The 143263-nt window shown below is 44.3% G+C and overlaps 2 protein-coding genes across 2 annotated transcripts; one reads left to right on the plus strand and one right to left on the minus strand.

Annotated features, from left to right (window-relative positions):
• Positions 1-614: 614 nt before the first annotated feature.
• EDARADD (EDAR associated via death domain) lies at positions 615-64986 on the minus strand. Its single transcript, XM_047762269.1, has 6 exons — positions 64464-64986; positions 53389-53447; positions 48071-48110; positions 41363-41421; positions 15763-15808; positions 615-1318 (listed from the first exon to the last, which is right to left on the minus strand). Exons 1-6 carry the CDS (start codon positions 64492-64494, stop codon positions 936-938), a joined length of 618 nt encoding a protein of 205 aa, XP_047618225.1. The 5' UTR covers positions 64495-64986; the 3' UTR covers positions 615-935.
• LOC125116954 (integral membrane protein GPR137B-like) lies at positions 64493-94814 on the plus strand. The gene is given in 7 exon segments (XM_047762655.1): positions 64493-64793; positions 65582-65691; positions 83814-83956; positions 88089-88128; positions 88130-88312; positions 91147-91296; positions 94546-94814. Coding segments are annotated over 7 exon segments (1170 nt in total). The 3' UTR covers positions 94789-94814.
• The last annotated feature ends 48449 nt before the right edge of the window (positions 94815-143263 follow it).

Genomic DNA, 143263 nt, shown 5'->3' on the forward strand with positions numbered 1-143263 from the left:
TTCCTCCTAGCATCACCATTAAAAGATTTCTGAGTCTTGGGTAAAGGGTCGTGTGGTGTTACAGGGCTCTGTTTTAAGCTGGGGTAGTGGGTACCAGAGGGAGTTACAGTTCACCCACCGGCCAGGTGATTTCTATTTCTTTCTGAACCGAGCCTCCTCTTGGGATGAAACACTTGGCCTGATATAAAAAGATGTAAAAGTGCACATTAATTTTTTAAAAGCAGTGGGTACCAAAAGAGCCTTCTGTGTCCTCCATCACCTCCCCCCACCGTGGTCCCCACGACCCTGCGAAATCCCTGACTCTCCTCCCAACATCCATCGGTTTTCATATTTCTTTCCAAAACACTCGAGCAGACATCTCTGCCGGTGCACAGCTTACACAAGGGTTTGCATAAGGAGGACGGCACACGTGTTCTGGAGGGTATTGCCACACAATGCCAACAGCTTGTGAATCCACCTAGTCCTTTACAGCCAAAAAAGTAACAGACGAAAGGGTAACTTCTTTCTGTTGCTTTCTTCTAAGCCAGTGGGAGGGTCATGGATCATAAAGGATCTTGTGGATGGTGACTGGTTGAGGCCATCCACAATCTTAGCTCCGACGGCAATCTTCAGGATTTAATTGAGAGGAAACTTTTATTTTCACCCCGGCATGAATCCAAGTGACGGCAGCTTTAGCCCTGGTCCCTATAAGGAGCCTACCACACACTGTCCCCAGTTTCAGATTCAAATATTAAATTAAAACAGATGTGCAACACTAAAGGAAAATCCGCCACCCAGAACACACCCCATCCCTCCACAAAAGCACCAGGTGTGGGGAAAACCAAGGCCCACTGTTCCACATGCTCACCCTAAACTTAAAAAAGAACAGATTCGAGTCACTCCTTAACCTGGGCTTGTTTCAAAGTCCAGGGAGGCCACCAAGAAGGAGCTGGGGTCTAGACGTTCCGGGGGTGGTCTCCACGGCCCCTCTTGGGCCACTCCTCGTCCACCCACCTGCGCAGGACCTTCTCCACGTCGGCCCTGTGGTAGAGCCTGCAGAGCTCCATGAGCTGGCCCACCGTCCTCTGGCTGTTCCGGAGCAGGAACTCCAGGGTGGGGCTCTGCGGCCGCTGCTCCAGGAAGCACAGTTCATCGTAGGGCATGCCCCACTTGCTTGCAAAATTCCTCCAGTTTTTGACCGTCGGGTGACAGGGATCCAGCTTTATCCTGATCACGTCTAGTAAGTCCTGGTCGTTGAGCAAGTCGCTGATGGTGGGGGCCCGGAGCGAGCAGGAGGAACAGGTACACTTCTCGGTGCAGGGCTCGTCCTTGCTTAGATCTGCAGGAACAAAGGACACAGCCCACTGTGTCAGCAACAGGCCCAAGACGTGTGTGTGTGTGTGTGTGTGTGTGTGTGTGTATGTGTGTGTGTGTTCATCTCTTCCATCCTTTACTTTCCCGCTGAAGGGTAAGCAGCGTCAGTGTCGGTGGGTATCTCACAGAGGACTGCACGCAATATTCATTTCTACATATGCACCAATAACATGCTGTTCTTGCCCTGTTTTGCCCACACTGCGGCATATGCAGGTTCCCAGGCTAGGGGTCAAATTGGAGCTGTAGCCGCCGACCTATATCACAGCCACAGCAGCGCCAGATCCGAGCTACATCTGCGACCTACACTGCAGCTCACGGCAACGTCAGATCCTTAACCGATTGGGCGGGGCCAGGGATCAAACGGGCGCTCTCACGGATACTAGTTGGGTTTGCTACTGCTGAGCCACAATGTCCTGTTCTTGATAGCCAAGGGCAGTTGCTTTGCTGAAAGCCGTGGCCAGATTTTACAAAGCCAGTTTTCCTTCCTTTCTGAGACTCTATGTCCTATGCTGTGGGGATGTGAGACTGTGAAACTGCTGCCAGAACGAGGGCTCCGGGGGCAGATGGCCAGGCAGCGGGGAGGGTGTCAGACACCACCGTCCCATGAGAAAGCCATGCATCCTTACCCGCACCTCAACCTTTACCCCTTCCAAGTCACAAGTCAGCCCTGACAGTTTTTTAATGCCAAGCGCAGCCTGTTAGGGTGTAAAGGATTTGCACAAGTCTTTGAAGGGTCTCTTAAAAAAAAAAAATACACACCCTAAAAACTGGAATATCCACTCCACTCCATATGTGTATTTGAAAATGAGTGATAACTGATAATGCCAGAACACTTACTTTTTAAATTTAGGGCCATCTTATCATCACTTTGCCTTTATCTGTGTTTTCCTCACCTAGTGGGGCTGCCTTTGAAGTGGAGCCAGCGCCCTGAGGTGTGTGAGCTGGGCTGGGCCAGCAGGTGGCTTGGGCTCAGCCTTGCCTAGAAGAGCAGCTCCAGTGTGGAAGGAGGGCTCCCTTCCCCATCAGCCATCTTGGGCCTCGATGTAGTACTTGGAGACATGTTAGCAGGAGGATGAAGTTGGTAGGTAAGCAGTGAGTAGGTCAGAGGTAAGAGATTAGCAGGGAAGAGGCAAACAAGTTATACTACAGCTGAGTCTGTATAGCATGGTAACCCCAGCGACCTAGATTCTGCAATAGCATTGGACCTCCTGGCTCCCCTGACCAGGAACTTTAACAGCCAAAGACTGTGTTGGTGATCACTGGCTTGGAAACTTCTGGGAGGCTAGGATGCCTTTTTCTTTTTAGGGCTGCACCTGCAGCATATGGAGGTTCCCAGCCTAGGGGTCGAATCGGAGCTGCAGCTGCCGGCCTACAGCACAGCCACAGCAATGCAGGATCCGAGCCACGTCTGTGACCTACACCACAGCTCATGGCAACGCTGGATCCCCAACCCACTGAGTGCAGCCTGTAATTGAACCCGAGTCAGGTTTGTTCCCACTGCGCCGTGACGGGAACTCCTATGATGACCTTTTCTGCACTGAGCAGCAGACGTCCCCACTTAGAATGTAAAGAATTTTGAAAAAAAGGGAGTCACTTTGGTGATTGGGAGAGTGAGAACCAGCAATTTTGAGGCACCACGTTCAAATGAAAAGATAATAAGAGCCATGGAAATTGTGCTCATACTCTTTGACCTGTTAATATACCTTCTGAGAATCCACGCTAAGGAGGTCATCTAACATATGTGTATATATGAACATTTTTATCACAGTCGTATTCATGTTCTCCATTAAAAAAAAAAACCTTAAAAATCAAAGGGGACTAGTGAAATAAATTATTATACTACTTGATGGAATATTATTTAAGTAATTATGAAGACGGCAGAGCAACCTAGAAAAATGTTTGTGCTGTTAAGTGAAAAGCACAAGACGTAAAGAATGCATATCCTCTGATTAAAACTGCGGGAAAACTGAATACTCCTACGGAAGTAGATGTACAAAAATAACCATAACCACCGTGGTTAAGGTGGTGGGATTCGGGTTCTATTTTCCTTTCTCTAGTGCTGTTTCTTTAGTTATTTCTATGAAAACTAAAACAATGTGTTCTATGAACAAATACATGATTTAGCACAGAGAAGACTTATCATGGAGTGTCCTTCCTCCTTGCCAAACTTGTCTTAGGTCTTTGAGCCCAGCCCTGCCTACCTTCCCCCCGATTTGGTTCATCAAATAGCTCCTTTCTGTTCCCTCATCTCCAGCCACCCATCTCTACGGAGTCTCTTTCCTTTGTCTACAAATACATACAGCGCTCCTCCACCATAAAAAAATGAGACTCTCTGGAGTTCCCTGGTGGCCTAGTGGTTAAGGATCTGGCATTGTCACTTCTGTGGCTCAGGTTATTGCTGTGGTGCGGGTTTGATCCCTGGCCCAGGAACTTCCCAGGTGCGGCCAAAAAAAAAAAAAAAAAATCTCAAAGTGCCCTTTTTTGATTTCATAATTCACTGAAGTCACTTTCTCTTACTTTTTTTATTCACAGTTAAACTTCTAGAAGGAGAAATCAAAATCTGTTGCCTCCAATGCTTTTTTTTTTTTTTTATGTACCTGAGGCATGCAGAAATCCCCATACCAGGAACTGAACCCAAGCCAGAGCAGTAACCAGAGTTGCTGTAGTGACAACACTGGATCCCTAATCGCTAGGGCATCAGGGAACTCCTGCCTCGTCAGGTTCTTAATGTTCATCTTCTTTGGCTTTGAGTGGCATCTGACCCAGCCTAGTTCTTGCCAAACCCTAGAGACTGAACAAACGTCCCTGCACCCCAACTGCAGAGTCCAGTTCCGATGCAGTAGAAAAATCCAGAGAAGCAAATCCCCACCTGACTTTGAGCATCACCCAGTCCTCCTGCTGCTGCTGATGTCCTCATCACACCAGCTCCCTGTGGATTCAGCTGCCTCTGGAACTGGGCCCAGGACCCTTTTGCCACTTCAGACACTGTCTATTGCACTGAAGGCTGTGTTTTCCTGCAGGTTCCTTCTGACAGCCACGCCCCACACCTCCTCAGGCACATCCTACCGTGTCTGGGCCATGGCCCTTCCCTTGTCTGCCTGACAAGGCCTCATGGCCGAGTCCTTAGGAGTTATAGGGGGGCGTGCTCTCGTCCTGTTCTCAGCCTGAAGCTTTTCCTGTCCATGTGCCCCCCCCATCCCTTTGGTCATCTTTTCCACTCCCAACAACTTCTACAGAGCCCTCCTGTTAGAATGGATGACCCTTTCTTTCAGCAACGGCAGGACCCAGCACAGCCCTTGGCATGTGGTAAATGCTGTGCCCACATGTGCTGTGTGAATGAATGAATGAATGGTCAGCCCTGCCTGCTCAGCTGAGCACCAGAACAGACTGCTGAAAGGCTCCTCCTGGTGTCCAGATGACAACTTCAACTCAAAGGACCTGAAGCAGACCTTGCATTTCTCCCCCTATGCACCCAAAGCACCTCAGTTCCCCTCTTTGCACCCGCAGTTTCCCAGCATCCTTACAGGCTTTTTTCTCTCCATCCAACCAGTTATCAGGGTCACAGCCTCCTTTGAAGCTCTTCATGCCACTCTTCTTTTTTCTTTTTTGTCTTTTTCTAGGACCGCTCCCGCGGCATATGGAGGTTCCCAGGCTAGGGGTCCAATCGGAGCTGTAGCCACTGGCCACAGCCACAGCAACTCAGGATCCAAGCAGCGTCTGCGACCTACACCACAGCTCATGGCAATGCCGGATCCTTAACCCACTGAGCGAGGCCAGGGATCGAACCCACAACCTCATGGTTCCTAGTCGGATTCATTAACTACTGTACCACCGAGGGAACTCCTCTTCATGCCACTCTTCTATTTCCCATGACTACCCTGAATATAATCTGGGCTCCAGAAAAGCGGGGTGACTCAATTCTCTGAATAGACCACCTGTATTTTCTTTTTCAAAGTTTAATTGAACTTAGAAAACCATATAATATAAGCCCAGGGTAGAATATTTTAAAATTATATACAATTAGAAATTTTGTATAAACTTGCACAGTAGGGTTTTCCCACATGCTCATGACTAAGTAACAATTCGATGCAGACCCTTCTATTAAAATTTTGGGCCACATCTTTAATCATCTCACCAGTAATGGAATTAGGCCACAGGGTATGGGCATTTTTTAAGTTTTTACATTGTTTAATTCTATACATTTGATTACCAAGATGTAATTCTATACATCCGATCAGATCTGTCACAAAATATGGCCCTGTTGTTAATAGAGTTTGGAACTGCATGCCAAACCATCATTTCTTACGTGTGCTTTGTTATCTTGGGAACATTATCATCAGAATCCCGGGGACTGCTTTTCAAAAATACAGATGCCCATACCTCATCCCAGACCATAAAATCAGCATTTTGCACAAGATATTCAAGTGACAACACCAACTTTTGGAAATCCTACTCTGAAACCCTCTTCTACCTTGCAGATCGAATCACATCATTTCAAAGCTCAAACACTTTGACCAACACCAGGATACATGTACAGAGTAAACTCTGACCAAGCCTTTTAAGATACCGGGTAGACTTTCACTCTGACAGCTGTTTCTATGCAAACTTCTCAAGGGACCATAAAGCATTCATTATGGCCCCCAAGGGCTCAGCCTGTGTCGCTGCTCAAGGTACATCATTCGGCCTGGAGCTCTCCTTCCCTCACCTTCTCTGCTGGGCAAACCGAGACACTCAAGCCCAATTGGAACACCTACCTCCTCTGGAGAGCCTTTTCAAATCTTTTTTTTTCTCCAATTTATGCTTATCTGGTTTTGGTAGACATTACGATTATCATAATTATTTGCCTATATTTCTGCCTATTTTGCAGTCCTTGAAAACAAAGTATGAGCATTTTAAGGCCATCAGTGCATAGACCCCAAACTGCTTTCCAGAAATCAAAGCTGGACCAGTTTACACTCCAGCTGGAGTGTAGTAATGGTGCTTATCTCCTCTCACCTTTGTCAGCACCAAGTATGCGCTTCAAGAATCTTTGTCAATTGCATTGGTGGAAATGGATAGATTTCCTCCAGGCCTTTTTTGGTGTTTTCTCTCCAATCAGTTTTCTGATTCTTTCCCTTTCACGGACCTTCCTCTAACTGAACTTCCCTGCAGCTACCAAACTTCGTCCATTCTATAAATCTCATCCCAGATATAGGCCTCCCAAGAAGTCTTTCAGCTCCTGCCTAGAAGGCTCTCTTACCCAGAATCCCATCATTTTGCTTGCACTCCTGACTCTGCCTTGCAGTGAGATACTCTGTCTGGTTTTATTGTTGTTTTTGCTCATTATACCTCAAACGCCCTGAGAACAGACCCATATCCTTCTGCGGTGGGTTCCACATCTTAGAGTTTTAAAATGTGGAATTATATTTCTATGTAATACAGTGGGAGTTATTCTTCAGCTCCATTAGTAATGGTGAATAAAGAAGTAAGACTTTTGCTACATGATGGGACAGAAGTTTAATTCTTTAAAAGGAGAACTTTCTAATGTTGAAAGCAGTTTTGCGGTACAAGAGGGAAATAAGAGAAGTTGTGCAACTTTCTTTGCCCTTATTTAAAGGTGGGGCAAAATAATAATATTCTGTCAAGTGGAAAAGAAAGTGGTTTACTAAAGGATATGCATAATTCAGTTTTTGTAAAAGAAGTAATTCAGTCATTCATATCCACATAAAGCATAAACAAATTCACAGGCATAGAAAAGAATCTGGGCATGTGCATAACAAAAATGTTAACAATGGATATTTCCTGGAGCTCCCTGGTGGCTCAGCAGGTTAAGGATCTGGTGTTGTCACTGCTTGGGTCACTGCAGTGGCACAGGTGTGATCCCTAGTCTACGTCATATGCCACAGGCACAGTTAAAAAAAAATCCCAAACAATGGATATTTCCTAATTTTCTATAGTTACTGTGTTTATTGGATACTTATAAATATTTCTTAAATATCACAGAAAAATAAAGTAGGATTTAACCACTAAGTCCAGAATTACATGTATTGGTGTCCGAAGGTCTGCCCTGTATTACCTCCAAAAGGTTCAGGGTTTGGCAGTGTTTTCTACTTTAGTCAAGAAGGGGAATGAGGAGTTACTGTTGTGGCACAGTGGTTAACGAATCCGACTAGGAACCATGAGGTTGTGGGTTCGATCCCTGACCTCCCTCAATGGGTTAAGGATCCGGCGTTGCTGTGAGCTGTGGTGTAGGTCGCAGACGCGGCTCAGATTCTGGGTTGCTGTGGCTCTGGCGTAGGCCAGCGGCTACAGCTCCGATTCGACCCCTAGCCTGGGAACCTCCATATGCCGTGGTAAGCGGCCCTAGAAAAGGCAAATAGACGACAAAAAAAAAAAAAGGAATGAAAACACCAGTAAAGTTTCCATGAAACTCCTTTAAGCTTCTATTTCTTTCAACAGCTACACTGACCATTTACCAGTTTGTTTTAATATACATAGTGTGCCAAAAATCCATGGATTTTTTTTCCTTTAGTATTTTCAATGGCATGCAGGCTAAGCCATTTACCAAACTGGAATCTACACAGACTGCCAACAGTCATGAATTTAAAGTTGCCTTTTAGAATCATAAACTGTAATTAGCTCCCTGAGGACTTAAGCAGATAAACATATTTCTTTTCCTATGAAATACACTTTGTCCTGCCCTGCTGTGAACACTATCACATAAGAGTACATGAAAGGTCAGACTGGGTGATGCCTTGGGGAAGAAACAATTGTGGGGAGACAGACTTAGGACCAAAGAAGTTTTCACCAGAAATAGGGGAAGTCAGAAAGAGAAAGACAAATACCATATGATATCACTTATATCTGGAATCTAATATATGGCACAAAGGAACCTTTCCACAGAAAAGAAACACGTGGACTTGGAGAACAGACTTGTGGTTGCCGAGGGGGAGGAGGAGGGAATGGGATGGACTGGGAGTTTGGGGTTAATAGATGCAAACTATTGCATATGAAATGGATAAGCAATGAGATCCTGCTGAATAGCACGGGTAACTATATCCAGTCACTTGCGATAGAATATGATAGAGGAGAATGTGAGAAAAAGAATATATATATATATATATATATATATATATATATATATATATGTATGTATGTATGTCTGGGTCATTTCGCTGTACAACAGAAATTGACAGAACACTAAATCAACTGTAATGGAAAAAATAAAAATAATTTAAAAATAAAATAAAATGGAGATAATTAAGAAATAGGGGGAAAGGGGATCATTATTTGATGCTTTTCAGTGGCAAGCACAGGGTTGCTGTACAGAAACTCAGAAATTGTTCACTAAATGAATGAATAAGCTGTTATTACTGTTTGATGAATTTTAGGACCTAAAGAGAGAATAAAAACAGGACAGAAGGTCTTTTTATTTTTTATTTTATTTTACTTTATTTGTCTTTTTAGGGCTGCACCCTTGGCATATGGAGGTTCCCAGGCTAGGGGTCTAATCAGAGCTGTAGCTGCCAGCCTACACCACAGCCACAGCAATGAAGGATGTGAGCCACATCTTTAAACTACACCACAGCTCATGGCAACGCCAGATCCTTAACCCCCTGAGCAAGGCCAGGGATCGAACCCTCAACCTCATGGTTCCTAGTCGGATTCGTTTCCACTGCACCATGATGGGACCTCCCAGAATTGGTCTTTAAATACAAAAAGATGGATTGATTCTTGATTGGGAGGAGGAAAGGAGAGTGTTATTTAGAAATGAGGAGTTAATTGTGTATAAAAATTTGCCTAGATGCTCTAACAAGTCGGCTCCTTGCTTGCCACATTTTGACCCTTCATGTGTCCTTCCATCAATGTAGAGCAAGAATGGATCACAGCATTAACTTAGGATGACTTCTTAGTTTAGAAGCCAAAACAGTGGAAGAACTTGCCCTTGGTCAGTTTTGTTTGAGGACTGGCTTAAACTAAGGAAGAATTTATCACAGGAGGAAGGGCCCAACTTCTCAGGGGTTTCCACCATCCCAGTAACTGCTGTTTATCAAATGCCTCACGGATAACCACCCCTGCACTGAGTCCTTGACATCCCGATCACCCGGTTCTGGATCTGTATCAGATGGGACTCTTCAAATGCCAGTGCTCCGACTTCTGGAGCTTGCCTGCTCGTGGCATTTAACATCTGTGGATTGCAGATTCCCCATCTATCAAATGGAGATAATAATAACTTCTGTATCTCATGAATTAAATGAGATAAATGATGTGAAAGCACATTTGTCAAGTCTTGTATAAATGTTATTTAAAGACGTTAGGTTTTATATCTGCTTTTTTAAAGCAGTCTGGGAAGAAAAGAATCCCCATGCTGTCTGGTCTCTGCTGACACCTCCCAGCTCATCCTCTTCTCTATGGTGCTTCACTGCCCACACTTGTCCCCAAAACACTAGGCTCAGTGATGCCTCAGGACCTTTGCACCCACTGGCTCTTCCCCCTGGAGGCCTCCCTCCTCAGAGCTCTACACGGCGGGCTCCTTTGCATTATTTAGACCTTGGTGCACCTTAAAGCAGCATCCTTTCCCTGCAGGAAAAATTCACTGTACTCACTTATTTTCCTCAAGGCACCCACCACCATATGTCATCACACATTGGTGTTTACTATCCATCACTCTCAACTAGCATAAGCTCCAAAAGGACAGGGACTCGGATGTCCCCACTTCATTCCAGGCACAGAGCACGCACTCAATATTTTTGAGTAAATCAAGTGAAGGAAGAAGGTGACACAGAGAAACAGTCAAAATGAAAAAACTCTGGGCAGTCTAGAAAGAGCTACCTAGAAATTTCCAGATGAACGGAAACTGAGTATACATGATGCAGAAGAAAGATTCCTGGTTGCTATGGAGAAGGGGTACACTGTCCCACAAAGGTTACCCACGTGGGCTTCAGAAGCATGCCAAGTGTTGATGCAAGCTGCCATCACGCAGGTGTGCAACTGGGAGGGACAGGTCACTGAGCTTGCTGAGGCCACAGCCTCCTGCTCTGTACAGGGACAGTGATGCCTATTTCATGAAGTTGTTGGAGAATTAAACAAGATCCTCCAGGAAAGCCTGGTAAGCACGCAACAGAGATTGAGTAGCTGCAGATAAGGAACCATAACCAAGAGCAGTAGTTCTCAACCTTGGCCCCCAAATGGAACTCTTCCACCCCACCCCCCTTCCCCTGCCCTCCCACAGAGATTTACAAAACTCCTAATGTTTGGCCCCACCCACCGAGATCCTTATTTCATTGGTTTGGTGGGGTGGGGGGTGGGGGGTGGGGGTGGGTGGGGGTGGGGTGGACATGGGAATTTTTTAAAGCTCTCCTAAAAATTCTAATCCCTGGGCAGACAGGGTTGAAAATCATTGTCTTAAAGACATCTACTGGGTAAGTTCTTAGTCAGAAGGGCCTGCAGTGCCTTTTGGAATGACAGCCACATCCCTTCCAAAGAGACCATGTCTGTTCGGTGACTGCAGAGTCTGTGGAGAGACATCTTCCCCATGCTCATAAACAGAAGAATGGATTTTCCCAGGGGGCTTTTTTGGCCTCTCTCCCCCTACTCTCCATCCTCTCTCTCTCCCTCTCTCTCTCTATCTCTCTTGCACACATTACGCATCACGCCTTCAAGAAGAGTTCAGAACTCAAGCGGGTTCATCTATGAGGTACGTCTCTGTTGTTTAAAACAAAGAAAAGGTTCATGCTCAATGACTCGGAGTCTAATGCTTGAGTTTGCAGCTGGCAGGTTGTAAAATGCTGGTCAATTAACAGTTAATTGTGCATTGGAACCAGATGCAGGACTCACAAGGGTCCTGACTGGCTGAGCCTGGAAAACAGCTCCCGTGGGGATGTTGGCAGTGGATCACAGATTGACTTAATATGCCTCCCCGCAGGGGAGGTGCTGTTTTGTCTTGCACACCCTGGCTTTTCGAGCGCTATTATCACACGGGTGTTTCCTTGCAATGTGCTCAGTACCACTGCTGGCTCTCCATCATTTAGAATAATGACCCCACGATAACTAGGTCTTGAGTTAGTGCAAACAATGAAACAGTACACATTTCATATTGGCAACTTCACCAACAGCAAAATACTGTGGTTCTGAAATAAAATCTCTCTCTCCCAGGTGTCCATAAATAACCAGATTTGTTAAATACCAGTAAGTGTCAAAGGAGAGTCAACTACTTCTGCAATTATGTTTATTAAGGGCACAAATTCATGCCTTATTTCCTGTGTGTGGTTTCCAATGTGGTTGGAAATAAACATATTCAAAATGCCAGTTTATGGCTTTGATAAATCATTGGGGTGAATACACACATTACTCATCAGAGGGAGTTACTCGCTCTGAGCTGGAAAATGATGAAGAATTATTTTTATCTACTGAGAAACCGACCCAAGGGCTTTGGGTGGGCGTTTGATCTCTTAACCAAGGGAAAAACAATATGATTCCATTTTCTCTCTCTAGAACATCCTTTTAAGAAGATATCAAGTTGGCAGCAGCACTAGGGAGTCTAACACACTGGATAAATCTTGGCCAGCAAATCATGCCGGGCCTCAATTCTGTCACTGAAATTGGAGTATAAACAGCGCATTAAAAAAAAAAAGAAAGAACGAAAGAGAAGAAACACACGTAAGAAAGGACCCAGGATGAAACTCAGCATAGAATTTTATATGAATCTGAAATCTGAAATTATGTGACACGACCTATTAAGTGTCGCTTCGTAGACCTAATTTGAAAAAAAAACCGAAAATCCTCTTTTACATACACTTCTAAGCTGTATTAGGTTTAGATTAGGCAAGTGCAGAATTCTACAAGGTCATTAGAAAGTCATTACTGAAAAACCGGCGACTGCGGAGAACAGGTGGGGAGGAGGGACCACGGTCCATGTGATAAATACCACCACTAAGAGGCTTTTAATTCTCCAATTTGGGAGTTTGCTTTCTTTTTTAATAACTGAGCCTTATTCCTTTAATACCCGAACGTTTTCATTCTGAAAAATTGCATGAAAGCATTGTAAAACTTGAATATCTCTTTTAACAGGGTAAACCAAACATCATTTGTTTTGGGGTTTTGTTGTTTTTGTTGTTATTGCTGTTGTTTTAATTCAGGGTCCTATTAGGAATATCTTCTTTCTCCAGCTCTGCCTCCCCCACCCCCCAGGGGAGGGGGTTTCTTTATTCAACAGTTCCACAGGCTTTGCTTTTCCAGAGGTTGCTGATCCTGAACGGTATTCTTATTCTTTCTTTGATTACAAACTGTCAGCTGTCATTTCTCACTCTGGTCTAATCCCTCCTTCTGTCCTACAGCCCTCCCTCCTCCGCACAAGGCATATTTTAACCAGCTATAAACTGGATCACAGATAACCAAGGTTTTCAAATGGCAAGAATTAAATACAAGCCAGGTTCTGAGTTAAGGCTCACCAAGGGCCTGATCCGAGGAAAGTAGCAAGCTTCTGGGAAAAGCAGCTCAGAGACTGACTCTGCAGGGTGGGGCTGGATTTTGGCTTGGTCCTGGCTGAAGACTCTGAGAGAGCTGGAAGCCTGACCTTTGCCCTGTGTGTGACACTCAAGCATTCCAAGTGTGCCTCACAGGACAGGCATCTGACCAATAGAGAGGCAACCTGGGGTGGTGGCCAGCGGGGGTGGGGTGGGGTGGGGGGGATTCAGGCCAGGGCTGGGGCTTGAATCCTACTTAACGACCTCTGTGACTGGGCGCCAGCCACGTGACCCAGCACCAGCCCCAGCCACAGTGCTGCTTCTGTGGCATCCACACAGTGAAGAAAACAATTGAAACTACAGAGTGGTCATGAACACTTTTTTTCCTAAGTATGTCTGCAAAGTGCTTAGGAAAAGGCCTGGTATACGGCGAATGCTAAATCAGCGTTTGTAAGTAAAACAGTAACTATTTCTTAGGTTGCTCTTCTCATTCAAAGGGGAAATAGGAGGATCTGCTTGTGACCATTCTTCCAAGTGCAAAGCCATTAGGTCAGTGTTTCTCACTTGCTTGTTTATGAAAACAAACAAACAAACAAACAAACCCAAACCCAACCAAACATCGAACACTCCTCTGGGCAAAGCATCATGTTGAGCAGTGAAGATGTTAATTCCCACAGCACAATTTCTGCTCTCAGTAACACTACCTGCTCTCACTGCAAAGTTTGTCTTTGAAGGTCTTCCATTTCCTTTAAATGTAGGTAAAATTTTTTGGAGACAACCCTAAATTTGATTAAAGTGAATCTATTAATTAATAATGACCTTACCTCATAAGAGTCTTTGAAGGATTTGTAGATATTTCTAAACAACTTACTTGATTCATTCTCATTTTAGCTGACATTTCATATCCAAGTGCAGGGTACTAGTCTTTAAAAAGTTTAAATGTATATTTTACTTTTTTAATTAGAAAAGAAATAAGTGTGTGTCACAGAAAATCTAAAAACGCAGATGAGCCTATGGAAAAAAAAAGTTCATGTTCTCATCACAGTCAGCCTTTTAGGAATTTCCTTGGTTATTTTAGCATGCATTGTATGTACTGGCCCACATCAGATGATTTGTTATATCTACATTTGTAAGTAGAGATTAAAGTTTTGAGGGTAGATTTTTCTGATAACCACTCATGTTAGAACTTTTTTTAAATATAGGAGAATGAAAACAAAATTAAAACTGCCTCTGCTTATATGCAATGATGCACTCTCCTGCCCTACCTTATTCAGGTATGTACTTCTAATTTGAGCCTGTGTCCACTGCAGCATCTGAGCAAGAGAGATCATTATGAGCTGGTGGCCCCAGCCTCTTAGAGGCGTGGATTGTAGTCCAAGGAAGGTACGTCCCACTGGGTGTCTGGATGAGACCTGGACATTGGGTGTCCCATGAAAACTGATGGCCCAATTTCTCCCTTAATGATTTCTCTAATCACAGCAGGGCAGTGGCTGAACCGGGACCATAATCCCAACTTCTGTTTTCCAGAGGCATTCTTTTGCCACTTGATTTCCTTAGAAAGCCTGGCACACAATTTTGGTCTTTAATAAATAAAAATCTGTTGAGTGGGAAAAAAAAAAAAGTCACCTGTAATCTTAGCACCCTGAGATAAAATTGCTGCTAACATCATATTTCTAAGAGGGAAAAAAAGTCAATGATGCACTGACCATTCTGATTTTCAGCATGGTTACCTGGGCACAGTCTAGGATTGATGACATTGTCCGAAGGGTTTTATGGGTTCTCCCATCCTTCCTTAAAAAAAGAAACAAATCTGGAGTTCCCGTCGTGGCACAGTGGTTAAAGAATCTGACTAGGAACCATGAGGTTGCAGGTTCGATCCCTGGCCTTGCTCAGGGGGTTAAGGATCCAGCATTGCCGTGGGCTGTGGTGTAGGTTGCAGACGCAGCTCAGATCCCGAGTTGCTGTGGATCTGGCGTAGGCCAGCAGCTACAGCTCCGATTCACCCTCTAGCCTGGGAACCTCCATATGCCACAGGAGTGGCCCTAGAAAAGGCCAAAAGACAAATAAATAAATAAATAAAATAAAGAAACAAACCCCTGGTGGTTTGGGTTATTCAATACACATTAAAAAAATATTTTTAAATGTTGCCGAGGTTTCTTTTTTTCCTCTGATTATTATTTTGGTAGCTTATTTTCATGCTTAATCCATATTTTGCCCATGATTAATTAATGAGAAACCTAAACATTGCCAAAGTTTCCATCTTACGATAAAGAAAAAAAAAAGGTGGAGGAAAACAAGGCAAGAAAGACATTTTTTTGGTTAAACACTAAAAGCAGAAAGCAGTGGGGATCAGCATTCGGTCTAAAGTCGGGAGGGCCCTCTGGGCCCCCTAAAGTGCTGGAGGAGGCAGAGAGGGAAGGGAGGCAGCAGGTACCTGAGCCGGCCCTTCCCACCCTTGGCTGGTGTGCCTAAGTCCCACTGTTCCCTTTCCCTGGCAAAGTTCCCCACTAGCCAGAACTCAGAGGGAGGGAGGAAGGGAGAGGGTCGGTTCTGACCCTCGATGGATACTAAACCCACCCAAATGAGGACCCTGCCCTGCCCAGCACAGGCAAAGGAGGGTCAGGACAGAGAACATACTCTTCGAAGGCTTTTGTGAAATCCTGTAAGATTTTTTGCAGTTCCCGAAGGCATGTGGTTAGAAAGTTTCTCTAGCCCGTAATACAGATTTTTCAAAGTTAATGGATGGGCAATGGGACCCTACTGTACAGCACAGGAAAATGTGGGTGACCGGGTCGCTTTGCTGTACAACAGAACTTGAAGAAACATTGTAAGTCAACTATACTTTAATAATAACAATAATAAGTTTTTTTAAAAAGTTAATGATCAACATTGTCTCAAATGATCTTGAATTTTAGCCACATAAGCTATCCCAGAAACCCAGATATCTTTAGGGTCAACCATTTACCTGAAAGGGGATCTCTAGTACTGTCTGGAAAGCCATTTTCTTCTCCCTAAAAAAAAGAAAGAAAGAAAAAAGAACAAAAAGCCATCTTAAGTAAAATCATACCCATGTGTATTGCAGATGTTATCAATTTTCCAATGTAGTTAAATTTCCACCAAAACCGGGGTGGGGTGGGGTGATGGATCTTAAGCACAGCAGTTTAGTAACCGTGTCTCCTCCTAGAATATAAGCTCCTGGAGGGCAGGAGTCCTTGTCTATTTGCTCCCCGTCCTGAGTCCTGAGTGGTTAGAATGATGTCCAGCACATAGTCCTCAGCAAATGTTTGCTAAATGAATTACTGTCCATGTGTGTAACATATGTATGTATTCTGGCCATGCCCCCAGCATGTGGAAATTTCTGGGATAGGGATCAAACCTGAGCCATAGCAGCGACCCAAGCCGCCAGAGTAACAACACGAGATCCTTAACCACTGCGCCACAAGGGAACTCCTGTCCTTATACTTTAAAAAAAAAAAAAAAACTGTATAAATGCACACAATATGCTACCATTTTATTTTATATTATATTATGGACCAGTTCTCTGATTTTGTTCCCTATCTATTCTATGTTGGGCTTCTTGTTTGTCAGTCCAGGTCATAATTCTTTCCTGTATCTGTCATCCTTTTAAGTACATAGTACAAAGCAGTAAAGAGAAACTGTTAGGAAGCAACGACCAATTCTCTTGTGAGGGAATCATGTTTCTGCCCGCCTGACTGAGGTTCTGTTTTTACAACCAAGGCCAAGCCACAGGATATACCATCTGAAGGGATTTACCTGATCTTCTTGTGTGTGGGGGAGGGTGTTTTCAATGAAGTCAGCAGAGGAGACCCCCCAGTAGAAGTCTGCTTATGCTAACTCTATCTTTATGCAACTAAAATCTCTCTCAGCAGCTGAAGCGTCCCCTCTGCCCACAGTAGTGCAGAAGCAGCACTAGAGGTGGGCCAAAGCCCCAGATGTGGGCCCAGCTGCACATCCCTTACCAGCACTGACCTCTGATTCCTCATTTGTACATTAAGGTGGCTGGTAGATTAGCTTCCCCCTAAGACACACTCCATTCTCACGTCTCAAGATGTGCGAACTCCCAGATGTCAAGCATCTTAAACAGTCTTTGCCTCTTAACCTCCTAAGAAGCCTTTCTCCTTGCTCCCAGCTCATAAATTCCCATGTCTCAGCAGTGGACAGACATCTGCCTAATTACAAGCCCAATTTATCTCACACAGAAGAAGCATCCCCATGTCTTACTAGCTAGATTTTCCTCCCCAACTCATCTAAATATTTGCTTTTGTCTGGGTCCCTTTCCTCCCTCCCTACTGTCCTTACTGGAACAAAAAGCAACCTGCTCACCATCCATGCAGTTTCTAAGAGTTATGGGAAGTCTTGGAAAGGACAAAAACTCCTCTCTGCGACGTTTTCCTTCTGCAAGGTGAACCCAGAAGTTCAGAGATGTTAGGGCCACTATTCACTATTCGCTGGGTCGTGTGGAGACCTGCCTTTTCGCATCTGTGCCACTCCGGCAGGACCGGGCAGGCTCGGCCCTAACAACACTGTCACGGTTCTGCTCACTGAACTGGAAACTTGCACGGAGGAGGAAGCAGAAATAGGACCTTCCCGTGGTGTCAAGAGACACAACTGTTACAGCTTGACAGATTTCGTAGTACTAACGAAGAGGTCCTGCTAAAACATGCACTTGCCTTTTTTTTTTTTTTGTCTTTTTTGCCACTTCTAGGGCCGCTCCCACGGCATATGGAGGTTCCCAGGCTAAGGGTCAAATCAGAGCTGTAGCTGCCGGCCTAAGCCACAGCCACAGCAATGCCAGACCCAAACCTCATCTGTGACCTACACCATAGCTCATGGCAATGCCGGATCCTTAACCCACTGAGCGAGGCCAGGGATCGAACCCGCAACCTCATGGTTCCTAGTCAGATTCGTTAACCACTGAGCCTCGACGGGAACTCCAACATGCACTTGCTTTTAAGTAGAGACTATGTTATACAGCGTATTTGATTTGATTTCTCATAATCTGGAGAAAATTTTACCAAAATCTGGGTCTAGCTAGAATCGTCCCCCTGATGCAAGTGAGGGACGTGGGACATCGACTCTGAGGGATGTTGACATGAAGGTTGATAAGGACAGAATTTTTTTTTTTTTGTCTTTTTGCCTTTTCTTGAGCCGCTCCCACAGCATATGGAGCTTCCCGGGCTAGGGATCCAAACGGAGCTGTAGCCACCGGCCTACGCTACAGCCACAGCAACGTGGGATCCGAGCCGCGTCTGTGACCTACACCACAGCTCACAGCAACGCCGGACCGTTAACCCACTGATCAAGGGCAGGGATAGAACCCGCAACCTCGTGGTTCCTAGATGGATTCGTTAACCACTGCGCCACGAGGGGAACTCCAAGGACAGAATTTAGATCTACCATCTTTGTTCTTGCTTTGGATCTGTTCTGCTACTTTTTAGGTTAGTTTCCTAAGAGTGAAATATGAAAGGACTTATTTTTGTGGTTTTCAGGGTCTTCCTCATTGGAGATCTTTATTCAGCTCCTCTTTACTGGGTAGCTAATATTTACAAGCTCCAGGGGGAAACCCATTAAAGATAAAAGGAGCTGATCCCCTGACGGCAAGGCCTGTGCCCAGTCACACGAGGGAAATAGAGATGCATAAGAGTAACTGAACACAAGGCAGAAGATGGTGAACTCTGATAGGGAGGAAGAGGTGAGAGGTTTTTTCCAAGTAAAAAGCCCAGAGGAGATGCTGAGATGAGCCCTGTTGTGGGTGGGGACTTGGGAAGAAGGGGCATTTAGCCAGAGGACACGTGAGTACAGAAGGAAGGGGAAATGCATGAGGTCCCTGTGGGGCACTCTGCCTGAAGCAAATGCAGTGAGAGAGGAACAGAGGGAGAGGAGATGGGAAAATGGACTAAGGCCTGATAGCTGGTCTTGGGCAGCGGGAGTCACCAAGGGGCCCTGGCCAGAAGCAGGACGCCCTTGGAGCTTCCAGCAGCAGGGAGGCATAGAGGGACACAGGTGGCCAGGCGCTTTGATGGGAGGGAAGCATGACTGACTGAAAGCTAGGACTATGAGCCCCCCAAACTCCTCCTTTGGAGAGAAGGGGATAAAGCTACAACCACAGCAGGGGTACAGCCAGACAGAGACAAGCGAGAGGAGGCAAAACCAAGAACAAGTTTTGAAGATGTGACAGAGGACATGTTGGATGGAGGAGAGTTTTGAGATGTGATGGAGGAAGTCTCACAGAAGCGGAAGCCGCAGCGGGTCCTCGGGAGAGGCGGAACAGGAGATGCAGAGAAGGATGCTGAGGTGCTCAAGGGAGAAGAGGAGGCGGTGGGTGGGGGCATGCAGTGAGGTCACAACCTAGAGCAGCACCAGCACCTCCATTCCAGTGGCAAGGGGGTTAATGAGAGAGGCCAATGGAGAAGGGCTCTGAGGGCCACATGAAGACAAGGGCTCGTGAGGAAAAGAGTGAATTCTGAAAGCAGTTCTGGCAGCGTCTGCCTGGTGGGCAGTAAGGACGTGGAGACCCCCTCTCTTAGCCCTTCTAGCTGCTTCACTTTTTCCCGGCTTTGAGGCCCAGGCTCAGGTATCACCTGCTTCTCCCAAGTCCCAGTCTGGGTTACACACTGGGTGTTCCCACGGGTCCTGTGCCTGGCATGCCAGGCTGCTTGCTACACTGGGTGTGGAGGTTTCAAGTATCTCTTCCACTCTAGACTCTAGACTAGGAGGCAGAGGCTCTTGCCCATGCGACATGGTAAAGATTAGCACCCATTTGAGACAGACAGATAACACAGAATATCTGCAGAAGGGAGGGTGAGTGGGAGGGAGGAAAGAAGACAAACAGCAGGGCTCTGAGTTCTCCAGCCCAAGGCAAGGACTGTTGTTCCTCTGAGGCTCTCCTTACCACCCCACCACCCCCACCCCCTCCCCCCCATCATTCCCTCTGACCCTGCTCTCTGGCCTCATCTTGGTCACCATTTGTGCAGCCTCCACCCCTAGCCCATTCTTCTGGTCTCTCCTGGCTCTTGTCCCTTAGTCACTGTAGAGCATCTTAGTATTGTTTAAAACACCCCAGATGTGTCCATCAGCTGCAGGCCCCTTGCCAGTCTCTAGCTCTTCATGAATTCTATGTGACTCTAAATGCTGAGTGTTGCTGGGAAAAAGCAGTGACAAGCCTCACACATCCACGAGGTCACAAGTTTGATCTTGGCTGGGTCCCTGCTGCTCTTTGGTCATTCTTGGTTTCCCTTCTAACTGTCCTTATTAAGGCCCTTTTGGGTCCAGTTCCAAAACTTTTCCATTCATGCCCCCAGCCCCTAAGATGTAGGCTGGACCAAAGTATTATCCCCTATTCTCTCCTTCACTTCTATTTCCAAAGAGATGGTGTCTTTTCATCCTCAAGGTCTGTCCTTTATCCTTGGACTATGGTCCTGTGCAGATGTTTTTAACAGCACTTACTAGGAAGGGTGGGGCCATGTCTTATTTGTCTTTATATCACTAGCACTGAGCTCAGATACTGTGTTCTAAAAATCTTAGTTCAGTTAAACCGCACTCAGCATCATTGCAGGGTGGCCTCTCCATGCAACATGGGACTTGCCTCCAGGACCAGATCAGCTCTGAGGAGAGGCCTGAGATGGGCAGGGGAGCAGGGGTCCAGCTCACAGATAAGACACAGGATACAGAGGGTTCAGCAAGTCCTGCAATGGTTCTGGAAGCAGTGAGGGTGGGGATTTCCAAGAGGAGGTTGATTCCACTCAGATATTAGAGGGGCGGGACACGCCAATAGGGAAGGTAGGCAGATGACACTTGGTGACCCCCAGGATGAGTACCAGCAATCCTCAGGAGGGAGCCTGGTGGTGGAACTGAACATGAGTATAGCTCTGGGAACGGGAGTCCAGGAGGCTGGGGACCCATGACTTGGGCACAGAAGCCTAGCCCTGGGCATCCCTGGGGTGCTGGGTCCAGGTCTGAGGAAATGAATGGGCCAATCACTTGCTCTATTAACAATGATCCAGGAACAGAGAGGACAGAGTTGAGAGTCAGAGTGGCAGTGGGCTTACCTGTGAGCAACCCAGGATGGCAGGGGAAATGTAACAGGGGCTTAAAATGATTCCCTTCATCATCTCCTTTGCAGCTTGTCCCTTCCCCTCCAAGCGATTCCCCCACCCCCACCCCCCAACCCCGGGCCTCAGAGCAGATATGAGCCTCCCCTTTTCTCAGCCAGCTCCCCCAGCCCGCCCCTCCCTCCCACCTGCACTCCTTCCCCACTTCGTGATAGCTGACTTCCGCTGCGTGTGTACTATATGCCAGAGAGATGATGCTTTACTGGGTCAGCTCATTTCCTTCTCCAGATGCCGAGGAGCTGAGAACCACCCCACACAAATGATGAAACACTATTCAGGGGACCCCTTTAAACTCTGGGTGAAGTTCAAGTGTTGGTTTTGTGGAAGAGAATCGTTTTTGGAGATGACTGTGTCTGTCTGCCAAAAGGAAAAGGTCTAGATAAGAAAAGAGAAGGAGGAGTTCCCATCGTGGTGCAGCAGAAACGAATCTGACTAGGAACCATGAGGTTGTGGGTTCGATCCCTGGCCATGCTCAGTAGGTTAAGGATCCAGCGTTGTCATGAGCTGTGGTGTCACAGACATGGCTTGGATGTGATCTTGCTGTGGCTGTAGTGTAGGCTGGCAGTTGCAGCTCCAATTTGACCCCTAGCCTGGGAGCCTCCATATGTTGTGGGTGCAGCCCTAAAAAGCAAAAAAAAAAAAAAAAAAGAAAGAAGAAAGAAAGAAAAAGGAAACAAACTTAATGTCCATTGACAAATGAATAGATTAACAAAATGTGGAATACTATTCAGCCTTAAAAAAGGAAGGAAGTTCTGACACAGGCTACATCAAAGATGAACCTTTAAGACATTATGTTGAGTGAAATAAGCCAGACACAGAAGGACAAATACAGTTTGATCCATTTATATGAATTACCTACAGGAGTCAAATTCAAAGAGACAGAAAATCAAATAATGATTTTCAGGGGGTGAGGAGAGATAGAATGGGAAGTTAATGTTCAACAGGTGTAGACTTTCAGTTTGCAAAGATGAAAAGGTTCTGGAGACACATGGTAGTGATGGTTGCACAACAGTGTGAGTGTACTTAATGCCTCTGAACCATATTCCTAAAAATGGTCAAGATGGTAAATATTGTCTGTGTATTTTACCAATTAATTTTTTTTAATATCCTTGGGAAATCTGCAGGTAACCGCAAAGTTGAACACCAGTGTTTTATATATTCAAGTAGGATAAAGAAAACCCCCATTTTGTAAAACCTTTCCATTGTGAATACGGGGAAATTACCTTAGATTTGGGCAGATGTCTTAACTGCTGCCAAGAATTCTATGAGTAGGAAGGAAATTGGCCAGGTGACATTAATTTTGCATCCTGGTTAGTTTATAACCCAGCAGTCAGGTCCCATTTCTGCTTAGGGAGCTGAAGGATCCAGGTGCTGAACAAGGGTCACCCCCGGGGTCTTACACATGGTGACTTCATACCAGGCTCCAAGCAGCAGCAAGCCCAGGACCAAGAAGACCCCCAGGGTAAAGCTCTCCACTCAGAGATGAACATGTGCCTGATGGGCCAAAGATTCTGACAGGCTGATGGGGAGGGTCCTAGCCAGCACCTAGCGGCTAGGTACCAGTCTTCTGGGAAACATGCTCTTCAAGACCGTCCACTCCATCTTTAAATGTCTCTGCTTGGCTAACTGATAACAAGTCCTATCATCATAATGTTGCCACCCAAGGGGAGGACAAGTGAGTGGGAAAGCACTCAACAGGCTGGTTAAGCTGACTCTAGCCTAAGCCTGCCTGGAAACCATCACGAAGACCAAAGTTCTCACTGCCCACCTGCTGGCAATGACTCACAAGATGGCCAAAGAACCCGAGAAGAAATGCCTCCCTTGCAATCAACTTATGCACCTGAGGTACCAGTTCAGTCGAATTACTTAACTAGCTTCTTTAGGAGAACAACCAATGCTAAAGCCTGGTGTCTCTGCTTAATGAAAATATTTTAGTAAAAAGGACTTTGAAAATATGATTTTAAATGCCTGAGTGTGCCAGGGTCACAGGGCTTCCACAGCATGGATTTAGACTGTTCCAAATGTTCTCCCATCCCTTGGCCAGCAAAACTCAAACACCTTTCAGTGGTACGAATTCCCAAGAATCTGTGTAAATCTTCTGAATACATATAATACAATACAATAAATCTGGAGATTTATTGACCATCCACTTCTAAACATTAGGACTAGGCTCTGAGTCTCCTGTTGGGTTATTCTAAAGTAATTTATTCTTGGTTCTTTTTCTGCAAATTAATTACTACTCTTGTAGTAACTGTTTACATTTATTTTTATTTTTATTGAAGATAACATATAGAAAACTGGACACATTTATGTATTTGAAAGTACACAGCATAGCTCAGAGATGTTGCAGGTGTGGTTCCAGACCACCATAATGAAGCAAATATTTCAATAAGGCAAGTCACAAATTTTTTGGTTTCCCAGTGGATATTAATGTTTACACTATCCTGTAATCCATTAAGTGTGCAAATGCATTCTGTCTAAAAAACAGCCTACCTACCTTAATTTTAAAACACTTTATTGCTAAAAAAATGCTAACTGTCACCTGAGCCTTCAGCAAGTCCTACTCTTTGCAGTGGCAACATCAAAGATCACTGCTCGCAGGTCATCGTAACACATATGATAACCATGAATAAATCTGAAATATTGCGAGAGTTACAAAATATGACACAGAGAGGCGAAGTGAATGTCCATAGACTTACTGGATGCAGGCTTTCCCTAAGCCTTCAATTTGTAAAAAAAAAAAAAACCCAAAAACCACCACCACCAACAAAAAACCCGTAATGTCTGCAAAGCATAATAAAGCAAAGGGCAATAAAAGGAGATATGCCTTTATTCCAGAAACTGGCTTTCAGAAATGTGTTTCATTCAATGAATTCAGCAAAGTAACAGGATACAAGACCAACATTCAGAAATCGGTCGTATTTCTGTATACTAAAAATGAAATATTAGAAAAGGAATATAAAAATACAATACCTTTTAAAATTGCACCCCCCAAAAATAAATACCTGGGAATAAACCTGACCAAGAAGGGGAAAGACTTATATGCTGAAAACTATAAAACATTAATCAAGGAAATTAAAGAGGATTCAAAGAAATGGAAAGATATGCCATGCTCCTGGGTTGGAAAAATTAATATCATAAAAATGGCCACACTACCCAAAGCAATCTATAGATTCAATGCAATCCCTATCAAATTACCCATGACATTTTTCACAAAACTAGAACAAACAATCCAAAAATTTATATGGAACCACAAAAGATCCAGAATTGCTAAAGCAATTCTGAGGAACAAAAACCAAGCAGGAGGCATAACCCTCCCAGACTTCAGACAATATTGCAAAGCCACAGTCATCAAGACAGTGTGGTACTGACTGGTACCAAAAGACACATATGGACCAATGGAACAGAATAGAAAAACCAGAAATAAACCCAGACACCTAGAGTCAATTAATCTTCGACAAAGGAGGCAAGAATATAAAATGGGAAAAAGTCTTTTCAGCAAATGGTGCTGGGAAAACTGGACAACCGCATGTAAATCAATGAAACTGGAACACGCCCTCACACTATGCACAAAAATAAACTCAAAATGGCTTAAAGACTTAAACATAAGACAAGATACCATCAAACTCCTAGAACAGAACATAGGAAAAATATTCTCTGACGTCAACCTTACAAATGTTTTCTCAGGTCAGTCTCCCAAGGCAACAGAAATAAAAGCAAAAATAAACCAATGGGACCTAATCAAACTGACAAGCTTTTGCACAGCAAAGAAAACCTTAAAAAAAAAGACAACCTACCGAATGGGAGAAAATAGTTTCAAACGATGCAACCTACAAGGGTTTAATCTCTAAAATATATAACAACTTATACAACTCAACAGCAAAAAAGCCAACAACCCATTGGAAAAATGGGCAAAAGACCTGAACAGACATTTCTCCAAAGAAGATGGCCAACAAGCACATGAAAAAATGCTCAACATCACTGATTATTAGAGAAATGCAAATCAAAACCACTATGAGGTACCACCTCACACCTGTCAGAATGGCTGTCATTAATAAGTTTACAAATAACAAATGCTGGAGAGGGGTGGAGAAAAGGCAACCCTCCTACACTGTTGGTGGGAATGTAAATAGGTACAACCACTATGGAAAACAGTATGGAGGTACCTCAGAAAACTAAATATAGAACTACCATATGACCCAGCAATTCCACTCTTGGGCATATATCCGGACAAAATGTTCCTTGAAAAAGACACATGTACCTGTGTGTTCATTGCAGCACTATTCACAATAGCCAAGACATGCAAACAACCTCAATGACCATTGACAGATGAATGGATTAAGAAGATGTGGTATACATACACAATGGAATACTACTCAGCCAGAAAAAGAACAAAATAATGCCATCTGCGGCAACATGGATAGAAACAGAGACTCTCATACTAAGTGGGGTAAGTCAGAAAGAGAAAGACAAATACCATATGATATCACTTGTATCTGGAATCTAATATATGGCACAAATTAACCTTTCCATGGAAAAGAAAATTATGGACTTGGAGAACAGACTTGTGATTGCCACAGACAGGGTAGGGAGGGGGATGGACGGGGAATGTGGGGTTAATAGATGCAAACTATTGCCTTTGGAGTGGATAAGCAATGAGATCCTGCTATACAGCTATATAGCAAAGGAAACTATATCTAGTCACCTATGATGGAGCATGATGGAGGATAACGTGAGAGAAAGAATGTATGTATGTGTGATTGGGTCACTTTGCTGTACAGCAAAAAATTGACAGAACACTGTAAACCAGCTATCATGGAAAAAATAAAAATCATTTTAAAAAAAGAAATGTGTGTCATTCAGGATACATTCACCAAAGGAGACTAAGAGACAGATCCCCAACACTGCAAGGTTATAAAGACACACAAATATCCACACCACAAGGAACAATGCATGAGAAAGGCACAGACAGAGGGCCAGAGGAGCACAGACGTGGGAAGGAACCCACGTGAGACCTTGGGAACAGGAAAAGTTTCACCGAGGATGAAAGAACTAAAGATGGAAGAACAGAGATTTGAAATGAATGCCACGGTCCTCTGCTAGGATGAGAGCAAACCTGTGGGTTTGTGTACATTTAGTTTTTTCTTCTCTTCAACGAGTTTTCCATCCAATTACAAGGAAGACCTGCTACTTCTGGAGTTGAAGTGAAGGTCAAAGACGGTAGAGGCTGTTCCTGCAACTTTGAGGTGGGGCCTCAAGGTGTAATTTCATACCCCAGCTACAGTTTCAAAGATGAAAGAGGGAGGGGTTTTCCCTTTGTGTGTGAGTGATAGTTGGTTATTGTTCAGAAATATCACAAGGTATTTTACAGGAGATTATGGTTTGCACTTGCAAATGCGAGCAGACCACGAGGCTATGGATATTTCTGAAAGGCAGGGAGGCTCTGCCTGGGTTTTTTTCATTCACAGATCCCAGGCTGGAGCCCAGAAAGACGGAAGGCTTCGTGATGAGGGAGGGCCTTCATGAACTCATTTCAGTCTCTGGTTTTCCTGTGGTGCCTAATTATGTGCTAGCTGGAGAAAGACCACTTGGCTTCAAGGGCCCGCATATGAAAAATTTACTGGGCCTAAATACCACCTAAATGTTTGATTTAGTCCATTGCTTTTCTTTGAAGAAAATACCAAACACACGCACAAAGATAACAAGTATTCAAGATCATACTTTTTTTCAAAAAAGTGACAAGAGATGTGAACATCTTTTTCTCCCCAATCTCTCATCCCATCTCCCTCTCCAGAGGTCGCTGTTTACAATCTTGGGCACATTCCTTATTTATAGCCATAGTCACAATCTACGCAGAGATGGTGTTTAGCCTGAAACCATATATTGTGAGTATCTTTTCCTTTTTATGGCCACACCTGCAGCATATGGAAGTTCCCGAATTGGAGGTCAGCTACCAGCCAGCCTATGCCACAGTCATGTTAACATGGGATCTGAGCTGCATCTGCAACCTACACCACAGCTTGAGGTAATGCCAGATCCTTAAACTGAGCAAGGCCAGGGATGAAACCCACATCCTCACTGAGACATTGGGTCCTTAACCAATGAACCCATCGAGCCACAGTGGGGACGCCTATATTTTGTGTGCACGCACACGCACGTGTGTGTGTGTGTGTGTGTGTGTGTGTGTGTGTGTGTGTGTCTTTTTAGGGTGGAAACTGAAGCATATGGAAGTTCCCAGGCCCAGGCTAGGGGTCGAATGGGAGCTGCAGCTACCAGCCTACACCACAGCCACAGCAACACCAGACCCAACCCACATCTGCCATCTACACCGAAGCTCATGGCCACACCAGATCCTTAACCCCCTGAGGGAGGCGAGGGATTGAATCCACATCCTCATGGATACTAGTCAGGTTCATTAACCGCTAAGCAACGACAGGAACTCCTATTGTGAGTAACTTTTTATGTCAGTGGTCTGTCCTCTTTTCTTTTTTTTCCTTTTGTCTTTTTAGGGCGCGCCCGCAGGAGGTTCCCAGCCTAAGGGTAAAATTGGTGCTGTAGCTGCCTGCCTGTGCCACAGCAACACCAGATCTGAGCCACGTCTGTGACCTACACCACAGCTCAAGGCAATGCTGGGTCCTTAACCCACGGAGCAAGGCCAGGGATCGAACCCTCATTCTCATGGATACTAGTCTGGTTCGTTAACCACTGAGCCACACCGAGAACTCCTTTCCTCTTTTTAATGGTTAAAACTATTACATGGTGTCAAAAGCAGCAAAATTCATTCAACCACTTCCTACCTAAGTGCATGTAAGTTATCTGCAACTCTTCTCTGTTTCAAACCCACTCTGCTATGATGTCTGTCGTATCAAGCCCTTAAAGTGTGATCACTGGATCTATGAGGAATAGATGTTGCCAAATAATTTTCTGAAAGTTGTATCAATTTACACTCTCAACCATGTATGAGGGAAGCTGCACCCTGAAACCTATGCCAACCAGAAGTTTAACTGAAATTCTAACCCACTTGTGAAATTCAAAGGCATTACAGTCCATAGGGCACCGAACGATAATGAGAATAGATGCCATTGAGTCAACTGGAGCAGATGCAGTAAAGGACTGTACAATCTAATGAATGACATGCAAACTTTTATGCTGTTCTCAGGGAAATAACTACTAAGTGGTAGGAAGTAGATTTTTGCCCTTTGGCTTGGACAGGTCTTATACAAATATTTTATTTCGACTTGGTCCCAAAGACATATGCATTATTAGAACTCTATCAAATTAGAGTACTATGATTTTTCTCTTAAAACTTCATTTCTGGGAAGTTCATTATAGAAAAAAGGACTCAAGGTCCTGAAATGATGACTGTGGTTGGGTGGCATGAATTTGCAGTGGGAACAGCAGCTTGCATTTCATTATTTTCTCCAGCAGTCAAAAACAGAGAAACCAAGTAATCCTGGTTCACCCAAATGTAGGGCTGGGCAAAACAGTTTCCGTCCCAAATCATAAGAGCATCACTGAAATGCTTGCTGAGTAGAGCTGTTGGCAGCTAAACTTCTGGGCAGAGGGAGGGAGGGAAGGCAAGACAAGAGACCAGGTTAGGTCAGACATGGGAGGGGTTGTTGCCAGGGACAATGTGCTACAAGAGGCCATGGTACCCACGGATGGCAGAGCACAGCACGGAGGCAAGCGGGTTACTGGAAGATCGCCATCCAGGATAAGTAAATGTCATCTAGAAAAAGTCAGGTGATACAACCTGAGGAAGCTGAGTACCAAATGGGAGACAGAACCAGCTCATGATCTTTTTTCAGCAAAACTGTCTAGGGTATCAATAGGCAGAAAGCAAAGATGCACAGCTCTTAAAGACTCTGATCTGAACAAGTTCATCTGGTATTACTCTCATATTTTTTCACTTGCTGATGATTAGTGCATCTGTCCATCAATTCTAACGTAGCACCTCCATCACCATGTCAGGGGAGAGAGAGTCAACCGGACGATGGGGAGGTAGATAAACAACACACAGAGGGAGCAGGGAGAGTAAGGAGGACAGGCAAGAGAGATGAGAGACGTAAATTCACAGAGCTGAACAGGTGATTTCCATTCCAGCAAAACCAACCCTTTGAACTTCTTTTTTCCTTCTCGGACTGTCCAGATAGCTCAGGCTTGGGAACCAACCCTCTCACAGCCTGTTTTAAGAAAGTGCAGTCTGTCAGCACCGGGAGATTGCGGTTGCAAAACTAACGGGAATCCCTCTCACCAGGGGTAAAAATACCAAGTGTAGGTTCTGAGGAAAGCTCTAGTTTTCTCTGGTTCCCCATGTCTAAACTTTCACATCAGGGGTGTAGGAATGCTGCAGTATGTCCTAAAAGCAGAACGATCCGACTTTCCCTTAGAAAACAAACTAAAGGACTCATCAGTCTATCAAACAGATCTTGTTGGAGCCTGAAAGGATTGCTGCGTGTGAAGAAGGGCAGGCAGGGGCCTGCAGGGCTGACTCATAGGAGATACCATCTATGGTGAGTGCAGGTTGGGTCCATTCCCTGTTATTATCATGCATGTAATTGCTTCGGCTTTGCAGCTGGTCTGCTGGGCCGGTAGCTCTGCCAAGGCAGTGAGGCCGCTGGAAGGGATTTTGCCAACCACCTCTCAGTTCAATTTCACGGAAAGGGCAGCCCCTCCACTTACCAATTTTGTTCCCCAATTTTGTTTTGCTTTTACCCCAGTGCGAGTCTGCCAGGCTGACAGCATTGACTGTGGAAAGGTTCAAAATCTCCCTAGATTTAAGCAAGGCAAGAGGCCCAGCAGCAACTGGTAACATCAACTGCTACCGACTCAGAAATGCTATGGGGGCATGGTAGGGGAGGCACGCTAAGTCCCAACTCAGTCTCTGTTCTCAGATCCCCTCTGTGAAACAGAAGGCTGACCGACACCACTTCTGTGGTTCCCTTCAGCTCTAAAGATGCCAAGTTGTCCGCTGAAGTGTCTGGGCCCAAACCCACTTTCTAAATGGTCAGGATTAGCCATGCCAAGCCTCCCCTCTGGATCAGCACCAGGGGGCACCAAGCTCAGGAGATCATGTGCAAGGCTGCAGCCTACCTGTCAGAATGGAGGGCGTGTGGGAGGACAGGGAGGAAGTGAGGGCCCAGATGGGAAATGAGAGGCCAGTGCCACACAGTGGGGAGTGGCCCGCCTAAGATACAAAAATCTGTGTCTTTGGAAATAAAAGGCTTTTGTTTCTTTGGTGAATAGATAAGATACAGCATTAATCACCATTCCTGGGCTGCTGTTTTAGCATTTGTCATTATTAGCTAAGACGGTTTTCCGGCTTCAAAGTCTTGGCCATCGTATTACATTTTACAGACTGGCATGCTTGGAGTTTCTGAGACTTAAACCTAGGTATATATCCCTGGCCCCCCATTTACTCTGGGTGACAGAATATAAAACTTTATTTTTGAGAGGCTTAATTTCAAAGAAATCAATTAGCTGTTGATAAGCTTTTAACAGATAAGAGAGCATGTTTTATTATTTTTTAATTAATTTTTTTTTTCTTTTCAGGGCCATACCTGCAGCATATGGAAGTTCCCAGGCTAGGGGTTGAGCTGGAGCTGCAGCTACCGACCTACACCACAGCCACAGCAACGTTAGATCCTTAACCCACTGAGCGAGGCCAGGTATTGAACCTGCATCCTCATGGATCCTAGTTGGGTTCATAACCACTGAGCCACAATGAGAATACCAGACAGCATTTTTTTTTTTTTAATATGGTGGTATTTATGACTAGGAATTGACTTTGAGCCTTGCAGCTTATTATATAGTAGAAGAACAAACTGGCAGTGTGGTTGATTAGGTCTAGCCTATAAATAGAGATATAAATGTAGTAGCCTTGCAGGGTGGAGACCGATACTGGGGCATCCACCATAGCAGCATTAGAACAGTAAACTGGTTGAGACAACCTCCCATCATTGGGAAGTCCAGTAACACTACGGTGTAGATATAACACAACAGAATGGGGATGGGACATTTTCCCACTATCTTAGGAGCTGTGATTGGGGCTCTAAGCAGAGGACAATGCTATGGGCACAGCCCACAGACGGTGCCAAGGAAACCCCCAAGGCCCAGATGAGAGAGCCCAAGAATAGAGGTATGCGCCCCGCCCATAGCTTCCAGAAGAGGAAGAGGTGTCTTTGAAGGAATCAGTGGAAGAAGTGATAGTTGGGGCTCTTTTCTTTCCTCTGCCCATAGGAAGAAGGGGCAGCTCTCTGCCCACACCTCAGCTGAGTGAAGGGGCTTCAAGGTCACCTCTTGGGGTGTCTGCCAGGAGGTGGGGACAGCCTCTCACTCCCCAGCCTGGTATATGTTGATCTGTAGATCCTCATAGCCCCAGCCCCTCAGCCCACTGAAAGACGCTGCCCTGGGCGTACAAGGAAGCTAGAAGCCAGCTGGAGCTGTCCGTGATGGTGGGACAGTGGGGCGAGTGTGCTGTGGCCCAGGGGACCAGAGCCATGGCCCCCTTTAAAGGACCCCACCCAGGGTAAGAGGTGCCTGATGTACCACTGGGTGAGAAGGCGCTGGGGTGCACTATTGGGAGCAGGTGGGGACACTCAGCTGGGAGTCATTGCCCGTATCAGGTAACTGCAGTGTTGAACTCCCACCTGCTGGAGAAGGGGAAGGGGAAACCAGGCCCACCTGCCCCTCTTTAGGCCTCAATATTTCAGATCAGGCTCGAGTTGGAGGTAAAGAGAAAGGCTTTGAACTGGATGAGAGATTTAAGTGCTGTATGAAGGGCATTTCATTTAAATATAATACTAACCAGATACTGACTGAGTACCTACTGCATGCTAGGAAACTCATGTTATCAAACCCGTTTTACAGAGGCAGAAACTGACAGAGAGGTTAGGTCACTGTTCAAAGTGATACAGCTAAGTGACAGAGTCAGGCACCTAGGCCTATCTAAGTCCTAAGCCCACAAGGAGGCCGGTGGCAGCCACAAATATGGATTCTTAGAGTCAGACTGCCTGGGTAGTTCAAATCTTGGCTCTACTTTTCAAGAGTCATGTGATCTTAAACAAATGATTTGACCTCCCTGTGCTTCAGGGTTTCATCTGTAAAATGGGTATAAAAACAGTACAGCCCACGTAGGGTCATTCTGAAAATTAAAGTTCATACCGGTAAATGCTTGGAACAATGCTTGGCCTTCAAATGTTACCTCTACTTTTCTTCCGATTACAGCAAATTAACTCCTTGTACAAAATGCTTACGATACTGTATTAAGTGAAGAAAGGAGAACAAAAAGCAAAGCAAAGTCATTCACAAGAGTTGAGGTAAGTTAGCTGGGCAAGTTCTGGCTTCCTGCTCAGAGAGCAGAGAGGAGGTAAACAGAGGTAAGTTAGCTGGGCAAGTTCTGGCTTCCTGCTCAGAGAGCAGAGAGGAGGTAAACAGAGGTAAGTTAGCTAGGCAAGTTCTGGCTTCCTGCTCAGAGAGCAGAGAGGAGGTAAACAGTCAGGGTTTGTGTTTTCATTCTTTCTTTTTTTTTTTGCCTTTCTAGGGCCACTCCCGTGGCATATGGAGGTTCCCAGGCTAGGGGTCGAACCGGAGCTGTAGCTGCTGGCCTACGCCAGAGCCACAGCAACGCAGGATCCAAGCCGCGTCTGTAACCTACACCACAGCTCACGGCAACGCCGGATCCTTAACCCACTGAGCAAGGCCAGAGATCAAACCCGCAACCTCATGGTTCCTAGTCGGATTCGTTAACCACTGAGCCACGAGGGGAACTCCAGGGTTTGTGTTTTCTGATACTGATGAACTGCCACATACACAACACCCTGGACGCTAGGAGTCAGGTATCAGTCCATCGTTCCACTTATTAAATGCCTACTGTGTACTAGGTTCCAAGAGAAAGGCTGAGATATCAAGACCAAGTCATTGCCTGCTGTTGTGGGCTGAATTGCCCCCCACCTCAAATTCCTATGTTGGAGTCCAAACTTCAGTCCCTCAGAATAAGACCTTCTTGGGAAAGAAGGTCTGGACAGAGATAATCAAGTTAAAATGAGGTCATGAGGGGGACCTCATGACCAGTATGACTGGTGTTCTTATAAACTGGGGAAATTTGGACACAGACACCCATGCAGGGAAAACGCCATGTGAAGGTGAAGGCGGAGGCCCACACAAGGATCTGGCCGCCCGCAGGCTGCCCCAATTCTCCCTCAGCTAACTGGGCACACCTGGCAGCAGGTGGGAGCAGCTCGCATCTATGCCAAAGGAAGAGCTGATGCTGAGGACATGTCTGGCTTCTTCTACCCCATGGACGCGTGGTCTACCCCAGCCCTTCTCACTCTAGCTACACAAAGTCCTGGAACACTTAAGAAACATCAGTGAGGGAGTTCCCTGGGGGCCTTGAGGTTAGGAGGCTTTCACCGCTATGGCCTGGGTTCAATTCCTGGTCTGGGGACTGAGATCCCACATCAAGCCACTAAGCGCCACGGCCAAACAAAAAAACCCCACAATACCCAAACCCAAAATATCGGTGCCTGGAGCCCACCCCAGGCCACAGCAGCTAGACTCCGTGAGGAATGGAACCCAAGTATTGGTATTTTATGGAAGTTCTCCAAGTGACTCTAACGTGGAGTCAGGGTCCAGAACCATGGGTCTATGCAGATCACCGGGGGCACTAATAACTTGAAGTGAGAAAATTTAAATCTCTTTTCTCTGGGGCACTAATAGGTGCTTTTTTTCTAAGTTTTCTTTCTAGTTTTTTTCTTCTAAGTTCTAAATCTGTCCTTAAGGATTCTCATTACTGCCCATAGGGCTAGATCACAGAGCAGCCACTGGATGGTGCAAGACCCCAGCCCCTTTCCAGGGTCAATGTTTGAATCACCTTCTACATGCACAATGACATGCCAGGCTCATGGATTATCCAAAAAATGGCCAAGACTGGTAGGGTGGCAGGAGGATGTGGCAGATGAAGGATGAGAGGGTCACTGGAGGCTAATTTCACCACAACTTCAACTGCAGATTTATGTGAATGTAAACTGAAACTATTCATACATCAACCCTGCTGTGCAACAGGTGCTGGCTTAACCCATAGCCAGACACTTCCTCCCTCCCGTTTGGTGATGTCATGCGTGCGGAGGCAGTGGGTACACTGGAATCACCCATGGGGTTTGGGAAGGCTCTGCTCTTCCCCTGGCTGTTCTGGAAACTCAGAGCTCCTTCCACCTGGCCCCACTTCTTTTCCCACCTCTTTTCTTCCCCCAGTTCACCCACCCTGTGGAAACAGGACAAACCCCTTTGGGAGAGTCCTGGAAACCCCCGAGACAGCCCAGCAGCCTGGCTGCATGTCCTGCCCCCTCGGCCCCTTTGGGCTTGTGAGCCCTCTGCAAACCACACTGACACAGCCCAGCCTTTGCGGGGGTGGAGGCGGCCAGGCTGTGAACCTGAGCCACCGCAAGCTCTCCACTCCTGGGGGCTCCACGTCTGCCACTTCTACTTTCCTTAACATTTTCCAAAAATCCATCATGTGCTCCAGGACCCTGATACATAGCATAGCTTGTTTCTGATATTCTTCCACATGGCCACTCCCACCCACTCTGGGCAGTCCCGTTCCCTCCTCTGCGTGACTTTTCTCTGCACATCATCACTGGTAGAGTTTTTTGTTTTATTTTTTTTTTCTTTTTGTCTTTCTGCTATTTCTTTGGGCTGCTTCTGCGGCATATGGAGGTTCCCAGGCTAGGGGCCCAATTGGAGCTGCAGCCGGCTGGCCTACGCCAGAGCCACAGCAACGCGGGATCCGAGCCGAGTCTGCAACCTACACCACAGCTCACGGCAACACCGGATCGTCAACCCACTGAGCAAGGGCAGGAACCGAACCCGCGACCCCATGGTTCCCAGTCGGATTCGCTAACCACTGCGCCACGACAGGAACTCTGGTAGAGATGTTCTATACTGGACAGATGTGCTCACAGTTGGTCTCACTTATTCATTACACATCCCCAAAGTATTTCTGCTGTGCCTGATGACATTTTAAGAGCTTAAAAATGATGACCTCACTTTTCTCCCCCAATGTCCAAATGAGCTATTTTCTTATTTTATTTATTTTAATTTAATTTATTTATTTATTTTTTTTTTAGGGATGCAGGTGCAGCATATGGAAGTTCCCAGGCAAGGGGCAGCCACCAGCCTACACCAAAGCCACAGCCACTCTGGTTCTGAGCCACACCTGTGACCTACACTACAGCTCAGGGCAACTCTGGATTCTTAACCCACTGAGGGAGGCCAGGGATGAACCCAGCATCCTCAGGGATACTAGTTGGGTTTGTAACCCACTGAGCCACAACGGGAACTCCCATTTTCTTATTTTTTTGACAGTGGCCCCACCACTCACCTGGTCAGCAGCTGGGACTCTCTGAAATGGATCCCCAACCCTGTGCTCCTCTTCCATCCCAAGTTCCATCAGACAACAAATCCTTTACATCTCTCCCTCAAAATGCGGGATTATTTTTTTTCCTGTTTTCTTTCTTTTTTTTTCCTTTTTTTTTTTTATCCTTTTTTAGGGCCGCACCCATGGCATATGGAGGGTCCCAGCCTAGGGGTCAAATCAGAGCTGCAGCTGCCATCCTACTACACCACAGCCACAGCAACTTGGGATCTGAGCCACGTCTGTGACCTATATCACAGCTCATGGCAATGCCAGGTTCCCAACCCACTGAGCAGGGCCAGGGATCGAACCTGTGTCTTCATGGATACTAGTCAGTGTCACTCCCACTGAGCCACACGGGAACTCCTCTTTTTCGTATTTTCAAGCATTATTAGAGGTTGAATGGTGTTCCTCAAAGACAGACATTGGAGTCCAAACCTCGTACCTCAGAGTGAGACTATTTGCAGACAGGCTCTTTACAGAGGTAAACAAGTTAAATGAAGTCATGAGAGCCTAAACCAATAAGACGGGCATCCTGACCAAAAGGGGGAAATCTGGGCAGAGAGAGGCATGCAGAGAGGGAAGAGGATGTGAAGAGACACAGGGGGAAGACGGCCGTCCACAAGCCAAGGAGGGGGGCCTGGCATAGACTTTCCCTCCTGCCCTTGGAAGGAAGCAACCCTGCCCATACCTTGACCTCAGACCTCCTCCCTCTGTGTGCAGCTTCTTACAGCAGCCCTAGCTGTGAACACGAGTGCCCGTGGCCTGCACTCCCCTCTCTTCGTTCTTCCTCCCACCACCTTCACCCAGACCCATGGGATGACCTCTGTGGGTGATAACACAGCCGCCTGGGGTCTCCCAGCCTCAGTCTTCCCATCCCCTGGACAAGCCACTATGAGGAAAACTTTCCTAAAACTCTGTTTTTAGCCCATTTCACAGGAAGGCCCCTCCAGGAACTTCCCAGGGCCTCGGATATCAGGCCCATGCTTCATCCTGGCCCTCAAGACTCCCTCTAGAGCAGTGCCTCCCTCGGTGGCATTTAGAGAAGACACGGGCGGGGGTGGGGGGGGGCAGGTGTGTTGGGGTGGGAGAAAGAGGCCTCTCTCTCTTCACATAGGCTTGTTTGCCTGTTGAATGAGCTCTGTCCATGCCTTTTCTCTCCCTCTCCCTCTATGTTTATGTACTGAGACAATCTGAGAACCTGAGGGAGCTTCTTAGCTTAAACATTCCAATGCAGCTCTCCTTGCTAGAGATCCCACAACGCCAGATTTCACCAGAAGCTCTAAGCGTTCATCATTGTTGTCCCAGCATCCAAGAGACTAGTGGCCTAGTCTCTTCTTGGCCTCAAATATTTGATGGATGGATGGATGGATGGATCATCATCTATACTCTTGCAATCTATTTCCAATGCACCAAACACTCTCACACCACCTCCTCATTATGCCCTCCCTGCTGTATGAACAGAACAAACTCTTTGGTCCTCTAATACCTTTACTGGATTTCTTCCCTCCCTCCCCCATCCAAGTGCCATCATTCAAGGCTCCACTTCAGTTTGATATCAACTAACCCCACTTCTTGCCTTTACATCCAAAATGAAATTTCTGCCTTCACCCATACATCCCTTCCTTTAGTCCTGCCTCTGAAAAAGAGCTGAGGTTCTTACTTGTAAAATCCTAATTCTTCTATCGGTGCCTTTGATAAACTTGATTTATCTACACAGGTGTGCCTATCATCTGCCAGATTACAAACTCCTTGAGGAAGGTCAACGAGCCCCGTGTTCTCCACAAAACCTTGCTGAGTATGTTATCAATGAATAGTTGCTAAGAAAATGAATCCTCTCCACCTTCCACAGGGAAAGCAAATCCCATTAATTTTTCCACTTCTTGCTCTTCTCCCTTTAAATTTTTAATCTCTCTACTCCCAGTGACACCTTATCCTTTAGAATCTGTTGTTTCCCATCCTTAAAATTAAAAAAAAAAAGGCTTCCCTGTATTTTCCAATGCTTTCAAACAAAAGTTTATTATTTTTTCCTTGCTACCTTCATGAATATCACAGAACTACATAAACTTTCTTATCACCTACTCACTCCTTAAGCCTTTGCAACTATGCATTTGTCCCTATGATCAATTTCCTTCCCAAAAGGCAAGGTAAAGGACAAATCGAGTGGTGTCTTTGTAAGGCCTCTCCCTTGACCAAAGGATGATGTCAACAGCCCTTTTCTTGGCACCTGAAGCAATGCCCACCCCTGGCCTTTCTCTCTCTTTTTTCTGCCTATATTTATTAAGACTTACTATGTGCTTGATATTGTGGACACACTTCCGACCAAAAAGACACAGTAGTCCCTGCCCCGTGGGGCGTGGTCTAATCACTGGGAGACAAGGAACCCATCAGCAAACATCCAACTGTAAACTGTGAGCCCTCGAAGGAGAGGTACAGATGCCTCAACCACAGGCAGCTTTCTTCTGGAGCTGCCCTCGAGCTCCTCTTCTTCCTCTGGCCTCCAGACCGAAGCCTCCCCTCCATCCTGGTCTCTCCTCTGAGTTTGGACAAAGACTTTCTCCTTGATAGTCCTATCTTCCCCTGGGGCTTCGGCCATACTTTCCCGACGCGGGAATCCTGAACCAATCCCCGGGGTGACACTGGCTGCCGTACTTCTCACACACCCCAAACTCCACAAACCCTCAGTGCCCTTTTCTGCCACCCACAGAGAAACGAATCTCCACCCCAACAAGACACAAATCTTATCTTTCTCCTGAACTCCCCATTGGTTTTGTCAGTAGCAACTGTCTCCTGGTCACAGGCTTAAAACCTGGTCTCATCTTCTCCTCAGTCCCACATGGTCCCAGATATGGTCACGGAGCCATCACTTCAATGTGCCAATACCTTCCAGCCACCTTTCTCTGGTATTCAAAGCCCTGGATCCAACTTATCTTCCAGTCTCACCACCTCCCAATACGTCAGCTCCAGGCAAAGTATTTGCCACTGACTCCTCAGAGACTTTGCTCACAGCATCCCTTCCACCAGGGGTGCTCTCACCTGCCCTCACACACAGCCTGGAACCTATTTTAGCCGTAAACCTCAGAGGTGACATCACATAGCCATTCAGACAGATGCTGAGGCCATGTAGCAAACTGGATGAAATGTCTGTGAGATGATATTATACAACAAAAGCAAGATATAAAATTATCTGCAAACAGTTTTTGTAATTATTTATATAAAAATGTTTAAGGGAATACATCAAAATGACAAAAATAGTCCTATTAGAGTGGTGGAATTGTAGATAAGTTTTTTCATTTTTCTAGATTCTAAATTTTGGGGTTTTAAAAAATATATGTACATTTCAGAATAGTTTTAGATTTACAGAAAACCTGAGAAAACAGTACATTCCTATATATCCTACACTGTTTCTCTTATTATTAATATCATACATTAGTATACTAATAGTACCATATCATGCCAATAATTTAATGTGGTTTTTAAAACTAAAAAAAAAAAAAAACAAATAAACAGTGTAAATAAAGGAAGATGTCATTTTCCCCCAAAAAACCTCTTACTCCAACTTAGCATCCTAATATTTACTATTTTTCATATTATCTCAGTCTCCTCTTGGCATGGATTCTTGACTAAAAACTGGAAAAATTTTTGCATTACTATTATTTGCCATATATTTGTGGATGTAGTTAGAGTAGTTAAAATGTTACTGTTTGATTGAAAGGTTCTGGGAAATGTCTTCTCTAACCAAGAGGTATGCAAAACATTTTCAGCGGATGAACCATATCCATATCTAGAATTTAACGCTGTGTACACTGCTTCTCCAACAAGTCTGGAAGCTCTGCCTGGGGTCTGGTCCCTCACCACCCCCCGAGATCTACCCACCCATGTATTGTATTTCATGTCCAAGGACACCCGGTCTCAGAGCATCTGCTCAATAAGTACGTTTGTATGTTTGTAACAGACTATAGAGGCAGGACAGTTCCAGTAGATGGGGCATTGGCTCTAAATTACTAAAAGTAAAGGGTTCTTTACGAAATTTTGAGATGTCAGACTTTTTTTTTTTTTTCTTTCAGCACCCAAAGCATATGGAATTCTCGGGCTAGGGATTGAATCCAAGCCTCAGCTGCAGCAATTCCAGATCTTTAACCCACTGCACTGATCTGGGGATCAAACTCATGCCTCAGCAGTGACCCAAGCTGCTGCAGTCAGATTCTTAACCCACTGTGCCACAGTGGGAACTCCCAGACTTTCATTTTTGACACCGGGATACCGCACTGTTTTTCCTTGGCATTGTCTAAAAAAGGCAGCTAAAGTGAAATCTTAAGTAGAAGTGGATTTCAGTTTTTAAATTATAAAAATCACTGAAACAGCAAATGTTAAATACTGAAGAATGTACCTTCAGCTTGCCTTTAATGTCTGAGCTATAGAAAATGAAGTGTGGGTTTTGGTTTTTTTTAAACGTTTATTCCCTAGTGAGTTTTCTTTGTTCTAACTGCCAAGTTGGTTTCAAAGACTCTTTCTGGATATCTAGCAGTTAGAACAAATCCTATAGATTATGCAAAGAAATAAACAGCTGAAATAACTAGATACAGTGCTTTTTATAGGAATATAAGACACCCTGTTTGAAAACAGAACAAATAAAAATCTCAGATAGGTTCCCCCCTTTTTTTAGTTGATAAATCTTTTTTCATCTTGGAGGACAGTCTTTACTTGATAAAGGCAGAACTATAACATTAAAATTAGGAAAAATACAGAACGGTATCTTAACATATATTCCATACCTAATCTTTAATGATTTTGGAAAATCCCTAAAACTAAACAATTTAACATTCTTGTATCTTCAAAAGAGCCTGCACCATGTCACAAAAAAAAATGCGAGGGGCAAAACTGTATGAAACAAATTAAGGATGGCAGGAAAGGAAAAATTTATATTTTAGGTTCACTAAAATAGTTCAAATTCAGTCAGTGTCAAAGTCAATTATTAGACTGCAGTTCCGAGGAAAATGCTGAGTATCAGGATTAATAAATGAGAGTATGATATTCACAATGGGCAACTGCAGACCCCCAGGTCAAAGTTAAAAGGCGTACGTACCATTGATGATTTTCAAAAGAACCATGTTTATGATTACAATTGCTTGTTTTATCAACTTCTTGTGTAACTTTGCTTTACTACAAAAGTGATTTGATTATCCAAGAATATCACTATTAATGATTTATTACTGACAGATGTTTTAAAAGCCCAAACTAAGCTTCAAATTTTGTCTTGCTAAAAATGAACTTGGCATTATGGAGAGAGCAGGACCCCAACCAGCCCATCTTGAGGCAAGACATCCTTTTTGAGACATTCAAATACAGCTTAGCAGATCTAAGGTATAGTGCAGTTTTGCTGATGAGCTTGGAGTGAGTGAAAAGAGATGGGCTGGACAGGACAAGAAGTAACTGAAGTGAGCCAGGGAAGCTTCTGGAAGGATGTCCCTCAAAAGGTGAATAATGGAATGAAAAGCAATTCTCAATCTCTTGGGACATTTTTGTCCTGTCTGAAGTTTAAAATAGCAAACACTCTTTTATAGTCAGAAAACAATAAACATACTTTGGAAAAGGACGATGAAAATTCTATGTTAATATTTGATATCTGATATCTGAACAAAGTAAAAGTTTTATAAAAATCACAAAGACTTTACTAAACTACCTGGTTTGTTGGGACTTAAAAAAAAAAGTTACCATCCACAGGATGCCAACTACATGGGAAAAAAGCAACTCTCCTTGCTAACTCAGGTATACTCATGGTCTGTTTTTGGCAAATGGATAATTATTTATTTTAAAGAATGGATTAAAGCTACCACAGTTACTAAAAGTAACAGAAGTTGTATAGATATGCTACATTACTGGAATGCATCATTTCCAAACTATCTAAAAATCTTACCTTTTTTTTTTCTTTATTTTTACAGCTCTAAAAGATCATTCCTAAATAAATTCTAGCTGGGTTAGCATGTACCTAAGGGTAAAAACATAACTGAGCTGCTTCTTACCTGGTGCTGCATATCTGAATTGGTCGGGCAGTTCAAAGCAACCGGATCACACTCCTCAGCTAGGGGAAAAAAAATAAAAAGATACACAGTTTGATAAAGAAAGCACATACGCTGCAGTGTAAGGTCTAAACTTAAGACTTAATAGTGTGTGCTGCTTGGACATCTGGTAAACCAGGAGGGCTTTGAGTGGCCCCAGTCCACTCCTGTGGGTAAGACCCCCAGCTAGACCATGTTCCTTATCAAAGTGACCCTGAGCAGGGGGTTTCAGTTCTCACCAAACCAGTGAATTGTTCAGACAAGCCAATCACGTCCCTTAGGAACCTAGGAGCACCACACTCTCTTGCTAGGACAATGCTCGTCACCCACGGCCCCTGGTTATTCACCCTGTTCCTGAGTGCAACCCCTGTGTGACCCAGAGTGGCCGGCCATGTCCTCCTCCCCCCAGGCGGAGTCTATGTGACTCCTTGGCTGCTGTCACTCTCAGCCCTCCAAGGTCAGCTGTTTCGTGTGGCCATCCCAATGACCCCAGGGCAGGAGCCCTCCCTCCCCAACAGGGTGAACAGGAGGCCATCCAAATGCACCCCCTCTGATGACAGTGCATCAGATTCCTCGGTGTTCACTATCTGACAGCTGACTAAGCCTCGCAGAGAGCAAAGTAGGGTTATACTTGTCTAGATGGCTCACTCTCCTATTTCAGTCCTATTATTAAAGTGGGGATTGCCAGTGATTGTCAAAGAAATGTTCAACACCTTTCAGAATTAACTGTTAGGCACAGGGAACTACATTCAATATCCTGTGATAAACCACAATGGAAAAGAATAGGAAAAAGTATATATATCTATATCTATATATAGATATAGATATATTTAACTGAGTCACTTTGCTGAACATCAGAAATGAACACAATATTGTAAATCAACTATACTTCAATACAATAAAAAAAACCCTCAACCCCCTCCCACCACCAAAAAAAAAAAAAGATTAACAGTTAGGAAGGAATTCCATTCTTAGGTTGTCTTATATATGTGTTAATGTCACAGCTCCCTGACTTGTGATGAAGATTGTACACATGTATTAAAAACTGATTTTGTTCCATCAGATTTTAACCTTTCATCATGGAATTCAATAGCACATGCTAACCTCAAAAGCTGACAGAAATAAGTATGTTATAAAAGAAATGTTTAGTGGCATGTGAGTTTTTAGAGTTACAAAGCCTTAAATAGAGAGTCATTTAACACAAGGTTCAAAAGTTAGGACTGAATGACAGCTTGATTCATCTATTTATTTTTACCTGCACTGACATTCACTGACCTATTATTATAGGCTGGGCTGATAGATTTGTTCACATAAGAGGCGATAATCATTGCCGCCTACACTGTTCTGACTAGAGGAAAGGACAGTCTTCCCTAATAGTATTGTCTGAGAAATTTAAACTAAAAGCTCAGTCTTGTACTGAGATCCTAGAGGATGTCTTTTTAAGCTGGAGCAGTAGAGATCTTACCCAGGTTGGGGTCCCCAAGACGCAGTCCCAGCTCTCTGGCATCAGAATCACCCGGGGTGCCCGTTAACAATGCAGATCCCTGGGCTCCACTCCAGACCTCCTGACCTGGGACCCCAGATATCTGACACCTAATAGGAACCCTACAAAATCCGGGTGCACAGCTTAAGGGTTGTTTCCCCACAGCAAAATGTAATGGACATGTGACTTCAGTCATACTTATTCTTGCAATGGCTCGTGCCATCATTAACAAAGCATCTTTGTAAAAGTAGGGCTCTTTACTTCCCAACACAATGGTCGCTTGAATTTAAACAGCAATTTTTGGAGTTCCCGTCGTGGCACAGTGGTTAATGAATCCAACTAGGAACCATGAGGTTGCTGGTTCTATCCCTGGCCTCGCTCAGTGGTTTAAGGATCTGGTGTTGCCATGAGCCTTGGTGTGGGTCGCAGACGTGGCTTGGATCCTGTGTTGCTGTGGCTGTGGTGTAGGCTGGTGGCTACAGCTCCAATTAGACCCCTAGCCTAGGAACCTCCATGTGCCACGGGTGTGGCCCTAGAAAAGACAAAAAAAATAAAAAACAAAAAAAAAGCAATTTTTGGAGTTCCCATTGTGGTGCAGCAGAAACATACCCGACTAGGAACCATGAGGTCACAGGTTCGATCCCTGGCCTGGCTCAGTGGGTCAAGGATCCGGCGTTGCCGTGAACTGTGGTGTAGGTCGCAGATGCGGCTTGGATTTGATCTTGCTGTGTCTGTGGTGTAGGCTGGCAGCTGTAGCTCCAATTAGACCCCTAGCCTGGGAACCTCCATATGCCATGGGTGTGGCCTTAAAAAAAAAAAAAAAAGGCAACTTTTCTTATGTGGTCTCCAAACATGCCTGGATCGCACCCCTCTCCCTCCCCTCTTACCTTCCACAATAGAAAATTTTGCAGACTAGTCACCTTTGTACTTGTGTCATCACTTGGGGGAGGGAGTTATTGGAAGTTTGCTATAACAGGAAGAGGCCAAGAGTCTCTGTCTAGGTTAGGTGGGAGGGAGTTAGCTTGCGGAATGAGTGGGACCAGGTCACATCAAATCAAATCATGAAGGTGGGAGAGGTTTCTCATTTCATGTTAGAACAGGGAAACCTACTGGCAAAATACCGTCAATCAATCCAACAGGTGAGATATCATAGAAAATATAACATATTGGCTTGCTAGTTTTCAGACAGACATTTTCACTCCGGAATTTAGTGTTTTCCTTAGTACTTATTTTCTCCTAACTTCTTACACGGCACTACTTACGACTTCTACATTTAGTTAACAAATTCCAAATATGATCCACCCTCAAGGTCAAATTCCTCAAAATTATTAACATTCGCTCTACAATTTTTTGGAATAAAAGGAAAGGGCAATGACACCAGAGAAAATGAAGATGATTAAATTTTGATTGACTGATGATGTATTTTGTGCAATTTCCCCTCACTAGGAATAGTGGCTCAAAAATCAGAATTCTTTTTCCAAAGACACTTTCCTTTCAAAATGTGACGAGTCATACTCCCTTCAGAAAATTCAAGCCAGTAGTTTCTAGGAGATAGAGGAATTCTGTGGCATAAAATAAACCCCAATCTTAAATTAGTCTTGAGTTTAATGCCTATAAACTCTCTCCTGACAGAAGAGAAGCCTGACAGAACAAACCCCCTGAAATCTCTAAAATGAGGGGAAGCAGAAGCTACACATTTGTTCCTGACAAAAAAAAAATAGGTATTAATGACATGTTTCACCTCAAAAACACGCTGATCACTGAAATTACACAAGATGCCTATCACTGATTTATGGTAAAACCGCATTATTCAGAACCACCCTCATTTGGACCACGTTAAGGAACAGTGTTATACTGTCCATGTGTAAAGCGGTAATATCCTAGAATTATAATAAAGATTTGGTGAAACATGCTCATCTGCTTAAGAAAATACCTTTTTGAGGGCTTTTTAATCATATGGAAATGGTTCAATTACAAGTAACTTCTCTATTAAATACAGTATCCTCCCCCCCAGAATTCATTTAAGTGCCAGGTATAATCAGATTACATTTACTTTTCATCTATAAATTAGCCTCTTCCACTAATTCATATGGGCTTTATTTGCCTAAAAACAAATTCAAGGAGAAAATTACCATAGGCATTTAATACTGATACTGGTATGCTTAAAAAAATACTGCAGACATTAAACTGCTCAATTCTTTTTTTTTTTTTTTTTTTGGTCTTTTTGCTATTTCTTGGTCTTGGGCTGCTCCCACGGCATATGGAGATTCCCAGGCTAGGGGTCCAATCGGAGCTGTAGCCACCGGCCTACACCAGAGCCACAGCAACTCGGGATCCAAGCCACGTCTGCAACCTACACCACAGCTCACGGCAACGCCAGATCCTTAACCCACTGAGCAAGGGCAGGTATTGAACCTGCAACCTCATAGTTCCTAGTCGGATTCATTAACCACTACGCCACAACGGGAACTCCAAACTGCTCAATTCTTAAATGCAAATAGTGGAGCAGATTTTTAACCTTCTGGACATGGGTCATGATACATAAGATGATGTATTTCTTGGAGATAAGAAATTATGTTCTTAATGACACCCCCCCACCCCCATGAATAAGGACAGAAGAAAGATCTGCAGTATGGTTACTTGTCATCGCCGTTTTTTGGGTTTTTTTGGTTTTTTTTTTTTTTGGTCTTTTTGTCTTTTGAGGGTCGCACGCTCGGGATATGGAGGTTCCCAGGCTAGGGATCCAATTGGAGCTACAGTTGCCAGCCTATGCCGCAGCCAGAGCAACGCGGGAATGCCGAATCCTTAACCCTGAGCGGGGCCAGCAATCAAACCCGCAACCTCATGGTGCCTAGTTGGATTCGTTTCTGCTGTGCCACAATGGGAACTCTGTTTTTTGTTGTTGTTGTTGTTGTTGTTTTGTCTTTTTGGTCATCGCCATCTTAATTAAGTTTTTGTAAAACTCAAGCTCTAGGAGAAACCCAACAGGACAGTTACTGTATTATCAGGCTGCTAAGCAACAATCTTTTCCTTTTAAAACAGGAAATCACTTTCAAGGTTGATAAAAAAGATCTTCAGATAGATCAAAACAGGACAATGCATCCCCAGTTCAGTGGGGCTCAGCCTCTGCCTAAAACAGTTCCTCATTTGCCACTCTGCTAGGAAAGCGTTCAACAGTCCTCGCACCTGATTGTTCAGGATTCTTTTGCCAGCTTTCCATCCGCCCCTTCTGATGCTGGAGTGTGTCACCAGGCACCGTGCCAGACTCATTTCTTGGATTTTCACAATGCCCTGGGAGGCAGACGGGACATGAGACCCTGACATGGTCTCGCTGCGCTTGAGTCTCTCCTATTTGCCCCACTGGCCAGCATCCCATATTCTGGAAGCTTCTTAAGCAGGCTTTCATCCGGAGGTCTGTGACCCAAGCACTCGGGTATGTACTAAAACATGGGTTTATGGACCTGACCCTAGACCCACTACATCCTAATTTCAGAGTAGCAGTGCCCAGAATCTGCACTGTAAACTAGTTCCCTAGATGACTCTTCACTGTACCGGGAAGGCCAAGGGGCACCGCCCAAGACTGACCCCCATTCGCCCTGGTGGCCTGGCTTGCACCTTTTACTTTCTCACTGAACTAGACAAACAGAGCTTAGGGAATTCGGGACACTGAGCAGTCATCCATGGCGAGGGGAAGGGGGGCGTGGGCTTGTGGGAAACTCCCCCAGGACAGCCAGGACTGGGGCTCAAAGCTTGCCTTTAGCCCCTTTTCCCTACAGGAGGCAAAAGGAATGAAACTAATGATATCACTTCACGGAGCAGGAAGGCGAATAGGGAATGGGGGTGGAGACTTGGCAGGATCCCAGATGTAACTGCAGGCAGCCCTGGCAGGCAGTCCCCCTCCAAACCCTGCACTCCGATGGCCCTGTGATACTGGGTACCACAGGGACTTCCAGGAAAACCTGCAGCTCTATGCTGGGAAGTCCTCCCTCCAGGGAGCTGGGGCCCTGCCATCTCTGAAGCTGGTCAGATCCCACCCCACCCCTCCTCTCTGGGCTGTCAGCAGAGAACAAGGTAAATGCTCCAGCATAACAACCAGCAGCTTGGCCTCCCTCCTGGATACAGCCTTGCAGACCGTCTCACGGGAAAGTAGGAAAGGCTAGGGCCTTTAGGGTTTGCACCACGCCTGGTGCATTAGTCTATGGATCATAAAAGAAAGCTCTTTTGGCTTTGGGCCCGACAAGCATCCCTGGCCTTCTGTCTGGGGTTTAAGTAGAACTGATTCCACACTCTCCACCTCCATCTTCCAAACTCAAGGCTTAGACCTGGCCAGCCCTCCATCCTCCTGAGAACAATGGATACAGGGATGGCCGCTGGACTAAACTGTTCCTACCACAACTACCCCTCGAATTGTGCCATGGGTGCTGGGGGAAAGGTCTCTGTCTGCACTGTCCTGAGTAGCACCAGGTAAAGCTGGAGGTGTCAGAGCCCATCTTTCCCACTGTGCTGGGAAAGCCTGCCTGAGGACGGAGGCAACACAGAAGACAGAGCCATGAGAGAGAGCCTGGGCCTGAGACACCAGTCAATGCTTGGGTTCAGCAGTATCTACAGACTCCAAGCTAATAAGTGCCACCCACCAGCCCCCACCTCTTAAACTAATTTCTGTTACAGTTCTGTCACTGGCAACCCATAATCCTGGCTTTCTTCATTTTACGCATGTTAAAAAATACCATAGGAATTTGATATATTATTTGTTATAATTTCTGGATTTTTTTTTTTTGTCTTTTTGGGGCCACACCCATGGCATATGGAGGTTCCCAGGCTAGGGGTCAAATCTGAGCTACAGCTGCTGGCCTACACTACAGCCACAGCAATGCGAGATCTGAAGCCCATCTGTGACCTATACCACAGCTCAGAGCAACACTGGATCCCTAACCTGCCGAGCAAGGCCAGGAATCGAACCTGCATCCTCATGGATACTAGTCAGGTTTGTTTCTGCTGAGCCATGACAGGAACTCCTAATTTCTGGATTTTAATAAGAAAATTCATACCAGAGATAATCATCAAGTCATGTCCTAAATTGTCAGTATGTTCCTGTTTTACAATTAAAAATAATGAAAAATTACTTTGCATGGTGCTTTGTTCAAGATAAAATAATCACAAGTTCAAGTTGTTACATTGACTGTACATACCTTTAGGGAGTCCTGTATCTTGAATGGGATATTTGTCTGACTGTAAAAACCAACAAAAGAGGAGAGTTATTTTTAAACACCATAGCCAATTATAAGATCAAAATGAAAAGAAATCTTTGTCTGAAGAAAGTCATGATTTTAGTTCAAAACCTTGGATTTATCAATAGGCCTGACTCATTGCTTGATCTTATTCTCGATTTATAGAAATGAAATTAAGGTTGATGAGAAGTTAATGCTGGAACAAGAAACAGAATAAGCCTTTAGTTCTGACCACCAAACCACACTTCCTCTTTTCTGCAGTGCTATTCTATCTATTTTCTGCATCTTAAAATTGAGGAACACTTGGGTGAGCGAATTAATGGGGAAAGGCCCATTTCTTCCATTTCTGTGACATTCACTTGGGTCAAGGAGCATGTGCTGTGGGCAGGACTCACTACTGGAGAGCCCTGTCCCGGGCTGCAGGAAGATCTACAAGGTAGGTCCCCTCATGCACAATTATGAACAGTTCCCCAACACTTTAGTTGAGGGCAGTACTCTTATAGGGAATTCAAAATACCACATGCTCTTACAATCACCTATTTCTTTGTTGGTACCAACAAACAGGTAGGTATCTAAGGTTCTGAAAACTTCTACTCCAGATGATCCAATGTAGTCACTTTCTGCAGACTTCAAGGAGAGAAGACGGGAGGCACCCACTTCTTCACTTCCCCTGCCTGTCCTCCAACCCACCAGCCACCACATCTGGGCCTTTGGGTCCACGACTCTCCAGCCCAAACAAAGCTGCACCTCCCCACTCTCCTGCAGGCCTCAGTACCATCTTCCTTTAACAGAGGAGGAAGAGAAACAAATGTGGAACCAAGGATTCTTTTAAATGCCCTTTCTTGGAGGGTAGTGGTGAGCTAGGTAGCAAAGTTTCAGGAGCTCTTAAAGCCTCCAACCACTTTCCACCAAAGAAATCAATCACAGAGAATTTATTTATTTATATATTTTTAGGGCCACACCTGCAGCATATGGAAGTTCCTGGGTTAGGGGTCAAATCGGAGCTGCAGCTTCCAGCCTACATCACAGCCACAGCAACACATGATCCTTAACCCACTGAGCGAGGCCATGGATCAAACTTACATCCCCACTGAGCCACAATGATAATGACCATAGAGAGTTTAAAAGTCACAGAAACAGATTCACAGACAAGGAGAACAGACTTGTGGTTGCCAAGGGGGAGGAGGTTGGGAGAGGGATGGAGTGGGAGGTTGGAGTTAGCAGATGTAAGCTATTATATATGAAGCGGATAAACAACAAGGCCCTACTGTATAGCACACAGAACTATATTCAGTGTCCTATGATAAATATGCATAACTGAGTCACTCTGCTGTACAGCAGAAATTAACACAACATTGTAAATCAACTACACTTCAATTGAAAAAAAAAAGTCAAATAGTTTTTCCCCAGACTAAATCCTTCTCCATACTCTGCTCCTCAGAACATGGAAAAAACACACCTGTACTACTCATCAGGCTCATTTCAAAGTCCTTGTCTATTTTCTCAGACAGACAGTGAGTGTTTCAAGAGAAGGGATGATGATTTTGCATCCCCAGCTTCAGACTCTGTTTGTTAGTGCAATGAACAAGTGCAGGTTTCTTGGACAGACTGACAGCTGAGCTAGGCCTAGAGGATGCCTAGGGCTCTGGCAACGGAGGAAGAAGCATGGCAGTTGCACATGACGTGGAAGAGCAAGGCCAGGTGGCTGGAAGGGTGGCCAGCATGAAGCAGAGATGAATGTTGGAGGCAGAAGAGGACAACAGGGTTGGATACGAAATAATGGAGCCTGTTTCCATGGAAAACCCGGGAGATGAGGCAGAGGGAATTAGGTGGGTGCCATTCTGGCATCTCGGGACAGTCATCACATGCTGCTGCCTGCTCTGTGCCCACCTCTGCAGACAGGAAGGTGGTCGGCACGGCCTTGCAGGAAGTCAGGCAAGCAAATCATAAAAAGCAGGGACTGGGCTGCAGAAACAGGAGAACCTGAAGGCCCCAGGGTAAGGCAAGAAGGCTTCCTAGACAAGGAACACCTGAACAGAGCCGGCAGGTGTTGGATTTATCAATAGGCCTGACTCATTGCTTGATCTTATTCTCGAGTTACAGAAATGAAATTAAGATTGATGAGAAGTTAATGTTGGAACAAGAAACAGAATAAGCCTTCAGCTCTGACCTCTAAACCACACATCCTCTCTTTTCTGCAGTGCTAATTCTGTCTATAGTAGGACACACGGGAGCTCACTAGGGAAGGAGGCAGGATGGAGCAGCACGATCAGTGCCCCAAGATGGTGAGGGGGCATGGGGCATTTGAGGAGCAGCAAGTAGCTGTACATGACCAGCTCCTGGGGCAGGGAGGCGGGGATGCTGAGACAAGGACACGGAGGGATGCATCTGCACATCAAGGACTGTATATTTAATCCTGGAAGCAGCAGGAATATTGGAAATGTGATCCCCCCAAAAGACATGTCAAACTCCTATCCCTGAGTGCTCTGAACGTGACCTCACTGGAAATTGGGTTGTTGTAGATAGAATGAGTTGAGGTGAGGTCACACTGGTGTAGGGTGGGCCCTTCCTCCAACAGGACAGATGTCCTTGTAAGAGAAGAGATGCCAAGACACAGACACACAAGGACCAGACGGTTGTGTGACCTCGAAAGGGGTGAAGGGAGAGAAGAAGCTTGAGCCAGGGGCCACCAGGAACTGCCAGTGACCACTGGAGGCAAGAAGACACAAGACAGGATTCTTCCCTACAGGTTTCAGAGGGAGCTCAGTCCTGAAGGCACCCTGATTTCTCTCAATAATGCATTTCTGTTGTCTTCAGGCACTCTGTCTGTGGGACCTTATGGCGGCTACAGCAAACCAGAACAGGAAAGCTACAGAAAAACCACTGTGTCCTGGCAAAGAGCAGTGGTGAGAGGTGCAGGTGGGAGGTGAAAAGGGGGCCTCCAGGGAAGGGAGTGGGAGGCAGAGATAACCACAGTCAGGCAGTGGGAAGGGAGGGCTGAGGAGCACTTTACAGAACCCACAGCTTTCGTAGCAGACCACACCTGAGGGGATCATGAGACGTGACCACAGGGTCATTCTGCATTCTGTTTTTTTGTTTTTGTTTTTGTTTTTTTCTTTTTAGGGCGGCACCTGCAGCACATGGAAGTTCCCAGGCCGAATCAGAGCTGTAGCCACTGGCCTACACCACAGCCACAGCCACAGCCACACCAGATCCAAGCTGCATCTGCGATCTATACCACAGCTCACAGCAATGCTGGATCCTTAACCCACTGAGCAAGGCCAGGGATCGAACCCATATCCTCCTGGACGCTATGTTAGGTTCTTAGCCTGCTGCGCCACAACTGGAACTCCCTGCACTCTGTTTTTATAAAGTTAAGAGGTGGAGGTTTTTCCTATTTCCACAGTGTCTCAAAGCTTGAACCCTATGCAGTTCACATTTATCAAACTGTGTGCTGTGGTTAAACAAAGGCCATGAAAACAAACATTTCAGGTCTTCAAGACACAAGTGCCTTTGAACCACTCAAGACTTAAAGACAGTGAATTTAACTATGTTAGTGTATTTTACACTATTCTAATTTTAAAAAAATTTATAGTTGATTTTCAATGTTTTGTCAATTTCTGCTGTACAGCAAAGTGACCCAGTCATACATATTATACATTCTTTTTTCACATTATCCTTCATCATGTTTCATCACAAGTGATTAGATATAGTTCCTCATGCTGTACAGTAGGACCTCATTGCTCATCCACTCCGAATGCAATAGTTTGCATCTGCTAACCCCAAACTCTCAGTCCATCCCATTCCCTCCCCCTCAGCAACCACAAGTCTGTTCTCCAAGTCAATGAGTTTGTTTCTTCTCTGTGGATAGGTTCATGATTCCAGATAGAAGTGATACCATATGGTATTTATCTTTTTCTGACTTACTTCCCTTAGTATGAGAGTCTCTAGTTAATAGAACTACCATATGACCCAGCAATCCCACTCCTGAGCATATATCCAGACAAAGCTTTCATTGAAAAAGATACATGCACCCTTATGTTCATTGCAGCACTATTCACAATAGTCAAGACATGGAAACAACCTCAGTGTCCAATGACAGATGAATGGATTAAGAAGATATGGTACGTATACACAACGGAATACTATTCTGTCACAAAAAAGAACATTCTAACTAAATTAAAATTTTTCATGTCTCAGTAGATGGCATCCTGTAAACTCTTTGAAAAAAGGAACGACTCTCACACTGCATGCATGTTGAGGTTGTTGTCAAAGACATTTATTTGGCCATAAGCAAGAGGCAGTGACACATAAGAAAGCAGGGCCTCAATCTGGGTGACTTTCTACAAATCAGTTAACTGTCATTTCCTCATCTACAGAATGGGGATGAAAACACATGTGTGTAGGAGTTCCCGTCATGGCTCAGTGGTTAACGAATCCAAGTAGGAACGATGAGGTTGCGGGTTCGATCCTTGGCCTCGCTCAGTGGGTTAAGGATCTGGCATTGCCGTGAGCTGTGGTGTAGGTCGAAGACGCTGCTTGGATCCCGAGTTGCTGTGGCTCTGGCGTAGGCCAGCAGCTATAGCTCCAATTAGACCCCTAGCCTGGGAACCATATGCTGCAGGAGCGGCCCTAAAAAAGGCAAAAAGACAAAAAAAAAAACAAAAACACAATGTGTGTGAAATCTTGTAACGTAGACATGCCACAGAGAGATTTCGGGAGGGCAGGGTATGGATCTGAAGCCAGCTAATCTCTGGGTTCAAATCCCACCTGAGCTGCTTCCAGGTTGGGCAATTTGCCTCATCTCCTGTGCCTGGGGTTTTCATCTAGAAAGCGGGCAGTACCAACCTTATAGGATGGTTTCAGGGAGTAAATGGGCAGCAGAGGTAAATCAATAAACGAGGTACGTGTCCACCTGACATGTGGGCAGCCCTCCATCACTGTCTCCTCACATCTCAAGTTAGATACTTTGATTTCTGAAGAAGGGGTCATTAAAAATAGCCCTAAAAGTAGACAAGCAGATGAAGACCTCACATAATCTGAGATCACCTCTGATATGTGAAAACGAGAACAGAGTCTAACGCCATTTCAGCCCAGAGAAACCCAAAGTTTATGATGTCAGAGAGAAACAGCATGAAAAAGAAATCCATCTTAGAAAACCTTATTTTAGAGTTTCAGAACTTCATGAAGTACTAAGTAATTTTAAAAAGTAAAGAAATAACAAAAAGAAAAAAGTATAAACAAGAGTCATCACCATTAATGTAAAATTTGTAACCTACCATGTTAAGGGATATAGTGCTGGGGTCTGTGTCTTCCACTGGCTCCTTTGCCAAGTGATCTGCAAACAAAACAAACGGAGAGTATTTTCTTCGATTTAAAAGCACAAGTGTAGGATTAAGAAGATGTGGTACATATGCACGATGGAAAACTACTCATCTACAAAAAAGAATAAAATCATGCCATTTGCAGAAACATGGATGCAACTAGAGGTTCTTACACTAAGTGAAGTCAGAAAGAGAAAGACAAATAACCATATGATATCACTTACATGTGGAATCTAAAATATGACACAGCTGAACCTATCAACAAGACAGAAAAGGACTCATAGACATGGAGAACAGACTTGTGGTTGCCGACGGGGAGGGAGTGGGACGGACTGGGAGTATGGGATTAGTAGAGGCAAACTATTATATTTAGAGTGGATAAGCAATGAGGTCCTGCTGTATAGCACAGGGAACTATATCTAATCATTTGTGATAGAACATGACAGAAGATTATATGGGAAAAGGAATGTATATATATATGTATGTATAACTGGGTCACTTTGCTGTAAAGCAAAAATTGACAGAACATTGTAAATCAACTATAATAAAAAAATTTAAAAAAATAAATAAAAGCACAGGTATGTCCTTGGATAACTGTTTTCATATACATGAAAGATACCCATGGGAGTTTGGAGAAAAACTTACTTTCAATCATTAGTGGAGACAAATAAGAAGGAATGTGTTCAGAGGGCATTGAAACAAATAAGCTATGTTTTTTAAAAAAGTATTTTGGAACAGTTTACTTATAAACATCTACAAATACTCAGAGGTACAAAAAACTGCAAATTACGTGGACATGATATTAATGACTCTTTTGCATATGGGATTCTGAGACAGGCTGGGACCTGGGACTCTCCGCTCTAGTGGCTATAATGTTTGCACCCAAACATCTTCTCAAGCAGCAAAACACAAAGAAACTCTAAGGGACCAAAACTAACTGCATGCATAGGTGCCTGGGGCAAATTATAAACAACACACAAAAAAGAATCAAAAAGGGCACAAACCAACAGCCATTTCTGAGGTGCCGGGAGCAAAGGCAGGGTACTGAACTGCTCATGATCCCCACAGAGGGCACTACCAAGGGGGTGGGCAGACCACCTAAGCTAGGCCTCCAGACCAACCCATGGCCCCGCCCCCACCCTCACCCCACTTAAAGAACCAGCCCATGGGAGTTCCCATCGCGGCTCAGTGGTTAACGAATCTGACTAGGAACCATGATTGTGGGTTCGATCCCTGGCCTTGCTCAGTGGGTTAAGGATCCGACATTGCCGTGAGCTATGGTGTAGGTTGTGGACGTGGCTCAGATCCCACGCTGCTGTGGCTCTGGCGTGGGCTGATGGCTACAGCTCCGATTAGACCCCTAGCCTGGGAACCTCCATATGCTGCGGGAGCAGCCCAAGAAATGGCAAAAAGACAAAAAAAAAAAAAAAAGAACCAGCCTACCCTCCTTGGAGAATGAACAAGGGCACCCCTTTCTTGTTTTCCCTCCCTTCTGCTGCAGCCTGAGTCCCAGTAAAGCCTTGCCTGACTTCCTCCTCTGGCCTCTTACCAATTTCTATTGATTAAAGAGTCCAAGGATCCAGGTCAGCAGCAATTTGCCTATAACTCCAAGCAGGAGGTGTTTAATTCTGACTTCTGCCTCTTTCCTCATGTCCTACTCTTCATCAGTGCATTTTTATCATTTTAAAACATTAAGCTTCTGGATATGTTTCATGTGAATTCATCAAGTCAAAAACACCCCATACTTTATCAAACAAAAAGTGAATTTGATTTCTCCATGGTTTGCTTATGTTTTACCACTTGTTATATTTAAGGAATTTAATGAGGAAATATAGACAAAGGTATAGACTAAATTTTATTAATTCGTATAACTTTAGAGGGGAAAAAAGCTCCCCTTTCCCAAGACACTTGACAAAAGAGCTGCCAGAAAACAATCTTACCATCACCCGTGTCTATCTATCTGAGTGGGATTTGTGTAGTGCACAACCTGCGAAACCCTCCTAAGTGGCAGCCTTAGGGCCATCAAGATTCAACTTTCATTTTTTTCCCCACATCCTCATTAAGTACATACTGTGGCCCAGGTACTAGGTCCTGGGAATGCCTTGGGGGATCCTAGCAAACACAACAGGACAAATTATAGAGAGAATGTGTTTGTCCTCACTGGATGCTTCCCATCCAAGAATGTGTCTGGGCTTTTCACATTTCTCTTCCTGCAAATTTTGGTGATGCCCAAAGGAGAAGTGGCACGAAGGGACCATCTCTGTTTTACGACAGCCTACTCGCTGGGGGGACTGGAGGAGGTGAGTCGGGGTGTGGGAGGGGGGGCAAACAGAGAGAGGTCTTGCCAGTGTCTCTCCATGGAGCAGTAGACAGACACCTGCACTTCATGAGTGGACACTGTGCCCTGGTCCCTAGGGAGTGGAGCCAGGGTGGCCAGACTACATCAGAAAATGCACAAAGGGTGCCCAGTCCCAGAAGAGAAATGCATGATGTGTGTCTGGCACAGAAAGAGAGGGTTGCTAGGTCTCAAGAGTCTTCTTAGGCTTGGACAGTAAGGACCTCAATGCTCACCCCAATGTACTTAAAGATTCAAGGCCCCACAGTTTTCTAAGCACCACATCATCCTCTTAGATTCCCGTGTCACCCTCAGGAAGGGGCCGGGGCTGCAGTTTGGACTGAAATGGAATTTTCCGCCAGCCCAGAAGATTACAGTTTCAGATTTGAATTTAAATCAATGCAAAGAAAATAAGAACAAATTGCATTGCTAACTTCACCCTGAGTTTGCAGAACCCCTGCTGCCCAAGCAACAGGCAATTATAATACAGAGCACTGGGTGTTAAGACAGCAGAAATGCAGAATGATATGGAAACACACAGGAGGAACACACACCCAGCCTGGGGCACATGGTGGGGAGAGGAGAGGGGGTAGAGAAGAGCCTGTAGAGGAGTTGAATCTGGAAGGATAAATTGAAGTGAGCTGGGAGAAGGAGTCAGGGAGAGAAAATCATTTTAGGCAGAGGGAACAGCATAGGCAAAGGCCTAAAGGTGGGAAAGAACATTATACATTAGTGCACTTCAAATAGGTCTAGCCAGACACCTGCATTTGGTTTCTGGCTTTTCCTTTCCATCCTTCTCATGTACTGGTTCCTGGCTGGGGAGGGGCAGCAACATCAAGTTCCTTCTTGCCTCCTCTGATCACAGCCTAGTCTCAACTTTTTCTTTGGTTTGTTTGTATGTTTGTTTGTTGTTTTTACTTTTTAGGGCCGCACCTGCAGCCTATGGAAATTCCCAGGCTAGGGGTCGAATTGGAGCTGCAGTCGCTGGCCTGCGCCACAGCCACAGCAATGCCCGATCTGAGTCATGTCTGCCTACACTGCAGCTTGCAGTAATGGCAGATCCTTAACCGACTGAGTGAGGCCAGGGATCAAACCTGCATCCTCATGGATACTAGTCAGGTTCTTAACCTGCTGAGCCACAACGGGAACTCCCATTTCATTTTCAATAAAGTGTATCTGGATGATAATCCTCTGAAAGATGCCCTCTGCCAGGGGTGTAGAATTTTAGCAGGTATCCTTATCCTGCGCAGATACTGCCCACCAAGTCTGTGACAAGCCAGGCCTGTTTCCTAGAGAAACAAGAGTATGTGAGGAAGGAGAACGCAAAGATATAAAGAGGAAGAAAATGGAGGAGGCAGCTGGGAAAGGTGGAATTACCCCAAAGCAGCAGTGAGGATGCAAGCAGGACAGTTACAGGGAAGGAAGACTGGGCCTGGGAGGAGGCCTGGGTCCTGGCCACCATACCCTGAGAGCTAGTGGTCTGACCTTGAACAGGTCTAGGGTTGTGACCATGGATGACAAGTGAAGTGTTCCCATCCTCGGGCTCATCCTCTGTAAAAAGGAGGAGGTCCAGGTGACTGGTTCCTACACCTGGCTGCTTAGACCAGGTTTGGGAACAACTCCTCTGAGAACCTGTGATGTAACTGAGCCTCAGGGGTGGTAGGGTGAACAGGAAGATCCAGGCCACCAGCCCCAAGTGTCTGAAGGCCCAGCATCTCTGAGATTTAAGGGACATCTCTGAGATTTAATGGAGCCTAAGATGGGAAGGGCACAGAGAATTTAGGTCTTGTTTTGTTTTCTGAAGCACAGCAGCCAAGTGAGTGGGCAAACAGGAAAGTGCTTAGAACTAGTCTTAGATGCACTGGCAGGTCTTTTCTTATTTCCTTTTGAGTGGCTGGAACGGCACCAGCCTCTGATGTAGCTCAGGCTGTGGGTGAAGTTCTTCCTTAGCGTTACTGCCAGATCCGCCCACAGACCCAGGCTCACAGGACCCCACGTGCTTCACCTGATCCCGGGCTTCTCCCTGGCCCTTGATGCAGTTCTAGAGGGCTTCCTTTGTTCTCACAGGCCCCGCGTTGGGCACCCAAAGACTGCTGGGTCGGGGCTGACCCTGTCCACCTGAGACGGGTCCAGAAGTAAGCAGCTGTCCTACAGTATTTCTGAGAGTCCTTGGAGCCACATGTTTACAATACTGTTATGGATAACATCAAATCGTTTACTTAGAAGCTTTAAAATGTTTATTTTTGCAGGCCCCAGGTAACAGCAGGCTGGGCCCCCAAGCAAGGCTTTGACATCAGAATGGACCTGGGCCACAAAGGAGCCCTGTGTGAGCCCCCAAGGTGGCAGGACCAGTGTCTTGGCCAAGGGTGGGTAGGAACCTTCCCCCTGCTCCTGGCTGTCATGCTACTGTCCCCAAAGCTCCTGCCATTCTCCTGGATTGGTGACTCTAAAGGCAGAGATCACCCCAAATTAGCTGGTAACTGACCAGAGGGGGATCTCCATGATGACAGTGAGAATAATTCTTAAATCATGTGAGCATATTCTGGAGGTCCTCAAAAGGCATGAGCAAAACCCCAGGGAGCTGATACACACCCAGCCTGGCTCCCAGAGGCCCCAGGTAAGGGCAGGGGTGGGGGCAGACTGTGGTCACTTGCTTCTCTGGGCCTCAAGTCCCTGATCTGTACTATTTGGGGGTGAATGGAGTGCTCCACATGCCCTTCAGCTTTAAAAGTCCGTGAGAGGTGAGAAGTAGTGGCCCCAAAGGTAAGAGAGCATCTTCAGGGAGTTCCTGTCATGGCTCAGTGGAAACGGATCCGACTAGGAACCATGAGGTTGCAAGTTCAATCCCTAGCCTTGTTCAGTGGGTTAAGGATCTGGCATTGCCGTGAGCTGTGGTGTAGGTCACAGATGCAGCTTGGATCTGTGGCTGGCAGCTATAGCTCTGATTAGACACCTAGCCTGGGAGCCTCCATATGCCCACAGATGTGGCCCTCAAAAGACAAAAAAAAAAAAAAAAGAGAGAGAGCGAGAGAGCATCTTTCTTCAGGCAAAGGTTATGCCAACAGAGGAAGTGCAGGTGACAGCACTACCATCTTCAATTACAATTAGCACTTCCACTTAACTTGAGCCCCCCGGTTTACATACAGACCCGGTTCACACACAGCCCCTGTTCAGCCTCACCGTAACCCTGAGAAGGGGCCTAGTGTCTCTTTTGTCCATATTGAGTGCCCAAGGTCACAGGGCAAATGGAGAGCCAGAATTTGGATCTGGAACCTTCTGGCTTCAAAAGCTGCCTTTTCCCATGACCTTCAGGGGGCTAGAAGTGCCTCATGAATGGAGCACTAATAACAGACTCTCGGAGTTCCTGTCATGGCTCAGAGCTTAACAAATCTGACTAGCATCCATGAGGACGTGGGTTCGATTCCTGGCCTTGCTCAGTGGGTTAGGGATCTGGCATTGCCGTGAGCTGTGGTGTAGGTTGCAGATGGGGCCCTGATCCCAAGTTGCTGTGGCTGTGGTGTAGGCTGGCAGCTGGAGCTCTAATTAGACCCCTACCCTGGGAACTTCCATATGCCGCAGGTAAAGCTCTAAAAAGACGAAAAGACCAAAAAAAAAAAAAAATGGGGGGCGGATTTTGTGTTCAAATTTTCCCTTCTTATAAGGGAACCGGTCACACTGGATTAGAGCCCACTCCAAAGATCTCATTTTAACTTACCGCTTCTATAAAAGTAAGTGCACATCGTGAGGTGTTAGGGGTTAGGATGTCAGCAATATTTTTTTTGGGGGGGGGCACAGTTCAACCCATAATAGTTTTCTCTGGCACTCCCCCATTCATGCTCTTCCCATGTGCAAAATACATTCACCCGACACCCCCCAAAGCTTTCATCATTCTGGCATCAGCTCCAAAGGCAAAATCTCACCCACCCATCCACCACAAAGACCCAGTTTTCAGCAGCTCCCAAATCAGAGTCCCCAGGAGTCCTAGGGACTGAGAGCTGCAGCCAGCAGCCTCTCCACCAGGGGCGATCACAGACAGCCCAGCATAGGTGGGGGTGCGCTGCCCAACAGCGGCTAAGTCACACCCTGACATCTCCCTTTATGAATCATCTTCGGTAAAGGCTGACAGTTCCTTGAGACAGTTTCTCAAAGGAAGTTCAAAGACCTCCTCTAAAGATGGCCTTTCAGAGAAACAAAGAGGAAGAGTGTCAGGGCTTCCTGGCTTTCCCAGGCATCAGGTGCCAGAAGAGTGGCGCCTTTTGTGCTTTTTAAAGTGAAAAATTAAAGGCAATTCTTTGAACTTGTGATTTCAGAGTTAACTTATTTTTCAGTTATTATTATTTTTGTACCCTAGCTTTTCTTTTGACCTACAGCTGTTTTCACAACTGATTATAAAGGAGCCCTGAGTCCTAACGGTATTCAGGATCACAAAAGCTCTCAGGGCAACACACACACACACACACACACACACACACACACACACGGTTGAGCTTAGCCTCTGCATCATCCTCAGACCTCAGAGCAGGGGTGAAAGAAGCCGAGAAAGGACCAGGAATCAAGAAGGTGTGCCTCTAGAGGGACTTCTCTGGAGGGTGGCCAAGCTGAGAGGGTCGCACTGAAGAGTTGAGGGAAGAGGTGAAGCAAGAGGTGAAAAAGGAAATGTAGATGAGGGGAAAATACTTGGGGAGAAAGAAGAAAACTTAAAAAACAGAGGCAGTGTAAGAAAGGGAAAGAAATGGGCTGAGGAGGCATGGGAAAAACCCACAGGGAGGGGAAGGAGAGAGGGAAGGAGGAAGGCAGAAAGGAAAACTACAGCCTGACACCAGTCTCTGGAAGACGTGGAGAAAGCATTGGCTGGTCCCTCTCAAACAATGATGAGCCTCGAAATGGTTCCCCCTTGAGTCCCATTTCTGCTCCTGGGGCTACTGGAATTTTCGAGAACAAGGTGACACCTTGGACCCAGCGCAGGAGGGTTAGGAGGGGTGCTTAAGAGATGAGATGCCACTTAAGAGGCTGTTCTGAGAGGGTATCAAGGGCTGAGTTCCCAAGAAGCAGCCCTGCTGTGCAGTGCAAACAAGACCGGGAGAATGAACAAAGGCAGAACGTGCGGCAATGTGCTCCGTGGCCACGGGCACTCAGCTCCTTGCAATAAAGCCACAGGCTGTACCAACTCTCCAGACTTTCAAAGCCTCTTTCTTTGTTTCTGTCCTTAATATCTGTATGAACGCAAGCCAGATTTTATTCGAATTCAACAGGCAATTCTGACTCACTCCATGCTAGATGGTTTATTAGTGGTAGAGATGGAAAGAGATGGCTACACTGTAACCAGCATGACTGTTTTCCTTCCAGTGTAAATTTTCTTAGTGTAAAGAGGTTTTTTTTTAAATTAAGCTCCTACAATGTGACAACAAATATCCACCTTTGTTACATGCATGTGAACATACAACTTTTTTTTTTTTTTGGCTGCCCCATAGCATATGGAGTTCCCAGGCAGATCCAAGCCATAGCTGTGACTTAAGCTGAAGCTACAGCAATGCTGGGTTCCTTAACCCCCTGAGCTGGGGTGGAGATCCAACCTGCATCCCAGCGCTCCCAAGACACTACTGATCCCGTTGTGCCACAGCGGGAATTCCACAAACATCTTTATTTTTAACTTTACAAGGTAAACTCAGTTAACATATCTAACTTGATGAATCAGTTCCTAAGACACCAATATGGGAAGAGCTTCTTCTGCCCACGGTGAAGCATAGGTGGTTAAATTTTATATCTTTCATTCATTCACTGAGATGATAAGTGTTCAGTCAGGGCTTACTATGTGCTGGGTACAGGACCAGGTGTTGAAGATAAGATGTCAAGCAAAACAGACATGCACTCTGTCCAAGAACTTAGAGTCTAATGGGGGAGCGAGAGAATGGTGAAATATTCACAGCTAGAAATGGTGACAAATGCTGGAAGGGTGTGCCAAGAGTGTGTACCATGGAGACTGATCTACAGCAGCTTTGATCTGAAATCTGGAAGGGGTGGCGGGGGTGGGGGGTGGTGCAGACAGCATTCCAGACAGCAGAAACAACCTGTATAAAGGCCAGGAGCCAGGAGGTCCAGGGGTCTTCAAGGACACAGAGAAGGCAACGTGGCTGCGGTGCAGAGCAAGAGACCGAGCAAGCTTGCCGACTGAACCAGAGGTCCGTGTACAGGGCACAGACACCATTTAAGTTATTGGAAAGTCAGCACAGGTTTCTAAGAGGTATGACAGGGTCTGGTTTGTTTTTAAAAGGTCACTCTGGCCACCTTTAGGTGAACAGGTTGGTGGAAGGCAAGAGTGGGTGTGAAAACACCAGCTGGGAGGTGAGTGCAGGAAACCAGACCAGGGGTAGGGTAACTGGGTCTGGGGTGGAGACGTGAAAATTCCATTTAACAAGTTCCACAAATTAACCCCACCTGTGGCTTCTTTACAGTAATGGAAGGTGTCCTGGAGGTTACAGAAACTAAATGAGATGTTAGAAAGAGGAAGTAATTTTTACATTTTTTTTTGTCTTTTTGTCTTTTTGCCTTTTTCTAGGGCCGCTCCTGCGGCATATGGAGATTCCCAGGCTAGGGGTCTAATCGGAACTGTAGCTGAAGGCCTACGCCAGAGCCACAGCAACGCAGGATCCGAGCTGCATCTGCAACCTACACCACAACTCATGGCAACACCGGATCCTTAACCCACTGATCAAGGCCAGGGATCAAACCCGCAACCTCATGGTTCCTAGTCAGATTCGTTAACCACTGAGCCATGACGGGAACTCCTAAATCTTTTTTTTTTATTTTCCTGGAAGAACCTTCATCTAACTGACAGAATTCCAGAGTGGGAACGGACACGAGGGTCTCTCTCAGAGGCCTGAAGATGTTCTTCAACATCTGCAAGTGACAAGGAGGCCTCCCTGCTCTTTGTAGGATGACAAAAACAGTCTGCCAACAAGTCTGGATTCTACCACCTGAAGTCAAGGAGACGGGTGCCTTCCAAATGACCCCCCTCCTGTCACCATATCCCTCTCCCACCACATGTGCTAGGCTTTCCATGTCGGTCTGTTCCAGGTTGTGAGCTTCTACCTTGGCTGGGCCAAGCAGACTCCATACCATGACTGGAATTCCAGATCCTGAAGTGTCATTATTGTCAAACTAAAATCATGTTAGCTGCCTTGGTGGCTTTAACACACTGTGGACTCACTGAGGTTTGTAATACATTAAGCTGTGTTTCCCAGCCCCTACCTTCTCTGGGGCTTTTCTACTTGTCCCCATTCGATGGGTCCCTATCAAGATCTTTCTGAATCCCCGTCATTGTAGTCATTTAATGAGATGTGAAACCACTGTTAGTAAAATCTAGCTTACCTCTCATCACCATGTCAATTTGGTTTTCCAAAGAGGAGGTGGATGTGGGGTGAGGGGGGGTGAGGTTTCTCCCTTAATTTCCCCTTCTATTTTTCCAAACAACGAGTTATGGGGAGGAAAAGGCTACCCAAACTATTTCTTTGTTTTCCACCTTCCGTGGATAAAATATTTACCATTCCCCACTCTGAAGAAGAATTTAGATCTTTCTTCCAAGTCTCCAGGAAACTCTCCCAGACCCAGCACATCCCAATGCGAAAGCTAAGTTAGTGATCTTCTGATCCACCTCCAGATACTTGGTCTCCTCCTAACTGCTCAAGCTCCAAGGGAACAATGAAACATTTAAGCTCTGTCCCTGCCCAAGCCCAGGAAACAGACACGTTTCTCTAAACAGGTATTAATGCCATTCTGAACATCTGGTTCTCTCCCTAGCTTTTTCAACCTCAGCAAAACTAGAAAAAGCCCCAGAGTGCTCTAAGGCGATACACCATACACTTATTTGTGTAATCAACAAACATCCACGGAGGATCAGTCTAGGTTATCAGAGAGCAGGGGCAGAGCATTCCTGGAAGGTGAAGTCTGAGGAAGATTTTAAATTCAGATGAGATTAAAGAAAAGTCAAGAGTCTGGCTTCATATACAAACGCAGTATTTTACAACTTTTAAATTCAAGTGAGATCAAAGAAAAATCTAGATTGTGGCCTCAGGTGTCTAAGGAGAAGGGCAGAACCACAGGCCATTCTAATCAAAGGCCTCTATAGGTGGAGTCCCACAGGTGGGATCTGCCGCTTAGTTTCCTAGATATGAGTTTGTGAAATAGCCCCGAGGGCCAGTATTTAGAACACAACCATTTAGATAAAGTTAAATGAGGAAAGAAGAGGAGAAATGAGAAGGCACTTGAGTGGGGAGAAAGGGAGAGTCCAGGAAGAAAAACCGAAATGCACTCCTTGCGCACTTTTCTGCCCGAGAGGTTTGACGGGCTTGTTTCAACCTGGCATCCGGGTCCAGAACAAAGCGGCCGGGGCCGCAGAATGGGAAGAGGGAAGAGGCGTCTTAGGCACGCGGGGGGTGGCGGGGGCCGCGGGGATGCAGGAGGCCACGGCCACCAGCTCCCGAGGATGGCGGGGGGAGGGGTCCGGGCGCCGCAGCTGTCCCTTGCCCGGCCCCACGCGGACCCGGTTCGGGTGCCAGGGTCCAGGATAGTCCCAGGGCACCCCTCGGGATTCTCGGGGGGCTCGGCCCCGACTGCCCCGCAGCAGCTGCGGGCGCCTAGCAAGCTCCAGGCCCGCGGTTCCCGCTCCGGGTGAGGGCGCGGCGTGGTGTCACCTTACCTGCGCGCAGAGGGTCGTCCGGAGAAGCCATGGGGGCGGGGTGGGGCGCCGGAGCAGGACAGCGGAGGAGAGCCGGGTTGCAGGGGCGGGGAGGCGGACCGCTCCGACACGCGGGGCGCAAACCTCCGCTGCCCCGCGCGCCCCTCCTCCTCTTTCCCCTCCCCGGCTTTCGACCGCTCTTCCCTGCGCTCACTTCCTGCTTGGTAATTAGCAAAGCCTCTGTCCCGCGCGTCCAGGTCCCCCCTCCAGAGGCGCGGGCGGGAGCCCGGGTGCCGCGGGCCGGGGCACTGGGAGGAGCGGCCGAGTGCCCCGGGGTTCCCAGCGCCCGCGGTAGGCGCCCGAAACAGCCCTAGGCCCAGGTTCCCCCCGGAAGGTCCCAACGCGGAGCTCCGCGCAATTGCTGCCCGGACCGGCTAGGAGACAATTATCAGCTTTGAAACCCGGCTGCAGTCGCAGGTCGTTTTCCTGGCTCCCTCGCCTCGGCTTCGATCAGGACACAACTCTCCTCCGCGCACAGGTCTGGGCTGAGATGCCTGGCGGCGATTTGATATTTAAACAATTTCCTGATCTTTAGGCAGAGTGCGCCGCTGCATGATGGCACACGCTAATAATTTCTATTTTGATTTTTCTTTGGCATTGGTTATTACATGACCTCCAGGGTAAGCGCAACACAAAGGGAGTGAAGAGAGGAAGCCTGATACGCACTCTCACAGCCTCTCTAGAAAAAGAGCTTAGGGCTCCCTCAGAAATGCCGAATTGGTCACTAAGGTTTAAATTTTAATTTTGGAAAAATTACCTGCGCACAGATTGGAATCGTTTACTAAGAATATATTTAAGATTGTTACATTTGCACTAAACCTAGCATCAGTCATAAACCTATTATTATACAAAAATGAGAGGCAATTTAAATTCAACAGGACTCTCTTAAGGGTTTTAAGTAATCTATGTCTTCGCACCCAAGAAGAGAAAGTTAGGAATTGGTTTGGAAGAGATAGTAGTTTTTAGTCAATTTATCGCAAAGAAGCAGTCTCTGGCTAAAAACTCAAGTCTGAAACATGCAGGAAAGTAGTAGTCTTGGTGACCAGGAGCTTGCTTTGTGCCTCTCCCCATCTGTTTAGTGGTCCTGAGGCCCATGACACTCTCCAGATTGGCCCCTTACTCTCTGGCATATGCCAAGGAGAGCACAGGAGGCTCAGAGAAGATGGTGGAGCTGTGTGTCAACCTTCTGGTAGAAAGGTCTCTGGGGAATTTGTCAGTGGGAGGATAAACTTCCTTTTGGTCTGCCTTCTAATACGAAGGTGAATTTTTTTTTTAAAGGGTATTTTATCTTAGCATGAATTTTTGAGGTTTGGTTTGTGGTTCTTTCCATATGTCTCATGAGGATGGAATTATTTCTGAGGTTGGTTGTCGGGAACCACAGGTCAAGCTGGCAACAATCTCAAGCATTGTTTTAAAGCTGGTTTGCTTTTCAAAACCCTGAACTATAATTCATCATTTTATCACTCTTATTATATCAAATGGAAGATGGGTGGCAGAAACACACTTTAAGGTTAATTTTTTTGGCCATACCCACAGCAATGCAGAAGTTCCTGGACCAGGGATCAAACTCACTCCACAGCAGTGACCCAAGCCACAGCCATGACAATGCTGGATCCCCAACCCATTAGACCAATAGGGCATGCCTAACTTTTTAAAAGAAAATTGACTATATATAAATATAGGTATAGCTATATATAGGTTATTATTCCCTTTCCTATGAATTGCAAACATAACCCCTCATTACCTTATTTTTCCTATGTGCTCTGTGAAACTATAAAGTATAAATGAAACTTTTTTTGGATTTACAAAAAACTAATTTAAAAACAGTTGTCATCCACTAGAGTTCCCAAAGGGCTCCCGTACAATCTATTTTCTGTCACACGATGTTCTTCCACTTTTACTTCTATTGCTGCCCAAAGAGTGTTTTTAAAATACTCCTTAAAATAGGCATTCTTTATTTTTCTTAGTAGCACCTAAATTAACTCCTGAATCTCAGAATCACAATAAATGGGGATTGGTTAAAAACAAACAAATAAAAAAAAAAAAGACATGCCGGATTTGACTCATGGGCCTGTCACATGAATTTGTGTTACTTTAGCAAGTAATCAAACCCTGGGTTGGTAAGAATTTGTTGGATTATGAAAGTTAAATGAAATAATGTATATATAAAATACCTAAAAGTGCCTGTCTTAGAACAGGTGCAAATAAACCAGCTACCTTCCTGCTTTCATTCTTTCCTTGGAATTTAGTCTGTTGAGAGAAGCTTCTGTTGGTGTTGTTATAAGAAATGAACCAGGAGTTCCCGTCGTGGCGCAGTGGTTAACGAATCCGACTAGGAACCATGAGGTTGCGGGTTCGGTCCCTGCCCTTGCTCAGTGGGTTAACGATCCGGCGTTGCCGTGAGCTGTGGTGTAGGTTGCAGACGTGGCTCGGATCCCGAGTTGCTGTGGCTCTGGCGTAGGCCGGTGGCTACAGCTCCAATTAGACCCCTAGCCTGGGAACCTCCATATGCCGAGGAAGCGGCCCAAAGAAATAGCAAAAAGACAAAAAAAAAAAAAAGAAAGAAAAAAAAAGAAATGAACCAATGTTTATTATGGTGTCTGTGCATAGCATGGGTCAATGGACTGGTAGTACCCAACGCACCAAACAAAATGCCAAGCCCTGGGAAACCAAAATGAGAAGTCCCTGACTTTTAGGAGTGTATGATCCTCCCCTTTTAGGAGAGAGTGCAGATATTCTTTCACTGCAGAACCAGGAAAATGAAAGTTTAAACCAGGAAGGGAATATGCACGGAAGAAAGGCACTCAAGACATCATGAAAGTCAAGGGGCTTGGCGGCGACCGTCATCATGGAAGCTTTCAGGCAAATTTTGAGATGGTCATTTATGATAACATGGTTAAAGCCTTAAGTGGAGGAAGGAGCTGTTGGTCTTGTATCTTTTCACAGAGGATGACAATGATCAGAAAGGTTATCCTCAAGTGAAGAAAACAACTCAAAATGTAGTTTTTTGATTCATCATTGAAATGTGTTGGTTTTGTTCATTTTACATCATTTGGAGTGTTACATACATTTATGCAACCTGAGATAAAAAGCCATATTATTGAAGCACATACTTCCTTATTTCAAAAGGTATGTACATTGTGTACCAATGAACTGAGCACACCGTGGTTAGAACGTGGTTAGAACAGCGATGAGAGCACATGGATTTAGGATTATAGGAGTCTCCTATGTTCCAGAATGGTACAGTCCCTCGGTTGAACTGGCTTGATATACCCTCAGGGAATTGTGTGTGGTGGAAGAGGCCCAAATGAGAGATAATATGTGTATTTGTCTCCTCCTTTTTGGAACACGTGTTTGCTAAAGTTTGGCTAGAGTATGTTAAGTCATTGGCGATGGATCTTTGTTGTTTTGCCATACAACCTGTCATAGTAATGCCCCAGTTTTCTCCTGGAGAACCATCCTTCCATTCTCAATCCATGTGATCAGGTGGTGGTACCATGACCCCTGCCTCCTCATGCTAGGGGTTGGCATGTAACCCAGTCATAGCCTTTCCAAACATTGCTGGATGAGCCAACAAGCCTGGCAGCTGCATAGGACCTTTGCTGGGACAGCTGGAAGGTGGGTGTTTTAATAACTAGCCCAAGACCACACAGCCTGCTGCGTGGTCGAAGAAACGAGGAGGCGTGAAATATTTGGGAGGGTCCACATCATGGAGAGCCTTGAATGCCAAACAAAAGCATTTGAAACTATTTTTCAGCAGCAAGAAGCCAGAAAGCTAGTTTTTGAAAAGTGGCATATGAAAATTGGTGTTTTTGAAGGATTAGTCTGGCAGCTGTGTGGAGGAGAGAATGGAGCAAGGAGAGAATGCAAGCCAAGAGACCATTTAATCTTTACAATACACTGTAATTTATTACAGGATTGAATTTACATCCTTGTCCAAATGGGAGGGTAACTCATATCTGAAATTTTAAAATGTCCTTTTGTGACCTTTGAAAGCATTCATTGTCTTACATGAATTGATTGTCTTGCAGATTTACATATGTGCATAAAAATGCATTCTAAAATGTTAAAGGAGGGGCTGAAAACTTAAATAAGTAAAATATGTGATGGAGCATGATAATGTGAGAAAAAAGAATGTATACATGTATGTGTGACTGGGTCACTTTGCTATACAGTAGAAAATTGACAGAACACTGTAAACCAACTATAATGGAAAAAATAAAAATCATTATAAAAATGAAATAAAAATAAAATATGATCACTGTTGCTGATTTGAAAACTGTTTGACAGGAACACAACATTCTGGTGAATATATTTAAGCATGAATAGTTTTTCAAGGTTCCTCTGCTTCTCACTTAGGCAATGCCTGATCTTCTATGTACAGGAGATTCAATCTCTTATCTCCTCCTATCAACTTACCTGAATTATCTACCCATCAAGATGCATGAGCTAGAAACCACAGTTTTTGTACCTTGTACCCCCAGAATGTGGAACATAGACTCAAACTGGTGACTCTGAAATCTACGGATTCACTAATCATTAAAAAAAAATTAGTTTAACAATTTGTCCTTTAGAATTTATTCTGAGCTAAGTCATGAAGGTGGATCCAAATGAGTTAACTGAGAACTTTTAGAATTAATCAGTGACTTTAGCTTGGAGGAGAGATAAAGTTCGATATGTCGAACACCAGCAGCTTTCAAGTACCAACAAAAACCAACTGGGCAAAAATGATCCCATTTTCAAGCAGCAAAGAAAGCCATCAAGTAACTAGGAATGAATTCAGTAAAACCAAGTAAAAAACATCGTGAAGAAGTTCCCGTCATGGCTCAGGGGTTAATAAATCTGACTAGCATCCATGAGGATGCAGGTTTGATCCCTGGCCTCACTCAGTGGGTTAAGGATCCGGTGTTGCTGTGAGCTGTAGTGTAGATTGCAGAATAACAGGAAGCCGAGTTACCCTCCTGCCTAGAACAAAAACAGCAACAAAACGGACAAAATATATAAAACAACAGTTTTTAAGGCACTGCACAGCAAGCCAAGAAGGACAGTGATCCCCAAGAGCAGGCATATGAAAAAGCAGTTCCTATGATCACCCTAGCTTACTTCCTTGAGAGAATTTCCAGAGAAAGGGAACCCAGGAAGAATCCGATGGACTCCCTAATTCGAAGAAATGTAGTCAGAAGTCTGAGCAGACAAGGCAGCTGGAAGGCACAGGACAAAGTTCTGCAGAGACTTCATGGAAAGGTCCCTGAAGATCATGGAATAGCCTTCTTGACTACTCAGCATAATACCTGAGGTACATTCTTCACTGATAGGAAAGAATCCAAGACTGGGGAAAAGACGATTATGGGGATATGTGAAAGGATTAGAGGGACTAGTACCTGGTGCTCACTCAGGGCCAGTAATAGAGCTTTTTCCTACCAGCAAAACTGGGGAAAAAAATCCTTATACTTCATGGGCATTTGGTAGAGTGCCCAGAAGAGTTTTTCCTCAGTAGTGGGGAATAATTACCCCTAGATTGAGCAAGCACTGTTCCATTATGACCTAACAAATCTTAAAAGCAGGATAAAACTCTTTTCAAGTAACTTAGCTGTATCTCAAGAAGCTCAAGAAATACAAGTATAAACTGGAAATATAAAAATAACCAGTACCAACAAGGTACATACACAATGTCTGGGATACAAAGATGGCTAAGCTTGCAAGAAGAAGGAAAATATAGGCTCCTAATACGGAGAAAATTTAGTCAATTGAAACCAAATCAGAACAGACACAGATGTGAGAATTAACAGAAGACATTAAAACTGTCATTGTAATTGTATTCCACAGCCTCAACAAACTAAGCAGATACATATAAAATACTGCACACCTGGAGTTCCCATCATGGTACAGCAGAAACGAATCTGACTAGGAACCATGAGGTTGCAGGTTTGATCCCTGGCCTCACTCAGTGGGTTAAGGATCTGGCGTTGCCGTGAGCTGTGGCGTAGGTCACAGATACAGCTCAGATCTGGCATTACTGTGGCTTTGGTGTAGGCTGGCAGCTGTAGCTTCAATTAGACCCCTAGCCTGGGAACCTCCATATGCTGCAGGTGTGGCCCTAAAAAGCAAATAAAATAAAATAAAATAGAATAAAATATTACAAACCCAAAATAAAACTTTCACAGATTAAAACTGTAATGCCTAAATGAGGAATACACTAGCCAAGATTAACAGCCAATGAGACATGGCAGAAGAAAAGGTTAGTGACTTGAAGACATAGCAACTCAAAGTATTGAAAAAGAAAGTCAGAGAGAAAAATATTTTTTAAAAAAGAAATGAAAAGAACTGTGGCACAACTTCAGGTCACATGCAGCCAAAATCCTTGAAGTAGAAAAGGGAAGGAGGGGACCAAAAACGATTTAAAGAAATAATGGCTGAAAGTTGTTCAAATTTGATGAAAATCTTAAACTAACAGATCTAAAAACCTCAGGGAGTCCCAAGCACCAGAAATATGAACTCACCTTCACCCAGGCATAGCACAGTCAACTTGCTCAAAGCCATAGACAAAGAAAAAAATCTTAAAGCAGCCACAGGAAAAAAGTCACATTACAGAGGGACAAAAATAAGGATGACAACACACTTCTTATCAGAAACCATTCAAGCCAGAAGACAGTGGAGCATCTTTAAAGAAGTGAAGGAAAAAACCAAGGGGGAGGGGGAGGGAGTGGGGTGGTTTGGGAGCTTGGGGTTAATAGATACAAACTATTGCCTTTGGAATGAATTAGCAATGAGATCCTGCTGTGTAGCACTGAGAACTATGTCTAGTCACTTATGATGGAACATGATGTGTGAAAATGGAATGTGTACATGTATGTGTAACTGGTTCACCATGCTGTACAGTAGGAAAAAATTGTATTGGGGAAATAACTATATAAAAAATAATAAAAAATTAAAAGAAAATGTTAAAAAAAGAGAAAAAACTGCCAACCAGAATTGTACACCCAGTAGAAATGTCTTTCAAAAAGAAAGATGAAATAGACTTTTTCACATACAGAAGTTGAGAGTTCAACTCTGGAAGACCAGCAATATAGGAATTGTTAAAGGAAATCCTTCAGGCAGAAAATGATACTAGATAGAAATTTGGATCTATGCAAAGCAATGAAGAGCATCAGAAGTGATGAATATATGATAAATTAGAAAATGATTTTTTTCTTCTTATTAAAAGTATTTAAAAGCCCATAGATTTTTAAAGCAAAATAGTAACACTGTGGAGTTTATACTATATGTAGAGGTAAAATTAATGTCAACAATGGATCAAAAACCTAGAGGGGAGGAGTTCCTGTTGTGGCTGAGTGGTAATGAACCCAACTTCTGTCCATAAGAACACGGGTTCAATCCCTGGCTTTCCTCAACCGGCGTTGCAGTAGACTGCAGTGTAGGTCACAGATGTGGCTTGGATCTAGCGTTGCTATGGCGTAGGCACAGGTCCAATTTGACCCCTAGCCTGGGAACTTCCATACATTGCGGGTGCAGCCCTAAAAAGACAAAAAAAAAAAAAAAAAGCCTAGAGGGGAAAAATGGAAGTACACTCTTCTAAAGTTCTTATGCATAGACTGTTACAGTATCATTTAAAACTATACTGTGATATCTTAGAGATGTATACAATAAACTCTAAAACAACCACCAATATAACACAAATAAGAGTTAACATCTGATAAACCAACAAAGGAGATAAAATCAAGTCAGAAACAATATAGCTTGGCAGTTTCCTAAAAAATTAAATTTATAACTACTATATGATTCAGTTATTCCACCTTTAGTTATTCACCCAAGGGCAATTAAAGCATATTTAAAAGATTGAGCATAAATGTAAAACCTAAAACTATAAAATTTCTTGAAGAAAACAGCAGTTTTTGTGACTTTGAGTTAAGCAAAGATTTCTTAAGTATAACACCAAAAATACAGTATTAATTTAAAAAAAACTGATATACTGACTTCATCAAATTTCAAAATTTTTGCTTTCCTAGAGAAACTTAGAATAATGGAAAGACCAGCCAGTTAGGGGAGAAATGTGTACTGCAGCTTTATTTGTAGTAGCTCCACACTGGAAACAACCCAAATGTTCACCGACAGGTGAAAGGGGGAAAATACTGAGGTATATCTTTACAAGGAAATACTATTCAGCAATAAATGGAAGTTCCTGGGCCAGGGATCAAATCTGAGCCATAGCTGGGATGCTGGATCCTTTTTAACCCAGTGCACCAGGGTGAAGCTCAAACCCATGTCACCACAAAGGAGATGACAGATCCTTCACTGGCTGTGTCACAGTGGGAACTCCAAAGAATGGATTATTGATAACATAGAAGAGCATGGATGCATCTCAAAATAGTTATGCTGAGTGAGAGAGGCCAAAAGAGAAAGAGTACCTACTGCATGATTCCATTTATATAAACCTATTGAAATTCAAACTATCTATAGTGACAGAAAGCTGATCCATGGGTGCCTGGGCTCCAGGTTGGAAAGAAGAATGATTACAAAGGGAAATGAGTCAACTTTGGGGGTAATGGAGATGTTCTCCACACGGAGAATGCACAGATGTGTGCATATGTCAAAACTTATCAAATCATATACTTTAAATATGTGAGTTGATTGTATGACAATTACTCCTCAATGATACAGGTCTTATTTAAAGAAGGGATACATGCCAAACTCATAAAAAGGCTGATAATGGCTGGGCAATGAGAGAAGGACCAGGATTGGGAGAAAGGAATACTTCAAGGAGACTCTAGTGTTACCTGTAATTTTCTAATTTTACATGTGAATATTAATTTATGTATACTTTATTTAACTGAAAATTTAGAAATGAGTTTCATAAAGGTGGCCTGTTTAACAAAATCAGTCTTGACCTGTTTGCCCCTCCAATAAACATTGTTTCACAGATTTGTTTGTAAAGCTTCAGTCACCTGGAAAAATTGTTTTCATTCTTCTCATTTTCCAGGCTATGAAATGTTCAAACATATATGAAAGGAATAGTTGATTTTTTAATCCATTTTACAGAATCAGTGGTGGTTAGTGTATCAAAGTAACGTGAGACATTTCTCATCTACGATTACACCATTAGCATTCCATTCCTTTATGTTATTTTCATCCCTTTTAAATTGCAAACAGTTTCATACTATTTTCAGTTATTCTTATCCAGTCAGGGTTTTTTTTTTTCTTTTCTTTTTTTGTCTTTTAAGGCCGCACCTGCGGCATACAGAGGTTCCCAGGCTAGGGGTTGAATCGGAGCTGTAGCCACCGGCCAATGCCCCAGCCACAGCAACGTGGGATCCGAGCCACGTCTGGGACCTACACCACAGCTCACGGCAATGCGGGATCCTTAACCCACTGAGCGAGGTCAGGGATCGAACCCGCAGTCCTCATGGATGCTCGTCGGGTTGGTTAACGACTGAGCCACGACGGGAACTCCTCCAACCAGGTTTTCTCTGGGGAGCATGGGAACATTGTGAAGGAAGGAAATAGAGGAGCCAGGAGATGGAAGTTCATGGAGAGGGAAGGTAGGGGGCGCCAGAGGCAAACAAAAGCGCTGAGGACCTGTGCCCCTGTACCTAAAACCAACACCTGTAGCACAGCAGTCTCAGGAGAAATGAGCCCTTCTACATCAGGAAGTTATACCATGCCAGAAACACACATGCAGAAACCTCTATGGGAATCAGTACCAGGGTAGGAAAACCTGAACTGTAAGTAACAAATGGCTGAAGGGCTCAGCGTAGACCATTCTGAGAGATAAAAACTCGGGGTGGGGAAGAGAGGACAACATATTATTTATGAGTTTTACCTCTAGGATGTTGGCCCAGTTCTCACACTGAATATCAGCAGAGGAAGTAAGAAAAGAAACGATTTCGAAATACCCAGAACATCCTCACCCTCCAGAGGAACTATTCTACGAAACTATTGGGCTGCAGAGACATGGCTGATCCCATTGTTTCACAGCGGGAACTCCTAATTAAAATTTTTTAAATGCCTACAGGTAAATCTAAGGATATGAAAGACCTGCGTGCTGAAAACTAAAAAGCATTGCTGAAAGGTATTAAAGAAGTTAGGAAAAAATGGGTATTTTTTCCATGGGTTAGAAGACTCAGTTTTTTTTGTTGTTGTTGTTGTTGTTGTTCTAAAAGTTTTTTTTTATTATATATATAATTTTTTCATTTTCCCACTGTACAGCAAGGGGGTCAGGTTATCCTTACATGTATACATTACAATTACATTTTTTCCCCCACCCTTTCTTCTGCTGCAACATGAGTATCTAGCCAAAGTTCTCAATGCTATTCAGCAGCATCTCCTTGTAAATCTATTCTAAGTTGTGTCTGATAAGCCCAAGCTCCCGATCCCTCCCACTCCCTCCCCCTCCCCCTCCCCCCCCCCCCCTCCCCCTCCCATCAGGCAGCCACAAGTCTCTTCTCCAAGTCCATGATTTTTTTTTCTGAGGAGATGTTCATTTGTGCTGGATATTAGATTCCAGTTATAAGTGATACCATATGGTATTTGTCTTTGTCTTTCTGGCTCATTTCACTCAGTATGAGGTTCTCTAGTTCCATCCATGTTGCTGCAAATGGCATTATGTCATTCTTTTTGATGGCTGAGTAGTATTACATTGTGTATACATACCACTTCTTCCTAATCCAATCCTCTGTCGATGGGCATCTGGGTTGTTTCCACGTCCTGGCTATTGTGAATAGTGCTGCAATGAACATGCGGGTGCACGTGTCTCTTTTAAGTAGAGTTTTGTCCGGATAGATGCCCAAGAGTGGGATTGCGGGGTCATATGGAAGTTCTATGGATAGATTTCTAAGGTATCTCCAAACTGTTCTCCATAGTGGCTGTACCAGTTGACATTCCCACCAACAGTGCGGGAGGGTTCCCTTTTCTCCACAGCCCCTCCAGCACTTGTTATTTGTGGATTTATTAATGAGGGCCATTCTGACTGGTGTGAGGTGATATCTCATGGTAGTTTTGATTTGCATTTCTCTTATAATCAGCGATGTTGAGCATTTTTTCATGTGTTTGTTGGCCATCTGTATATCTTCTTTGCAGAAATGTCTATTCAGGTCTTTTGCCCATTTTTCCATTGATTGGTTGGCTTTTTTGCTGTTGGGTTGTATAAGTTGTTTCTATATTCTAGAGATTAAGCCCTTGTCGGTTTCATCATTTGAAACTATTTTCTCCCATTCTGTAAGTTGTCTTTTTGTTTTCTTTTGGGTTTCTTTTGCTGTGCAAAAGCTTTTCAGTTTGATGAGGTCCCATGGGTTTATTTTTGCTCTAGTTTCTATTGCTTTGGGAGACTGACCTGAGAAAATATTCATGATGTTGATGTCCGAGAGTGTTTTGCCTATGTTTTCTTCTAGGAGTTTGATGGTGTCCTGTCGTATATTGAAGTCTTTCAGCCATTGTGAGTTTATTTTGGTGCATGGTGTGAGGGTGTGTTCTAGTTTCATTGCTTTGCATGCAGCTGTCCAGGTTTCCCAGCAATGCTTGCTGAATAGACTTTCTTTTTCCCCTTTTATATTCTTGCCTCCCTTGTCAAAGATGAATTGACCATAGGTGTCAGGGTTTATTTCCGGATTCTCTATTCTGTTCCATTGGTCTGTCTAGAAGACTCAGTTTTGTTAAAATGTCAATTTCCCTCAAGTTAATCTATACGTTCAAATCGACTCCAATCAAAATCCCAACTTTTTTTTTTTTTTTTTTGGTCTTTTGTCTTTTTAGGGCCGTACCCACGGCATATGGAAGTTCCCAGGCTAGGGGTCTAATCGGAGTTGTGGCCACTGGCCTATGCCAGGGCCACAGCAACTCAGGATCTGAGCCGCGTCTGCAACCTACACCACAGCTCAGGGCAACGCGGGATCCCCAACCCAATGAGCAAGGCCAGGGATGGAACCTGCCACCTCATGGCTCCTAGTTGGATTCGTTTCTGCTGCGCCAAGACAGGAACTCCCCAACTTTTTTTTATGGAACTTGAGAAGCTAATCTAAAAGTCATATGGCAATGCAAACTTTATAGAGTAGAAAAAACAATTCACCAAAAAAGTACAGAGTTAGAGGGCTAACACTATCTGATATCAAGAATTTGTATATTGCTACAGTGATCAAAACAGTATGTATGCTATTGGCATTAAAAAAGACACATAAGTCAATGGAAGTGAATCCAAAAAGAGACCCACACATAAATGGACAACTGATTTTTTTTTTTTTGTCTGTACCCTTGGCACATAGAAGTCCCCAGGCCAGGGGATGAACCCACACTACAGCAGTGACAATGTTGGATCTTTAACCAGTAGGGCACCAGGGAACTCCTAGACAAGTGATTTTTGAAAAAATCACTAAGGCAAAGCAATAGAGGTATGATGGACTTCTCAACAGATGTTGCTAGAACAATTGGATATCCACCAGTTAGGAAAAAAGAATTTGGATCCATACTTCACACGATATACAAAAATTAACTCAAAATTGATCACAGATCTAATAAAGACTAGAATCATAAAACTTCCAGGAGTTCCTGTCGTGGCGCAGTGGTTAACGAATCCGACTAGGAACCATGAGGTTGCGGGTTCAGTCCCTGCCCTTGCTCAGTGGGTTAACGATCTGGCGTTGCCGTGAGCTGTGGTGTAGGTTGCAGACGCAGCTCGGATCCCGAGTTGCTGTGGCTCTGGCGTAGGCCGGTGGCTACAGCTCCGATTCAACCCCTAGCCTGGGAACCTCCATATGCCGCGGGAGCAGCCCAGGAAATAGCAACAACAACAAAAATTTAAAAAAATAAAAAAAAATAAAACTTCCAGAGGAAACAAAGGAGAAAACCTTTGTGACCTTAGGTTAGGTGTTTCTTAGGTACAACACCAAAAGTGCAATCCATAAAATAGCAATAACTTGGACTTCATTAAAATTAAAAACTTCTGCTCTTCAAAAGACACTGTAAAAGAATGAAGAGACAACAGAGGTGGGGGAAATCTTTGCAAAGCATCTATCTCCAAAGGGACTTGTATCCAGGATATATAAAAACCTCTTAAAACCTGAATATAAGAAAACAAGTCAAATTAAAACTGAGCAAAAGATTTAAACAGGAGTTCCCGTCATGGCACAGTGGTTAACAAATCCGACTAGGAACCAGGAGGTTGCGGGTTTGATCCCTGGCCTCGCTTATTGGGTTAAGGATGTGGTGTTGCCGTGAGCTGTGGTGTAGGTTGCAGACGTGGCTTGGATCCCGAGTTGCTGTGGCTGTGGTGTAGGCCATTGGCTACAGCTCCGATTAGACCCCTAGCCTGGGAATCTCCATATGCCATAGGATCAGCCCTAGAACAGGCAAAAAGACCAAAAAAAAAAAAAAAGATTTAAACAGACACATCACCAAAAAGATACACAGGTGGCAAATAAGTACATAAACAGATGTTCAACATCATGAGTTGTTACAGAGATACAAATTAAAACCACAGTTATATGCCACTACATACATTTTAAATGGCTACAGTTTGAAAAGATGACAATAGCAATTATTGGCAGTTTCATATATTGCTTGGAGCCACTGGGATTTTCATGTATTGCTTGTGCGAATGTCCAATGACACAACCACTCTGGAAAACCATTGGCAATTTCTTAAAAGTTTAAACATATATCTACCATACGATCCAGCCATACTGCTTCTAGGTATGTAGCTAAGAAAAGAAAGCATTATCCATACAAAACTTACACATAAACGTTCATGGAAGCTTTATTTGTAATAACCTCAAACTGAAAACAACCCAAATGTCCACCCCTAGACGAAAGGATGAACAAATTGTGGTAAATTACACAAAAAGACATTACTAAAAAGTAAAAAAGAACCATTGATGCCTACAGCAACATGGATGAATCTGAAAGTAGCTATCCTGAGTGAAAGAAGCCAGACAAAGAAGAGTCCGTTTGGTATGAATGAACACATTTATATAGAACTCCATGGCAATTATAGCAAAGTATAGTGACATAAAGGAGATCACTGTTCCTTGGGCACAGGTGTGATGGTGAGACTGGGGAAGGGTGGGAGGAAGGCATTACAGAGGGTTACGAGGGAATTTTTGGAGGTGATGGATATGTTCGTTATCTTGATTGTGATGATATTTTCATGGGTGTCAATATATGTCAAAACTCGCCAAATGTTATACTCTAGAAATGTGCAGTTTATTGTGTCAGTTATATCTCAATAGAGCTGTTCTTTAAAAAAAACAAAACTTAAAGTCTGAGAATGTACAGTGTGTCACCCAGGATCTGTTTCCAGGCTCTAGAAATGGTAATGCTGCCTCTCCCTTTATCTCACTAGTGTCGGCTGCCTTCCTTTTCTGACTGACCTCTGAGTTCACCTCACTGTCCAGTTTGGCTCTTCGGCTCCTCCATCATCAGTATAAATGAATGAAATTCTCTCTGACCTTGACTTGAAGATGCTCCTCTTTGCCTGGTAGTACTGTCTGCTATTTTTGATCATCAAGCAATAAGTATACTTAGTATATTTAAAGATACATAAAGATAAATATATATCTATATAGGTGCATACATACTTAAGCTGGTAGATGTAGCTCGGTGTGACCTTAGAAGAATGTCAAAAGACCTCCTTTTGCTCTCCTTCCAGGCTCCTGGATGCCTAAAAACCCTACTCTTAGTGTCATTCCTTGTCGGCCTTCTAGAGAGATGTGCATTTATTTTGGTGGGGTTTTTAGTGTTAAAAAGGATGATGTGAAGTCAGTCAGGGGACTGAATAGCTTGAGGGGCAAAGGTGAGATGATGTCAGGAAAGAGATGATAGTAGCATAGATGGGCTCCAAAGGAGTGGTGAATTTGAAGATCAAGTTTATCTTCTTTACAACAGCGCTCAGAGCCATTTATGAATTCATTTATTAAAATGAAAAAAATAAAAATAATGGAGTTCCCCTCATGACTTAGTGGAAACAAATCTGACTAGCATCCATGAGGACGCAGTTTCGATCCCTGGCCTCGCTCAGTGTGTTAAGCATCTGGCGTTGCCTGAGCTGTGGTGTAGGTCACAAACGCAGCTCGGATCCTGCCTTGCTGTGGCTGTGGTGTAGGCCAGGGGCTATAGCTTCAATTTGACCCCTAGCCTGGGAACCTCCATATACCACAGGTACAGCCCTCAAAAGATGTTAAAAAAGAAAAAAGTATATATTCCTTGCATGTGAAAATAAATAACATATATTTTATGGAAACAACCACTTTTTCCAAAACAAAAGATGTAGTAAGAAGTGTAGCAATTTTATAAATTTGCAAATCTCCTTGTGCCTGGCTTAAGACAGAAGAATTCTCATATTTGCATACTTAGTCTCTTGTGATATGTCATTTTGATTGACATAAATGAGGAAACCCCAGCCTCACAGAGATACGCAGTAGGAAAACAAAGGGTTATTTTACTATCATTCCCAGTTTTAAATATTCTCCTTTGAGAATAGGACTTGAGATTTCAGATCAGAACTTGAGATTTCAGTTCACCAACTTGTGGCAGTTTCTTTTCTTTTTTAAAATTCTATTTAATTCAAGAAATTTTATTGAGGTATATTTGGTATACAATATTACATTAGTTTCAGGTGTCCAACACAGTGATTCAAAATTTCTTTAATTACTTCATTTAAAGTTAATATAAAATATTGGCTATATTTCCTGTGCTGGCCAGTATGTCCTTGTTACTTATTTATTGTATACCTAGTAGTTTGTACCTCTTAATCCTCTACTACTGTCTTGCCCCTTCCCCCTCCCCCTTCTCACTGGTAACCACTAGTTTGTCCTCTACACCTGTGATTCTATTGTTTTTTGTTATATTCACTAGTTTATTTTGTAGATTCTACATATAAATGCTAACATACGGTATTTGTCTTTCTCTGACTTATTTCACTTAACATAAACCCTCCACGTTGTTGCAAATATCAAAATTTCATTCTTTTTTATGTCTGAGTAGTATTCCATTGTATATATGTACATCTTCTTAATCCATTCATCTGTGGATGGACACTTGGGTTGTTTCCATATCTTGGCCATTGTAAATAATGCAGCTATGAACATTGGGGTGCATGTATCTTCGAAATAATGTTTTGTTTTGTTTTGTTTTTTTCAGACATATCCAGAAGTGGGATTGCTGGGTCATGTGGTAGTTCTATTTTTAGTTCTTTGAGATGCCTCCATACTGTTTTCCATAGTGGCTGTACCAATTTCCATTCCCACTAACAGTGTGTAGTTTCCCTTTTCTCCACATCTTCGCAAACATTAATTTGTGTTGTTTTGATCATATAGCCTTTCTGATAGATGTGAAGCAATTTGTTGTTGTGATTTTAATTTGCATTTCTCTGATGATTAACAATGTTAAGCAACTTTCTTTGTGCCTGTTGGTCCTTTGCATGTCCTCTCTGGAAAAATATCTGTTCAGGTCTTCCGCCCAGCTATTAATTGCATGTTTTGTTTTGTTTTGCTTTTATATTGAGTTGTGTGAGCTATTTATACATTTTGGATATTAACACCTTATTTGTCATATCATTTGCGAATATTTTCACCTATTCAGTAGGTCATCTTTTTATTTATTTATTTATTTATTTGTCTTTTTGCCTTTTCTACGGTGGCACCCATGGCATATAGTGGTTCCCAGGCTAGGGGTCGAATCAGAGCTGTAGCTGCTGGCCACAGCCGCAGCAACTTGGGATCTGAGCCACATCTGTGACCTACACCACAGCTCACGGCAACACCAGATCCTTAACCCACTGAGCAAAGACAGGGATTGAACACGTGTCGTCATGGATACTGGTTGGGTTCATTAACTGCTGAGCCACAGCAGGAACTCCCATACCTTTTTGGTATTGTTTTAAGTCTCGTAATTCAGCCTGTTTCTTTAGGACACGAAGAGACTTTTGTTTAGCAGGTAATCCTTTAGGCTCAGAGAGCAGGATTTCCCAGATGGAAATCAGGGGTCAGAGAGAGCCACTTGCATAAAGACAGGGATGTGGGGGCACCTGGCCAGGTTTGGGGACAGCGAGTAGACTGGCTTAGCACCTTGGGTTCCCACGGAGTGACCTAGCTTTGGGGGCAGGGGATCAGAGGGTGCGAGGATGGGGTTTAGGGGACAGGTGAATTAGGAAATGCCACATTAGTTCTGTCTGGAAGGTGTGAGGCCGTGTGCTGGGGGTTGAGGGCGGGAAGGAAGCACGGATAGGAGATTGGATAGAAGCATCTGTTGAGCATCACAGCCTGAACGAGGAGTGGAGTCAAAGGTTTTAACAGTTTAGGAGTCTGCGAAAATTATGGTGGGAATGATGGTGGCATTTTGGTTCCAGTCAGCTCTGTGTATCCACAGGTTCCACAGCTGTAGATATAGAAGGTGGGAAGGGCCCACAGTCCCTTAAGTGAAAGGTTCTGCATTATTGTATTTAAGGGACTTGAGCATCCTTGGGATTTGGGGATGGGCCTGGAGTCCTGGAACCTGTCCCTTGCAGATTCCTAGGAAAACTTAGGGACAGGCTGGAGGAGGAACATCAGGGGCTGGAGCTTGAATGTAGGCCTCAATGGCAGGCTGTTTGGAATGTGAGTCGCCTTGGACAGAGGCAGGTTTGAGACAAGAGCCTTTCACTTGGTTGCAAGAAAGCTGTGACTGATGCTGGAGGAGTGGACATGTTTTCCGCGGAAGAGCATGCAGAGCAGAAAAGCCACAGATGCTGTCACTTTGGGGGAAGAAGAGGAGGAGGAGGGACCAGGGTCTCCGGGGACAGGCTCAGATGGGGGGCTCTGGGAAGGTGGGGGAGGTCACACCTGTGGGGTCAGTGAGTGGGTAGTGGGAGAACACGGGGCCAGCAGGTGTTACCTGCAGAGGAAGTGATGATGGCAGGCATGACACCTGTTTCTAGAAGTTGCTCTTGACGAGGGTGAGGCCTGGTGGCTCCCGGGGTGACATCAGAGAAGCACAGGGCCCGTGTGAGGTCAGAGTGGAGGGGTTGGCCCCATGTCACAGAGGAGGGGCCACCTGGTGTCACGCTCTGAGTCCTCTGGGTCCCACACAGCAGATGAGGGCAGGGGAGGGAAGGAGAGGAGCGGAGGCTGGGCGGCCGTCATGTGAGCATCTAGGACGGATGGGGTGGCCAGGACAGGCCCGCAGTGTGGGTGCCATACCGTCTGGGTGGCAAGCTGTGCCTGGTTTCCTTGTTTGCTGTTCCCCGTGTCCTCTAGGGGTCCTGTATGACTTTGTAGTAAAGAAAGAAGAGTAAGAACTTACATCCACCATGGTATTTGGAACGATACCCAGGAGATGTCCTCTGAAAAAGCTCAATGTCTACACCGTGCCATCCAATGGATAGAGCGTGTGTGCATGCACCAGCAGGGGGCCTGAGCAAAAGGGCTGATTCCAGAGGGTTCTGGATGTTTCCAGAGTGTGTTCTTCACACAGATAATAGTAAAGCAATAACAAACAGGGCTTTCAGGGAACCAGAATGCATTTTTTTGGTGACTGATCCTGGCTCTGTGTCTCCATGTCCCTGACGCCGTTACGAGAGCAATAAGTACATTATCATGTGGATGGTTTCATTTTGGTGAGTCGTGCTTTTTGGGTCACATGTCTGTATGTTTGGCATGGGAAATTTTTGTAAATTTGTTTTGGAGATAGTAGGAAGGTACTTGGTGTTTTGGATGATGTATAATATAGAGTTGTCATAATTGATGGTGATGTGGTTTGACCAGGGAATAGTTTTTTTTTTTGTCTTTTGTCTTTTTTGTTGTTGTTGTTGGTGTTGTTGCTGTTTCTTGGGCCGCTCCCGAGGCATATGGAGGTTCCCAGGCTAGGGGTTGAATCAGAGCTGTAGCCACCGGCCTACGCCAGAGCCACAGCAACGCAGGATCCGAGCCGCGTCTGCAAACTTCACCACAGCTCATGGCAACGCTGGATCGTTAACCCACTGAGCAAGGGCAGGGCCCGAACCCGCAACCTCATGGTTCCTAGTCGGATTCGTTAACCACTGCGCCACGACGGGAACTCCTGACCAGGGAATAGTTTAATTAGAATTTCAGCTTTGGGTGCTGATGGCCGATGCCCCCCACCACTGTGGGAACATGGCAAGGGCAGATAAGGACCATAAGAATTTACCAGGAGCCCGGACACCACACCTCCCCCTCCCCCCAGCCTCAGTAGCCCTATGGGGGAGGACATCGAAGTGCCTCCCGCTGGAGTTGTGAGGGGCCAGGGAGCTGACGCCTGGCTTGGTTGGTACAGTACAGCCTCCAGGTCATACACATTTTGCATTCCCTGATGCCGACCTGCCATCCTCCCCAAGGTGCACCACGGCTTGACAGCAGATTCAGGAAGGGAAGAAGCAGTCCCCCATCAGAGGTACAGCGTCCCTCCTGGCAAGGTGATCCTGGTCTTAGCAACGGGCAAATGTGAAGTGGTGCTTCGGGCACTCGAAGAATCGGGCAGGTGGACTGGGTGCTTGCCGTGAGCCCAGCATGGCATTTGGGCCCAGGAGATGCCAGGGTGGGGGCTTCCCTCCCCAAGCTCTGATTGGTGAGTGGGGGCAGGGATGGCAGCATCCAGGACCGGACAGCTGCAGCAGTGGGCTGTGACGGGAGCCATGGTGGCCAGCAGGGAGGGCCTTCTGGTCTTTGGGAGAGACTTGCTGGCTGAGCTGTAGCTGGCTGGGAAGAGCGGGGCCAAGACCCTCCATGCAGAGGGAACAGCAGGAACCGTGAGAGAGCGGGGCGGATTGGAAGGGCTTGGACCCGCAATCACGTCCTTTATGAGAACCTGTCCTTGGCAACAAATTCATGTTCATTTTTCCAGGAAAACCTGATGCTGCTCGAAAAGCTTTCAGTGCTTAACTACACATAGAGTTGAATCTCTGAGTCTTCAGAGCACTGTCTGCCATCACCCCACGCAGCCCAACTCCAGGGGGTGCTGGTCACACCAGGCCATGCTCTGGGCCCAGTGTGTTGCCCCCCCTCACCCCCAACCGCCCCATGCATTCCTCTTACTCCTCTAATGGCATCACCCTGCACCCAGTCCCTCCCCAGCACCCTCGTCTCTCCTGTCTCTTCATCCCTTCCATACTCCGCCGGCTCCATCTTTCTCAGACAGACATGGCCACGTGGGTCACGCCTTTGCTTCTCAACCTAGAGGGTCCCCCAGCTGTCCTGCCTGCCCCTTGGGTCTCTCTCCCACCCCTTTGGGACTTGTGCTTCCACCCAAGCTGAGCATCCTTCCCTGCCTTGCTGTCCCTGTAGCTATTCCATCCTCTCTCCCATGCACCTCATCCAGCCCTCCAGTATTTTCCAAGCCCTTTCTTTCCTGTCTTGTTATCTCAGCCCCCAGTGCAGGGCTCTGGGAAAAACCTGCAGTCCTTTCTCTGACCTTGAAAGAGATGAGTGTTCAAGTTTAGATTGTTTCCCCAAGAAACGGGAGGGTCTGGTAGCTGCTGCAATGGAGGGTCTGGAGGAAAGAGAAGAAAGGGCAGCTCCTGTTCAGGGATCTGATACTTTTTTTTTTTTCTTTGTCTTTTTTCATCTTTTTAAGGCCACACCCACAGCATATGGAGGTTCCCAGGCTAGGGGTCCAATTGTAGCTGTAGCCGCTGGCCTCCGCCACAGCCACAGCAACACAGGATCCAAGCCCCTGTCTGTGACCTATACCACAGCTCTCGGCAATGCCAGATCCTCAATCCACTGAGCGAGACTAGGGATCAAACCTGCTGCTCATGGATGCTAGTTGGGTTCGTTAACTGCGGAGCCATGACGGGAACTCCTGATTGATGCTTTTTGGGTTCAAATGCACATCTCTCTTTCCTTCTGCCCTCCCTCCCTCTTCAACAAACTTATTGAGCTCCTACTATGTACAGTGTGGGTGGAGGGGGTGAGGGAAAGAGCCAAAACCTCTACCCTCATGGAGAGTCCTGCCCTGGAGGAAGCAGGTGCTGGTCAGACCGTATAGTCCGTGTGCTTCATTGTAAATTGGTGATAAGTCTGTGAAGTTAAAGTACAGGGAAAGCAGGTCTCAGGGAGCCCGCATCCTGTGTGTGTGTGTGTGTGTGTGTGTGTGTGTGTGTATGTATGCACGCATGCACGCTGTGTGCATGTGTGTACTTGGGGGGTGCAGGAAGGAGTCAGGAAAGGCTTCTTTGAAGAACAAATAGCTGAACTAAGATCTGAAGGATGGGAAGGAGTGAGGTCGGCCAAATTCCTTTGGTAGAATGTGGGTTCTAAAAATTACGTGAGAGCCTTTGCCAGTGGGTTGTAAGTCATTAATTGCAAGATTTGAAATCCCATTCGGATTAGCTTGGGTTGGCTGAGGTGGGGGGAGGTATCTCATCACCCTGACATCTGAAGGCAGGGAATAAAACTACAGCTGCACCATTCATGCACGCCCCCCCCCCAAGTCACTTCCAGGGCTCCTGTTGGTGGCGAGATGTCTGGAGCTGGGCCTGGGATCCAGGTTTCTGTGTCCTGGTCTCTGATGGCTTCAGAGGACCCCAACATCACCCCCTAGCTTCCAGCCTGCTTTAGTTCATGACTTTCTGCTTTTGGATTTGCAAACACATTCAGCAGAAATGGTCTGTGTTTTAGCCAAACCAGTCTGTTCCTTGTTGGCCCCATTGAGTGATGTCTACCTGATGTAAACAGATGTGGAAAGGAACACAAAAGGTGAACTTCTGATTTTGGTTTTAGTAAATCTGAGAAGCCTTCCCTGAGGCCTTGCCCAGGTCCCCTAGGCAGCGTGGAGCTCTGACAAGCTGCAAGTTAAAACTGGCCAGTGACACAGCTTGTCCCCTCCAGCCCCGGGCACGGTGCTGAGGCAGAGGCTTCCTCATGGCAGCCCGCCCCTGGGAGCCCTCCCAGCAAAAGGGGGTGCTACCCAGACTCCATGACTTGCAGGATAAAAACCCTTTTTAACATTATCTCACTTGGTCCTCAGAAACAGCTTGCAAACTTGCTGTTATTGATACTGTTTTTGGATGACGGCCCTAAAGGCTCACACAGGGCGATTAGGCCCACGTTCTTGGCGCAGAGTGGTTCACGCTCTACCTCTGTGCCTGGCTCTTCTCCTGCATCCCTGAGAGTGGTGGGTGATCCTGTGAGTGGTGGGTGCAGGTACCCATAGGCCCATCTGTCCTCACAGCCCCAGGGCAGGGAAGGCAAACTTGGTTAAAGGACCTTCCTGCACAGCTTGTAGTTAATTTGTAATTTATTTTATTTTTTAAAATCATTTATTTATTTATATATTTTTTCTACTGTATAGATAGCACATTACGTGTTCCATCATAAGTGACTAGACAGAGTTCCCAGTGCTACACAGCAGGATCCCATTGCTAATCCATTCGAAGGCAACATTCTACATCTATTTACCCCAAGCTCCCAGTCCCTCCCACTCCGTCCCCCTTCCCCCTTGACAACCACAAGTCTATTCTCCAAGTCCATTGATTTTCTTTTCTGTGGAAAGGTTCATTTGTGCTGTATGTTAGATTCCATGTATAAGTGATATCATATGGTATTGTCTTTCTCTTTCTGACTTACTTCACTCAGGATGAGAGTCTCTAGTTCCATCCATGTTGCTGCACATGGCATGATTTTGTTCTTTTTTTTTATGGCTGAGTAGTGATTCCATTGTTACACCCACACACACAACACACACACACACAACACACACGTGTCTTCCTAATCCAATCATCTATCAGTGGACATTTGGGTTGATTCCATGTCTTGGCTATTGTGAATAGTGCTGCAATGAACATGTAGTCCAGAACTTCTGAAGCCCAAGGTCTTAGGTATTCACTTTGGTGTGTTCTATGTCTAGCATTTAACCAAAAAAAAAAAATAATAATAATAATAAAAAATTGGATGCCATTTGCATCAGCATGGATGGAATTTGAGACTCTCATACTAAGTGAAGTAAGTCAGAAAGACAATAACATATATGACTTATATCTGGAATCTAATATACAGCACAAATGAACCTTTCCACAGGGAAAAAAAAAATCATGGACTTGAAGAACAGACTTGTGGTTGCCACATGGGGGTGCAGGGGGAGTGGGGTGGACTGGGATTTTGGGTTAAGAGATGAAAAGTATTGCCTTTGGAATGGATAAGAAATGAGATCCTGCTGTATAGCACTGGGAACTGTATCTAGTCACTTAGGATGGAGTATGATACTGTGAGAAAAAGAATGTGTATATGCATGTGTATGGGTCACTTTGCTGTACAGTAGAAAATTGACAGACACTGTAAACCAGCTATGATGGAAAAAAAATAAAAATCATATTAAAAAAAAATTGGGAGTTCCCTTCGTGGCTCAGTGGAAACGAATCTGACTAGTAGCCATGAGGCTGCGCGTTCCATCCGTGGCCTCGCTCAGTGGATTAAGGATCTGGTGTGGCTGTGGCTGTGCTGTAGGCCAGTGGCTGTAGCTCCAATTCAACCCTTAGCCCGGGAGCTTCCATATGCCTCAGGTGCAGCCCTAAAAAGCAAAAAAAAAAAAAAAAAATCAGTTTCCCTCTGGATTGATCCGGAACGTACAGGCACCCTGCAGGGAAGGGTGCCTTAAATCTCTCTGGTCCTCCCAGGTTGCCCCTGTATCTGGCCTCACTCTTCATCAGCCTCATTTTTCCTCCTGGTGAATTTAACCTGCGCGGTGTTGGTGAAGACAGGAAGCTGGGAGAGGAAGGTCATCGTCTCCGTGCGCGTGGCCATTAACGACACGCTCTTCGTGCTCTGCGCTGTCTCCCTGTCCATCTGTCTCTACAAAATCTCCAAGATGTCCTTAGCCAACATTTACTTGGAGTCCAAGGTAAGGTGGGGATGTGGTCGAGGGTCCCTCCATTAAACTGCTTCCAAAATAGTCTCCTGGGCGTTCCCTTGTGACACAGTGAGTTTGGGGTCTGGTGTTGTCCCTGCAGCAGCTTGGGTCACTGCTATGGCACAGGTTTGATCCCTGGCCTGGCAACTTCCACATGCCACAGGCGTGGCCAAAAAAAAAACCCCAAAAAAGATGTAAAATAGTCTTCTGTGGCTCAGTGGGTTAAGAATCTGACTGCAGCAACTCGGGTTGCTGTGGAGGTGTAGGTTCGATTCCTGACCTGGTGCAGTGGGTTAAAGGATCTGGCATTGCCACAGCTACGGCTCAGTTTCAGTCCCTGGCCCAAGAACTTCCATATGCTGTGGATGTGGCTATTAAAAAAAAAAAAAAGTCTCCTGTTTTGTAAACAACTCAACAGATGCCTCAGACACCTGACCTGTAGTTCATTGAACCTGGTATGTGAGAAGAGTTCACTCTGGGTGGCTTTGGGTGTATTGGAGTGTGCAGAATTACTGGCAGAGGGGCAGGTCTCTGGTTTATTGATACAGTGGTTTAAAAGATCTTTTTTCTTTGGCTGCACCTGCAGTATGTGGAAGTTTCCTAAGCCAAGGACTGAACCTTTGCCACAGCAGTGACCTGAGCCGTTGCAGTGACAATGCCAAGTCCTTAACCCACTGCACTACCAGGGAACTCCTAAGTGATATTTTAAAGGGCTAGTGGGTTTGATTGTGCCACTAGTATTCATAGCAGCACACATCTCATATTCCCCGTGTTGAGGCACTTTTATAAGCACTCGGCGTGTAGAAACTAGTGTAACCCTCTCAGCTCTGTGGGAATAGGCATCACCCACTTGATAGACAGGGAAACTGAGGCATATAGAGAGTCCAGAGGCTTGCCCCTGGTTACACAGCTGGGAGGTGCAGAGCCAGGCTCTGGGGTCTGTTGTCTCCACCACCCCATCATAGTGGCGGGGAGACTCAGGTGCTGCCAACTCCTGCATTGCCCGTGCCCCTGAGAGGGTCCCCCTTGATAGTGGGAACTGCTCCCGGGGTTCAGTGCTTCTCACAGTGAGAGTTCAGAGATGGAGCCAGACAGGCTGAGAGAGGGCAGCCCTGCCCATTCCCTGCTTTTGCTGCTGTGCCCCCCCTCACCTGCCCTGGAGCCTGTGTCTGCTCCTGCTCCCCCACCCCCCAAGTTACAGAGAGGGGCGGGTTGCTGACTGGAGCAGTGGTTTGAGGGTGACCCTCACCAACCTGGTCCTGGCTCCCCTCTACTGAGAAGCCTGATGAGGTGTGGAGGTCGGGATCCAATGTCCTGTGCCATCGCTGGCCACAGGACCCCGGCCCCCCTAGCACATTGCCCCCCACCCTGGACCATGGTTTTCTCCCTGGTGGAGCAACCGGTTGAGTGATTTCACAGCTGCTCTGCTTCTCAAGTTCAGTGGCGCCATGCCCTGGGGTGCCCCTTTGTCCTCCTTGCCAGGTGGCCCATGTCGCCAGGACAGCTTTGGTCTGAAGACTTGAGGGGCTCTACTGTCCACAATTCTGTGTCTTTGGGAGCACCCAGTAGATTAAAATCTGTGCCTCCAACTTCAAAGACATGAAGCCTTCAGCAGGGCACCTTGTGATTTGATGCAGCTCTTGCAGAGTCCCAGAAGTTAGGGTGGCAGTCTTTTCACTGATAAATGTTGACGAACTTTAGACTTGATTTTGCCTCAACTTTATTATTTCTATTGTCTCCTATATAAGAGTTATTCAAGACTTTCTAAAAGTAGGATTGTGCCAAAAAAAAAAAAAAAAAAAGAGTTCCCGTCATGGCTCAGTGGTTAGCAAACCTGACCCTGACTAGCATCCATGAGGACGCAGGTTCAATCCCTGGCCTTGCTCCAATGGGTTAGGGATCCGGTGTTGCCATGAGCTGTGGTGTAGGTTGCAGACTCAGCTCAGATCTGGTGTTGTTGTGGCTGTGGCATAGGCAGCTGTAGCTCTGATTCGATCCCTAGCCTGGGAACCTCCATATGCTGTGGGTGCGGCCCTAAAAAAACAAAAACAAAAAACAAAAAAAAACAAAAGAAAGAATTGTGGTCTTAATAGGAGGGGTCCTATTTTAGGTCACCCTTATGGCAAACACACTAATAAACCACTACTGGCAAAATAAAATAATATCTTGGATTTAGTTAGTGATTTCCAAATGCAGAACTCAAAAGTTGAGGTCTGTGTTTTTGGTTATGTTAGCTGTTTCTAGCTAAGGGTCCCTTGCTGACTTTGGAAATTGATGCTTCATCCGGTGGGGGCACAGATCCCCGATTTCCTTCTAATCCAAGCCTTGAGTCACAATGGGACTCTGGCACCCCCGGCCTGGAAGGTGCTGGGCTCTGAGGACGTGCCCACTGCTCAGAGCCACCGTCCTCAGGGCCGCCGGCCGCCAGCCGTCTGCAGAGGCTTGCTTGTCCTCAAGCCAGGGGATGGGCCCTGAGTTCCTGAGCTGAGAGGATCCTCAGAGCTGAGAAGCAGCGCTTAGAGGATTTAGCAGAACATGCTACCAGACTTTCTTGTTCTGACCCAGCCAGGACTGACTTAGGCGAATGGCTCATATTTAAGGCATCTGCAGGTCAAGCCTCAGGTTCTGAAGCCTCTCTCTGAAGATACTTGGACATCTTAGGGTGGATGTGGAGTGAGGTAAGGTTTGTACGTGGGGCAAAGGTCTGAGGATGGAGGAGGAGGAGCTTGGAGGAGGCGGTGGTCCGAAGGCAGCCACCGTCTGGGAGCAGGCGGGGGTCCTGGGCCTGGAACGATGCCCCCCTCTCATGGTGCCTGCTTTTCCAGGGCTCCTCCGTGTGTCAGGTGACTGCCGTTGGTGTGACCGTCATCCTGCTCTACACCTCCCGAGCCTGCTACAACCTGTTCATCCTCTCCTTCTCCCAGAGCAAGAATGTCCATTCCTTTGATTACGACTGGTACAACGTGTCAGATCAGGTCAGTGGGTGCCGACAAGGGCCCCCCCCCCCCCAGCTCATTGTTTGCAGAATCCCACCTGGCAGAGCGGGTAAGCTCCTTGCTCCTGCTGCCTGACAGCTGGGTGACCTCGAGGGTCCCTTCCCTGGCTGGTGTCTGCATCCTGACCTGTATCATGGGATCAGCGCCTGCCTTGTTCCAGCTCACATGTCTTCTGAGAAAACTAGGAAACACACACACACACACACACACATACACACACATATACACACACACTCCTTTCTACTTTCTGGGGCTTTTGTTACCAATGCTTACATTTTTTAGAGTGCTTTCATATAAATATGGTTCCTGTTGTGGCTCAACAGGTTAAGAACCTGACTCTTATCTGTGAGGACGTGGGTTTGATCCCTGGCCTCACTCCGTGGGTTAAGGATCCGGCATTGCCATGAGCTGTGGTGTAGGTCGCAGATGTGGCTCGGATCTGGCGTTGCTGTGGCTGTGGTGTAGGCCAGCAGCTTGCAGCTCCAGTTTGACCCGTAGCCTGGGAACCTCCACATGCTGCAGGTGTGGCCATGCAAATAAATGAATAAAGTATGATTTTATTAAAGGGTGAAATTTGCTCAGGTAAAACAAATTGTCTTCAGGTTTCAGAAAACATGTGAAACTGTGAAGTTTTTTTTTTTTTTAAATGGAGCAGATAAAGGAAAATGGAGCCTTTGAGGAATTCTAGACAAAAGTGCCAAGAATATTAAGGAGTTAGTACGAGCCCATTTTACGTCTCCTTATGAAATTTTTTCTTTTTTATGACATACTCTAGAAATTCATCAATTTGAAGGAAGTAAACAAAGGTAGTGAAATGTCATCTGTCATCTTTGTTCACAAAAGCTCCAAAGAAAAAAGAATGAGAATTAGGTAGGCTTCTCTCATTGGAGAAGTATTGATTCTTTGTCTCTGGCCCTGGACAGAGTGCTGAGGGCACAAAAGGAATAAACCTGTCCTTGCCCATGGGAGTTTTGTCTCCTAGAGGAAAGAGACACACAGATAAGGCCATACAATAAAGAAATAGAACTGCCGTAGTAGGAGTCTATTGGATTGAATTATAAATGCTCCTGAGCTTTCCTGGAAGAACACTGAATACTTAATCATGGACATATTCACTTTTTCTTTCTCTCTCTCTCTCTTTTTATGGCCACACTTGCAGCATATGGAAGTTCCCAGGCCAGGGCTCAAATCCTAGCTGCAGCTGTGGCAACTCCAGATCAAAACCCCCTGGGCCCGGCTGGGCCAGGGATCAAACCTGCGCCTCTGCAGAGACCCAAGCCACTGCAGTAAGAATCTTATCCCACATCACCACAGCGGGAACTCCCAAATCCACTGCTAAAATCCCAGGAGTGCTCAAACCTTGCACTGAATTAAGACTCTGGAGGAGGAGTTCTCTTGTGGCACAGTGGGTTAAGCATACCGCATTGTCACTACAGTGGCTTGTGTCACTGCTGCGGCTTGGGTTTGATCCCTGGTCCAAGAATTTCCACATGCCATAGGTATGGCCAAAAAAAAAAAAAAAAAAAGACTCTGGAGGAGAGAGAAAAATGACCATGTAAAGTTAAAACTGAAGACATGATGAACTCTGGAAGAGGCACCTGCAAGGTGTTCTAATTAGAAGGGATTCAAGCAGCAGCAGTCACCCCCACCCCCACCAGCACAAGTGTAGAATGGAGGGAAATAGGGCAAGGCACTGCTGAGGGTGTGCCCTGTAGTGAGCAATCATACAGAAAAATCTAAGCAATAATAGAGACTTATTATTCATCATACACAAAGGGTTTTTATTGTAATAAGATATACAGAAAATTGACTTTTTTAATCATTTGTAACCATCCAGTTCAGTGACATTAGGTACATTTACGTCATGTGCAGCCATTACCATCAGCCGTCTCCAGAACCTACTTCATCTTCCCAAACTGAGACTCCATCTCCATTAAACAGCAGAGAATTGGTTTTAGCAATTGAATAATTGAATAATTATTTCAAGGTTTCTTTCCATTAAGAGCTTATAATTTTAGTGAATTTAAAATACAATCACAATTAAAAAAATTCTATTTTCTTGGAGTTCCCTTTGTGGCTTAGCGAGTTAAGAACCTGACATAGTCTCCATGAGGATGCAGGTTTGATCCCTGGCCTCACTCAGTGGGTTGAGGATCTGAGTTGTGATGCCATGAGCTGTGGTGTAGGGCGCAGATGCAGCTCAGATCTGGCATTGCTGTGGCCTGCGATGTAGGCCAGCAGTTGTAGCTCCAATTCCACCCCTAGCCCGAGAATTTCCACATGCCGTAGGTGCAGCCCTAAAAGCAAAAAATTCTGTTGTCTTTAGGGGCAGCCCTTAAAAGATCTGCATGATGCAACCAAAACAGTCTAGGAGGAAGCAACCAGAACCCCAAGTGGCAGATTATTTGCATAGAGTGGAAGAAGCAGACACAACACATGATTGAGACGTACAGGTGGCATTTGAAAGGCAGAGTTTGAGAGAGTAATCTTTGTGGAGAAAAGCATGATTGGTTTTGGTCACTGTGCTTTAAACATGATGGAGCAGAGAAGGCAGAAGGATTCTATTCAGGGGATTGGCCCTTTATGGCCTGAGGTTGGTGCTGGCCTCCTTTGAAATGATAGACAGTTACCCAGACACGAGCTCACACACCTGCCCTCCGCCTCCAGAGCGGGGAGCCGCTGCTACATCCAGCCTGCTCAGCCCAGCCCACTAGTCTAGGAGGTTTTGCTCCTGGGCTCAGAGACTTGTTTTCTAGACTGCCCATCCTGCAATAAGCTTTCAAGTCTAAATAACAGGATGTCCTTAACAGGAAGAGAACTTTAAAAGCCAACGAGTTTATCCCAAGGATGAGACCAAAGGTAAAATGTGATATGCTGCTCTCAGGAATTAGAAGAAGGCCACAGGATGTTCTCATTATTTAGTTGTTGATAAAAAGAGCGACTTATTTGGATGTAAGGAAGACTTTTGGAGGATGAGAGAATAAAACATCAGAAGTTGGCAGTTTTCATCTTTGAGCATTTTGAAGAAAATAACTATACTGTTTGCTTGAAATGACTCCGCACCTGAGGTTGGGACTGTTAGTGTTATTTGATTTTGACTTGTGTGCTTTAGGGGAAAAGAATGTATGATAATTAGAATTAGTCTCTGTTCCCGTTGGAAAGAACGGAATTGACATATTTCCTCTGCCCTCAATCTACTGACTTTCCATTTTCTCCTCTTTTCAACAGGCAGATCTGAAGAATCAGCTGGGAGATGCTGGATACGTGGTGTTTGGCGTGGTCCTTTTTGTGTGGGAACTCTTACCTACCACCCTAGTCGTTTACTTCTTCCGAGTCAGAAATCCTACGAAGGACCTTGTAAGTAAACCTCTGTGTTTGCAGAAAATATCTCCGCATTCTCATCACAGAGCCTGCAGTTGGAATATTTTGAGATTTTCAGTTGAGAGCCTCTTCCATCCTCTTCTGATATGAAAAGTTCCAGAGTTCCCGATGTGGCCCAGCGGTTTAACGAACCCGACTAGCATCCATGAGGTTGCGGGTTCGATCCCTGGCCTTGTTCAGTGCGTTAAGGATCCGGTGTTGCCGTGAGCTATGGTGTAGGTCACAGCCACAGCTTGGATCCTGTGCTGCTGTGGCTGTGGAGTAGGCCAATGGCTACAGCTCTGATTGGACCCCTCGCCTGGGAACCACCGTATGCCATGGGTACAGCCCTAAAAGGACAAAAGAAAAAAAAAGTTCCCTTATCTGTTGGGTTGAGACTCTTTTCCCTTGTCCTTTGAAGGAAATTTGTTTTTCAGTTTAGCCTTATTTTATTTTAAAAAAATGAAAGCAAGTTGCATCTTGGGGCCTGGAGAGAGAGGGATCAGGGTTTTTGTTTGTTGTTGTTGTTGTTTTGTCTTTTTCTAGGGCTGCTCCCGTGGCATATGGAGGGTCCCAGGCTAGGGGTCTAATGGGAGCTATAGCCGTTGGCCTATGCCAGAGCTAGCCGTCGGCCTATGCCAGAGCCACAGCAACGCAGGATCCGAGCCACGTCTGTGACCTATACCACAGCTCACGGCAACGTCGCGGATCCTTAACCCACTGAGCAAGGCCAGGGATCGAACCCGGTTCCGTCGGATTCGTTAACCACTGAGCCACGACGGGCACTCCTTTTGTTTTTGTTTTTTTTTTTTAATGCAACAACAGCTTCACTAGTCTTTGGGTCTTGACCTGCTGTGAACCAAATATAGAAGCTTTTATTTTAGCCAATGAAAATGGAGAGTAGTAATTCAGTTCTTCACCCATGTGTTACGCTGGATGGTAATTAGGTGATCGGGTGATAGAGAAGTTGTACCTCGTTATGAGTAATGCTAAAGCCACTTCCCTAGTTCGGTCACATTTCTGCTCAACCAGTTTCCTATAAATGATTTTAGGAGGGTGGGACAGAAAGGGTTTTGACCCAGTAAAGTGAGGAAGCTCAGAGGAGCTTTGCTCCTTGAGTTACTCCATCTGTAGAACCAGTGGTAGAGTTTGAATCACGGATCTATGAAGCCCACAGAAAAGTACAGTGAATAGTTTTTGGCCAATGTGAGCAAAGTGTGGGTAGCAAGGAAAGCCTAGATATAATAGCCAAGCTGTTGTGTTTTATCTTGTTTCTTTTCCTTATCTCTGGAGAGTCACTAGTGAGCCAGGACTAGGGGGAAAATAAAGTTAAGACTAGGAGTTCCCATTGTGGCACAGTGAAAATGAATCCAACTAGACTCAAGATCATCAACCAATTATCAGAAGATCCACAAACCAGGAGAGACTCACCCATATTCATTTAGATTCCCTAAGGAGGTAGATGGGCACAGTGGGCCCTGCTGGTACCAGGGCTCCAGATCCTGGAAGCATTCAGGCAAAGGAGAGAAGTCTGCTCTGGGCCCCTTCATGGTTGCCAAAACTGTCAACAAATAAAAATTGCACAATGTGAGAACTATGAGTTCCAGGGTGTTTTTGAAGACACACTGAGGACTTTCGCCCAGAAGGCAGCCTCTAGAATAGTTCTGAGGAACTTCACCAAAGGGGGGGGGGGGGTCAGTGTATACATGATTTTGGAGCAGAAGTCCATGTAATCAAACACACTTCTCAGTAGAAGGTTACTGCTACCAAGGCACAAATATCTTAATGATTTTAATGCTTTTCTAAGCAAGGGAAGATGCAAGAAATTGGGTTTATAAAAGTTGCTCCTGAAAATATCTATCTGAAGCCCTGTTCTGCCAGTTTTCCCAGAGCACAGAGGCCTTATTCTTGATCTCCTCCCTGGAGGTCTTCCAGGGTGTGTTTAAATTCAACAATTGAAGTGGCTAATGACACAATACTTGTACAGCTGGATGGCAAGTGACATTCTCTCATTGGTGATGTATTATGCTATATGTATATCATATTGTTTTTCACTTGATCTTTAAAAAAACTCTGTGATGGAGTTGCCATTGTGGCTCAGCAGGTTAAGAACCTGGCTAATATCCATGAGGATGCAGGTTCAAACCCTGGCCTTGCTTAGTGAGTTAAGAATCTAGCATTGCCTCTGTGGCACAGGTCATGGATGCAGCTTGGATATGGCATTGCTGAGGCTATGCCATAGGCTGGCAGCTGTAGATCCAGTTCAACACCTAGCCTAGAAACTTCCATATTCTGCAGGAGTGGTCCTAAAAAGACCAAAAAACAAAACAAAACAAAAAAACAACCAACAAAACCCTCTATGATATATTATTATGATTTGGGATGGGGAAACTAAGGCTTAAAGGAGTTAATTAAGTTATCCAAGGTCACACAACCCCAAAAAATGAAGCTGCTGAGATTTGACCCTAAGTATGGCCTCCAACATTCTAGTCCTTCTCTTATTCTGACATTTACACCTAAAAATCCCTGGGTTTCTAATGGCACTTTAATGTGTGTGAGTCATTTGTGCAAAATCTAGGATTTGTTTCCTGGGTAGGTACTGCAAAACCTACCTGGCATTTGAGGTCAGTACATTATAGGAATAAACTACGCTGTGTCTAGGCTTTTAAGTACCTAAATGATTGGGAGTTGGTCTTCAAAGGGAAAATAGAACAGCCTTGTAAAATAGGATTACCAACACAAAGCTTTGTGTCTTAGAATCTTTAAGCCTCAGAACACAGAGTGCAGAAGAGAAAAAACTTATCTAACTACCAAGAGAACTAATGAATTCCAAAAGAAAGAGCCAGTCCTTTTGCTAAGCAACACCAAAAGCTGATTATTTGGTGCCTGCTCTCTGGCAAAAAGCAGAAAAGCCAAGTGATAAAAAGACACTACCATGTCTAATGGGCACTTAAAGTATTATTACACATTTACACAACTTTACCAAAAAAATTGTCTCCATTTTAAACACCAAACCTTAGTCTAACACTGTTGGACTTCAAAGTCCCTTCAAGGAGAGAGAACACAAAGCCTCTGACCAAGACCAGACCCTTATCATCGCTCTGCCTGTCTCAGTGTCATGCTCCCTCCCCCAACTTGAGCAAGCTGGCCTACTCCTTCTTGCCCCTACCAGAAAAAGTATGTGGCCCATTCCTCATCCCACCCCTATAGAGGCCTTATATGTCCCCAACCAACCAGCAAGTGTATCCAAAGACCTGTCTTTCCCCAGCAAATCTGCAGATCAATAGGTATACCACAAGGCCTCTCCTTTCCCTGGGCTATAAAAATAGATACCACACAGGGGTTGGCTCTCCCTGATTATCAGGAAGTTGTCCCACTGCACCAGCAGCATCCCTTATCTCAATAAACTCTACTTTCTCATCACCTCACTATGCTGGAAAATTCTTTTTTTCTGACTCATGTGCCCAGAACATTGCAGACACCTCTTGTGTCAGCAAGTGTCTTAGCTATAGTGGGTGCTCGGTAGTCCCATGTCTCAGAATCAGAATGGTTTTTACCACAACTTACCATATCTGTGTGCAGATACAGATGAGCAAAGGAGGCCAAGAGATGAACAGCTGGCCTGAGGTCACACAGTTCTTTTCAGCAGAGCTGAAACAGAGCCCAGATATGTGGTAGGTGAGTGGTAACAGCCTTGGGCTCTGAAGTCAAACTGTCTTAATTTAAGGCTCAACATTAATATTTAGTAACAGAGTTGGGGGCCAGTATAATTGATCACACCCAACTTATAGACTTACAGTGAAGGGTCCTGTGATAATCCAAAAGAAAGGCCAGCCATGTGGTATGTGAGCTTTCTGTAAATTCACTACCCTTAATACCATTAACACTGAACAGCTTCTCTGTGTGCTGCTACCACACAACCTTCCAGGTCTTTCACCAATGTCTTAAAGGGTACCAGACTAGCCACTCCCTCGTATGCCTACTTGGCACTCAATTTTGAGCTACCCTCTAGAGACAGCGCTTATCATCTGAGACTCTTTACATTAAAAGACAACCTTTATAGATCACACATCTCCCCCACACACAACTTCCTCTTACTTGCCTCAACCCTCCCAGAAGTCCCAAACTTTTTCCTTTGCTTAGTCTAAGATGGTACATAAGCCTCAGTCACTTGTCTGCCATCCTTTCATTTTCATTATGAAATTTCCATGCATTTTCATGCCTTACGTCAGTTTAATTTTCAAGGCCCCCAGCTGGAGAACCTAGTTGGGCAGAAAGAAGTGGTTTTCTCCTCCTCCACAGTCTGATTTAAATCAACTATTTATTGGGCTGACACAGGAGAAACTTCTGAGCTCTTTCTTAATCCAGCAGCCAACATCAGTAGAATATTGTCACTTGGGATTGGAGCATTTTACCACAACCTAAATTTGAACAGGGTCCATTCAGGGATTATATCTAAAGAAAGACAATAAAGCTGGGCATCTTCCATCCATGTTCACAGGTTGCTTCCATGCTCACAGGTTGTGGCTTCACGGGGCAGAAGTGTGAACAAGGCAACTTTAGGGAGGGAGGTCTCGGTCCTAGTGTCTGCAAACGTGGACCGTGCTGGGTGTCAGGTTTCTGAAAGCAGCCTCTGTTCACAGACCAAAAAAAGGAAAGCTCTGTTTTCGCAAAGTTCAGGCCAAATCCTGGGCCCTCAGGGCTGTGCAAGTTCGGAGCAGAATAAACGCAGTATTTAGAGCCTCTAAGCAAGGAGCGAGAGCCCTTCTGCGGCGTCAGGCGGGATCGGAAGGCGCCCCGGATACCCCGCCTCACTGGCCGAGGTGGAGCAGGAAGGTCTTTGGGGGAGACCCAAAGTCCCCTCACTTAGGCGCAGCCCCCAGTTTTTTCTCAGCCGACCCTCCCGCCTTCTCCCGCGAGGCTGCGCAGCCCTACAACTCCCACAAGGCCCACCGCTCAGGGCGCAGCTCTACAACTCAAAGGGGCGTGGTCGGTCGAAGGGGCGTGGCCGCGATACCAAGAAGTGAAAACTACGCTTCTCTCTCTCCCTACCCGGCTTCCCAATACTCGGGAGACTTCTCCTCGAGGGACTGGTCCTCTGACCTCTAGAGTCACTCATCGCCAGGAGCGTCGCCTGAGACTGGCACTCAGCGTGTGTCAAAGAGTAGGTTGGGGAGATGCAGGGTGGGGACCAGGTTGCATTAAAGCTGCTGGGGGTTCTGGACTTCCTGGGGAGCCTGTCTGAGGATCAGAATATTACTTGCGCTAGTTAGGGGAAGCCCTGGGGGAAAACCGGGGCCCAGACTTCCACTGTGAGCCACAAACCAACAAAACTGGGGGAAAGCCCGACCTTTGAGATGCTTAGGTTATGAAGATGAGCAGGAAAGATGATAGCCAAATGGATGCGATGTCTGTGGACCAGTGCTAAAACTTTTAGATCTGTCCTTCAGAATTCTTTACGTGTCACTCAAAGCTTTTGTCTCTTTATGCCTTGTATTGTGTCCTGGGAGAGCTCCTGGTCTTAGTTTCTAGCTCTCTGGTTTGGTTTTTAGCAGTGCCCATTCTGCTACTGAGCCCACATCTTGAAAAGTTTTATTTCAGTGGCTGTTTGTATCTCCAAGATCACTGGTTAATTCCTTTTTTTTTTTTTTTCTTTTTGGCCATGCCTCACAGCACATGGAAGTTCCCAGCCCATGGTTGTAATCTTGCCACAGCACAGATAAGGCCAGATCCTTCACCCATTAGGCCACCAGAGACCTCCGTATGGTTAATTCTTTTCATAACTGCCTGCTCTCATTTCATGATATAATATTCATCCTCATCCCTATGATTATTTTAATTAAGCTGACTTTAATGTCCTGATTACTTAAAAAAAATTTTCCTCAGGTGTAAATTCTCTCAAAAAAAAAAAGAGAAAAGGTACATTAAAGTTGTTCTTCTTTTATGTTTTGATTTTCTTGAAATGTTTGTGGTTGGTGGTTTATGAGTTATTCATTGTTTGGTAATTGAGATTCCCTGATTTGTACTCTCTTTGCAGGGGAAGAAAAGGAAAGAAAAGAAAAAAGAAAAGAGGAAGGAAAAGAAGAGAGCATGGCAGGGTTTAATTTTTTTTTTTTTAAATGAATGTGGAAAGAGACAAGATTTGTAGCCTGGTGGCTACCTGGGGGACCCCATCCTTCCTGAACCTGGTAGTTATCAGGATTTTCCTTGTTTCTCTTGCTGAAGCTCTCATTCTTTCTGCTCCCAGCTGGAAGCAAAGATCCCATCCTCTGCTTCCTGAAGGCTACTTTTGGTGAAACTTCTTGTTCTGGCATCTCAGCTGGTTATCCTTTCGGTTTCCCTTGACTCCCTCCTCCTGGCCTTCAACCCCCTTTCCTCATGTACAAGCGGGAATGGTAGAAAAGAGGGACTCATGGAGCCCTCCCCATTTTTTTTTTTTTTTAGTATCTTTTTTCAGTACTTAAAAGGGAGTCGAGTTCCTGTTGAGGCTCAGAAGTAATGAACCCATCTAGTGTCCATGAGGACACAGGTTCGATCCCTGGCCTTGCTCAGTGGGTTAAGGATCCGGCGTTGCCATGAGCTGTGGTGTAGGTTGCAGATGCATCTCGGATTCCATGTTGCTGTTGCCGTGGCTGTGGCGTAGGCCAGCAGCTGGAGCTCCAATTTGACCGTAGCCTGGGAACCTCTGTATGCCACGGGTGTGGCCCTAAAAAGACAGAAGACAAATAAATAAATAAACAAGTAAATAAATAAAAAGTCTTGTTGTCAATCCAAGTGTAGAGAATCAAAATACATTGCTGTGCACATGAGTGTTCTCTTGAAATTATACTGTTTACACTAATTACAAGGAACTTGTTCATTAATGGAAAATTAATGAGCCACAAGAGAAGAGAAAATGCTATCAAATTTCCCATTCAGATGGAATTTCTTTGAGATTAGATTATTTCTCATGTGAAAGTAGGACATGAGAAAAATTCATCAGAGAGAGGAGAGAGAATAAATGAGCAATTTAGAATGAGTTCAGCTTAAACTGAAAAATCAAAAACCAGTTCTAAATGCCTCATAAATAATTCTATTAAAACAGCAAAACCGATAGAGTACAAAATTATTTGATTCCAAATATATACCCTTGAACTTTTGTTATCATGTAGAAAATTACCTACTTGCCTCTGTTGTTTAGTTGGAATTTTGAAAGGAACCTAGTATCTAGAATAGGAGGGGTTTAGCACTGAGTGAGGACAAGGAAATTGATGCTGCCAGTACAGCCTCGCAACAACTTCTGAGGTCCCACTCTGGTTTTGGATGGGAATCCTTCCCCTCAGGGATCGAGTGACTGTGCAGAGTGAATGTGTGTCTTTAAAGGGAGGGCTGCCCAAGCCTTTGGAGGTGTGCCTGCCTTGTTCACTGGCCAGGTGACTTATTGCTTCAGATATCAGTGATAGACTCTAGTTAAAATCCACCTCCAGCTACTTACAAATTATTACAGGTGCTCCACCTTCAGAGGCCTTTGCAACCAGGCAAAACCCTGGTTGTTAAAGACATAGAACAGGGTACCACGTAGCACACACAGTGAGAAAAATTGACATCAACATGCACTCAGTGGTTTCTGGAAATTGTTGTCCACTAGATTGTAAGGTGAGAAGAGAAACATTTGGAAGTTTCCCAGGAAGTGGTGGATTTTTTTTTTTTTTTTGAAAGATATGAGGGTGGGATTATCAGATTTGGGAGGCAATGAATAAAGCATGAGAAATGGGCCTAGAATCATGAAGTTTTGTTGTCTTGGCAGAAGCAGAGATATAAGATTTGTCCAGGGCTGCACCGTGGTGGGTGGGCCACAGGGAGGTGATGAAGTGACTACTCCACAGGGTACCACCATTTGGGTTTGGGTATCAAGAAATCCCAATATTACTTGGCCAGAAGATGCCATTTGTGGAGGGTGTCTATGTGTTAATTCTTCATAGCTGAGGGCACTGAGTTGGATGGTTACTGATGTCCTATCTAGTTCCAACATCCCTAGTGTCTGTGACTTCTGTGTTCAGCTGCTAACCAGATGTGAGACCTTGGGCAATTCTTCATCCTCTGATTCTACCACCATGTGATGTTCTCCTGTGTCCCAAGCCCCAGAGTTTGCTTTATTCATAACCAGATGCAGGTTCTTTGGTCTCCAGTGCTCCCCCCATTATTTTTTTTTCTTTTTAGAGCTACACCCATGGCATATGGAAGTTCCCGGGGCCAGGGATTGAATCAGAGCTGCAACTGCAGGCCTATGCCACTGCTGTGGCAATGTTGGATCCAAGCCACGTCTTCAACCTACACCACAGCTTGTGGCAATACCAGATCCTTAACCCACTGAGCAAAGCCAAGGATCGAACCCACCTCCTCATGCACACTATGTCGAGTTCTTAACCCTCTGAGCCACAGTGGAAACTCCAATTCCCAGTCTCTTAATTGGGCTAACCATCACAGTGTATAAGGTGCTTGACAGCCGTGGGGTAAGACGTGCTGGTTCACTTCCCATTGAGGAGAGTGGAAAAGCTCTAAGAGAGGGCAGACCAGGAGGGGACATCCTGCCAGTGCTTGGGGCATGGGAAAGAGGATATTCATGACACACTTCTGAGGGATGGCAGAGGTGCTGTTACTGAGTCCAAGCTCCTTCTGCTCACCACACGACAAGTCAGTAAGCTGGGAGACAAGTTGCTGGGGCAAGGAATAACGACTTTATTCAGAAAGCCAGCAGACTGGGAGGATGGCAGAGTAAGGTCTCAAAGAACCCTCTCCCCTCAGTCAGAATTCAGACTCCCTTTATACAAGAAAACGGAGGAGGGGGCCGTAGCTCATTGTTGCAAACTTCTTGGTGCAGAAATCCTTTGTTCTTGCAGCTGTCCACTTAGGTCACGATGTTCCTATAAACCTCCATCAAAAGAGATGTTATTCTCTGTTCTGAAACTTTTTATCTAAAAATGTAAAGTTCATAGCCTTAAAAATAGGCTATCCTGTATATTTCAGGTTCTAGGCAGAATCCTTTGGCGAAAGGTGCAGAGCCAGGATGACTAAGCACAGGTGACACAGGACAAAGGTGAAAGTAAAGCTAAAGGAAAAGGAACACATCTAATATGGAGTTGGGTTTGTTGTTCCCTATTACAGTGTCACCACTGGTTCCCCTGCAGTCACAGTACATGTTTAGGGGCAGAGTGTGGAGGAGTGTGGTGACGGAGCGGCAGCAGGCAAAGAGACTGACTCTGCTGAGCAATTAGAATGGAAATGTCTTGTTATCATTTTTGATTTTGTGAATGTGTTTGTGTGTGTGTGTGTGAGAGAGAGAGTGTGTGTGTATTACGTTTTAAACAAGGGAGCCAGGTGATGTTTACTTGTTTCGGATGAGATTTTTTTTCTGCGATAATGAGAAATTCACATGACTGTAAACAGTGCTAGACTCCAGACACAGGTTCAAACTGTTGAAGCGGGACATCCAGGAAGCCATCCTCTTAATAAGAGAAGCAACCACTAGTCACAGGTAAGAGTGTAACAGAGAAGAGCAAGTCTGACTCCATGTTGGATCTGTTTCTTTTACTTTAACCTTTGTGCTTTGTGCCTGTGGGTTTTTTTTGTTTTGGTTTTGGTTTTGATTTTTTGGGTTTTTGTTTTTTGTTTTTGTTTGTTTGTTTGTTTGTTTGGTCTTTTCTAGGGCCACTCCTGCAGCATATGGAGGTTCTCAGGCTAGGGGTCCAATCGGAGCCACCGGACTACACCAAAGCCACAGCAACTGGGGATCTGAGCCATGTCTGTGACCTACACCACAGCTCACGGCAACGCCGGGTCCTTAACCCACTGAGCGAGGCCAGCCATCGAACCCGCAACCTCATGGTTCCTAGTCGGGTTCGTTAACCACTGAGCCACGACGGGAACTCCTGTTGCCTGTGCTTAGTCATGCTGGCTCTGCACCTTTTGTAAAAGAATGTTGCCTGTAGCCTGAAATATAAAGGAGAACCCATTCTCCAGTCTGACCTATAGAGGTATAACACACCTCCATTCACATAGAGTTAAAAAGTTGCAGAACAGAGAACAGTGTTTGTCTTGTTGGCTGTTTTTTATGGTTTACAGGAAAGTCATGACCTGACCTATGTATAAAGAGGACAAAGGATCCTGCAAGAACAAGGATTCTGACACCAAGAAGTTTGCACCAACCAACCACCGTCCCCTGTCCCCCAACCTTTAGTATAAAAGAAGCCTAAATTCTAACTTGGGTAAGATGATTCTTTGGGACACTAGTCTGCCATCTTCTCTGTCTGCTGACTTTCCAAATAAAACCACTAATCCTTGCCCCAACAGCTCATCTCCCAATTTATTGGCCTGTCCTGCAACAAGCAGAACAAGTTTAGACTTGGTAACAGATCAGAGGCCCTACAGTACAACATGGCTTATGCAATCTGGGCCCTGTTAAACGTGTCTGGCCATTTTTAATCTAAGAGTATGATTCTTTGTTGTGTTAAGTACAATGGGCCTTGCTGCAGCACAGCAAGGAACTGGGTACAGCTCTGCCATTGGGGCCTTTAGGGAAAGTGCTTGGTAGTACAAACAGCAACAGTTAGTAGGTTTGGAGAGCTTACTCTCCTCTGTCCCAGGCACTGAAAGAAAAATAGACGTTTTTTTCCCCATGGGTTCTATTCCCAAGAGTCTGAAGCCCATCTGTTCTCTTTTAGTGGCCCCTCCCTCCCTGTCTTCTCCAGGCACCGTGCAGCCCCACTAAGCCCCTACCGGTTAGGAAGTGCCTGATTCTGTAAAAGGACCACAGTGTCCTCAGTGTGCTTGCAAGCCTGGTCCTACGTTGAATGGTGGATGAAGACGCAGGACACTTCATCCTTCTGATTGCTGGTAAGTCCATCTGATGGTGGTTTCTGGTTGGTGACATTATCTGAACTGGCCGAGTTGTTAAGTGTGAGATAAGAGTGGAGGAAACCAGACTGGAGTTAAGAAAGACGAGGGAGTTCCCGTCGTGGCGCAGTGGTTAACGAATCCGACTAGGAACCATGAGGTTGCGGGTTCGGGCCCTGCCCTTGCTCAGTGGGTTAACGATCCGGCGTTGCCGTGAGCTGTGGTGTAGGTTGCAGACGCGGCTCGGATCCCGCGTTGCTGTGGCTCTGGCGTAGGCCGGGAGCTACAGCTCCGATTCAACCCCTAGCCTGGGAACCTCCATATGCCGCGGGAGTGGCCCAAGAAATAGCAACAACAACAACAACAATAACAACAACAACAACAACAACAACAAAAGAAAGACGAGCCAGTGACAAACCGATTACAAGAATGTGATCAATGACCTGAGGATGGCAGGCGTGCTGTGTGGAGTAGATGAGAGATAAAAGGCAACGCCAGCAGCCCAGTTCTGTTAACAGATGTTCTGGGAAGTGCCACATGCAGAAGAAGATGGTTTGTGGAACAGAGTGGCAGCATCATAGAGCAGGTTTTACCAGGCATTGAATGTATTGTATTTTTCATCCTGGACACAGTACTCATTAACCTCTAGTCCAGTCAATCTGTTGGTTATAAAAATGAGCTTTCTTCTAACTGAGATTTCTCATTGTGTAACTTCTTTTTGCAATGCAAGTCCTTCTAACCTTATCCCCAAATACCTGATCCTATCTAGTAAAGAAAATTTTGAGAGTTTTATATAGCTCCGTAAACATTTAAGAAAAACAAGGGACTCATTCTAGTTTCTTTTTAATCCTGTTGATGTACCAAAAAAAGGACAGTAAATATCAGAAATCTTATCACCAAGCACAGATTGTAATTTATACCTAAGTCAAGATGTAATCAGCAAATAAATCTTCTGCCTCCTTAGAAGTCTTTTACCTTAGAAGACTTTCTGATATCTCTATTATGCTGTGTGAATAAAAGTACTTAATAGTGTCCAGCTGTCATTAATCACAATTTAGCTTACCCCTAGAGGTAAGAAAAACAAAAAACAAAAAAAAATTTTTCATTACATTTTTATTCCATTACCTTGACATTGATATCAAATTATTCATTAGCTGAGTCCTACATCAGGAACCACAAAATTTTAATAGAACAACAGTATCCTTGATGGTATCATGGAAATGTAAGTGCCTAGTGCAATTTTCTTAATTTGTAAAATTAAATTAAACATTGCAGTGAATGGGTCAAGGCCATTGTCAAGCTCCATCAAGGAAAGTCATTAACTGCAGAAATCTCCCCTTGTTCTTCAAGATGACAGCCTCTGAGCTGACAGGTTCCATTAGTTGGCCACATGTGTTTGACATCCTTGTGGACTTTTTGACAGCTGAACTGTATACCTCTGTTTAAGGGATTGTGACTCTTTCTCTTCATGCAAGAGTGCCACATTATTGTTATTATTATTTTACTTTTCACATTACTGCCTTCATTAATAAAGTTCTGCCTCAGGAGGTTGAATACTTCTTGCAAGGGAATTTTCAGGAGAACTACCTCCAAAGTAAACACCTGAAATGTGGCCAAGATAAAACTGAAATTCTAAACAACATCCATAATAACTTTATTGGTATTGATAAGGAAAGAATTTCCCCTTAATATCATAGTTGCATACATATCTGGAAAGATAACTTAAAAAGTAGAGCAGCCCAATAAATGGAAGAAAGAATAAACATAAAAATTCTGAAGAGTGGAGTTCCTGTCATGGCACAGTGGTTAACGAATCCGACTAGGAACCGTGAGGTTGCAGTTTTGATCCCTGGCCTTGCTCAGTGGGTTAAGGATCAGGCATTGCTGTGAACTGTGGTGTAGGTCACAGACATGGCTCAGATTCTGTGTTGCTGTGGCTGTGGTGTAGGCTGATACCTACAGCTATGATTAGACCCCTAGCCTGGGAACCTCCATATGCCACAGGAGCGACCCTAGAAAAAGGCAAAAAGACAAAAAGAAAAAAAAAAATCTGAAGAGCAAGACCACTGATGTATAGGGTCCGGGAGAGCAGGACTTTTGCCTGTTTACCACTGTGTCTCCAGCACCTAGAATAGTGCCTAGCACTGAAGACACTGAAACTTAACCTGCTTTGAATAAATCACTTTGGGCTTTGACAGTGAGGTAGTTAATTCATGGTCCTCAGGCACAGGTGGGGTTTGTACTGGACTATCAAGAATGGAAGGAGGAGAGGACAAGATGGTGGAGGAGTAGGGGGACACGCTCGCCCTCTCCCACAAACACAACAAAAAAAAGCACATCTACAGAATAAATGACTCGCACAGAACAGCAACCAATCACTGGCAGAAGAACCTAAACTCCAATAATGGCAAGAAGTTCGTGACATTACGGGGCAGAACGGGAGAAAAGAGGAGAGTGAGAGAAGGTGAATCTGAGCGGGACGGGCGCTCCCGAAAGGGAACTGCGGAGGAGAAAGGGATCCCACACCCTGGAAAGTCACCTACATGGGGGGAAGATCAAACGAACCGGAGGAATCTCCAGATGCAGAGAAGAGTGTAGCAGTAAGTTGGAGTACGGAAAAGCCGATCAAGAACCGAACGGACCATCTGAACTACAGGCACAGTCACCAAAAATTGAGACGCCTGGGTGGGGGCTGGGCACTGAGACCTCGGCTCCAGAGGTTAGTCCCCGGGAAAGGGAGGGGGGACGCCTGGATGGGGGCTGGGCACCGAGACCTTGGCTCCAGAGGTTAGTCTGCGAGAAGGAGAACGGGCTGGGGGGGCGGGGCGGAGCGGAAACTGCTTGGGAGGTCTAGAAACCTTTGACGGGGCAGAGACTGCCTGGGAGACTAGAAAACAAAGCTGTCGCAGAGGAAGGGAGCAATACTCTAGGGGCGGGGAAGTGGAAAGCCGCATCAGAGGGAACCTGGGAAAAGAGCTTGGTCTGCGCCCGTGCTGGGGAGGGGAGAGAAGAAGAGGTGGGTCCCCATAGAATACCTCCCACGCCACAGCAAGCTTACAGGCCCACTAGCTAGCTGAAAGCTGTGCTTCCCAGTGCATCCCCTCCCCCCACCCCCGCCACCCCCTATGCTCTCGCCGAACCTGGGGCTGCCTGCCATCCAGGAGGGCTGGCCTCAACAATTGCCTGAAGCCTACCACTGCAGGGGCTGTCCCTGCACAGGCCTGCTTGCCCTTTGGAGGGGCTACACTTCCGCAGAGCAGCACCAAGCACCACCAGCCCCCGAGAAAAGGCCTGCAGCCCAGAAAAGCTAGAACAAGCCTAGCCAGGCCGTAAATAGATCTGCCTAATTCTCCGACGGTTTTTCTGAGTCAGGCTGCCCCGGGGAGGAGCCTCTTGGCTTTCCAACGGCCCTGCTACCTGCCCAAGCCCCCAGGGGTGCCCCAGCCCCGCGGAATAGCTGCTCAGCACCACCAGCCCCCTGGAGGACCCCCTGCAGCCCAGAAAAGCTGCAACAAGCTTGGCCAGACTGTGAAGAGATCCGCCTACATTCGCAGGCCGTCCTGAGTTGGGCTGCCCTAGGGAAGAGCCTCTTAGGTTCTCAGTGACCCAGATAGCTGCTCCAGCCCCCAGGGGGTGCTGCACTCCTGAGGAACAGCTGCCCAACACCGCCAACCCCCTGCAAGAACCCCACAGCCTAAAAACACCAGAGCAAGCTCGGCATGACCAAGTGAAATCTGCTACCATCGTGGTGTGGACCTCCCAGTCCTGTCTGCCCTCAGGAACTCCTCCTTTGCTTCAAAGAAACACTGTTAGCCCCATCAACACTCCAGAAAAGCCACACTGCCTCAAAAAAGATTGACCAACAACGCCAGCCCTCAGGAAATATTCCACAGCAGTGACAAGGCAAACACTGCCCGATAACAGAGAGTACAACTCCCTCAGGAGAAAGAAAACAACAAGCAAGATGAAGAAGCAGAGAAACCACCCCCAGTCAAACCAACAGGAGAACTCACCTAAAACAGTCAACAATGAAACAGATCCCTGCAGTCTGACAGACCTGGCGTTCAAAAGAGAAATAGTGAAAATACTGAAGGAATTAAGAGAAGATATGAACAGTAATGCAGATACCCTCAGAAAGGAACTAGAAAATATAAGGAGGAGCCAGGAAAAACTAGAACATTCATTTGCAGAGATGCAAACGGAACTAAGGGCAGTAAAAACCAGAATGAATAATGCAGAAGAACGAATCCGTGATGTGGAAGATAGAATAATGGAAATCACTCAATCCAGTCAACAGACAGAAAACCGAATCAAAAAACTGGAAAGCAATATAAGAGACCTATGGGATAATATAAAGCGGGCCAATCTACGCATAATAGGAATTCCAGAAGGAGTAGAAAAAGATAAGGGGATGGAAAATATATTTGAAGAAATTATCGCTGGAAACTTCCCAAATCTAAAGGATACTGGGTTCAAGATACAAGAAGCACAGAGGGCCCCAAACAAACTGAACCCAAATAGACCCACACCAAGACACATCATAATAAAAATGGCCAAAGTTAGGGATAAAGAGAGGATCCTAAAGGCAGCAAGAGAAAAACAGAATGTTACCTACAAGGGAACCCCCATAAGAATATCAGCTGACTTCTCTACAGAAACACTACAGGCCAGGAGGGAATGGCAAGAGATATTTAAAGTGCTAAAAGGAAAAAAATATGCAAGCTAGAATACTCTATCCAGCAAGAATATCATTTAAAATAGAAGGGGAAATAAAAATTTTTTCCAACAAACAAAAACTTAAAGAATACAGCAACATAAAGCCCAGGTTAAAGGAAATATTGAAAGGGCTTCTCTAAACCAAAAAGAAAGGAAGGAAAGGAAAGAGAAAAGAAAGAAAAGAAAAAAAAAAGAAGAGGAAGAACTAGGACTGAGGAAACCACAATCAGAGAGTGGTCACTCAAATAAGCCAGCATACAGATTTAATCATGAACAGGCCTCAAACAAAATAAAATTAAAAAGAAAAAAATAAAAAAGAGTCATCAAAACCATAAAATGTGGGCAAGGGATATTAGGAAGTAAATAACCCTTTTTGTTTGTTTGTTTGTATGTTTCTCTTCTTAATTTTAATATAGTAATGAAGTGTTTGAACTTATAGGACCATCAGGCTAAAACACACAATTATGGGAAGAGGTTAGCATACTTAAAAAACAGGGCAACCACAAGCCAAAACCAAATATTGCATTTGCAAAAAATGAAAAAAAAAATACACTCAAGCAGATAATAACAGGAGACCATCCAACCAAAAAAAAAAAAAAAAAAGAAAGGAAGAATGGAGAACCATAGAATCAACTGGAACACGAGGTTCAAATGGCAATAAATAATCATCTATCAATTATCACCTTAAATGTCAATGGACTGAACGCCCCAATCAAAAGACACAGAGTGGCTGAGTGGATAAAAAGGCAAAAACCTTCCATATGCTGCCTACAAGAAACTCACCTTAGGACAAAAGATACATATAGATTGAAAGTGAAAGGGTGGGGAAAAATATTTCACGCCAATAGACACGACAGAAAAGCAGGAGTCGCAACGCTCATATCAGACAAAACAGACTTTAAAACAAAAGACATAAAGAAAGACAAAGAAGGACACTACTTAATGATTAAGGGATCCATCCAAGGAGAGGATGTTACTATCGTCAACATACATGCCCCAAATACAGGAGCACCCAGATACATACAACAAATATTAACAGACAGAAAGGGAGATATGGATGAGAATACAATCATAGTAGGAGACCTTAATACCCCCCTCACATCAGTGGACTGATCCTCTAGACAGAAAACCAATAAAGCAACAGAGATCCTAAAGGAAACAAGAGGAAAGTTAGACTTCATTGATATCTTCAGGACACTACATCCAAAAAAGCAGACTACACATTCTTCTCAAATGCTCATGGAACATTCTCAAGAATCGACCACATATTGGGACACAAAGCTAACCTCAATAAATTTAGGAGCATAGAAATTATCTCAAGTATCTTCTCTGACCACAATGCCATGAAATTAGAAACCAACCATGGGAAAAGGAAAGAGAAAAAACCTACTGCATGGAGCCTAAACAACATGCTACTAAAAAAACCAATGGGTCAATGAGGAAATCAAGAAGGAAATTAAAAACTACCTTGAAACAAATGATAATGAAGACACAACCGCTCAAAATCTATGGGATGCTGCGAAAGCAGTGCTCAGAGGGAAATTTATAGCAATACAGGCCTTTCTCAAAAAAGAAGAAAGATCCCAAATGGACAACTTAACCCTCCACCTAAATGAATTAGAAAAAGAAGAACAAAAAAGTCCTAAAGTCAGCAGAAGGAAGGAAATTATAAAGATCAAAGAAGAAATCCATAAAATAGGGACTCAAAAACAATACAGAAAATTAATAAAACCAAGAGCTGGTTCTTTGAAAAGGTCAACAACATTGACAAACCCCTGGCCAGACTCACTTAAAAGAGGAGAGAAAGAACCCAAATAACCAAAATTATAAATGAAAAAGGAGAAATCACAACGGGTACAGCAGAAATACAAAACACCATAAGAGAATACTATGAACAACTCTACGGCAACAAGTTTGACAATCTGGAAGAAATGGACAATTTTCTAGAATCTTACAGCCTGCCAAACTGAATCAAGTAGAAACAGACCAACTGAAACAGACCCATCACTAGAAATGAAATTGAAGAGCTCATAAAATCACTCCCTACAAATAAAAGTCCAGGACCAGATGGCTTCACAGGTGAATTTTATCAAACATGTAAAGAGGAATTGGTGCCCATCCTCCTTAAACTCTTTCAAAAGGTTGAAGAAGAAGGAATACTCCCAAAGACATTCTATGATGCCACCATCACCCTCATTCCAAAACCAGACAGAGATACCACCAAAAAAGAAAACTATTGCCCAATATCATTGATGAATATAGATGCAAAAATTCTCAACAAAATCTTAGCCAACCGAATCCAACAACATACCAAAAAAATTATACACCATGACCAGGTTGGGTTCATCCCAGGTTCACAAGGATGGTTCAACATATGCAAATCAATCAGCATCATACACCACATTAACCAAAAAAAAAGTCAAAAATCATATGATCATCTCAATAGACGCAGAAAAAGCATTTGACAAAGTCCAACATCCATTCATGATCAAGACCCTCGCCAAAGTGGGTATAGAGGGAACATTCCTGAATATAATCAAAGCCATTTATGAGAAACCCACAGCAAATATAATCCTCAATGGGGAAAAACTGAAAGCGTTCTCACTCCAATCTGGAACAAGACAGGGATGCCCACTCTCACCACTGCTCTTCAACATAGTTTTGGAAGTCCTAGCCACAGCAATTAGACAAACCAAAGAAATAAAAGGCATCCATATAGGAAGAGAAGAGATCAAACGGTCACTGTATGCAGATGACATGATACTATACATAGAAAACCCTAAGGACTCAACCCCAAAACTCCTTGAACTGATTCATAAATTCAGCAAAGTAGCAGGATATAAGATTCACATTCAGAAGTCAGTTGCATTTCTGTATACCAGCAATGAAATATTAGAAAAGGAATACAAAAATACGATACCTTTTAAAATTGCACCTCACAAAATCAAATACCTCGGAATACACCTGACCAAGGAGGGAAAGGACCTATATGCCGAGAACTATAAAACTTTCATCAAAGAAATCAAAGAAGATGTAAAGAAATGGAAAGATAGTCCATGTTCCTGGATTGGGAAAATCAATATTGTAAAAAGGGCCATACTACCCAAAGCAATCTACAGATTCAATGCAATCCCTATCAAATTACCCAGGACATTTTTCACGGAACTAGAACAAACAATCCAAACATTTATATGGAACCACAAAAGACCCAGAATCGCCAAAGCAATCCTGAGAAACAAAAACCAAGCAGGAGGCATCACTCTCCCAGACTTCAAGAAATACTACAAAGCCACAGTCATCAAGACAGTGTGGGACTGGTATCAAAACAGACAGACAGACCAATGGGACAGAACAGAGAATCCGGAAATAAACCCTGACACCTATGGTCAATTAATCTTTGACAAGGGAGGCAAGAACATAAAAGGGGAAAAAGAAAGTCTATTCAGCAAGCATTGCTGGGAAACCTGGACAGCTGCATGCAAAGCAATGAAACTAGAACACACCCTCACACCATGCACCAAAATAAACTCACAATGGCTGAAAGACTTCAATATACGACAGGACACCATCAAACTCCTAGAAGAAAACATAGGCAAAACACTCTCGGACATCAACATCATGAATATTTTCTCAGGTCAGTCTCCCAAAGCAATAGAAATGAGAGCAAAAAGAAACCCATGGGACCTCATCAAACTGAAAAGCTTTTGCACAGCAAAAGAAACCCAAAAGAAAACAAAAAGACAACTTACAGAATGGGAGAAAATAGTTTCAAATGATGCAACCGACAAGGGCTTAATCTCTAGAATATAGAAACAACTTATACAACCCAACAGCAAAAAAGCCAACCAATCAATGGAAAAATGGGCAAAAGACCTGAATAGACATTTCTCCAAAGAAGATATACAGATGGCCAACAAACACATGAAAAAATGCTCAACATCGCTGATTATAAGAGAAATGCAAATCAAAACTACCATGACATATCACCTCACACCAGTCAGAATGGCCATCATTAATAAATCCACAAATAACAAGTGCTGGAGGGGCTGTGGAGAAAAGGGAACCCTCCCGCACTGTTGGTGGGAATGTCAACTGGTACAGCCACTATGGAGAACAGTTTGGAGATACCTTAGAAATCTATCCATAGAACTTCCATATGACCCCGCAATCCCACTCTTGGGCATCTATCCGGACAAAACTCTACTTAAAAGAGACACGTGCACCCGCATGGTCATTGCAGCACTATTCACAATAGCCAGGGCATGGAAACAACCCAAATGTCCATCGACAGAGGATTGGATTAGGAAGAAGTGGTATGTATACACAATGGAATACTACTCAGCCATCAAAAAGAATGACGTAATGCCATTTGCAGCAACATGGATGGAGCTAGAGAATCTCATACTGAGTGAAATGAGCCAGAAAGACAAAGACAAATACCATATGATATCACTTATAACTGGAATCTAATATCCAGCACAAATGAACATCTCCTTAGAAAAGAAAATCATGGACTTGGAGAAGAGACTTGTGGCTGCCTGATGGGAGGGGGAGGGAGTGGGAGGGATCGGGACCTTGGGCTTATCAGACACAACTTAGAATAGATTTACAAGGAGATGCTGCTGAATAGCATTGAGAACTTTGGCTAGATACTCATGTTGCAACAGAAGAAAGGCTGGGGAAAAAATGTAATTGTAATGTATACATGTAAGGATAACCTGACCCCCTTGCTGTATAGTGGGAAAATTAAAAAATAAATAAAAAAAAGAATGGGAGGAGCCCAATAGCAAAATTGAAGTGCTAAGATGCAAAATGAAACAGTTTGCTGGATCGGGGTAGGTCAGAACACATTTCAAACAGGATTTATGTATGACTATGGTCTGTATGCATTTTGGTAATTTTCCTTAGATTTGTTTTTTGTTTTATTTGGAAGTTCCTGGGCCAGGGATTGAGCCTATGCCACAGCAGTGACGACACTGTGTCCTTAACATACTGCACCACCAGGGAACTCCGATAATTTTCTTTTGAAAATATGAGTCAAACAGATGTCATCCACAAAGAATTCTCTTTGTCCATAGACAGAACCACAGAACAAATCATCCTTGCTGGCCTCAGCTCGCTCACTCTAGGATTCTGAGTATTTCTCCCCATGGTCTTTCTGATGTCAAGGACTTTTCTGATGAACCTCTCCCATATTCAGTCCCACTCTCGTCAGTTGTAGATTACTCACAACATTTGCAATCTTAGAGTTGCCGTGCTCTCTGATTTGGGGTCCTATGATGTCTTTGAAAGGCAATGTGTATTTTACATTTACAGTTTGGACTAGCCATGTGGCAAGTGGCCCATAGCCACGTGTGGCTACTGGCCATGGTATTTGGACAGTGCAGGTATAGAAAGTCTACACATTCTTCTACTCAAAAAATGAGCTATATGACATCTTATTTCAATTATTAAGTCAGGTGATGGTAGTAACTCAGTCATGGAATCATGGATTCTAAATCCGATGAGGCAGATTCTTCCACTGTGCCCTTGCTTACATTTGCTGTTATTATTATTACTGTTGTTGTGTTAATGCTTCTCACTCACTGCATGTTTGATAAAAGAATTAGTGAAATGTGTGACTGAAGAAAATAGGATGGGCCATGACAAAGACTCTCCTCTCCTTGATCAAAGTGGAGTCGGGCTCTTCTGAGCCCTCTTTCTGACAAGGCCCTGATCTTGGGCTCTGTCCTCTAATGCAGTGGCTCTGCCCATTCCATCCAGTTTTAGCAAGAATCCTACTGAGTCCACTTATCAGAAAATTCCCTGCCACTGATATCTGATCAAATTCCATATCTTCTACCCTATATATTTCATCACCCTGGCCCGCCTTCAGCAGTGTTATCCTATCCATCTGATTTAACCAGAATCCCCACCACCACCCTTACCTCTGATGTTTCCTCTCAATTTTCCACCCACTGACCCTCTTCCTGCTCTTTGGCTGTACATCTTCATTTGTCCTTATTGCATTTGGAGTAGAACCAGACCTCTCTCCCATATTACAAAACCCATTGTTGGAGCTCGCCTTGAATAAAATCTTCCTTACCATCTTTTCTTTTTAATTGACGTAGAGTTGATCTACAATGTCATGTTCATTTCGAAGTGTAAAAATATATTCTTTTTCATATTATTTTCCACGATGGTTTACCACAGGATTTTGTATATAGTTCCCTGTGCTCCACAGTAGGACTTTGTTGTTTGTCCATTCTATATATAATAGTTAACATATGCTAGTCCCAAACTCTTACTATCTTTAACAAGTGTCATGAGTGATTTTTCCGTAACAGTCAAGAGAGTGCTCGTGGGGAACCATGACAAATAAAGCAATGAACATGTGTTGGATTCGCCTGATCAATTTTCTTTCCTCTCCCTCTGAAATACCCCCTTTCTCAATTCCAGGACTTAATAGAATTGCCAACTGAGGTTTTCCTAGCCCAGAGTGAACAAGTGAGTCAAACTAGGCTAAAATTAAAATTCTGTTGGGAAATTGGACTTTGAGGATTCAAACCAAAGATGAAAAAGGGTGATGTTCCATTATTCTGATGGCTCTTTAATTATTGCTCCCTTGGTTTTGGGGTCTACCATAATTCCTGCTTTTCTGAAGATAATGATCATTTGGCTGAGTACCGTTCAAACAGTTTCTCTTCAGTGGACCATGTGGGTCAAAGTGGGGAGGCATAATAGATCTCTGTAAGTTTTTAAAAGATGCCTTAGTTCCTGTTGCATATAGGTCTGGGTGAAGTAGAGGATGATTGGAAAAGGTGAAGTTATCGCTACTCACTGATTTTGTGGTTGATGGAGAGAGAAAAACACCCACAAACAGGGTGGGAGTGAGAATGGGGAAGAGAGAACTGTTCATAATCTTTGTCTTTCAGAACTGCGTGAGGCCTTCCTCACAAAGAAAAAATGCCCCAATGAGTTTCTTATAAATTCTGTTAAGTCCCTTAAGTTTGACTGCTGCGTCTTCCATTCCCTGCCAGATAGCTCTGACCATGATTTGACTGTCAGCCTCTTAACCTGTTGGAGAAGCCACTGGAAACATAAGGGAGTGTCCCCAGCTCCTACATCTCCTGTGCAAAACATCTGTCCACACCTGTGGATATCTTCCCATCCCCATTCCTAGAGATATTGCTCGATTATTCCACAAGGTGCACAAGTGCTACTCGTCAGTGGCACGGACAAACTGGCCAACCTGGGCCTGCAGCAAAGCAAGGACTAGACTTATTACTCAAGCTGAACTGGGCACTCTAGGGCTTACCAGCCCTCCAGGAAGTCACATGGGAGGCACTCAATCTGTGTCTTCCCCTGACATGAGTCACGCTGGGGGGGTTTCCAACTTTGTCAACACGCTTTCTTTCTAGGGGTTCTGTGTGGACTTCTGGTGCCTCACATCTTGTAGAGAAGCCGGGCATTAATTTACTTCCTTTCCAAAACTACACGGGCTTGTACTTTAGGGGTAGGCCTAAGAGACCTTCAAGTGTTTAAGAAAACACCACCAGGAGGTCATGTAGCCCTAAGATGACTGCAGAGATCGCCCCCAAATGAGGCTCTTCACAGTTATTCAGGAGAACCTTCCAGAAGGATAACTGACTCATCACTCATGCTCACATTGCAGACAGTTTTCCCTATAATGGATGTCAACCGGTTGGAAAAGGGTACGAAGTTTGTCCTGACTTTAATGAAAGGCTCAAGGATTTGGACGAGGAGGTCGTCAGTTCAGCCTCAACTCCTTGGCCAGGGTTATAATGGATGTCAGAATTGCCCTAGACCTTTTCTCTGTGAGCCAAGTCAGAGATGGTGCAGTCACTGATACATACTGCTGCCCCTGGGGGAACGCCTTGCACCATGTGGAAAGGTCAGTACAGACCCTCAATGCCAGTGATGCTGTGAGATTTGTCCAGCTGGTTGGGTCCAGGGCCCCAGGAGCAGAGGGAGTATGGTTAAGGTCAATTTTGCATTGGTCTCTCCCTGCTGCTTGGATCCTATGGACAGTAGCTTTAAATGCTGTATGGGACAAAATGAATGGTTCTGGTCCCAGCCTCTATTGGTCAGCATCATCAGAGCATCTCATTTATGAGAAAATTCACCAGAAGACAAGCGAATGTAGCAATAAGGAATGGATACTGTTGGGAGATAATTTTCCATGGATCTCTCATATCTGCACATCTTGTGAGCAGAAGCATGGAAAGCCCTTGCTCCAGACTGTCTTTTCAAAGATGTTTATATAGTGGACATTTTGGAAAATATAGCAGGAGGGTCTCTTTCAGAGCAGAGGGCAGATTTGTTTATTGTCCAGTATAATAAAGATAATGAGGTCAAGTTTGCTTACTGTCCAGTATAATAAAGATAATGTCTCCCTCTAGGGAAAGGTCAGTCAGGCTTACTGTCTATTATAAAAGATTTGGGGTCCCTGTGCTCAGGCCTCCTCTACTGTGATGCAAACCTATTACGTGCCCACCATCTACCCGAGCTGCTCCAGGTTACCCTGCTGACCCCTGAGGAATGAGGGGAACCAATGTGGATATGATCTCATGACACTTGCTGTGCCGTGAGTAATAAAGCCCTTTGTCATTTTGATATAAATATGTCATGTTTTCTGATAGCACCAATGAAACTGGCAGGCTGGCTTCTTAGCTTACAGATGAGTAAAATTACAAACTCTTACAGTTCTTGATAAAAAGTCAGGTAGGTAGCTGAATGTATAAACACTGAGTTCACAGGAAGTTGTATGTCCTAGAATAGTTCTAACTTGAGAATGAGGAGTCTGACCTTAGAGGTAAATGGCTTATCTGTGGTTGTGGCAAGATTGCAGCAGAGTTGAAACTAGAACGAGGTCTATGTGCTTATTGGTTAAGCCTGGCTGTGAAGTCAAGCTGCCTCTAGTCTTGGAGCCACTTCTTTTGCCACTTTTTGTTCTCTGACCCTGTTTCATAATTTCGGAGATGGGGGTAATAATGACACCTACTATAAAGGGTTATTCTGGGTTTTGAATGTTTCAGTCCTTGCCAGACACTTACCACAGTGCTTAGCACACACACACAGAAAACACCTGGCACTCAAAAAAACCGTTTTCTAACATCGAGACTACTTATCAGTGCACTTTGTACCCACTGCCAGTTGGCTCGTTTGCCAAGAACTGATTAAAACAGAATTGTCTAATGAGAAACTGCTAAGCCAAACAGCGATGCTGTAAGAAACATACACCTGGGAGTTTTTGTCGTAGCTGTGTCTCCAAGATTAGAAGCTGGCAGAACAGGCTTCAGAGACACAGGTCACCCCTTCATTAGCCAATCAGTGTGGAACTTTCATTATTATTATTATTATTATTATTATTATTATTATTATTATTATTATTATTTTGTCTTTTTTCCTTTTCTAGGGCTGCTCCCACAGCATATAGAGGTTCCCAGGCTAGGGGTCTAATCGGAGCTGTAGCTGCTGGCCTACGCCATAGCCACAGCAAGCCAGATCCGAGCCACGTCTGTGACTTACACCACAGCTCACGGCAACACCAGATGCTTAACCCACTGAGCGAGGCCAGGGATCGAACCTGTAACCTCATTGTCCCTAGTTGGATTCGTTAACAACTGAGCCACGATGGGAACTCCATTTTATTTTATTATTATTATTATTATTGTTGTTGTTGTTGTTGTTGTTGTTGTCTATGATCTGGAACTTTCTAACAGTGTTAAAGCTTCAAATTCCAAAGACCACCAGGAACAAACCTGTTGTCTGTTAAAATCAGATATGTTGACCCAATACAGTGAGGGAGGAAATTTTGCAGGAAGCACAGAATGCTGCTTACCAAGAGGGTGGGCTCCCACTGATGGAGTCTGAAGCAAGTCCCAGGGAGGTCAGGCCCCTGGAGCCTGGTGATTGGCTAGGAGCAGCCTGGGGAGAAGTGTGAGCTCTCTGCTGACCTAGCCATGCCCCTCAGAGAATAGCATCAGGCCCCAAGGTCTGAGATCCAAGAGGCACTTTCCCCTCGGCTTCACAACCAGTAATAGAAGGGAACATGCTGGACGAGCACACCCACTGCAAGGACAGTGAGACTAAACTGGGTCAATGACATGCCCTTGGAATTTTAATTTCCAAGGAGAAAACCCACAGAGAACTTAAGGTGTCAGAAGCAGAGTCACACAATGGCAAGGTCCACAGGGAAGGACCTTTGCTTAGGACTTCAGTGCTGCCTTGATTGCATTTCAAGGTTTTATGGTTCAAGTGTTTTCTTTGACTCTACCGATTGTCCAGTATAATTGCAATACAGCCCTTTGTTTAGAAAAAAAAAATTTCTTTTTCTCGTAAATGTCAAAGAACCCTAGTTGAGGTGGGAGGAAGGGGCTAGGTTTTAAAATAAGTAAATGCTTTTAGAGAAATAAAAGCAGATATTAGTTTTGTTTTAAATTTTTTAAATTACATGCATGTTTTGCATATTGTATGTGTTCTGGAAAGTTGCATTACCTTTAAAGTTTTATCCGTGGCTGTAATTCATTATGAAATATTCCATTAAATGGATATGGATAGTCCATTGATAACAGTATTTTGCAATTATGAAGGTGGACATCTGTGTATGTGTCTTTTGTGCAACCTGTGCCAACATTTCTACAGGATATATACCAAAGAATGTAATTGTTATGTCCTGAGGTAACCTCATTTTTAAACGAAGATCCTATTGCCAATTTCTTCATAATGGTTATAACAGTTTACTCCCCTGCTTCACATCATTGAAATACTTTATATCCTTGGGGTTTTTTTTTCGGACTTGCCTGAGGCAAGTGGAAATTCCCAGCTGCATCACAGCAGCGACTTAAGCCACTGCAGTGACAATGCTGGATCCTTAACCCACTGTGCCACAGGAGAACCCCTCATTAGGTTTTTTTTTTTTCTTTTTACAGATGCACCCTCAGAATATGGAAGTTCCCATGCTAGCAGTCTAATCGGAGCTGTGATAACAGTCCTATGCCACAGCCAGTCACAGCCACGCTGGATTCGAACTGCACCTGTGACCTATGCTGAAGCTTGCAGCAACACAGGATCCTTAACTCACTGAGTGAGCTCAGGGATCAAACCTGCATCCTCATGGATACTAGTTCCCACTGGGCCACAATGGGAACTGCTAGATTTTTTTTCATGGCTGCATCTATGGCATATGGAAGTTCCCGGGCCAGGGCCAGGGATGAAACCCGCAGCTGCTCTGCAGCAACTGAGCAGATGCAGTTGGATTCCTTCTTTTTTTTTTTTTTTTAAGGGCCGCACCCTCAGCATATGGAAGTTCCCAAGCTAGGGATCCAAGCAGAGCTGCAGCTGCTGGCCTGTGCCATAGCCACAGCAACACAGGATCTGAGCCTGTCTATGACTTACATCACAGCTCATAGCAATGCTGATTCTTAGCCCACTGAGTGAGGCCAGGGATCAAACCTGCATCCTCATGGATACTAGTCAGGTTTGTTACTGCTGAGCCATGACGGGAACGCCTGCAATTGGATTCTTAACCCACTGCACCACAGCAGGAACTCCCTCTCTTTAGACTTAAATGTGGTATAAAATGAAATATTAAATGTGGTGTAAGATGAAATATTAAATGTAGCCATAAGATGAAATATTATTGGCAGTGAACAAAGTACTTATACAAACTATAACATGGATGAACCTTGAAAGACCACACATCCATATGATTCCTTTTACATAAAATGTCCATAAGAAGAAAAGCTACAGAGACAGAAAGCAGATGAGTGATTTCCAGGGGCTGAGGGGGTTGGAGGGAAATGCAGGAGGAATGCTAAATGGTATAGAGTTTCCTTAGGGGGCAGTGAGAATATTCTAACATTTATTGTGATGATGGTTTCCCAGTTTTGTGTATATGCTGAAGCAATTGAATTGTACATATTAAATGAGTGAATTAGATGATATGTGAATTAAATCTCAATAAAGCTGTTACCAAAAAAAAAAAAAAAAAAAGCCTGAGACTAGTTACTAGTCTAAACAGAGTAGGAAATACTAGCAGTAGTTAATAAAGTGGCTGATGGAGAAATTTGAAATAAAGAAGCCATGATTTTCGATTGCTTGTTGGAGATGGGTAAAGTTAGAGGTGACAGACTGTAACTCAGATAGACCTGCAGACATGGTGTCTCATGAATTGAGATGACATCAACGTAAAGAGGCTGTTGATTTTGTTGGCAGCATAAGTGTTTCCAACAGCTGCAATTTCAGAGACTGTCAAAGCCTAGTGATGTTGAGTGGCACAGGGCTTTGGGCATCCTATAAAATATAATAAATAGATGGCTACATTCTTTCTAACATACTCTGATTAAAGTAGTTTGTGAAATTAAAGGTAAACAAAGACCATGAGTAGTTTTATAAATATTTTAAAGGGCAGGGAATAATGATTGAATTGTGTCAACATGGTACAACAAGGACTAGTGTGGAAAGTAACATAATGTCTTTTCTATCAGAGGAAATCTTGGTTACTCCATTTTGCTCCCTGTGGGCTGAAATGCCCTCCTGCCACCCCCTCCTCTTTCTCTCTTCTCCCAGTAACAATTTGTTTCAAATTAGCCAACCCAGAAGAATGTGCACCCTGACCTGACCAATGGGAAGGGGACAGGTACATCACTTGCGTTGGGAATAAATAGGGAGGGTCTTCTAAGCTGTGCTTTTTGAGTATCTGCACCTTTCTGCAGAAGTAAAAAGCCTTGTTGAGATCTCCCCGTGTTCATGTGTCTCATTTTCCGACACTGACGATCCGAGCCATTTCCCCAACACTAGGACTGTACATATAAGACTTCAAACTGCCATGTACACATCTGTCTTGCTCTTTCTGGATAGCACACCTGCACTGCTTTCAGCAATGCTTTCTCGTTCCCAGTAGAGAAATGAGAAATACTTTTGGAGTCCACTGGTGGTGCAGCAGGTTATGGATCTGGCGTTATCCCTGCAGCAGTCAGGTTGCTGCTGTGGTGTGGGTTCTGTTCTGGCCCAGGAACTTCGGCATGCCCTGGGCGCAGCCGAAAAAAAAGAAAGAAAGAAACACTTCTTATACATCTCTAAAACATGCTAAATATAACATAAATCTGTAATTACTGATTACTCTCCATTATGGCTTTGATGATATGCTGTCTTCATTTATATCCACTCATGTCTAAATGGACTTTCATAGAGATGGGACTATAGTTCTAGATTGTCCAGAGATCCTAACTTAGTATTTAAGGTTTAACTACTGTCAAGAAATATGAGTTGTGAAATATACCTTAAAACAATCCAGAGTAGGATATTCTCTTAGAAAGTATCAAGTTGTTTAAAAAAAAAAAAAAGAGCAAAAAACCCTCAGACCACATATCCCAATTTGGAGGACTGAAAATTTTCTGTTGAAAATTCTCTCTATGGAGGATTGTCTTATTCACTTATGTATGTTCTAGTTCAAGTTTTCAAATAACAGTCCCTGAAGAAGTTAGCTGAAATTGATCACCATTACAGTTTTCTGCAGGCATGACATTTGGAGCGTGTTATCTACATAATTCTGGCATTTCATTTGTGAAATGAAAACTTTAAAAAAACCTGCAGTTTCAAATGTATATATTTTATGCTCTGAAGATGATTTATTGTCAAGCAAGCCCTGCCAAAAGGCCATCTGATAAAATGGATTTTCTGCATGACTGAAATCCTCATTATTAACACCATTCCCTTAATGGCTTCTAAGGAGATGTTTGCATTTTAGAAAGGCTAAGGTGTGTATGTGTGTGTGTTGTGAGTGTGTGTGTGTGTTTGTGTGTTTAACCTGGAAATAGTCCCTAATGAGTGCATGAAGTGAATCAACTTCAGTCAGAAAGACGTCAGGTATCTGCTGAAAGAAGCTGATGTCAGGGGAAAGCCCTAAGAGGCGAGAATAGCAATGGCCCCTTCGGTTGCTATTAGGAGTCTGGGAGGTATGAGCATTAGTGAAACGGGCTCCTAGGGGTGGAAAGTGGTGCTCACGTATGTTCCAATGGTGGCAGCCTCTGCTGACCTCCTGGTAACGGCTGATGTGTGTGACTGTGGTCAGACCTTCAGCTTTTTCAGCAGGCCAGCAGCTTGGATATAACTGTGAACACTTCTTGCTAAATGTTGACAACTAATAACATTTTTTTTTAACCTTTTTGTCTTTTTAGGGCTGCACCTCAGCATATGGAGGTTCCCATGCTAGAGATCAAATCAGAGCTGCAGCTGCCAGCCTACACCACAGCTCACGGCAACACTGGATCCTTAACCCACGGATCAAGGCCAGGGATCGAATCTGTGTCCTCATGGATGCTCGTCGGGTTTGTTAAACACTGAGCCACAATGGGAACTCTGACAATTAATTACATTTTTAAGAAATCTGTAGGTCAACGATTTGCAAGCCGAACAGGTTAGTTCTATGGGTTGTATGAGGCCACAGGCCACCAGGTTGAAAGTCTCACAATAAAACATTTTTCAAAGGAAGCAGAAAAGTATTGAGGACAAAAATATTGGCCTTTTCTCAGCTGAACCCAGAGCTGGCAGCACTGGGAAGGCTCACCTCTGTCTGCTCTTTGCACAGTAAGTGTTTCTATGGCTTAGGCCAGCTCGATCCCTGAAGATGAGTTCAAAGGCAATTCTCAACTCTCTCAGCATTTTTAGAACAAGACGAGGCCCCATCCTTTCCCAGAGGTCAGTCTTCTGAGTTGAATAAAATCATGCGGGACACAGCTGATACTTCTACCAGGGATTTAAGAATATAAACCTTACTCCGCATTCCTCCCATATATGGGTTAGAACTTGGCTTCTTCAGTGACAAATCACCGGGAGCTTGGAGAAGGAAAGTCTGGCCAGGGCGTTGGGAGTTGTGTGTTCTCTAAGCCAATTAAGTTTCTGCTATGGTTAAGAGCATAAGTCTGGGGCCAACTGCCTGGTCAAATTCTGATTCCACCCTGACTTAGTAACTGAGTTTAACTCATCAGTAAAATGGAGATAATAAAATACCAATATATGAGGTTGTTGGGAGGATGAAATACATTGATAGTGTCTATACAGTTGTTTGCTATTATAGGAAAAATATTTTAGAAATTTGAGGAGACTGAGACGCTAATTGACTTGTCCAAAGACACACCACTTTAAAAAAAAAAAAAAAAAAGTAGGTGTTAAGATTTGAACACCAGGCTCTCTAATTCCAAATACAATATTCTGATCTATTTAGACCATCCCAAATTTTCTCACAATGATGTGGGGTTTGTCTGATTGCTTAACACAGACAAGCGATTTGTACAAAAATGGATTTTGTTGCAAATCCTGGTTGCACTGGAATTCAGTATGTTATAGAAATCAGTGGCGGTACTTCTAGGCAAATAAATAGCTTTCTAAGCGGTTAAGTTTGAGTTCACGAGGCAAAGCTGGTCTTATTACCAGAGGGCAGGGAAGAAATGAAGCCTCCCTAGAAACAGTGGACCCCAGATAAAAAGGTTTATCCAAAAGCAGAGGAAACTAAATGTTTATCTTTTAGTGCTTGTCTTGGGATGTAGGAGGTCAGTTTGGGGTTGAGTAGCTACTAGACAGTAAAGCCTAGTGATTAAAAGAGGCCTCTTTGCAATAAATGGCCTTGTAAAATTCAGGTATACCAGGAAGTTCATTGAAAAACATTTTTATTAATTCAACATCTATCAGCAAAGGACTTCTCAAAAGCGAGTGTTCAAATAATAGTCATAAAACCTCAACTCACAAGCAGCTCGATCATTACTTACAGGTAAGGAAAGCAGACAGATGACTTCTATGAAGTCACACAGGGATCTGTAGCAGAATTAAAACTAGGCTCCAGGAGTTCCTGTCGTGGCGCAGTGGTTAACGAATCCGACTAGGAACCATGAGGTTGCGGGTTCAGTCCCTGCCCTTGCTCAGTGGGTTAACGATCCGGCGTTGCTGTGAGCTGTGGTGTAGGTTGCAGATGCGGCTCGGATCCCGAGTTGCTGTGGTTCTGGCGTAGGCCGGTGGCTACAGCTCTGATTGGACCCCTAGCCTGGGAACCTCCATATGCCTCGGAAGCGGCCCAAGAAGTAGCAAAAAAAAAAAAAAAAAAAACTAGGCTCCAGGGACACCTATGTCAGTGGTTGGGGCCATGACCCCAGAGTCAGATTGCACAATCCTACTGATTGCTCTATTACCTTGGGGAATTATGAACTATTTCTGAGCTTCAATTTCCTCATTTCATAAACAGAAGAAAGCAACTCTTGCCTCACATGTGGTTCTGGGGCAGTGACCCATGAAGAGCACCGTGAGGCCTGGCATGTAGTGAGCTCCCCAGTGCTGCTGTTACTCAGACTGTGGGCAGCTAGTTCTGTGCACTTTCAACTGCACAGTCACATATGGGCCATTTAATCAATCACTGGTTAGAATGGACAGCTTTATCGAGCTGAGATAGAAGGGTACTTCCAGACCTTTCCATCCTCCATCCCTCATCCCCCTCCCCCACCCCCCACATCAGCAAAAGCCTGGACAACGCGAATCTGCTAGGTTTTTACTGGTCTGAGTTGAGGCTTCTCCTGGACAGGTTCACTCAGGGATCCTGGATCCATCAAAAATGGGTGGCAGGTGGGGTTTGCGTGGGGTAGTCAGAATCCGTGGACAGATTAATCTGGGTGCATTTGAACTAACAGGCTGTAAGTCCTTCTGGAGGCCCAGGGGATGAAACCCAATCAAGACCAGCAGCCTTCAGCCCACATCTTCCCTTTGCTTTGCAGGCCCCTTTGTTCCCCTCCCCAACCTTTTGGCCCCAAGTCGTGGGCTTCCTCTGCTTACTACTCTCCTTGCACATCTCCTCTCTGCAGGACAGGGGTTGGGGGTTGGGGGGTGGGTGGACTGTGAGACCCTGAGAAAAGACTGCAACCACCATGAAAAGGCCGGATTGAGAAAGAAGGGGCAGGCCAGGGCTCCAGGGGTAAGAAGGGAGGATACTGGATTTCCAATTTTCACCTTGGGCTACTGGAAGCTGGAGGAAGGTTTTTCTGACCCCTCTACATGATCAAATCTGTGATTGTGCAGTCTCTCATCTTCTGAGACCTGTGCTCTTAGAAGAAGCCATGGTTGGTGAGAGGCTGCTGGCTGGGGAGGGGGTTGCCTCCCAGAGCACCCCTCGGAGGGCCCCACCTAAGGCACAGGTGGACACAGGTGTTGTTAAGGCACAAAGCCAGGTGCCAAGAGCAGCCAGTGCAGCCAGGCTGGGGCTTATTAGGTGGGTGGGAATGGACTGGGCCCTCTACAGGGATTTCTATGGTAGAGAAGTTGATGAGGAATGCTGACCACAAAGTCAATAGCATATATGTGGATCAATATCAGCACTTTTACATGTATCTGCCATGCCTCTTAACTTGGGATGAAATTCTTCATCAGCTGCTATTCTCATTTTCCTATGTTACCCAAAGTGATTGTTTTTGTTGTGGTAATATATACATGACATGAAATTGACCATTTTAGGAAGTTCCCATTGTGGCTCAGTAGGTTATGAACCAGGCATGGTTATCATGAGGATGTGGGTTCATTCCCTGGCTTCATGTAATGGGTTAAGGATCCGACATTGCCACAAGCTGTGATGTAGGGTACAGATATGGTTTGGATCTGGTGTGGCTGTGGCTGTGGCATAGGCCCGCAGCTGTAGCTCTGACTTGACCCCTAGCCTGGGAACTTCCATACCCTGTGGGTGAGGCCTTAAAAAAAAAAAAAAACAGAAAAAAAAAACCAAATTAAAACTGTTTTAACCATTTTTAAGTATACAACTCAGTGGCATTAAGTACATTCATAATGTTGCACAACCATGATCACTATTCATTTCCAGAACTTTTCATCATCTCAAACAGAAGCCTCACACCCATTAAACAATAATGTCCCATCCTCCCCCTGCACACACCCCACCCCCAGAAATCTCTATTCTATATTCTTTCTCTATGTATTTGCCTATTCTATGTTCCTCATATAGGAGGAGTCCTAAGTATTTGTCTTTTTGTGTCTGGCTTATTTCACTTAGCATAACGTTCTCAAAGTTCACCCACGTTGTAGCAGGTGTCAGAATTTCATTTCTTTTTAAGGTTGAAAAGTATCCCATTCAAATATACCACATTTAGTTAATCCAGTCATCTGTCGATGGCCCCAAGGGTTTTTAAACAACTAGCTATTTCATTTCCAAGATCTCTAAATTGAAAAAATATGCAATAACCTTTCATGTATGTGATCCCTTCTTTTAAATGTTTGAAGACATTAATTATCTTTCAAATGATTCCTGCCCTATTTGCTCTGTTACCTTCATGTTCTCCCAAGTCAGTCAGTCCCTTCATTTTCTCTCTTCCATGGTGTCAGCTTGTCCCAGGCATGTGTTAATTTTATATTATGTGCTCATCTTCCCAAATGATACTCAGTAGAATGTCTGATGCCTTTATTTGTACATCCTTTTGGGAGGAGGGGGTGAGGATCCAGGGAAATATCACAGATGTACATCTTGGCCAATTTTGAGTGGGAATGGGGGAGAAGCAAAACTCCAACCTAGAGCCAGAGCCCCCTCCCCTCCTCCTAATGCCCCCAGGCCAGAAGAGGGACAGGCAAGGACCCAGGTGATGGGGTTACCTTTGCTTCAGCCCTCCAACTAATCAGCTTGGCTGTTGTCCCAGGTCCTCCTCTTGTGATGGTTTCTTCCAACTCCATACCCACATCTGTAAAATGGATATGAAAACAGAAAGAATGGGGATTCCTGGTGGCTCAGTAGGTTAAGGATCCACTGTTGTCACCACTGTGGCTCTGGTTTCTGCAGTGGCTCATGTCCTATGCCTGGCCCACGAACTTCTGCATGTCACAGGTGTGGCCCAAAAATATAGAAAATAGAAAGAATGACTTCATAGAATAACATCAAAATGTTATCCTCTTTTCTTCAACATTTCCATTAGAAAGAATATTTTCTGACAGTATCAAGGATGAATAATTCTTTTAAAGAAACTGCATTGTACATTTGGATGTGAGACTGTGTGTGTGTGACTTCAAGTAATGCCATGTAAAAAAGAACTGCAGATTTTAAGTTATGTTTTAAATGTTCCATTATTTGAAAATTAGGCATTAAAATATTTCCACAGTGCTAGGGACTGAGGGGTCACATTGCAACTTAACAATAAAATGATGATCCATTCTCCTTAGGTAAAAATAATTCTCTTAGGAATTCCCACTGTGGTGCAAGGAGATCAGTGGCATCTCTGCAGCTCAGGATTCAGGTTCAATCCCCAGCCTGGCACAGTGAGTTAAAAAGAAAAAAAAAATCTCTCTTAAGACAGTGTAAACAGTTAACACTTGATACTTAAAAATATATGTAGGGAGTTCCCGTCGTGGCGCAGTGGTTAACGAATCCGACTAGGAACCATGAGGTTGCGGGTTCAGTCCCTGCCCTGTTCAGTCAGTGGGTTAACGATCCGGCATTACCGTGAGCTGTGGTGTAGGTTGCAGACGCGGCTCGGATCCTGCATTGCTGTGGCTCTGGCGTAGGCCAGTGGCTACAGCTCCGATTCAACCCCTAGCCTGGGAACCTCCATATGCCGCGGGAGCGGCCCAAGAAATAGCAACAGCAACAACAACAAAAAGACAAAAGACAAAAAAATATATATATGTAGAACACTAGTCCAATATAACTATCATATGAGTTATCTAATAACTATAACTTAAAAATAGAACCTATGTCTTTAATAAAGATCTTTTTTGTGGATGAAGATTTAATCCTAAGCAAGAAAAGACAGGCAGAAAAGACAAACATGACACTTCTAAACCTCATATATGGTCTCATGAAAAATTAAAGTAAATGATGATGGAGTAGAAGGCTTCATATCAACAGGTTTTGAATACTATCTTCCTTTTTTTTTTTTTTTTCCTTGCTTTTTAGGGCTGCACTAGTGCCATATGGAGGTTCCCAGGCTAGGGGTCTAATCGGAGCTACACCTGCTGGCCTATGCCACAGCCACAGCAACACAAAGGATCCGAGCTGCATCTGTGACCTACACCACAGCTTACAGCAACACCAGATCCTTAACCCACTAAGCGAGGCCGGGGATCGAACCTTCAACCTCATGAAGGTTCCTAGTCAGATTCGTTTCCACTGTGCCACAATGGTAACTCCATGTCTTCCTATTTTAAATGACCATAATTTGAGGATGAATAAAATGTGGCAAGCCGTCATAAAGTCCCAGCTGCTTGTAAACCTGCCCTCAGGAAAGCAGGGATTCCTCAGCTCCCAGGCTCTCTGATCAGGCTCAGCTCAGTACCAGCAATGACATAATCAGATTTTGTTCAAATTCTCTTTCATATTTTCCCTTTTTATTTTTAGGTGAAGAAATGTTTGTTCCAAAGATCCCAAGTTTATTTGTCTGACTCTTAAGACACACACACACATGCACACACAAGAATTTTTTTTTTGTCTTTTGTCTTTTTTGTTGTTGTTGTAGTTGTTGTTGCTATTTCTTGGGCCGCTCCCGTGGCATATGGAGGTTCCCAGGCTAGGGGTTGAATCGGAGCTGTAGCCACTGGCCTATGCCACAGCCACAGCAACGCGGGATCCGAGCCGCGTCTGCAACCTACACCACAGCTCACGGCAACGCCGGATCATTAACCCACTGAGCAAGGGCAGGGACCGAACCCGCAACCTCATGGTTCCTAGTCGGATTCGTTAACCACTGTGCCACGACAGGAACCCAAGAATTTTTTAGAATGAAAAAAGATTATGTCATTCTAAAGAGGCTCATTCAACCCATCCTTTATTATAGGTTGGGTAAAAAGAACTGTATAATCTGGTAAAAAGAATAGTTACTGGAACCTGTAACCCAAACTGAAGGAAACATGATCAACAATTCATGCTGCAAACCCTCTACCAGTAGTGAAGCAAACTACTCTCTACCTTCCTAGTAAGGTTTGAAAAGTCAGTGATTTAACTCTATATACCACATCCAGTAATAGATGGCTGTTTTGTATAATCTATAACCACAATGCTCACATCCGCAGTTATACAATACGTAGTGTTCAAAGTCAAACATAACATATTGCTTAAGCATAGCAAGAAGTGAGCCATTAGTACATATTTTCCAAATTCCCCCCTTTGACTGCCTTCCATATCAGCTGGGATATAGAGCACTGCACTCAGACCCTAGGTATGGGCACCTTTCTTAGTCAGCTTCTCCAAACAGATAATCACGAGGGCCAATCTTCATGTCCATTTGACAAATACCTGTCGACTGACTGTTTTGTATTAGCCTCCTGGCGCAGGGCTGAGCATCTAGTTAGGACCCACACAGACCCTGCCCTTGTCTTCATGAAGGTTACAGTTTGGTGTCATTTGGAAAGTTGTGTCATGAAGCTTACTTTTGTGATTCTTACAAACCAAAATATGGTTCTAGTTCTAGCCCTTGTCTTATGTGATGCAGCTGGATCTTCTGAGGAAGTGTCATTGAAATTAAAAGGAAAGTGCCTGAAGATAGCAAGGTGTCAGTATCAGCTGATCTTATTTGTTATTTCATTTTATTCTTGCAGCAGTCTTGTAGGGCTTAAAGTAGGCAGGTATGATTGCCCTCACTTTACAGATGAGTACACATAAAGGGAGGTTATATATGTCGTGGTCATGGTCATAAAAGTTACTGGATGGTGGAAAAAGGGCCTACAACCTTGGTTTCCTGCCAGGCAGGCTACCAGTGAGCAACATGGCAATGCTTTGCACCTTTGGAGCAAAAACTCCTTTGTATTTCCTCCAAAGCATCCATCTTTGCCTGGAAAAAAATTCTAGTGCATCACATACCAATGAAAATATAGCATCATGAGAATCAGTGTTCCTTGAAAGCCTTTTTAGTCAGTTGTCTCTTCAAATTCCTATCTCAAGACAACTTTTTCAGAGACTTCCCAGATTTTGAACCTCTGAACTTAAGGCTGTTTCCTTGAGCTGGTAGTAAACCTTCAAGAACAGAAAAGGACATAGAGATGCCCAGAAGTTTACCTCGGTTGGAAAGATCATAATCTTCAGAAAAAGATTTCGTTGTACATACTTACCTGTCCCCATCCGATCTTTCTCCCTAGCCAGTGGAGATCTTCCGTGTCATCACCACTGTAGTATTATTTACAGTTATTTCATATGTAAGGTAGCCATGTTAACATACATTTAAATAAAAATATACCTACACTCTTGCAAGCATATTAGACTGCTTTCATGTGTCTGTGTTTTCAGTCCAGATCTTATCCATATATGTACAAATGTCACATAGGTTTTTTTTGTTTGTTTTTGTTTTGTTTTGTTTTTTGCCTTTTTGCCATTTCTTGGGCCGCTCTCTCGGCATATGGAGGTTCCCAGGCTAGGGGTCCAATCGGAGCTGTAGCCACCGGCCTACACCAGAGCCACAGCAATGTGGGATCCGAGCTGTGTCTGCAACTTATACCACAGCTCACGGCAACGCCAGATCCTTAACCCACTGAGCAAGGCTAGGGATCCTCATGGTTCCTAGTTGGATTTGTTAACCACTGCGCCACGACGGGAACTCCCACATACAGTTTTTAAGTATAGTTCAGCTTTTTTTTTTTTTTTTTTTTTTTTTTTTGTCTGCTCCTGCAGCATGTGGAAGTTCCCAGGCTGGGGAGTGAACCCACTCCACCACAGAGATCACACAGGATCCTTACACCCTTCTACAGCAGGAATTCCATGGTTCAGCCTTTTTTTCACTTAAAAGATTTTATTCACTTAAAAGATTTAGGATTGTTCTAAAGGAAGGAATGCAAAAACCATTGCTCTATACTTGAACCTGCAACTGAAGGGTGAAATCTTTTTTTTTTTTTTTTTGGTCTTTTTGCCAATTCTTGGGCCACACCTGCGGCATATGGAGGTTCCCAGGCTAGGGGTCTAATCAGAGCTGTAGCTGCTGGCCTACACCAGAGCCGAAGCAACACCAAATCCAAGCTGGGTCTGTGACCTACATACACCACAGCTCACGGCAACACTGGTCCTTAACCCAATGAGCAAGGCCAGGGATCGAACCCTCAACCTCATGGTTCCTAGTTGGATTCGTTTCCACTGTGCCACAGTGGGAACTCCATGGAGAATAAAATATTTGTAAGAAATTCTTTCCTTTCTGGGTTAGAAAGGGTGAAAGAGAAATGTGAACCAGTTTTGCATTTAGACATGGGACATATTTGAGGTGGGATTATATGTACAAGAGAACAACAATAAAAAAAATCCTTGAGGAAGAAAGGGAATAAGTGACTCATTAAAAGTGTTTCTAGGGAGTTCCCATCGTGGCTCAGTGGTAATGAACTCAACTAGTATCCATGAGAATGCTGGTTCAATCCCAAGCCTTGCTTAGTGGGTTGAGGATCTGGGGTTACTGTGAGCTGTGGTGTAGGTCACAGCATGGCTTGGATCTGGCGTTTCTATGGCTGTGGTATAGGCTGGCAGCTGCAGCTCCCATTCGACCTCTGGCCTGGGAACCTCCATATGCTGCAGATGTGGCTCTAAAAAGCAAAAAAAAAAAAAGTAATTCTACATTTTTTAAAAAAAGAAAGATTGGAGTTCCCATCATGGCTCAGTGCTAAATGAACCTGACTAGTATCCATGAGGATTTGGGTTCGATCCCTGGCCTCACTCAGTGGGTTAAGGATCCACCATTGCCATGAGCTGTGGTGTAGGTTGCAGACATGGCTTGGATCCCATGTTGCTATGGCTGTGGTGAAGGCTGGCAGCTGTAGCTCCAATTCGACCCCTAGCCTGGGAAACTCCATATGCCCCAGTTGAGGCCCTAAAAAAACAAAACAAAACAAACAAAAAACTGAAAAGGCCAAAAAAAAAAAAAGATTGCTTTAAATACTCTCTTACAATAGATAATCTTATAAAAAATGACAAATATGGCAGAGCATATTATTATTTTCATCAGAAAATGTACTTTTGGGGTTTTTTGGCAATGCCCATGGCATGTAGAAGTTCCCTGGCCAGGGATTGAACCTGTGCTACAGCAATGACCTGAACCACAGCAGTGACAACACCAGATCCTTAACCTGCTGAGCCACCAGGAAACTCCAGAATATGTACTTTTGAATATTTGTCATCTTGTAATAAATGTACCTATGTAGCTCCGTGATAGAAAATAGCCATTTTAACAGGAAAAAAAAGTCATCTTTGACATGAAAGGACACCAGAATGCAGGACGACTTTTTTCGCAATCGATCTTCATCCCCTGAGGATTCTCTCTCATTTTAGTTGATCATTCTCTCTTTCAAGGAGCTTAGATAAGAAGTTTCCACTGTGGTGCAGTGGGTTTCGAATCCAACTGCAGGGAGTTCCTGTTGTGGCTCAGTGGTAACAAATCCGAATAGTGTCCATGAGGATGCGAGTTCAATCCCTTAACTTGCTCAGTGGGTTAAGGATCCCACGTTCCTGTGACTGTGGTGTAGGCCGGCAGCTACAGCTCTGATTTGACCCCTAGTCTGGGAACTTGCATATGCAGAGGGTGCAGCCGGAAAAAGGAGGAAGAGGAGGAGAAGGGAGAGGAGGGAGGAGAGGGGTAGGGGGGAGGGAGAGGAGAAGAAGAGGAAGCAGCAGCAGTAGCAGCTTAGATAAGTTGTAAATTTGAGAAGTAGAATTAGTTTGGCCCTGGCAAAGCATAGGTCCTGAATCTTCCAAGCCTAAAACCTCTCTATAAAATGTCTATCCTAGCACATAAGGAAAGTCTCCTTGAGATGTAGATTCTATGTTCATTCACTATATGTAACTCACCCCCTCACCATAGTCTCAAGTGTGTGAGATTTTAGACTTGCTCCTCAAAAAACCCAAGTGTGATTCCACACTGAAGCTCTTCACACACAGCCCTTCAGGCCACTCAGAATCACACCTGGTCAAACCAGGAATTGGGTGGTTGACTGGGATTTGCTTCTCAAAGCAGCATCAGCAGGGCCTGGGAGCCTGTTAGAAATTGCTGACCTCCTGAATCTGCCCTTTGAAAAGGTTCCTGAGTCTGAGAGTCTGAGAAGCACTAGTTCCCACATCTTAAGATTTACCAATCTGGTAGGTGCTTCTCCTCTCTGGTAACTTTGTATAAGTACCTCCCAGGTTTCATGGAAAGATTCTTCCTATGGAATGAAGACAAAGGAGTGAGGGATTGCTGGAAGACTGGTACAATCTCCTGCTGGTCTGTATTTATGGCAAATTAAAAATAGGGGGCCAAGGAATTCCAGCTGTGGCTCAGCAGGTTACGAACCTGACTAGTATCTTAATTCCTGGCCTCACTTGGTGGGTTAAGGATCCTCCGTTGCTGCAAGCTGTGGCATAGGTTGCAGAGGTAGCTCAAATATTGTGTTGTGGTGGCTGTGGCGTTGGCCAGAAGCTGCAGCTCTGATTCAACCCCTAGCCCAGAAACTTCCATATGCTGCAGGTGTGGTTCTAAAAAGAAAAAAAAAAATGGGGGGGGGGGGCAAATAGTCACCTGATTCGACAACAAACAGCAAAGTAATAACTCCTAGTGTAATAATAACTCAGAATTTCTAGGCAATGGGTATTAATCATCTAACAGTCTGGAGATGACTATTCCCAATTACAGATTTGTCTCGAATTTGCATATTTGCCTTGTGGCTTAAGTTTTTGTTGGGCAAGTGACACAGATGGCTTATTTCCAGGAGTGGACATCTGAACACTTCTGCCCACTGTGTCTTGGGATGGGAGTTGCCAAGGGAAAAAAAAAACACAAAAGCACTGGCTAGAACAATGCATTACTCACATGGAGGAGACAGAGCAAGATCAGCTTTAGCAGTGGCCCCGTGACCTGAGGGTGTCCCCTGTCAGCAGAGGCAGGGCAGCTGGCTCTCGTGCACCCCTCCTGAGCTGCACCAGAAGGACCCCATCCCCCCCATAAAGGACAGAGCAGGAGGGTTGGCCTGGTGCCATATGACACACACGCTTCATCAGAACAAAAGAGTACATGTTGAGTCTGAAACGAAGAATAATGTTCTCATACAAGGTGACAGGCCAGGCATGGGCCATGAGGAATTGATATCTTTGGAAGGACATGTTCCAGGCCTATGGCCTATTCTTCCTCGGGACCAGGGGTGTGGTGGGGATGGGTTGGAAAACTGTAGGCAGGAGATGACTCTCCCAACAGGATTAGTTTTAGTAACTTTCCACCTTAGATTCACTTTGTATAAAACTATTCCATTTCTCAGTAACCTGAATTGAGGAGGTTCACAAACAGAGGTAAATGCCATTTCCCTCATTACACTGACCTGGGGAAACTATTCCTGCTTCTCTTCAATATGTGGACCCAGGAACCCCAGCCTTTAGAGACACTTCTTAGGTGATAATAAGATAATGCTGTGAATGATTGCCTGAGGCTATGCTGTGAGCCTCATGGTGGCACCAACAAGTGAAAGGAGTAAGCTGTTTCATTTATGTCATGCACATCATTCCTAGACCCAGGGTTAGGTTTTGGTTTTGATCTTTCTTCCACTAGGCAGCTGAGCTTGAACAGTGCACACTATTCCTTGGCATTATTAAATATCTTTGTAGAATTTCCAGTGAACAGGATCCCAGTGCCTCTGAACTGCTGCTAGTAAGGTGGACCAATCATGGTCTAGCCATGTGGCTATGTGACCATGGTGACACTTAGTATATGTGGTCAGGGAAAAGAAAAACAAACTGACAATTGTAAATCTTACCTTTAGTTGTTACAAATTTTGTCAGATGGCTGCTTCCTTTTCACACTCTTCAGGGACTCTCGGGATAATGTGTTTTGTGATGTGCACTACTTTGCTGAAAGTACCTTTCATCGAACAGAAATCATTCATTGTGTTGTAATAAAATGTATCAGGTTTATGTTTTGAAGTTGTGTTTAATGATTCTTTTTTCCACCTCTTTGTTCCAAAGATGTTCCCCGTATCATTTTCTAGTAACTTTAGAGATTTGCCTTTCAAATTTAGATATTTAAGGAGTTCCCTCTGGGGTGCAGTGGGTTAAGAACCCAACTGCAGCAGCTTGGGTCACTGCAGAGGCCAGAATTGGATCCCTGGCCCTGGTGCAGTAGGTTAAAGTATCCCGCATAGGTCGAAACTGCTGCTCAGGTTCAATCCCTGGCCTGGGAACTTCCATATGCCGTAGGTGTGGCCATAAAATTTAAAATTTTTTTAGATATTTAGTCCATCCAGAGCCCTTTTGTATGGTGTCATGTAGAAATAATTTAACTTTCTTCATATAGTAAATTGTTTTTTTCCAACACATGCTCTAGTAAGTAATCTCTCCTTTTTCCACTGATCCGTGCTACTATTTTTACATATTCTTGGTTCCCATCTATATCCAAATCTATCTCAAAGCTCTTTCTTCTGCCCCATCTGTTCTTTGGCTACTATCACCCACTTAAAATTTTTTTTTTTGTCTTTTTCTAGAGGGCTGCACCCGCAGCATATGGAGGTTCCCAGGCTAGGGATCTAATCGGAGCTGTTGCTGCTGGCCTATGCCACAGCACAGCCACACCAGATCCAAGCCACGTCTGCAACCTACACCACAGCTCATGGCAACACTGGATCCTTAACCTACTGAGCAAGGCCGGGGATCAAACCTGCAACCTCATGGTTCCCAGTCGGATTTGTTAACCACTGAGCCACGACGGTAACTCCCTTTTAATTTTTTTTAATTGTATTTTTTTATTAATTCAACAAATATTTATTATTTATTTTATATAATGATTTTTTTTCCATTATAGCTGGCTTACCGTGTTTTGTCAATTTTCTACTGTACAGCATGGTGACCCAGTTACACATACATGTATAGATTTAAATGGATTTTAGGTGTGTCTTAATATCTGAAAGGGAACTTTCTTCCTCTTTTCCTTTCTGTTTAAAGATTAACAATTATTTATGGACCTCTATTTATCTATATAAAATTTAAAACAAGTCTCTCAAATTTCTCAAGAAAAATCCAGCCAGAATTTTGTTCAGGATAGCATTGAATTTAGAGATTAATTTGGAGACAATTGATATTTTTGTAATATGAAGATATTCCATCCAAAATCCTAGGCTATTTTTCTCTTTTTTTCTTCAGACGAATAGGCTATTTGATTATACATCCCTTATCTCTTTCCTTCCCATAGAGTGTTGGTTAAGACCTCAAAATACTGTGTTAAACAGTAGCAATGATATTGCGTATTTTTTACTGTCTTGAAGATATCTTAAGATGTCTTACGATACATTAAGTACGTTTGCATTAAGTACGTTTGCAGTATATTTTTTTTTTTTTAAATGGAGAACCCATAATATATTCTCTTGTTCTATCCATTGGCAAGGTCTGGGTACAGTAACACTTTGAAACCAGTGAGCATACCAAATGCCCATATCCTATTTTTTTTTAAATTACTCAATGAATTTTATTACATTTATAGCTGTACAATTTTATAGTGTTTCCATCCCAAACACCCAGACCATCCCCCCACCCCCCCAACCTGTCTCCTTTGGAAATCATTACATTTTTCAAAGTCTGTGAGTCAGTATCTGCTCTGCAAAGAGGTTCATTGTGTCCTTTTTTTAGATTCCACATGTAAGTGATAGCATTTGATGTTGGTGTCTCACTGTCTGACTAACTTCACTTAGCATAATAATTTCCAGGTCCATCCATGCTGCCGTTTGCAGTGTTTTTGGAATATACACTCTATTGGATAAAGGATGTTCCCATCTATTATTGATTTGCTAACAGTTTTTTTCCCCTTAATCATAGCTATTGTTTAATTTTTTTCTGCATCTTTTGATGATTAAATAGATTTTCCTTTTCCAATCTGTTGATATAGTGAATTGTATTAACTGATCATTTAGTGTTATTCCACTCTTACACTCTTGGTATATACTCAACTTGGTCATCTTCTTTATATGCTGCTGGATTCAGTTTGCTAACATGTGGTTTGAGATGTTTGACCTCTTATTCAAGAGTGATACTTCCTGTCATTTTCCTTCCTCAAACTGTCTTTGTCTGGTTTCACTATTAAGCTTATACTAGTCTAACAGAATGAACTGAGGATTATTTCCTCTGTTTTTATTTTCCAGAGGAGGTTTTAAAAGTTTTAAAAGATCTATTCCTTTGACGTTTGATTAGAATTTTCCTTTTTCTTCTTCTTTTTTTTTTTTTTTGGCCACACCAGTGGCATGCAGAAGTTCCTGAACCAGGAATTGAACCTGAGCCATAGCAGTGAAAACACCAAATCCTTAATCGCTAGGCCACCAGGAACTTCCAGAATTTGCTTTGAAATTGGCCAGATGCAGATGTTATTCTTTTCTTTAAAAAATAAACACGGAAATGTATAACATATATATGTGTGTATGTTTACTGATATACTTCTAAAAAAGTACAAAAGACTTAAATTTATACCTGGATTTCACAAAGTAATTTCACTATGTAATCACTATACTGATCCAGAATTAGAACATTACCTGATCACCCCTTTCCAATTTACTTGCTATTATTCTCTTTTTAAATGCCTCTTTTAGACATTGATGTTATTATTTAAAATATATGCAGAATATATTTATATTGATTTGTATTTACTGATTTTCATACTCATCATCCATTCTTACATTCACACTTTCATTTTTGGAAATCTTTTTTTTCTTTTGAAAGTATATAGTCTATGGTCTTTTTAGTATCTGTTATAGAAAATCTCTCTGGCTTTAGTTAATACGAAAATGTTTTCATTTTGCCCTCATTTAAAAAAAATTTTTTTTGGAGTTCCTCTTGTGGCTCAGTGGAAACGAATCCCACTAGGTTTCCATGAGGGTATGTGTTCGATACCTGGACGTGCTCATTGGTTCAGGGATCCAGTGTTGCGATGAGCTGTGGTGCAGGTCACAAACGAGGCTCAGATTGTACACTGCTGTGGCTGTGGCATAGGCCGACAGCCGTAGCTCCAATTCAACCCCTAGCCTGGGAACTTCCATGTGCCATGCCTACAGCCCTAAAAAGCAAAAATATATATTATATATATATAAAATACATATATATATATACATTATAGTGGATTTACAATGTTCTATCAATTTCTGCTCTACAGCAAAGTGACCCAGTTATACATACATTACATTCTTTTTCTCATATTCTATCATGTTCTATTACAAGTGATTGGATATAGTTCTCTGTGCTATATAGTAGGACCTCATTACTTACCCACTCTAATTGTAATAGTTTGCATCTATGAACCCCAAACTCCTCCATCCCACTCCCTCCCCCTTCCCCTCCCCCTTGGCAATCACAGATATGTTCTCTATGTCCATGATTTTGTTTCTGTTCCGTAGATAGGTTCATTTGTGCCATATGTTAGATTCCAGATATAAGTGATATCATATGGTATTTGTCTTTCTCTTTCTGACTTGCTTCACTTTTAGTATGAGAGTCTCTAGTTCCATCCGTGTTGCTGCAAATGGCATTATTTTGTTCTTTTTTATGGCTGAGTGGTATTCTATCATGGGTATGTACCACATCTTCTTAATCCATTCATCTGTCAGTGGACATTGAGGTTGTTTCCATGTCTTGGCTATTGTGAATAGTGTTGCAATGAACGTAGGGGTGCATGTATCTTTTTGAATGAAGATTTTGAAGACTCCTGGGATATATGCCCAGGAGTTGGATTGCTGGATCATATGGTACTTCTATATTTATTTTTCTGAGGAACATCCATACTGTTTTCCATAGTGATTGTACCAATTTACATCCCCACCAACAGTGTAGGAGGGTTCCCTTTTCCCCACATCCTCTCCAGCATTTGTCATTTGTAGACTTGTTAATGATGGCCATTCTGACCTGTGTGAGGTGGTACCTCATTGTAGTTTTGATTTGCATTTCTCTAATAGTGATGTTGGAGCATTTTTTCATGTGCCTGTTGGCCATCTGTATGTCTTCTTTGGAGAAATGTCTGTTCAGGTCTTCTGCTCATTTTTCATTTGGGTTGTTTGTTTTTTTTGCTGTTGAGTTGTGTAAGTTGTTTGTATATTTTAGAGACAAAGCCCTTGTCAGTTGCATCATTTAGAACTATTTTCTTCCATTCTGAATGTTGCCTTTTTTTTTTTTTATGGTTTCCTTTACTGTGCAAAAGCTTGTCAGTTTGATTAGGTCCCATTGGTTTATTTTTGTTTTTATTTCTATTGCCTTGGGAGACTGACATTAGAAAACATTTGTACGGTTGATGTCAGAGAATGTTTTACCTATGTTCTCTTCTAGAAGTTTTATGGTGTCTTGTCTTATGTTTAAGTCTTTAAGGTAGTTTGAGTTTATTTTTGTGTATGGTGTGAGGGGGTGTTCTAGTTTCATTGATTTACATGCAGCTGTCAGGTTTTCCCAGCACCATTTGCAAAAGAGACTTTTTTCCATTTTATATTCTTGTCTCCTTTGTCAAGGATTAATTGGCCATAGGTGTCTGGGTTTATTTCTGCATTTTGCCCACATTTTTGAAAGATAGGTTTGATGCTACGTAATTCTTGGTTGGCATTTATCTTTTCTCACACTTTGAAGTTGTTTATTCTATTGTCATACCATTTACATCCTTGCTTTGAGAAGTCTGCAGTATATTTAATTTATTTGTTATTATTTTTTTATGGCCACTGCCTGCAGCATATGGAAGTTCCCAGGCCAGGGACTGAATCAAAGCCACAGTTGTGATCTTGCCACAGCTGCAGCAATGCTGAATCCTTTAACCCACTGTGCCCCGCCAGGGATCAAATGTGTACCTCCACAGTGACCTGAGCCACTGTAGTTGGATTCTTAACTCACTGTGCCACGGCAGGAAATCTTGCAGCATATTTAATTGTCATTCCTTCAGAAGTGATCTGCCTTTTCTCTATGGCTTCTTTATAGATTTTTTTTTCTTTGACTTTCTGTTCTGCAATTTCACCAATATGGGTTTCTTTTTATTCATCCTGCTTGAGAATCACTGTGATTCTTAAATTTGTGGATAGATGACTTTTATCATTTCTAGAAGCTCTTGTTGATTGCCTTTCTTTCATTTTCTCTTTTCTCTCCTCTAGGGATTTTCATTCAGTATCTGTTGGACCTCCTCATTGTAGATTTCATATCTCTTACCTTTTTTTTCATTTCGGGTTTCTCCATATTCTGGTTCCTATGCTGAAATCTGGGTCATTTTTTTCAGAATTATTTTCCAGTTAACTAATTCTCTTGCCTGCGTCTAGTTTACTTTTCAGTCTATCTCAAAATACAGATTGAAATATCCATGATTATATTTTTCATTTTTTAATGTTAATTTTTGTTCTTTTTTACATCAACTTTGATGGTCCCTTGGTGTTTCTTCACTTCTAAATGCTGGTCTTCATTTAGCATGACTGTGTTTTAACCATGTTTTTCATAGTTATTTTATGTTCAGAATCTGACAAATCCCATACAGGCATCACTCATTTTATTGTGCTTTTCTTTAGCGTGCTTTGCAGATATTGCATTTTTTACAAATTGAAGGTTCATGGCAACCCTATACCAAGCCATTCTATCAGTGCCATTTTTCCAACAGCATTTGCTCACGCTGTGTTCCTGTGTCATGTTTCGGTAATTTTTACAGTACTTCAAGCTTTTTCAGTATTATTCTATTTGCTCTGGTGATCTGTGATCAGAGATCTTTCATGTCACTACTATGACTTGCTGAAGGCTCAGAGGACGGTTAGTATTTTTTAGCAATAAAGTAATTAATGTATATAGTTTTTAAAGACAGCGTGCTACTGCACTTCTGTATAGTATAATGTAAACACAACTAGAGTAGAGTGTAAACACAACTGACATGCACTGGGAAACCAAGAAAAAAAAAATGTGTGATTTGCTTTATTGCAGTATTCACCTTACTGTGGTGATCTGGAACTGAACTCACAGTATCTCTGAGGTATGCCTGTAGTTGGACTCCTCAGAGGCCTAAATCTGTTATTTGCTGTTTCTGCTGACTTTTACTGAACAGATAATTCCTGTGTGCTT

This window comes from Phacochoerus africanus, chromosome 15, assembly GCF_016906955.1.
Source record: "Phacochoerus africanus isolate WHEZ1 chromosome 15, ROS_Pafr_v1, whole genome shotgun sequence".
Classification (NCBI taxonomy): domain Eukaryota; kingdom Metazoa; phylum Chordata; class Mammalia; order Artiodactyla; family Suidae; genus Phacochoerus; species Phacochoerus africanus.

What these genes read in the sequence shown, in the direction of transcription:
- EDARADD (XM_047762269.1), bottom strand. Translation starts at nt 64,494, where the DNA reads ATGGCTTCTCCGGACGACCCTCTGCGCGCAG. An exon ending in AGATACAGGACTCCCTAAAG is followed by an intron (nt 41,422 to 48,070) that starts GTATGTACAGTC and finishes TTTTTCCCCTAG; the next exon opens with CTGAGGAGTGTGATCCGGTT. An exon ending in TACTAGAGATCCCCTTTCAG is followed by an intron (nt 1,319 to 15,762) that starts GTAAATGGTTGA and finishes TTGTTCCTGCAG; the next exon opens with ATCTAAGCAAGGACGAGCCC.